At 37.3% G+C, this 126,308-nt stretch overlaps 2 protein-coding genes, 1 long non-coding RNA gene and 3 pseudogenes across 7 annotated transcripts; 3 read left to right on the forward strand and 3 right to left on the reverse strand.

Moving 5' to 3' along the window:
• The first annotated feature begins 9,565 nt into the window (after positions 1–9,565).
• On the forward strand, positions 9,566–9,684 carry LOC120593066 (uncharacterized; annotated as a pseudogene).
• Positions 9,685–21,291: 11,607 nt separating this feature from the next.
• Positions 21,292–21,799, forward strand: LOC120592942 (transcription factor BTF3-like; annotated as a pseudogene).
• Positions 21,800–28,135: 6,336 nt separating this feature from the next.
• Positions 28,136–32,992, reverse strand: LOC120592960 (uncharacterized). Its single transcript, XR_005650259.1, has 3 exons — positions 32,881–32,992; positions 29,562–29,708; positions 28,136–28,748 (listed from the first exon to the last, which is right to left on the reverse strand). It is a non-coding gene; the product is annotated as an uncharacterized LOC120592960 (long non-coding RNA).
• A 7,589-nt stretch (positions 32,993–40,581) lies between these two features.
• Positions 40,582–40,700, reverse strand: LOC120593073 (uncharacterized; annotated as a pseudogene).
• Positions 40,701–56,648: 15,948 nt separating this feature from the next.
• TRA2B (transformer 2 beta homolog) lies at positions 56,649–77,468 on the reverse strand. 4 transcript variants are annotated; one of them, XM_039850725.1, is made up of 10 exons: positions 77,188–77,372; positions 71,130–71,405; positions 65,989–66,122; positions 64,793–64,955; positions 63,451–63,639; positions 61,441–61,556; positions 60,252–60,335; positions 59,149–59,208; positions 58,155–58,228; positions 56,862–57,644 (listed from the first exon to the last, which is right to left on the reverse strand). In XM_039850725.1, the coding sequence occupies exons 4-10, from the start codon at positions 64,823–64,825 to the stop codon at positions 57,634–57,636; spliced, it is 567 nt and encodes a 188-aa protein (XP_039706659.1). In that variant the 5' UTR covers positions 64,826–64,955; positions 65,989–66,122; positions 71,130–71,405; positions 77,188–77,372; the 3' UTR covers positions 56,862–57,633. The 4 variants fall into 4 exon arrangements, with proteins under 4 accessions (XP_039706657.1, XP_039706659.1, XP_039706658.1 ...); XM_039850723.1 differs by lacking the exon at positions 71,130–71,405 and having other exon boundaries at positions 56,649–57,644; positions 77,188–77,468; XM_039850724.1 differs by lacking the exon at positions 71,130–71,405 and having other exon boundaries at positions 58,155–58,225; positions 77,188–77,379.
• Positions 77,224–104,521, forward strand: LOC120592967 (nmrA-like family domain-containing protein 1). 2 transcript variants are annotated; one of them, XM_039850721.1, is made up of 7 exons: positions 77,224–77,579; positions 78,642–78,676; positions 88,659–88,780; positions 94,555–94,793; positions 96,593–96,842; positions 99,647–99,835; positions 103,708–104,521. In XM_039850721.1, exons 1-7 carry the CDS (start codon positions 77,253–77,255, stop codon positions 103,887–103,889), a joined length of 1,344 nt encoding a protein of 447 aa, XP_039706655.1. In that variant the 5' UTR covers positions 77,224–77,252; the 3' UTR covers positions 103,890–104,521. The 2 variants fall into 2 exon arrangements, with proteins under 2 accessions (XP_039706655.1, XP_039706656.1); XM_039850722.1 differs by lacking the exon at positions 78,642–78,676 and having other exon boundaries at positions 77,459–77,579.
• Positions 104,522–126,308: the final 21,787 nt, after the last annotated feature.

Genomic DNA, 126,308 nt, shown 5'->3' on the forward strand with positions numbered 1-126,308 from the left:
GATCATCTTTCATATCCGAAAATTTTTTTTGCTTCTTCAACTTCAGTTTTTAAAAGAAATTTAAGTTCCACATTCAGTTCTATTCTGTGACAGTTTCATATTCTCACCCTAAATGAAAACAACAACTTTGGAGTTGCATCTAAAAACATTAAGAACACCTTCTAAAGATTATACTTGTGTGAGAATAAATTGATATAACCTTTCTGTCAAGTAGTTTGGCAATGTACCTATCTAGAGCCTTCAAAATGTTTGTACCCTTTGGCTCAGTGATCATACTTCTAGGATTATTTCCACTGGAATAATCATAAATGTGGGCAGAGATTTATATATGTTTATTGCAACATTATTTATTTGAGATAGTAACAAATTGGAAACAACCTGAATGCCCAGCAAAGGGAAAACAAGTTGTTACAGCCATATGATAAAAATTATGCAGAAATTAAAAGATATGCCTTTTCCTGACCCTGGCAGTCAGTTTAAAATATCTGGATAATCACTCTGAGTATCCATGACTTCCAGGATGGAAAGCAGGAGTGGCTTGGGTCCTGATAGGAATTTAACCTCCACCAACTATGAATTAGATCATCCTGAAGGTGAGGGTTGGAGATAGGTGTCTCACCCTAGAGACTCAGGCTGAGAGGTTCTGTCTTTTCGGCTCTGGGGGGACTTCAGAATCCATATCTTTACCAACATCTCCATGTGATGCTGACGTGAGCACAGCCTGAAACTCTGCCCCCATTACCAGCAGGGCCTCAACTCTAACAAGAATTGAGGAGGGGAGCAGAAAAGAATTTGTTCTTTCAAAAAATTTTTGCTATCTGAGGAAATACTATTTGGAAGTTAGGATCTTTTTAAAAAACATATTGTGTTATTCCAAATTTGCAAGAAAAATTAATACATGCTTAGAAAAACACACACCAAACTATTTACAGGGTTTAAATCTGGGTGATGGAATTGTAGATGATTTATGAGGAAGCATTAGGAAGCATGATTCAGAGAAGTGAAATAATTTGCCCAAGTTCTCATAACTAGTAAAGTGCTAGAATAAATATTCAAACCCAGGTCTACTGGACTATGAAGTCTGTGCTCTAACAGGTGCTGAATATTATTTAAATTGTAAAAGAAATATAAATAGAGTACTCTAAGTGTGGTTGATTGAATTATTAGCCCCAGTTATTCACTGCCCTGTAGGAGTATTTTATATTCACACCCTTGCTATGGCCTCATAATGGATAGAATGTATCCCATGAACCTGATTCTAGGCCTGGCCATGTGATTTGTTTTGGCCAATGAGTTGAGGGTGAAAATAATGAAAGGGGAGACTTAAAATGAGCTAGCACAATTGGGCCTCTTTTCTGGTACTCCATCCTTTTGCCATGAGACTAATATGCTTCAGGTAACATCTGGTACAAGGAGAATGAGAAATACATATGAAGCAAATATAGACCCAACCTGCTGCTTAAAAGCTTAAAAGTCTGCCAGTGTAAAGATACTTTGTGAAAAATAAATGATTATGGTTTCAAGTCATTAAGTTGTTGATTGTTATATCTTATATAGAATTATTATGGCTGATTGATATGAAACATAAGGATGTTTTTATTAACTAACAAAACTGTATCTCTTGATATGTCAATAAGAATCCAAATTTAGTTATGCCAATGTTGTAGGGTCTACAGGTCCTCATATCTGGGAAAAGTATATAACAAAGTCTTTTATTTAGTACAAAGTACCCCATTGCTTGGTATGAGAGTTAGTCTCCAATGAAGAGGGAGAAATTCACATAGAAATGCACAAAATTCTGAGGAAAAAGGAACAGAAACCCCAAATCTCTCAAGTCTAGGGTTGGAAAAAACAGTTGATGTGGGCCAGGCCCAGAAAAGGGATGAATGATGAGGAAAAGAGAAGAAATAGGCTGGTCTCCAGAGTTCAAAAGGAAGTTCTTTTCTTTTGGCACACAGAAATGCATTCTGCCCTTCATGAGGCCACAGCAAGGGTGTGAATGTAAAGGGTAGAAGGTTCTAGGCTCAATGGCCTTTGAGGCTGGAGCTGGAAGGCCTTGAGTCGCTGTGAGCACCTTGTGTGGGCTTTGAAGAACTATGATTCAGCCTGTAAACTGTACCTTGGAGTCCAACCACTGGTCCCACATTAATACCCCCTCCACCTTTTTTTTTCTTTTTTTCGCAGAAATGAGATCATACTTTTTTTAATAAAGTATATTTTGCAGTACACCATGAACTATTTTCCAAATCATTAAATATATTCTTCTGTAATTTAATTCTTTTCTATGGTCCAACATCCTAGGGCATCTGCTTATTTAGGATGAAAATTCAGAGAGATAGAAACATTTTCTCCCATGTTCTATCCTCTGTCATTTAATAAAAAATGTTAACACTTTTTTTTAATATGATCGTATACTCAGAACAAACACACTAAATGAAATTACCAAAATAAATGAATGGAAGAAGAGGAAAAAAATCAAAGAAACTTATTTCAACCCAAACAATGAAATAAATAAATTTAAATGATATTTTCTAAATATTCATTAATAATTAATAAGAACTATTTATAAGCAAGCACACTATGAAACATAATATTTTTAGAGCTTTATTCATAAGGCCCAATTCTGAAAATTTATCCTAAGCATATTATTCAAAAGAATAGATCATAGGGCATTTGGATGAGTAGCTCCTAGCAGATTAAATATTCCCACAGATTACTACAAACTGGACAAAATACAAAAGCACCAGACTTAAAGACATTGGAAAGTAATCTAAAGCAGGCAGATTCTGGAAAAGAGTCAACATCACATGATAACTTTTCACTTTTAGAGCTTTTGACTGAGAGAACAAGCCACAGTCAGCACTTCATGGGGTGACTAACACAGAGAAGATTCTTACTGTCATTCCAGTCTAAAGCACCACAGAATAAAGTTCAGGGACACTCAGGTGCTAGCAGGAGGAGGGTGTATTTCATAAAGGAGAGACTCAGGGGGAGAGTCCTTAATTCTCTGTATAAATTCTGTCTAAATCTCTGGTTGATCCCTGAGCCATATATGCATTGGACAGACTTGAGCTAAGAATGAGATAATTAAATTGATATTTGAGCTAACATCTAAAAGATAGAGTTTGCAGTTCAAATTCAATAAATTGCTTGTTAAAACACACACACACACACACACACACACACACACACATACACATACACACTTTCTTTAGAGAAATATAACAAAACCCAGAGTCTCTACAAAACAGCATTTATAAGGTCCAAGATACAGTTTGAAGATCAAGGAAAATGTAACCCATTATCAAGAGAAAAGACAACAGGGACCAATGGTGAGAAGACTCATGTGAAAATTAGCAGATAAGGATTTAAAAACCACGTTGAAAGAAGTAATGAATGGAGAGGTAGAGATTCCCAGGAGACACATAGAAACTATAAAAAAAAGAACTAAATGGAAAGTCTAGAACTGAAACATACAATATCCAAAATAAAAAATTCACTGGATGGATTTAACAGCAAATTTTGGATGAAAGAGGAAAGACCCAGTAAGCTTGAAATTATCCAATCGGAAGAACAAAGAGAAAAGATATTGAAAAATAAATTAATTAAAACTTTAAGGACTTATGGGATAATATAAAAAATCCAATATATGTATTATCAGAAGAAAGAATAAGGTAAAAAAAATATTTTAGAAAGTAATAGCTAAAAATTTTTATATGTGCCAAAAGATATACATTTACATGTTAAAGAAAGTCAGTGAAATTTAAGCAGGGTAAATGTAAAGAAAATCACCATGCTTAGAAACAATGTAGTTAAACTGCTGAAAAAAGATAAAGGGGAAATCACGAAAACATTTCATACAGGGGAACAATGATTCAAGTGACTGTTGACCTTTAATAAAAACGATGGAGACAGTGAAACATTTTTTCTTTGCATCTTTTGACCACCTTCACCCATTTCACTGTCCTTCTACCCTCTGCCTCTGACAAGTACTAATCTGTTTGATGCGTCTATGAGTTAGATTTTGTTTTGTTTTTAGATTCTACACATAAGTGTGATCATACAATATTTGTCTTTCTCTGACCTATTTCACTTAGCATAATGCCCTCAGGGTCCATCCATGTTGTCACAAATGGCAAGATTTCATTTTTTTATGGCCGAATATTATTTTATTGTGTTTACATGTTTACACACATACCATATATACATATATATATAGATATATATATATACCACATTTATATCTATATCTATATCTATCTATATCTACCTCACATTTTCTTTATCCATTCATTCATCAGTGGACTCTTAGGTTGTTTTTATGTCTTGGCTATTGTTAAGTGATGCCACAATAAACATGGGAGTGCAGATAGCTTTTCGAGATAGTAATTTTGTTTCCTTCAGGTAAGTGGAATTGGTGGATCATATGGTAGTTCTTTTTTAAATTTTTCGAGCAAACTTTATACTGTTTTTCACAGTGGTTACACCAATTTACGCTACCACCAACAATGCACAAGTGTTTCCTTTTCTCCACATCCTCTCCAACACTTGTTATTTCTTGTCTTTTTGATATAGCCATTTTAATAGGTGTGAGGTGACATCTCATTGTGGTTTTGGTTTGCATATCTCTGATGATTAGTTGAGCACCTTTTTGTGTACCTGTTGGTCATTTGTATGTCTTTTTTGGAAAAATTTCTATTCAGTTCTTCTGCCCATTTTAAAATTAGATGAATTTTTTTTTTTTTGCTATCAAGTTGTATGAGTTTTTTAATATATTTTAGATATTAGCTCCTTTTCAGATATATGAATTGCAGATATTTTCTCCCATTCCATATGTTGCCTTTTCATTTTGTTGACAGTTTCCTTTGCTGTACAGAACCTTTTTAGTTTTTGTAGAGCCACTTTTTTTTTCTTTTTTTTTCCTTATCTTTTTTTTCTTTTTTTGCTTTCTGTCTTGTTTTTGGTGTCAAATCCAGAAGGAAAAAAAAAGCATTGTCAAAGATCAACATCAAGGAACTTACCTCCTATGTTTTCTTATAGGAGTTTTATGGTTCAGGTCTTTAACAAATTTCAAGTTGATTTTTGTGTATGGTGTAAGATAGGGGTCTAGTTTCATTCTTTTGCATGTAGCTGTCCAGTTTTCCTACTACTATTTATTGAAGAGATTTTCCATTTTCCAATGTGTATTCTTGGCTCCTTTGTTATACATTAATTGAATATACATGGATGGGTCTATTTCTTTGCTCTCTATTCTGTTTCTATTGATCTATGGGTCTGTTTTATGCCAATACCATACTATTCTGATTACTATAGCTTTGTAATATAATTTGAAATCAGGAATGTGATGCCTCAGCTTTGTTTTTAATATTGCTTTGGCTGTTTGGGGTCTTTTGTGCTTCCATACAAAATTTAGAATTGTTTATTCTATTTCTGTGAAAAATACTATTGGAATTTTGATAGGGATTGCATGAAATCTGTAGATCAATTTGGGTAGTATAGACATTTTAACAATATTAATTCCTCCAATTCATGAGAGTGAAATATCTTTCCATTTATATGTGTCTTCTTCAATTTCTTTCATCAGTATTTTATAGTTTTCAGTGTATAGAACCTTTACCTCCTTCATCAAATTTATTCCTAGGTATTTTACTCTTTCTGATGCAATTTTATTAATGGAATTATTTTCTTAATTTCTCTTTCTGGTAGTTCATTATTAGTGTATAGAAATATAACTGATTTCTGTATATTGATTTTGTATCCTGCAACTTTGCTGAATCTGTTCATTAGTTCTAACAGTTTTTTGGTGGAGTCCTTAGAGTTTCTATATCATGTCATCTGAATGTAGAGACCATTTTACTTCTTTTTTTCCAATTTACTTCCTTTTACTTTGTTTTCTTGCCCAATTGCTCTGACTAGTACTATGTTTAATAAAAGTGGTAAGAATAGGCATCCTTGTCTTGTTCCTGATCTTAGAGGAAAAGCTTTTAGTTTTGACCACTGCGTATGACATTAGCTGTTGGCTTGTTATATATTGCCTTTATTATGTTGGAATACATTTCCTCTGTACCCACTTTTTTATCATATAATGGGAATCATACCATATAAAGAGTTTTCATCAAAAATGGATTTTGAATTTTCTCAGATGCTTTTTCTGCATTTATTGAGATGATTATATGATTTTTATCCTTCATTTTGTTAATGTGATGTATCACATTTTTTGATTTGTGAATGTCGAGCCATCCTTGTATCCCAAGGGTCAATCCCGGTTGACCGTGGTATATGATCCTTTAATTATTGTTGAATTTATTTTGCTAATGTTTTGTTGAAAATTTTTGTGTCTATGTTTATCAGGGATATTGGTCTGTAATTTTGTTTTTTATAGTGTCTTTGTCTAGTTTTGGTATCAGGGTAATGCTAACCTCATAAAATGAGTTTGAAAGTGTTCTTTTCTCTTTTTTTGGAAGAGTTTGACAAAGATTGATATTAATTCTTTAAATCTTTGGCAGAATTTGTCAGTGAAGCCATCTGGTCCTGAACTTTTATTTGTTGAAATGTTTTTGATTTCTGAGCAATCTCTTTATTAGTAATCAGTCCGTTCAGAATTTCTGTTGCTTCAGTGCTGGTAGGTTGTGTGTATCTAGGAATTTATTCATTTATTCTAGGTTATCTAATTTGTTGGTGTATTATTGTTCATAGTGGAAACAACTTTTTTATATAAAAAAAATTGTCAACTCAGAATTATATATCCAGCAAAAAATATCCTTTAATAATAAAAATGAAAGGATGACTTTTCCAGATTTAAAAAAAAAAAAAAAAAAAAAAAAATGCATAGAAGAAAACATAGGAACTAAACTCAAGGACTTTGGACTTAAAGAGGATTTTATGAATTTGACTTCAAAAGCAAGGGAAGTAAAAGCTAAAATAAATGAATGGGACTACATCAAACTGAAAAGCTTCTGCTCAGCAAAAGAAATTGTCAACAAGGTAAAGAGACAACCATCTGAATGGGAAAATATATTTGCAAGCAACGCCTCCGATAAGGGCCTAGTATCCAAAATATACAAAAAAACTCATGTGACTCAATAACAACAAAAAAGCACAAACGATCCAATCAAAAAATGGGCAGAGGACCTGAACAGACATTTCTCCCTAGAGGACATACAAATGGCCAACAAATATTTGAAAAGATGCTCAACATCGCTAGCTGTTAGGGAAATGCAAATCAAAACCACAATGAGATACCATCTCACACCTGTTAGAATAGCTATAATCAACAGGACAAGTAATAACAAATGCTGGAGAGGATGTGGAGAAAAATGTATCCTCATACACTGCTGATGGGACTGCAAATTGATACAGCCACTATGGAAAACAGTATGGAGGGTCCTCAAAAAACTAAGAATTGAGCTACCATATGATCCAGCAATCCCTCTACTGAGTATTTACTACAAAGACTTGAAAACCCATATCCGAAAAGATATTTGCACACTGATGTTCAGAGCAGCATTATTCACAGTGGCCAGGACATGAAAGCAACTGAAGTGTACTACAATAGATGACTGGCTAAAGCTGTGGTACATATATACAATGAAATATTACTCAACCATAAGAAAGGATGAGATACTGCCATTTGCGAAACATAGATGAACCTTGAGATAATCATGCTAAGTGAAATTAGCCAGACAGAAAAAGTTGAAAATCACATGATATCATTTATATGTGGGAATGTGGGATATAAACCTAAAAGCAACAAATGAACAGGACAAACAAACAGAGACTCATGGACATGGACTATAGACTAGTGGTTACCACGGGGTAGGGTGTGTGGGAGGAGAGGGGAGGTAGACAGGGTAAAGGGAATCAAATATAGGGAAGTAGAGGGAGTGTGAAGTGGGTAAAGGGGATCAAATACATGGTAGCTGAAGGAAACTAGACTTCGGGTGCTAAACACACAATAGAATATACAGATATCAAATTATAATGTACACCTGAAAATTATATGATTATATTAACCACTGTTACCCTAATAAACTTAATTTTTAAAAAGTTTTTTAAAAATGTTTTAAAAACTAGGATAATTATTTTTACCAGTAGAGCTACACTACTAGAAATGCTAAAGGAAGTTCTTCAGGCTGAAAGAAAATGATACTGAAATGAAAACTCATCTTTAGGAAGGAATGAAGAGCATTAGAAATGATAAATATTTTCATAAGTATAAAAGATTATTTTTCTCCTCTTAATTTAACATAAATAAGACTGTTTAAAAACTAAATTATAACAATTTCTAGCAGTATTTATAATGTATACAGAAGTTTTATATATATATGACAAGTATAGCGTTAAGGATGGTGGAGTGGGTAGGTAAATGGACCTGTGTGGTTTTAAGGTTCTACCTTTTACATAAAGATATATAACATGAACTCTAAATTATACTGTTAAAAGTTAAGTATGCCTACTCTAATCCCTAGAACAAACACAAAAAGTAATGCAGAAAACAGTAAAAAAAAGTCAACAAAAAGTATTTAAATATCTAAAAGACAGAAAAGGATGAACAGATAAATTTAAAACTGAAGGAATTACCAAAAAGCAGGCCCTTTAGTGGTTTTTCTTTGCCCCTAAGACTAAATCCATGAGGCCTTCATGGCCTGGCACTGCCAACTTTGCTGGCCTCATTTCTCCAGCCCACTAAATTTTCTGTATATTAAGCTTTCTCTTTTTCCCTCCACTCTCTCTCCTGCCATCTCTCTCTCATCATTTGCCAAGGACACCTTTCTCAAGTCCTTTCACCTGGCTAACTCCTCCTCATTCTCTCAGTCTCAGCAAGGTGACACTTCCTTCAGAAAGCCTTTATAGGCCAGGATCTCCCTCCTGTGTGGCTGTCCATTGTACCACAAATGTCCTTCATCACTTCCCTCACCTGGCTTAACTGAAATTTCTGATTCAATGCTTCTGTTTCCCTAGACTGAGCTCCATGAGGGCAGGGACGTGGCCTGTTTTGTTCACCATTCAATGCCATGAGTCGGCACAGTGCTCAGCACATAGTAAACGCTCAGTAAACATTTGTCAAGTGGCTAAAAGTGTGACTGAATGAATGAGGGGAGAATGAAGATATTGGTTTGTCTGCCTGGGAGAGAGAATCCCTTTGCTGGTGAGATATTGCCATAAAAAATAGTAGCAAAAAGATCTGAGGGAACAAGCCTGTCAGAAGCACTGAGGCAGTACATGCTAGCCTGGAAAAAGACCAAGGTGAATGAAAAAAAGCACAGAACAGTGTGGGTAGTATGCTGCCTATTGTGTGGTATAGGCATAGTCTACTTTTTGAAGGGTATACGAGAAATTTATAACAGCGATTTTCATTGTGAAGGAAGGAAAATTTTTTCAATTTGTACAATGTTTACATATTGCTCATTTGAAATAAATAAAATTAAAAACAAAAAGACTAGATTATAGGCATAAAGACTTTATGTAGAAAGCCATAACTGGAAAAAAATAAAAAACCTACATGTCCATATAAGAGTTCTCAAGAGAAGCAGAAGCAATAGTGTGTGTTTTAATAGACTTATTAGTCTACAGCCATGCCACCCTGAACGTGCCCGATCTCGTCTAATCTTGGGAGCTAAGCATGGTCAGGCCTGGTTAGTACTTGGATGGGAGACCACCTAAGAATACTAGGTGCTGTAGTCGTTAAAAAAAAATAGAACTGAGCGGGGGAAAAATGGCATAGATGATAGAGGCTCTGTTCATCCCTCTGGCAACCAAATCAAGGCTGTGATGGAAACAAGGAGCAAACAGCAAGGAAAAATCGCCAGGGATCTAGATGAACAAGCCATGCAACTAGGGAGAAATCCAAGAGGTCACTCTGCCGCAGCAGAGAATGGGATGGGGTGAGGACACGGGGCTGCCTGATCTCCAGTGGTTGAGTGAGACAGAGGCAATGGTAGCAGCAGAAGCCTCTTAAAGGGGCCAGGTTCACAAGCGGATTTTCACCGTGACGGACCTGCTCACTCTGAGCACCATTGCCTGTTCGGCAGCACACAGGGGGCACCCGTCAAGTTGACACATAAAATTAACCATCACAACATCCTACAATGGAGTCATGGAATATAATGTAGCCATTAAAGTGTTAATTTTGAACACTTTAATTTTGAAGGCTAGGGAACATGAGATGTTGGAAAAAATAATCCTGGACTACTAGACTGTATCTATAACTGCAACTATAAAATGTAAGTACACATGGATAAAGAATGGAAGGGAATGGGAAGAAATAAAAACAATGTTTGTACTAAACTGGTGAGATTATGGAAAGACTTTCTTACATTAAAAAAAAAAATTTAATAATATAATTCTTAAAAAGTCAAGAAACCAGAAATCCTGGGCATAGGGGTTTACAAGAAATGAAACAGATAATAAGAAGCAGTGCCTGACATATTGTCTGCCCTCAATAATTATTGAATGAATGAGTAACGACTACTGTTTTCAGTTGAGGTCCCCAGAAGCAGATCATGAGACAAGGATTTGAGTCAAGCAGTTTATACGGGAGGTGATCACAAGTAGGTGTGTGGGGAAAGAAGGGAAAGAAGCCAATACAAGGTGCTTTAATGTGAAGCTACCACTGGAGAAGACTGAGTCACAATCTATTGTGGAGCCGTGAAAGAATAAGTAGAGTAGGTTTCATTTTGTTTCAGAGGACAAGAAAGGAGTTTTAATCTACCAACTCCCATTTATTATTGGTTAAAAGGTCTGTTCCTGGGAGCATTAACTTCTTGGCATTTCCAGGCTTCCCCAAGCAAGGATTGATTATGCTTCTGTGGCTGGAGAAAGTGCACAGGCAGAGAGGCACAGGTGCTTGCAGTGAGAAGCTGTTGGTTGTACGGAACAATGAGTGGGGAAGGCATACAGGTGGGGCACTGACAACATCTGCAACATTTACTATTATTGAATACCTACTGTGAGTGTGATTCAGGCACATAGAAAACATTTTCTATAATCTCCAACACAATTTTACACAGTGAATATTATTAGTGCCATGTTTCAGGTGAAGAGACTGAAGATCAGAGAGTTTGTAACTTGTTCAGAGTCAGGCAAAACATGGTACAGAAGCAAGTACTTGAAACTACAAACCTAAGATTTTCTTTTTTACTTCCTTTTGCTGCCTCCCAGTAAACTCAGAACTGGAAACTTCCTAGATACACTCACCCAAAAAAGAAAACGATGACATTTTAAAGGTTAACAATTCCATAAGATCAACTTCAAAACAGCACAACTATCTGGGTCCAGTAGTGCAATCAGTAAGTACTGAAATCTCTAAGAGAGAAAGTCAGCATGGGGAAAGGGCATGTACGATGGCAGGAGCACCAATACCAGCTAAGACTCAGGCCAGGGTCTATAACTCCACACTTATCACTTTCCTAGACATTAAATAAGAAATCATGACGGTGGAAGGAATTTACAGGTGCTTTAGAAAAACAAATCTGCCTTTGTCATGCCCTCACTCAGAATCCTTCAATGTATAAACATCTCATACCGACCTTTCCCCGAGACTCTGATTATTCTCCTTTGAAAATTGCTGACATATGGAATACATAATCTATCTTCTGAATATCCCTACCATTGAGGATGCTTTTGTATTTACTTTTGGTAGTTTGAATTAAGAAAATAATAGTTTTCTCACTTTTCTAAATATAAAATAGTCATAATATGGAATATATTTTTTCATAGATTCTCCCCAGCAGCTTTTGTACTCCTTTCTCCTACTATTCTATGGGAAACTTTTCAAAATGCCAGCCTAGGATAGGTGGCACTTCTTCGTTCACAAAGCATCTCATACACACACACATATACACACACACACACAAATGTACATATATATACATATATACATTTATGTTAATCCTTTCACACTGTTTTGGAAGTGTTGGTTTAATTGTTAATTTTTCACTGATTTCTGTATTTAAAGGGAGTAAACATGTATTAAGGCTCTACCAAGTTCCAGGCACTATCTTAGTTATGTGAGTAATACTCTCGTCCTCAGGAGGAAAAGAGGTCAAGGGACTATGTAATTTATCAAGTGACTATGTAATTTATCAAGTAAGGCCCCAACTAGTAAGAGGCGAAGTTACCATTCTAGGTGCAGTTTACTTGACATCAGTGTCTCTACTCCTTCACTAAAGTGCATTTCCTGCCTCAGGTGGAAACTCTGTCCAAGCTCTATATCCATCTGCCCAGCATAGTACCTGAAACAAACAGGCCTTTAATATTTGGGCTATGAATAAATGAGTCAAAGACATCAAGAAAAATAATAAAAATATGAATGGATGTCACTGAGCAAATAAGTAATTGAGAGGAAACACCATCCTAGAAACCTAAATCTCAAAGTATTTACACAAACAAAACAAAAAACAATGCAAGAAAAACAAAAAGACTTAGAACATAGACTAGAAAGAGTCAAGTGCAAACAATACAGGGAACTAGGGAAGGCTAACAATGTGGAAATCATCATGAAAATAAAAATGTAGCTGAATAGAAAAGTATTGCAGCATTCTTTGTGCGATTGTTTGTTTTCTTTCTTTTGAGACAGTCAGCTATATGAAGGTAGGAATCATATCTTTCTTGTTTCTCATCTTTTCAGTGCTTAACACAGTGCCTGACATAAGGTTAGGGCTTGATATGTTGTTGGGTGAATAAAAGAAAGCTGAGCATGAATCATGAGAAGACATTCAATAATAAATCTCATTTAAAAATTATGAAAAACAGACAGCTGAGTTGGTTCTGAAATGCTGCCCTAAAAGATCAAGTTTATGCTCTTGAATCTTTGGAGTGTATGTGAGTTTTTCAGGAAAGGCATTATTATCAATGCAATGTATTTTGAGTTTGTGACAATTGTAACATTGTCACATTAATTGTGACATTCACTGAACTGTACAAAATGCTTTAAATTGATTACTTACTGGTAAAAATGATGAAATGAAAAATATGGAGGCAAGTTCAAGTTTAGCTGCTGGACACGATTAATGGACCAGGATTATGTACAGCTCTGTTAAGAAGTGCACGAGTTTTTCTGTAGATCATCCACATCATCAAAGTTAGAGGCTCATCAGAGAGACCAACATGTCTTTCAGTTTGTTCCTACTCTTTCCAATTGTCAGTCTCCATGACTTCAGGCCCAGCACCAGATGCAGGGGCAACTGATTCCATGGATTGCTTAACCAGCTCTCCCAGTTATGTCAGATCTAAGTCCTATAATAGATCCCTGGTATCACCCAAAGTAGTTCTGCTTTCCCTGTTGGAACCCTTACTGATAGCCCTCCCCTGTTCCATTTTTTTTTCCCCCTAACAATTCATTTATCCTGCAGAGTTTTCCAATGTCTGGATTTTGGATTTTGCTGATTGTCTCCCCGTAGTGTTGCTTACCATGTTCCTCTGTCCCTTTATTTACTATAAATTGGTGGTTAGATCTGGAGGCTTGATCGGTTTGAGGTTTGATTTTTTTAGGGGGAAGAGTCGATATGTAAACAGTTGTATGTTTCTATTAGGAGGTATATAATGTCTGGTTGTCTCTCTTTATGTGATATTAGCAGTCATTGGTAATCAGTACTGAGATCCATTGTTTCATTGTTGTTTGCAAAATGTCAGTTTTACATCACTCTTCTTCATTTATTAACTGGAATATTTCTATAAAGAGAAACATCTTATCAATTCTTTGTTTACTCTGAGGTACAATTTATATCAGAAACACAGGATAAATGCTTGCTTTCCCCACTTTTTAATTACCAGAGTTCAAAATAATGATTTGGTTCCCTAGCATCTCCCAAAAGTGACTAATAAGTTTTGTTGTTTTCTTTAAGGATCATTGTAAACTTGTGAACATATTTCAGATATTTTAAATAATTGCATTATTCTTATGGACACTTTTAGGCAATGGATGCCTCTTCACATTGGTTCATGGGCTATTTTAACAAACCCTCAGGAGTCTTTAATGGCTTTCTTATTTTTTGACATGTTTCAGGCTCAATTTACATATTTTCTGCTCCAGAAATGGAATCAATCACTTCTCTGAAGAACTCTAGTTTCTTTGTGTATGAATTGAATTTTGGATACTACAGTCTGGGTAGGATGCTCACTGTTGCTTGATTGGGCCTTGTTTCTAAGCCTTTTCAATAAACATAGCTAGGAAATACTTTTTTTTTTTTAATGATAAAATACATCATGAGTTTATAGTGATATTTCGATTCAAATTCAATATTACAAGATTTTTACTTAACTTCATCTATCTTAGTCTATCTCTACTTTTTTTCCTCACCCTGAAAAACCAACATAATCACTCTTTGCTTTATGCCACAATGCACACACCACACTCTTAGAATAACAATACTGGCACTAACAGAAACATTATAATTAATGAAAACAGTTTAAGGTTTTTTTTCAGTTATTCATCCTTAACTGTATGAATATACAGTTAAATTTCAGCATTTTGAACTCATTTGAAATGATGCATATCTGTATGATTATGCCACCAACTCAATATATAGGTAGGTATATTTATTTCATTTTGATTTTGATTTTTAGGGATTGTCTTTTTAAATTACATATTTTATGATTATATAAAATGTTTACCTGATTCCAAAGTGAAATGTATTGAACAAGATATCAGAAAGTTTTAGCTTCTGCTCCTGTTTCCTCTAGCTTTTCCACCCCTCTAGTATACCAAACACTTTTTTGGATTGCTTTTTTTCATTTACTGATACGTCCAAGATATCACTCTATAGAGATACATAAATGTAGTCTTTGTTTCTTTTTACATCCGTATGGTATTCCATTGTATATATATATATACCATAGTTAATCTTATCGGTTCTCTCTTAATGGCCATTCTATTGGGTTAAGTTTATATTGGGTTATTTTTAGTTTTCTATTGTAAATAATAGACTGACCTTTAAAAATAGTTGGTTTAAATATTGGAACTACCTATAACCAAGTTTGTTGGTTGTCTTTGAGGAAAGTACTAAGCAGGTTGTATGAACCTAGAAACGAGATTCATATTTTTCAAGTCCCAAACTTTCCCAATTTTTGTTTTTGTATATTTGTTTAGAGTTTCTCTATATAACATTTAAATATTAATAGTATTTAATATAAACTTTTTTAGACTTTATCATGGATAGCAAGAATATAATTTTGTGAAATATATGTTTTTTATATACATTTTATTAGGTCACAATGTAAAATGTATTTCTTACTGTGAGTCACAGTTAAAAAGCACACAATCCAAAGAGGATGGAATATGCATAAATACCGATAACTAAAATGGTTTTTAAAAACATTTCTCAACCTCAGCTTTTCTGAAGATAGAGGCACCAACCTTCCCAGTCCAAGAGGTCATGTTCTCTGCTCCGGTTCTAGCCTTGTCATCTCTTTCGGCCTGCCTAGTTTTACGCACTTCTCCCTACACTGTGCTCTAATAGCCTGGCTGTTGCAGCCTCTCAAACTCACTATCCTTGTCACTCATGTCTACTTTTCATCCCTGTCACTGATGAAGTGAAGGAAGGCCTTCTCCCACATTGTTTAAAGCCTGTTAAAGAGATAGTAAGACATCACAGTCTCGCCCATTGGTTTCTTTCAGCATATTGACCAGTATAACTGTTTATTAAACCATTCACCTTTCCTACCCTTAAAAATATTCTGTCAAAAACATTCTCCACTAGCTACTGCCATATCTTTCTCTTACTCTTCACAGCCAAATTTCATTATCTCCACCTGTTCACACTCCGCTCATTTGACAGCCCACTGCAGTCACTTTGCTCCGATTCCCCCTTAATGAACAGTTGCCATGGTCATCAGAGTCTTCCTAGTTAGCAAATTCTTTGGTGCTAGTGAGCTGTCATCCAGCTTGAATGCTCTCTGCAGCACTTGACATTATTTACCACCCCTCTATTTTGAACCACTCTCTTGCCTTGTCTTCCGTAATAACATTCTCCTTTTCTCTGGTGATTCTTTCCGAGTCTCTTTTCATGCCACTTAGAGGTGAGTGTGCTCCATTTAATATAGCTTATTGTATTTTCCTTTCAAATACAATAGGAATACATGCTAATTGAGACAAGTCAATAAGCACAGATGTGGACAGAGGAAAGCTATCTATGTCTTTTTCTGTATTTAGAACTGATTTAGGATTCTAAAATTATGAGAGATTTTAAATTTAAAGACTTATCTGAGTAAGCCCTGATTCTATGACTTAAATGAAAGTATGTCTACATTGCAGAGAAAATTGAAGAGAGAAAGGCCAATTAGGAGGTTGTTACTATATCTAGGTGAGAGGGCATGGTGGCTTGTATAGGAGATTAGCAGTAAAGATGGTGCAACAGACCCGTTCATCATATATTTAAAAGATTGAATCAGTAGGACAGAATGATTGATAGGATAAAGGAGATGGAGAACCTGGAGTTGGGAATTTAGAGAATAGAGTTATCTGCTTATTACGACAATGGGGCCATAGTCACAAATAAGTTTATGTCAGGAGACAATGTACAGGATAGAACCAGGATGGTCCTTGCATTTACATGTGGACAGAAGAAGGAGAATACTGCTAGAACAACCACCATTGCTTTCTTGTCACCATCTGCTACTCTCCATTGCAACCAGCTGGTTCTGGCTGCTTATAATGGGCTAGAATGTACTGTGCTAAGTGCTGAAGATATTAAGACAAATTAATTATATGAAAAAAAAAATTTCCAGACCAGCAGAGGAAAATAACATGTCAATAAATAAGTGCATGTTTTAGTAGAGTTCTGAACCCTGGTCCATAGAATATATTAATCGTGCCTTTTTATTTTTTGTCTTTCTGATGCTTTGACATCTAGGGCCTTGCTGACCCTGTAGAGACTGCTCCTTCCAGGGCTAGCCAATTCCTAGAGATATTAAAGTGCTTGGGGCAGTATTCCAGTTCCCATGGGTGTCCTCCAGCTTGTGCCCCTCACAGGTGACCAGGAATTGGAGTTGGTATCACCAGGAATATAGTACCTCACTCATATAATACTTAGATTCATAGTCAGTTGTTTTTGAGTACCACAGAGGATGTGGTATTTTCAAGGTCTGGACAGAACAGGAACTAGGAGAAAATAAGAGTAGACATGCCTGAACAGCTAGTAGAAATATGAAGGTTGATGTGATTTTGCATCATGGGGTTAAGAGCTCCAAAGTCATAATCCTTCATGTTATGTAGAGTAACTGGCCTGTTTATAGTATTGTCCTTGAAGTCGTCCAACTGAGACCATAGTTAGGTTTCTCTCTAATCTGGTTTCTAGCAAGAAGCAAACATAAAGTGGTATAGTAGGCCATGGCCAACCCACCTACACATGGAGTCCGTGGAGGTCACCCAAGACTGCGACTTAGCAGATGGAACCACTAAACAAGTAGGGGCCAAAGTGTTTCCTGGACAGTAGTGGGTTGAGGAGAAAATCCGGTGTCCCTTATCTCCCACCAGCCAGGAAAAAAAAAAAATGTGATTTTTCAGACTTCTCCACAAACCTGATCTTATGTTTCTAGAAATGGCCTAATCTTCAGAACAAAACAAAACACAAACCACACCATCTGGAGGAAACTCCAGTTAATTGTCTAAAACTCTTAAACACTGAAAAAATAATAATAAAACAGATGAACTTAACTGCGAAGCAATTTAGTGGCAAAGACACACAGAAGGGAACTATAAAGTGAATTTAAAACAGTAATTTGATTGCTTATCCCAGTGGGACATACCCTAAAGACAAAAAGAACTGCTTAAAAATTTTTAAACTTTTTATGTCAATCATATTGTTGGTAGTAGTATTGTTATTGTTATTCTGAGACTGTTGAATGTGTATCATGGGATGAAGAAAATGAGTTAATGATGCGATGTTCTAGTATCATTCCCAATGTCACTGAGAACCAGGATTCTTAGCATGGGAAAAAGAAAATACAGATGTAAGACAGAAGTTAAGTATAAACACTGAATTTGAATTGGAAATGTCATTATAAACTCAGAATGAATTTATCTTAGAAGAAAAAGTATTTTCTAGTTCTGTCCATTTTCAAGGCCTAAACACAATGACTAGTAAAAATTATGCTGGTACTGAGACTGTGGTCTTCAGTTATTTCCCACTAAAAGAAACTAGGATTCCCTGGAGAATTGGCCAATTCCATGTCTGGGCGGCCTGTAACCAAACAGAAAGAGAATTATCAAAACCCAACGAGGTCCTGTCAAAAGGGCTTAGAAGCCAACTTTGTAAGAGCTTCCCACTGGCCAAAGATGGAGTAATTTATGTGTCATATCAATATGTTTAAGTCAATACCAGTTCATAAAAATACTAAAAATTAGTCACTGTTAGAACATGCAATTGAACAATTTATTATTTTGAGAACTGCTAAATAAAGGGAATGAATTATCATTTATTCAGTTTTTTTCTTTATTAATGGTGCCATTGAGTAACTAAATAATAGATAAGAGGGGTTCTTTACAAAAGTATTCCAACTAATAAGTGAAAAAGTCGTAATAAAACATCTGATGAATATATACAGACTTTGAATATCAACATTTGGAAGTCTTAATGTATTAATGGATCTACTTATTGATGTTCAATATATCCTAACATCACAAACAGAGATAACTAGACATCATGTATCTCCTAATGCAAGATCACAATACCACCCATGAAGTTGTGCCCCAAAATATTTACCCTGAACATGACCAGGCTTCTACATTCAATTAGCAATTTACAAGGGGAAGAAATCAAAGGATAGAAACACATGTTAAATTGAACCATGGGAATGCAGTCAACAAAATGAAGATTGTGGGAAACTCTTCAGGACAAATGAACTATTTTCTTAAATAAATAAATTTCAAAGAAAAATGAAAGATGGAGGAGGAAACTAGGGTAAAGTTAATTAGAAGACATGTCCAGAAAATCAGAATGTAGAGATCTTGTTTTGATCATGGTTCAAGCAAATTGTAAATCATACGCATATATACAAATATAACATTTGAGACAATTGCAAACTGAACATTGGTAGAATATTTGATAGTATTAAGAAATTATTGACCATTTATCTAGCTATTGTGCTTTTTTACTTTAAAAACAGCATTTTTAAATTTAAAAGCAAGTCCTCAAGGCAGCTGGTCTCAGTTTCTGGTGTGGTTTCTTGAGACAACTAAAAGCACAGCATCTGTGGATTTCTTGCTGAATCTTAACAAGTGGCCCCAGAGGGATACAGGCTGGGGCTAAGCTTGGCCTGTAGCTGAATCCTTCTCAGGACTGTGCCACTGGACACCTACCACACAAAGCCTCACTAATAAGATGGGGAGACTTAAGAGCTTTGCTTAGTACATAGAAACAGACACAGACAGGCAGCCAAAATGGGAAGACAAAGAAGCAGAAACCATATGAGAGAACAGAACAGAGATTCAGAAATAATAGAGTCAAGCAATCTAACAGATTCACAGTTCAAAATACTGGTCGTAAAGATGCTCAATGAACTTATGAGAAGTGTAGATAAGTTCAGTGAGAACTTTAACAAAGAGATAAAAAAATATAAAAATGTAAATGTAAATTGTAGAAGGGAACCAGTCAGAAATGAAGAACACATTATCTGAGATGAGAAGTATATTAAATGAAATAAACAGAGTGAAGAAAGAAGAGGATCAAATGACCTATATAGAGGATGGGAAATCCAAGGACGCTCAATCATAATGGCAAGAAAAAAGAAGCCAAGACTATAATAATAATTTAAAGAGCCTATGGGATACTATTAAGTGTAAAAATATCCATGTCTTAGAGGTACTAGGGGAAAAAAACAAGGCACTGAAGAGCTATATTAAGAAAGAATCATGGAAAACTTCCCTAACCTGGTGAAGGAAATAGACATAAAACCCCGGGAAGCTCAGAGAATCCCAAACAGCAGAAACTCAAAGAGGCCCACACCAAGACACATGACAATTAAAATGCCAAAGGTTAAATACAAAGAGGGAATCTTAAAATAAGCAAGAGAAAAGCAGATAGTTACCTACAAGGGAACATCCATAAGACTGGCAGCTAATTTCTCAAAAGAATCTATGTAGAACAGAAAGGCTTGACACAAAATATTCGACATGACGAAAACCCAGGATCTATAACCAAGAATACTTTATCCAGCAAAGCTATCATTTAGAGTTGAAGGACAGATAAAGAGCTTCCCAGACAAAAATAAGCTAAAGGAATTTATCACCACCAAGCCAGTATTAGAGGAAATGTTGAAGGGACTTCTTTAAGAAAAAATTTGTGTCAAAAACAGGAATAACAAATGGTAATAACTACATTCCTATCAACAGTTACCTCAAATGGAAAAGAATTAAATGCTCCAACCAAAAGATAGAGTGGCTGAATGGATAGGGAAACAAGACCCCTACATATGCTGCATACGAGAGACTCACTTCAGATTAAAAGACACACACAGACTAAAAGGAAGGGGATGGAAAAAGATATTACCTTGATGAACCTAGAGGGTATTGCGCTGAATGAAATGGGTCAGATTGAGAAAGACAAATATCGCATGATTTCACGTACATGTGGAATCTAAAGAACAAAATCAACAATGGAAGCAACAAAAGCAGAAATAAACTCATAGATACAAAGAGTGTTTTGGGGGATACTAGATGGGAGAGGGGTTGAGGGAGACAGAAAAAAGGCAAAGGGATTAAGAGGTACAAATGGATAGTTGCAGAATAGACATGGAGATATAGAGTGTAGCATGGGGAAGATGGTTAATAATGTTGTAATAAATATGTAAGGAGGCAGAGGGGTATTAGATTTAATGGAGTGATCACTTTGCGAGTTATGTGGATCTCTGATCACTATGCTGTACAACTGAAACGTATATTATTGTATGCCAACTATAATTGAAAAAAACATCGAATTGTACAATGTAAATACAAGTAACTAATTGTTATATTTCAACAAAGAAGGAAAAAAAACAAGTCCTCAAAATTTAGTAATGCATATTAAAACTTATAAATAAAATATTTGAGATTTTCTTTAAAATACTATGGGGAGGAAGCAAGTAGCTGAAGAATAGATGACATAAGCATGGCTGTAAGTTATTGTTAAAGATAGTAATGAACACTTGGGTGGGTGTTCATCATACTATTGTGTCTCCACAATATAGGTTTAAAATTTCTCATAATAGATCTGCCATGTTGCGTCCTCAAGTATGTGTACTTATTCTCAGCTGGTCTGCCCTAGACCCCCTGAGTGCCAACTCTAATTCCTCACTTCGCCCTATTTCCTCTACAAGATGAAAGAAACTGCCATGAACCAGGAGAAACTCATCCAGCTGCAGGCACAAGTGCACGTTGGTGGGAAAGGAACTGCTTGCAGAAAGAAGGTGATTCACAGAACAGCTACAGCAGATGATAAAAAAAAACTTCAGTTCTCCTTAAAGAAGTTAGAGGTAAACAATATCTCTGGTATTGAAGAGGTGAAAATGTTCACAAACCAAGGAACAGTGATGTACGTTAACAATCCTAAAGTTCAGGCATCTCTGGCGCAAACACTCTCACCATTGCAAGCCATGCTGAGACAAAGCAGCTTACAAAAATGTTGCTCAGCATCTTAAACCACCTTGGTGCAGACAGTTGAACTAGTTTAAGAAGGCTGGCTGAAGCTCTGCCCAAACATCCTGTGGATAAAAAAGCACCACTTGCTACCAGAGAAGAGAATGATGATAAAGTTCAAGATCTGGTGGAGAATTTTGATGAAGCTTCCAAGAATGAAGCAAACTGAATTGAGTCAACTTCTGAAGATAAAACTTGAAGAAGTTACTGGGAGCTGCTATTTTATATTATGACTGCTTTTAAAATTTTTTTTTCATGAATCTGATTAAATCTTGATCTCTAATATTTTTAAGACCAAGCCCCTTGGACACTGCAGCTCTTTTCAGTTTTTGCTTATATGCAAATCATTCTTTGCAGCTAATTAAGGTGAAAAAGCCTGGGAATAAAATTTGAAATAAAAGTTAATAAAATTCTTTGCCTAGTAAAAAACAATCCCATAATAAAAAGTTAAACAAAAAAAAATAATAATAAAGAAATTACCAATATAGTAAAATATCACAGAGAGGTCAAATAAAATGTGAGATAAGGAGATTCCATTTATTTTGTCAATCAAGGTGTCATTGGTGGCTTTTTCAGAGCAGTTTCAATGGCAAAGTGAGGACAGAATACAATTTGCAGTAGGTTAAAAAGTGAATGATTTAGAATAATTTTATTCCTTCAAGTTAGCAGAGTTTCTCACTCCTACTCCCTTTCTACCTTTACAATTATTGAAAATTCCAAACCAAGAATAAATTGAGGATAGAATAATGAACCTCCATGTACCTATTACCCAGCTTCAGTAATTGTCAACATTTTGCCAATGTTGTTTCATTTGCACGCCATTTTTTAATGAACCAATTTAAAGAGATATCATTTCATTTCACTTGTAAGTAATCTAGTATTCATTTCTGATTGATAAGGACCTTTCCTTATTAACATAAAGCAATTAGCACATTTAAAAAAATTAAAAATAACTTAAAAAAGATTTCTTAACAAGATATAAAAAGCACAAATCACAAAGAAAAAGTTTACATATTTATTAACAATTAAGATTTAAAAATTGTTTAACAAAGATCATTACAAAAAGGGAAAAGATAGGCTGAAAAAAGATAAATGCATATAATAGACAAAGATTAAAGAAGGACAACAAACCAATAAGAAAAAGGTGAACAATCCAATAGCAAATTGGTCAAAGAATATGAGATAACTTACAGAGGAGGAAATTAAGGTGCCAACAAACATGTGAAAAAATACCCACTTCTCTAGTAATCAGGAAGAGGCACATTAAGGCCACAAAGAGATACTGTTTTATATCTTTTATAGAAACAAAATTTAATCTAATAAAACCATATGTTGGCAAAAATGTAGACAAATGAGATTCTCAGGTACTACTAGTGAGAATGGAAATTGAACAGTTGTTGAACAGAAATTTGGAAACATCTACCAAAGCTGAAAAAAAAGGTATATCTGATGGCCCAGCAATTCTCTTCCTGAGGGTAGAGTCCATAAAAATCTTGCATGTTTACATAAAGAAACAGATGCAAGAATGTTTGTTGCAGCATTGTTTTCAATAGAAAAAAATGGGAACAACCTAAACATCCAACAATAGGAGAATAGATAAATAAATAGTGCTCTATTCAAATAACGGAATACTAAAAAGAAGTTAAAATATGTGTCAACCTCAAAAAACATGTTAAGTGAAGAACACAAAATGTATGATAAACAAAGTATCACATCATTTATGTAAAGTTTGTAATGAATAATGGTATACATTTTTATGAAAACATATACACATAAAATAATAGTATATAAATACGTATGGGAATGATGGATGCCAATTTCAGTATACCAGTTACGTCTGAAAAAAAGAAGTCAACAGAAGGGGGTTTTTTATTTTTAAAAAAGATCTAAGAGTAAAACCTAAAACTCTGAAAGATTAAGAGCTAATTAGGCACATGAATATTTATTATATTTTTACTCTATACTTTTTTATATGCTTGAAATATTGCTAAAAGGAAAAAAATAGTGAATAGGGAGATGAGGAAGTGGAAGCCATGAGGATTTTGGCTCTGAAGTGAAAGGCAGAGGACAATAGCTAGAAGAGAAAGAAAGGCCAAACTCCTAAGAGCCACAAGTTTTGAAATGCTGACCGGTTAAAGGTCAAACCATGCTGTTTCACTTTTTATTATCCCCCTCCAGTTTGACAAACAATACTTGGCAAATAAGTAAGCACTCTATGACTTTTGCTGAATGGATGAATGGAGTTAATAGCCAGAATTGCTTCCAAAGAAATAGTTGGCATCAATAAGATATATAGTTGAACATTCTTTTTTAACAAGGTGGCTCAGAATTTCCTGAATAAATTCCTCTAGGGACAGTTGCTTCCCTCGCGAAAAAAGCCATATCCTCTGACTAAATGGGGATTTCTGCCACGTTTGCTAGCACTGATTGCAATTCAGCATTCGTCCTTGATTAAAACCCTAACATAATTAGACATCTTTTTTAAACAGCTTTATTGAGATATAATTTACAGTCGTAAAATTCAGCCATTGTAAGAGTATAATTCAATGACTTTTAATAAATTTATAGAATTGTACAACTATCACCATAATCCAGTTTTAAATATTTCCTTTACATCAGAAAACAACCTCATGCCCATTTGCAGTTAATCTTTCCTCCCACCCCCAGCCCCAAGCTACCATTGGTTTTCCATCTGTTTCTATAAATTTGCCTCTTCTGGGCATTTCATATACATGGAATCATCCAATATATAGTTTTGTGTCTGGCTTCTTTCACTTGGCATTTTTGAGGTTCATCATGTTGAAGCATGTATTCTAATTAGAATTACATTCCTTTTTATTGCCAAATAGTATTTGATTATATGGCTATACCATATTTTGTTTATTCATCAGGTGATGAACATTTAGGTCATTTCCAGTTTTTGTCTACATGAAGAATGCTGCTATAAACATTTACATACATTTTTGTGTGTGTGCATATATGTTTTCATTTCTCTTGGGTAGATTCCTTGGAGTGGAATAGCTGGATTGTATGGCAAGTTTATCCTTTTAAGAAACTGTTCAGCTGTTTTCCAAAGTGGCTGTACCATTTTACATTTCTACTAGCAATGCATGAGGGTTCTCATTTTTTCGCTTCCTCACCAACTCTTCTTACTGTCTTTATAATTATAGCCATTCTAGTGGGCATGAAGTAGTATATCACTGTGGTTTTAATTTGCATTTCCCTAATGTCTAATGGTATTGAGCATATTTTCATGTATTTATTAGTCATTTGCCTGTCTTTTCTCATGAAATGTTTAGGAAAGTCTTTTGCCTGTTTTTGAAATTGAGTGTTTGTCTTTTTATTTATTTATTTGTTAGCTTAAAACAACACAAATTTATTATCTTACCGTTTGCACGTCAAAAGTCTCAAATGAGTGGCAGGGCTGTGTTCTTTTTGGAGGCTCCAGGGGAAAATTCATTTCCTTGCCTTTTTCACTTCTAGAAACTGCCCCCAAGTCCCTGACTCAGGATTCCTCATCATTCTGACCTCTGCTTCTGTCCTTGCAGCTCCTCAGAAGATTCTCACCCGCCTGCTTCCTTCTTATAAAGCCCCGTGATCACATTGAGCTCACCTTGATAATCCAAGATAATCGCCCATCTCATTATATTTAACTGAATCACATGTACAATGTCTCTGTTGACATATAAGGTAACATATTCACAGATTCTAGGGGTTAGAATGTGGACATCTTTGGGGGCCCTTATTTTGCCTACCATACCCTGTCAGGTTTTTCCAAATGACAGTACTCTCCTGAACAGTGACCCCCATTTGGCTGCTTGAAAGGCGAAGCCTCCTGCAAACATCCGTGTCTGTATCAGGACCCTCTGGGAGAAGATAAGAACAAAGAAATGTTTTCAACTAGTGTTCCTGACCCTGAGTTAGCTTTCCTCAAATGGCTGTTCAAGCCTCGCATCCCTAGATACATCCCACAACAAAAAGCACCACTTTCCAGTACGCTTATGAAACAAGGCATTCGTAGTCGACCTCACTGGACACTCACAGTTCATATGGGTATAGCAGCGTTCTTGACAAGTCCTTCAGTAAAGAAACCTTTTTAATTTATTTAATTATGAGTTTTAGTAATTTATCTTTCACATAACATTTCATGGGACACTGTAGGGATGCTGCATTAGACTGTCCTTGAGTGTTTGTCTTTTTATTATTGAAATGAAGAGCTCTTTATATATTGGATATAAGTTATTTATCAGAAATGTGATTTGCAAATATTTTTTCCCTGTCAATAGCTTGTTTTTTCATTTTCTTAATGCTACCTTTGATACTATAGAAGTCAATATAAGTTATTAGAGATATTTAAATTTTAAACTGAAGCAAAATTGTACAATATAAAATAAAAATTCATTATATTTTCTGTTCTATTTTCATACAGCTAGAAATGCAGTATATACTGCTTCTATTTACAGTAGTAATAAAATTTTCATTGACTTGACTTGGAGTTAAAGAGATTTATTCAAAGAAAACAATGAAACTAATGGGATAAATAAAGGCAGAAGAGTTAAATCTTGCTTGAGAAAGATTGATAGAGTAAAGATGACACATTTTTAAAGTGAATATATAGATTAAATTCAATAACCATTTTTAGTACATAATCATCTAAAGAAATTTATAAGTACTGAGACCCTAGAGTTAATGTGTAAAAAGAATTAGCTTGGATTTCTGCCTGATGTCATACATTGTAATAAGCCACAGGTGAATCTTCAATTTATTCACTCTGTTTCAGTTATATTACTGCATAAAAATTACCCCAAAACTTAGTGGTGTAAAACAACAATAATTTATTTTGCTTTCAGCTTTTTACTATTGAGTATGATGTTTGCTTTGTGTTTTTCATATAAGGCTTTTATTATGTTGACGTAACTTCCTTCTAGTCCTAGTTCATTGAGTACTTTTTATCATGAAAGGGTGTTGAGTTTTGTCAAATGCTTTTTTTGTGTGTGTGCATCAATTGAGATGATCATGTGCTTATTTTTCCTTCATCCTGTTAATATGGTGTCTTACATTGATCAATTTTACATGTTGAACCATCCTTGCATTTCAAAACTAAATCCTACTTGATCATGGAGTATAATCATTTAATATGCTGCTGGATTCAGTTTGCTAATATTTTGTTGAGGATCTTTGCATCAATGCTCATAAGGGATATTGGTCTGTAGTTTTCTTTTTTGCAGGACCTAATGCTGACCCCATAAAATGAGTATGGAAGTGTTCCTTCCTCTTAATTTTTTGGAAAATTGGGGAGGGTTGGTGTTATAAGAAGATCAATTTTTCCTCTCAAAGAAGTGGGAATATCATTTTGGACTGCATTGAATATATAAAACTAAATAAAATAAAAAAAAAAAACCTTTAGGCAATTAAGTGTGCCCTGTCCTGCCCAGTCTTTCCTGTTGCATTGTAAATGGAACAATACCTTTGTTCCAAAGTTAGAACAATACCTTCACTTCCAGGGCACCATGGCTGAAAGGATTCTCTGCCTTACTTCTCTCTAGAAATCAACTCCAGTGTCATTTCTTCACCTTGTTTTGAACAAGGAGTTAACAGCTATAACACAGCTATAACACCAATCATCCACTTTGCCTCAAACTGGCCACTGAGGGGCTTTGGTCATTTCCAAAGTTCAAAACTAACTCAAAAGATGAAAAATAGATCCCTTGAGGAAACTCTGAGAGAACATTCAGAACAAGACTTCCAGAAATTATCAGAACTGTAACTTATTTCTAAGTGTCCCTGGGTTAGGTGAGATGTCCCTATAGAGTTATAATAAATTCCCCATACTCTGGATAAGCTAGCTGGAGTTGGGTTTTGGTTAGCTACAACAGTCTTAGCCAATACACTGTGGTTCAATATTCTGAGACCTGATATTGGTCATGTCATGGCTCAGTGCACCTATGACCCCAGGTAAATATTTAGAATAGCTTATCTGTGGATCTCCTTTTCTGTTCACTTTTTTTATATAATAGCTTTATTGAAACATTATTCACATGCCATATAATTCACCCTTTAAATGTGTACGTAATTCAGCAGTTTTTAGTATATTCACAAAGTTGTGAAATCATAATTACAATCAATTTTAGAATATTTCCATCACCCCAGAAAGAAAACCCATATTTTTTATCCATAACCCCTAATTCTTCCATTTTCCCCATCCATAGGCAACCACTAATCCACTTTCTATCTTTATTGATTTGTCCATTTTGGACATTTGGAACCTTATAATATGTGGTACTTTTTGTCTGACTTCTTTCACTTAGAATAATGTTTTCAAGGCTCATCCATGTATTGTAGCATTCCTTTTTTTGCTGAATAATATTCCATTGTATGGATGTAGCACATTTTACTTATCCATTCTTCGGTGGATGGATATTTGGGTAGTTTTGATTTTTCTTTTTTCTTTTTGGCTACTACAATAATGCTGCTATGAACTTTCATGAACAAAATTTTATAAAGACATATTGTGAATTATTTTGGATTTACACATAAGAGTGGAATTACTAAGTGTTAAATTGTTCTTGTTTTCTAGTCCTGCCTGCTTCTGTTCTTATTTTATATTTATGGCTTTGGTAACATATCTTGTCTTGCCCAACTTCCAACTTTGGCCCATAGCCTGTAGCCTCTTTTAGAGTTTTCTCTTTCCCATGAAGGACAGAGTTCTTCAGTTACTCTGGTTCTCATCTCTATCTTACCTATCTCCACAGCTCCCAACAACTCATCCAGCTGGTCCATCCATTTGCATGGTCAGCCCTGCCCCAGTTCCCATACTCCATACTTTGGAGTATGTCAGTCCTCAGTTTGAATCTTGACTCAACTGCTTAATATATGGTATTCCTACCATTGCTTGAAAGATTACCTTCTTCCAGGCATTAGGTCAAGTGTTTTACATACATGATCTCATTTAATCCTCACAGGTATGTGTTTTAACTGTTGCTATCATGCCTAATTTTCAGATAAGTAAACCGATACTGAGAGAGTTTAAATGACATGCCTCAGGTCAAGCATCCATAGCCTCCATTCAAACTTGGTCTCCTTTTAGGACTGGAATATTGCCTCGTTCTCTTCCCATCAAAACTTGCTGGTCTTGTGGCTAAAAAATATACATGAAAAATGTTCAATGACACTAGTAATAAAAAATGCAAATTAAAACACAAAAGAGTCTACAGCCATGCCACCCTGAATCTTGGATGATCTTGGAAGCTAAGCAGGGTCGGGCTTGATTAGTACTTGTATGGCAGACCACCTAGGAATATCAGGTGCTGTGGGCATTTAAAGCACACACACACACACACACACACACACACACACAAGAGATACCATTTGTCCCCTTATAAATTAGTAAAGATATTAAAAGTCTTTGGTGAGTATTAAGAAAGCAGATACTGGTAGACATGTACATTGATACAGTCTTTTTTTGGAGGTCAGTTGAGTTATATGTATTACAAGTTATAACAATATACTTGACTTTTAGTTTTGGAATTTCAAATCGAAAATTTTATTCCAAGGAAATATGGACAAAAAATTAGCATTATCGATACTCACTGTATCTTTGAATTTACAAAGCATGTATATCTCATGTTTATTTTTTTAATGAAAGAAAAACATATACAGTATATGTAAATGCATGCAAAAATATACCATAAAGACTCTAGAAGAAAATATACCAAAATATTGACTATGGGTGACTCTGAGTGGTGGGATTAAGAATTATTCTTTGTTTTCTTCTTTTACTCTCTATATTAAAATTTTTTCCTTTAATAAATACAATTTTGGAAAAAGATATATAGCTATGGAGATAAATGTATCTCCTTTACAGCTGAAACAAGAATTCCCTTGCAACAAGAGTTCTAACTGTTCGAGGATCAGAGGAACAGTCATTAATCAGTCTTCCTGAAACACTCACCCAACTAGACAACTTGGAGCTTGTCAGGAAATCCAAGAAGCCAAATATGAACAGGTATTGAAGTGGAACCATGAAGAGGAAAGTTCTGTGAAAAGCTGTTGTAGCTACTACATCTGTGGGTCTTCTGCTAAGCATCCAGTGGGGCTGCTGTTGGTTCTCAGAGAAGCATTTGGGAAGATGAGTTATACATGTTCATGAGATATACATGTTCATGGAGAAGAGAAGGCTGAGGACAAACAGGGACCTGCCAGGCCCTCATATGTCCTTCACTGTCTTTAATCTCTGTGTCTCATCAGTGATAAGAGGCTGCTGATTCACCTCCACTTTCCAAATATTGTGCAGTTTCCTCTTTTGGTCAATTCTAATTGGGAACTATACAGGAAAGGGGATTCTAAGAATCATAGTTCCTAGTATAACCAGGAATAGCATGATCTAACACAGACTCATAGTATTGTCATAGTATAACCATGACAATAGCATGATCTAACACAGACTCATAGTCTGTATAAAGAACTTATACAAATCAATAAGAAAACCAGAATATAATACAGTTTTAAAATAAATAAAACACTGAAACAGGCACTCTTAAAGAAGACAGGGAAATACAAATTAAAATCACAATGGTCTACCACCATACACCCATCATAACACCCAATGTTGGTGAAAATATGTAGGAACTGAAACTCTTAAACATTGCTAGGGGGAGTGTACATTGGTTCAACTACTTTGGTAAACTGTTTACAAGATCTACTAAAGCTAAATACATATGTATCTTATAACCCAATGATTTTACTCCTGGTTTATACCCAAGGGAAATAAGTGCAAATGTCCACCAAAAGATATTCAAGACTATTCATAGCAGCCTCCTTCGTGATAGCTTCAAACTGGTAACAACCCATATAACCATCTAAAGGAAAATGGGCTAATAAATTGTGGTATATACATACATTGGAATACTACACAATAATAAAAAATGAACTACTACCGTACATGCAAAAACATAGCTAAATGTCACCAATAAATTGAGTGAAAGAAGCCAGTTCTAGAGTATAAACAGGATAACTAATCTATAGTGATGAGAGAATAGTAGTAAACTCTGTGTTGACTAGGGAGAATGGGGGGACTTCTGGAAATGTTCCACATTAATCTGGGTAGTAGTCTCATGCATGTATACATAGGCACAAATTCACTGAAGTGTACACACTGAAGATAAGTGTACTATGTTCTCTACTGTATGTGTTTTCTATCCCAATTAAAAATTAAAAAGGAATCTTTATCAGTAAAACATTCAAGGCAGCAAATACTATTGGAACTGCCGTCCTAGACTAACCTGGTTGTGGCTATGGGAGGAAGATGGAACTATGATGTTCATCCTGATTTTGTATTAAAAAGATGTGTGGGGTTGGAGCAGGTAGAATGAGTGAACTTTTGGGTGCTGTCAAGTGCTATAATTATTAAAAGGTGTTGTGTTGAATGTACATCTAGTGGATGTGTCTATGTCTACAATCAGGGTTTGGATGGCCTGACATGCCTGGCATTGTAGAACCCACCATAAAGGTGAGCTTACTCTGAGAAGAGCTTAGCTAGTTGTTCCGTTGGAGAAGACTACCCCTGCTCTTGACATCCTTACAAGCAGGCACCAGGTAGCTCTGACTTTAGGGTGTGTACCTCCATCTAAATGTCTGTTGGTTGTACTTGCTTGGTTGTCCTAGAAAAATACAGCTGAAGGAGAATGGCTATAAAATACCTGAGCAGGAACATTCTTGGGGTAGGATATCTTATGCTGCCCAACACTCTAACATAGATAGATTTTCTCTGAAGATGGAGATACTAATGATATTTGCTGACTGATAAGCAGAGGGTGTGGAAGCAAACCTGTCAAAGAGAGTTCCCACTTAAGCTGCCAACCTGAAATCTCCGGGTTTATCCTAGCTACTCGAGGCAACAGTATTCATTCTCCAGGCCAGACACAGCACTGGGCTCTCCAATATCTTTCTAAACCTGTGAGGCAGACTTAATAGTCAGCCAGTCTTGTTCCCTCTTGGGACAAGTTGACTTCAGCTAAACCTGAGAAGAAACACACGACTGAGGTGTCCATGCTGAAATCCTTATATTCAAGATAAATGTCAGTGTTGAGAGTATCGATTTCCCTCAAGGAAGCTTGTTTAGGTCAGATAGGGCAGAGATCCAGATGGAAGTAAATAGATTTTTTTGTTCGTGTTGGTTCCTAAAACACTGTGACTAACGTTAGATATCTTTCCTCTCATGAAAGTTAGTTATAGGTGGTTAGGATAGTAAAATTTCGGCTAAACCACAATCAGCTGCAGGGACCTTACGCATACTTTATTTATGGCTTTATATCCTGTTTTTTACTTAATATTATATTGTAAACATTTCCAACATTCTTCAAAAAAAAATCCTTTTGAATGGCTGCATAATCATTCATCATGAATGTGCTAGAATTTATTTAACTCGTTCCTCTATTGTTGAGTATTTGCATTGTTTCCAACTTTATGCTATTATAAATAATTCTGTAATGAAAACCTTCTGATTTGGTAAAGGCAAATCTGTTTGCCTTTGGGATGGATTCCTAACACTGAAATGACCACATCAAAAGGTGACATTTATCCTGAATGAAAGGATATCAGCATGGGCACCTGATTCAAGTGTTTCTTCTCAGGTTTAGCTGAAGTCAACTTGTCCCAAGAGGAAACAGGACTGGCTGATCATTAAATCTGCCTCACAGGTTTAGAAAGATATTGGAGAGCCCAGTACTGTGTCTGGCCTGGAGAATGAATATTGTTGCCTAGAGCAGCTGGGATAAACCTGGAGGTTTCAGGTTGGCAGCTTAAATGGGAACTCTCTTTGACAGGTTTGCTTCCATACCCTCTGCATATCAGTCAACAAATATCATTAGCACTGCCATCCTCAGAGAAAATCTGTCTATTAAATGTCTTGACACTGATTGCTTATCAAAAATAATGTACCCTCTAGGACAGATCTTAAATTACGTAGTGAGCATTGGTGTCCTTATATGTGCTCCTGTTAGGCTGGAGTCCACTGGACATGACTGGGACCACTGACCTCTGCATTGCTCTTACCAGCTCCTTCCAATGGGTCTGACCCTGTTCTGCATACTTCTAACTGCTGACTCAAGTTTGGGTCCAACCCAGTGAACTTTCTGAAACAATGGTGCTGCTACTTCCTACTCTAAGTATCAATCCTCATTGCCAAGACTGCTGCTTCTACACCCCAACACCTTGTATTTGATGGACCCATATCCAGTTCGCCCACCCTCCTGGATGTACAGATAACTAACCATGCGCAAGTCAGGCTCTCCCTTGGGGTAAGCCTCTTCCTGATAACACTCTGCTTATTTCCAGCTGATTTTTAAGAGCAAAGATTATGGCATCAGATAGATCTCAGTTCAAACATCTGTTTTTCCAAGTCTTGGATGTGTGTCCTTAAATCTCAGTTTCCGCATCTGTAAACAGAAATAATAAGATATAGTGATCTTCATTAGTTTGTATTTTTTTTTCTAAAACAAGTATGTACAGGTACATCCATGAGAAAATGAAGTGTTTTCAGGGTTTTAAAAACCATACCTTTGCTTTAAATGAGGCCACAGAGGCCAACTGGAAAAGTCAAGTCATCTTGATTTTTCCTGTAATAATATCAACTTAATTGAAATCATCCTGTTCATAAAAAACTTTGATTGACAATAAACATCTCTGATAAAGAAAAATTAGAAAACAAATTACGTAATATAGCTTGCTAGGTATTTGGTAGGTAAAAAAATTTTTTTACAGTATGAGCTCCATGGTGGAAAACAATAAAAATTTAAAGCTGCCCTTGCTCTGTGTCAATTCAATCTTCCTCCAAAACCCAGGATAAATCTCACCTCACTCATGATACATTCTTTTCTTCCTATTTTATTTATTTCTTAATTAAAAATTTTTTTGACTATAATTGACAGACAATATTATATTAGTTTTAGGTGTATAACATAGTGATTAGACATTTATATAACTTATAAAGTGATCACCCCAATAAGTCTAGTACTCATCTGACATCATACATATTTATTATGTAGTCAGTATTATACTCTATGCTGTACTTTACATCCCCATGACTGTTTTTATAACTGGCAATTTGTATATCTTAATCCATTCTCTTTTTTCACCCATCCCCCAACCCTCTCCCATCTAGCAACCATAAAATATTCTCTATATCTATGAGTTTATTTCTGTTTTGTTTGTTCATTTGTTTTTTAGATTCCACATATAAGTGAAATCATGTGGTCTTTGTCTTTCTCTGTCTGACTTATTTCATTTAGCCTAATACCCCCTAGGTCTATCCATGTTGTTGCACATGGCAAGATTTCATTCTTTTTATGGCTGTATAATATTCCATTGTATATATGTACCATATCTTTATCCACTCATTTATCAATGGATACTTAGGTTGCTTCCATATCTTGGCTATTGTAAATAATGCTGCAATGAACATAGAGGTACATATTTCTTTTCGAATTAGTGTTTTGGATTTCTTCAGATAAATACCCAAAGTGAGATTGCTGTGTCATATGGTAGTTCCATTTTTAATTTTTTAGGACCCTCCATACTGTTTTCCAGAGTGGCTACACCAGTCTATAATCCCACCAACAGCACATGAGGGGTCCCTTTTCTCCAACATCCTCACCAACACGTGTTGTTTGTTGATTTATTGATGATAGCCATTTGGACACATATTAGGTGATATCACTCATGAAATATTCTTAGGCAACATCTTACTTAATAATGTCTTGCAGTATTTTCTCATGTGTTTTGTGCATTTACAATGCGTCCCTAGGAAGATCATAAACCACTTGTATGTATATACCCCCAAAGCCTAGTGCCAGACCCAAAACAGGTACCCAGTTATCAAGCAGTGATAATACACAGCATAGTGCATAAACAGGCCCTTAACGCTCAATGCGCATGATGTTGATGAGTTTACATTTGTAGGAAAGGAGTAGGACATTTGGGGAGAATTGACATCCTAAGTGTATTTAGCCTTCCAATCCATGAACATAGTATGTTCCTCTATTTATTTAGGTTTTCTTTGATTTCTTTTATTAGTGTTTTATAATAATTCTGTTATTAATTTTTATCTTAATTCCATTATTGTCAGAAAACTTATTTCATATGATGTCAGTTCTTTCATGGTAGTTTATAGTGTTTGTAAGTTATATGTTCTTGCTGAGTTCCTGTTTGTTCTATTGGTTAGTGAGAGAGGAGTGTTGAAGACTCTAGCTGTAATTGTGGATGTGTTTACATCTTCTTTCAATTCTATCAGTTTTTGTTTCTATTATTTTGAAGCTGTGTTATTAAGTACATACATATTTAGGATTCTTATGCCTTCTTGGTGAATCGACTCTTGTCATTATGTAACATCATTCTTTATTCCTAGTAAGTTTTCATGCTTTGAAGCATATTTTGTCTGATATTAATACAACTACTTCAGCTTTCTCTTTATTGTGTTTGCATACTACTTTTTCTGTCTTTTTACTTTTAACTTACCCATGTCATTTTCTTAAAGTAAGTTTCTTGTAGACAGCATATAGTTGAGTCTTGTTACTTTACTTAATCTGAAATCTCTGTCTTTTAATGAGTGTGGTTAGACCATTTATATATAGTATAATTATTGATATATTTTGGTTTAAATCTACCATTTTACTACTTATTTTCTGTTTGTGCCCTCTTCTGTTCTGTTTTCCTTTCCTGACTTTTATTTTTTGTATATTTGATTTTTTTAGGATTTCTTTTAAATTAAATCCATTGGGTTTGGGGGCACATCTCTATAGTCATTTTTTAGTAATTGCTCTAGAGATTATAATATATATACTTAACTTTTCACAACATTTTTAGAATTAATATTTACCATTTCAAGAAAAATGGAGAAAACTTACCATCTTTTTAGTCTCTTTACCCTTCCCACTTTATGTTGTAGTTGCCATAAATAATACACTTACATACATTGAAAACCCTACCAGACAATATAATTTTTGCTTCCAACTGTCATACATACTTTGATGAAGTTAAAAGGAGAAAATATTCTACTATAATTACTCAGACTTACCATTTCTGTCATTCTTCCTCTATTCCTGAAGTTTCATATTTTCATCTGGTACCATCTCCCTTACACCCAAAGAACTTCCTTTGCCATTTCTTTTAGAGAAAGTCTGCTGGCAACAAATTCTTATAATTTTCTTTCACTAGTAAATGTCTTTATTTCACCTTCTATCCTGAAGGATATTTTCACTGGATATAGAATTCTAGGTTGACAGTTCTTTCCTTTCAGTAGAGTAAAATATTTGTTCCAGTGCCTTCTGATCTCAATGGCTTCTGATAAGAAATCTGAAGTTTTTCTAATCACTTTTCTGCTATATGTAATGCATTATTTTTCTCTAGCAGCTTTCACAATTTTAAATTTATATTTAGTTTCAGCACTTTGGTTATAATGTGTCTAGGCATGGATTTCTTTGAGTTTACTTTTTTGGAATTGGCGAAGTTTCTTGAATCTGTACATTTATGCTTTTCACCAAATTTGAGAAATTTTCAGCCATTGTTTCCTCAAATTTACTTTGGCAACATACTCTCCTTTATTTCTGAGGCTCCAATGATACAAATATTAGGTGTTTTTGTGTTGTCTCACAGGTTCCCTGAGGCTCTAATAATTACCACATTATCCCCTCCAATGTTTTGTTTCTCTGTTGTTCAGAGTGCATAATTTGTATTCATCAGTCTTTAAGTTCATTGACTTTTTTGCCATCTCCATTTTGCTATTGAACACATCTAATGAATTTTTTATTTTGGTTGTTGTATTACTCAGTCCTAAAATTTTTATTGGGTTCATTTTTATAGCTTCTGTTTCTCTGTTGAGATTTCCCATCCTCCTATATATTCAATAATGTTTACCCTACTTTTTGGAACATGGTTATAACTGTTGCTTGAAATTATTGGTCTAATACTTATAATATCTGAGTCATCTCAGGGGTGGCTTTCATTTGTTGCCTTTTCCCTGGTGAATCATTGAAATTTTCCTGGTTCTTCTATGTTGAATAATCTTGGATTTTATCCTAGACATTTTGAATATTATGTTATGAGACTCTGTGTCTTGTTTAAGTCCTATAGAGAATTTTTACTTTTTATTTGTTGTTGTTTTTTTTTTTTTTTTTTTTTTTCAACCTGTTTAGATTCAGGCTACAGATTCCAACCCATTTTCTGTGATTTCAATATAAGTTCATATTTTAAAGTTTTCCCAATGTTATTTAGATCAGTCCATCACATGCACCACCCAAGAACCAGTCTATTTCCTGAGCAGTGGTCTACACTGTAGTTCATTTCTCAGAGCCTTCCCATTCTATTTAAGGTCAGATCGATGCATCCACAATGTGGACATAAGCTGAGAAATTCTTGTAGAACTTCTGCTGAGCTCCTTGTTCTCCCAATCTCCCTATATTTTGTAGCTCTTTTTCTGGCACTCTGGCTGTAAATTTGATTCATTAGTTTCCTTGCTCTACCATGTACTTCGCATGATTTGGTTTGCCTCTGGGGCCAAGGAATGGGAGAATATATGGAGAAAAAAGCAACAAGAATTCCCTCCCTTCCCCTCTCCTCCTCTCCCCTCCCCTCCCCTTCTCTCTGTCTGTCTGCCTGTCTGTCTGTCTGTCTGTCTCTCTGTCTCATCTATCTCCTCTAACCATAGTTTCTTCAATCAGAGAGAGGTATTCTCTTATCTCAAATTTTAGGTAGCCACCTGATTCCCATGGCCATCACTACCACCATCAAAGGATTGTAACTCAAGACTGGGGCTTACCTAAGTGGTTGGGAAGGAGAGAAAGGGGGAAAAAAAGGACATTTCCTTCACTTCCTGATCTGTAGAGACCATAATTCCACTCCTTGAATCAGAAAGAGAGGGATTCTGTTGGAGCTCCCTGTCTACACCTGGTACACAGATCTGGAATTTGGGCTGCCATTGAATTCAGGCTGGTAGATACAGGGGGAGAGAAATCAGGAAACTTATTTCTGGATTAGTAGTAATTTGAGTCTTGATTTCATTCTTCAACTTGTCTGCTATCATTCGCTTTTCAGAGGCCTTAGACACTTACTCCATGCATTCTCTCTGGGTTTCTTAGTTGCATTCAATGGGAGAGATGGGAGAGTGTGCTTATTTCCATTTTAACCAAAACCCAAAGTGTTATGGTTTCATCTAGAAGCTTTACAATTTCATCTTTTATCTACGATTCATCATAAATTAATTTTATACTGCTTGAGGTAAAAGTTAAGGTTCACTTTTTCTATACAGGTAACCAATTGTGCCAGCACTATTTGTTGAAAGATTTTCTTTCCTCATTAAATTCCTTTGATGCCTTGGTAAAACAAACAAACAAACAAACAAACAAACAAACAGTCGGCTATATAAGAACAGGTTTAGTTCTGGACTATGTTCTCTGCTACTGACCTTTTTTAAAAGTCAATACATTATCAGTGATTACTGCGGCTTTATAGTTTATCTTGAAATCAGGAAATATAAGTCCTCCAACTTTGTTCTTTTTAAAGATTATATGAGAAATTCTAGGTCATTTATTTTCCATATAAATTTTAGAATCAAGTTATCAATTTCTAAGCACCACCCCCCCCCAACTTTCTTGTAGAGAATTGACATCTTAACAACCTTGATTCTTCCATCCCACAAACATGGCGTATCTACTCATTTATTTAGGCTTCCTTTGACTTCTCTCAGCAGTGTTTTATAGATGTTAGTATAAAGTTCTTGCAAATATTTTGTTAAATTTATTCCTAAATATTTTTTATGGCTTGGATGCTATTATAAATGGTATTTTTAAAATTTAATTTTATGATTTTTCATTGATACTATATAGAAATACAATTGATTGTCATATACTGACCTTCTTTCCTGAACTTGCTGAACTCACTTATTAAATATAATAGAGGTTTTTTTTTGGTAGATTTTTAAAAGATTTTTTATTAATACAATCAGGTAATTTGTGAATTAAGACAGTCTTACTTCTTCCTTTCCAATATGTATTTCATTTACTGTTTTTCCCTCATTGCATTGGCTACAACCTCCAGAAAACATTGAATAGAAATAATGTGAACAAACAGCCCTGCCTTAATCTTGATATTAAGAGAAAAGTATTTGGTCTTTTACCATAGATGCCCTTTATCTGGTGGAAGGATTTTCCTCCCCTCTATTTCTAGTTTGCTGAGGATTTTTATCATGAATCGGTGTTAAATTTTGTCAAATGCCTTTTCTGCATCTATTGAGATGGCCATTAAGCTTTTCTTTATTTTTCCCATTATTGTGGTAACAGCAATGATTTCTAATGTTAATTTAAACTTGTATGCCTCAGAGAACTTTAGCTGTGATGCAGCATACCTTTTACATATTGGTGAATTAAATTTGTTATTATTTTGGTATAAGTCTTATACTTATGTTTATGAGGAATATTTACTTTGCAGTTTTCTTGTAATGTATCTTTCTGATTTTGATGTCAGGGTAATGCTGTATCATAAAATAAATTGACAAGTGTTCCCTTCTCTGTTTTAAAAAAAAATTATATAAAATTGGTATTATGTCTTCCCTATATGTTTGACAGAACTCACTAGTGATGCTAAAACTAACTAGATTTGGAGGGTTTTTTATTTAATGGACAGATTTTAAATTACAAATTCATTTTATAGAATAGTGTCCTTTAAAGAACTGGTCACCTAAGTAGTTAAATTTCTTGGCATAAAGTTAAAAACATACTTTCATTAACCCTTTAATGTCTGTAGGCTCTGTGGTGATTTTCCTCATTCATTTCTGGCATTAATAATGTGTATTCTCCCTTTGTTTTCTCTTTGCCAATATAGCTATGGTTTAGCAATTCTATCTATCTATACAAACCCCAAACTTTTAGTTTATTTTTTCTATTTATCGTCTGATTTTTGTTTTATTTATTTTAGCTCTATTTTTATCCTTCCTCCTACTTATTTTGGGCTGTTTGCTCATTTTTTTCTAACCATGGAAGCTTAAATTATTTATTTTAAATCTTTTTTTATCAGAAATAATTTAATTTCAAAAATTCTTCCTAATCACTGCTTTGGCTGAATCCAACAAATTTTGATATAACTTCATTATCATTTAGTTTAAGATGTTCTAATTTCCCTTGTAATTTATTCTTTGATCCATGGATTAATTAAAATGTTGTTTAAATTCCAAATACTTGGAGATATTCCAGATATTATATTTTTTCTTTCTCCAGATATATTTTTGTTATTGAATTCCATTTTAGTTAACTTGCAGTCAGAGAATATAGTTTTATATTTATTGTGCCTTCTCTTATGGCCCATTCGTGATGAATGTTCCATGTATACTTGGAAAGAATGTATTCTACAGTTGTTCAGTGCAGTATTATATAAATCAAAAGATGGAATTGCTTGATAGTTTTGTTCAAGTGTTCTGTAGTTTTACTGATTTTCTGCATATTTGTCCTATTAGTTATTGAAAGAGAAGTGTTGAAATCTCCAAATATAATAATGAATTTCTTTTGTGTCAGTTTTGATTTGTGTATGTTAAAACTGTTATTAAGTGCATATACATTATGATTATCTGTCTTCTTGATGAAGTGATTCTTTTATCATTGTAAAATGTCCCCCCTTATCTCTGATAATCTCTTTGTCCTGAAGTCAGTTGTTTGATATCAAGATATCCATTCCAGCTTTCATAGGAATAAGTGTTTACATAAAATTATTAGTGTTTGCATAAATTTTCATAATATTGGCATTTACGTAGTATATCTTTTTTCCCCTTATACATTTAATCTCTCTGGGTCATTTATTTAACGGGAATCTCTTAAACAGCATATAATTGGTTCTTTTTTTTTCTTAGGCATGGCAACTCTTGGTTGACCACACAGATTGCAAGGACTTTGTCAGCTTACAATCCCTTATTTTACTTATTTATCTTTTTATGCCTACAGCACCTGGTCTTCCTAGGTGATCTCCCATCCAAGTTCTAACCAGGCCTGACCCTGCTTAGCTTCCGAGATCAGACAAGATCGGGCTTGTTCGGGGTAGCATGACCGTAGTTAATTGGTTCTTGCTTTTTTAAAAATCTAGTTTGACAACCTCTGTCTTTTTATTAGAATATTTAATCAACTTACATTTAATATAATTTTTATATGGCTAGTCTTAAGTCTGCCACCTTGTTGTTTGTTTTCTATTTCTTTCTTATGTTCTTGTTCTTGTCCTCCTTCCCTGCCTTTTTTTTTTTTAAATTAAGTTTATTAGGGTAACATTGGTTAATACAATCATATAATTTTCAGGTGTACATTATCATTTGAAATCTGTGTATTCTATTGTGTGTTCACCACCCAAATTCCAGTTTCCTTCAGCTACCATATCCCTGCCTTCTTTTTGATTATTTGAGTATTTTCCAGTATTCAAGTTTCTGTCTACTATTGGCTTATTAGCTATATATATTTTTTGTTTAAAATTGTTAGTGGTTTCTCTAGGATTTACAATGTTCATCTTTAACTTATCATAATCTACCTTCAAATAATGCAAACACATAATTTAAGAAACTTGCGTATTTTTATTCTCCTCCATCTTTTGTGCTGTTGTTCACATAGATTTTACTTCTACATTCATCACAGCCCCTGCAATACATTGTTATTTTGTTTCTTTAAACAATTATCTTTTAAAGAAATTAAGAAACAAGGAAAGCAATCTTTTACATTTATCTCCATATTTACCATTTCTAGTATTTTTGTTTCTTATTTTTTTTATTTACTCATTCATGCTTCCACCTGGCATCATTTTCTTTCAACCTAAGAACTGAATTGAAAATTTCTAATAGAGCGTGTCTATTGGCAACAAATTCTCTGAGCTTTGTTTGATGAAAATGCCTTTATTTCACCTTCATTTTTGAAAGATATTTTTGCTTGGTATAGATTCTAGTTTGACAGGTTTTATTTTTCTTACAACACTTAAAATGGTTGTTATATTATGTTCTGGCTTGCATTATTTCTGATGAGAAGTCAGAAGTTATAGTTTCATTATTCCCTTATATAATACATATTTTACCCCTCTGGCTACTTTTAAGATTTTTTCGTTGGTTTTCATAAATTTGATTACGATGTTTTTCAGTGTGTTTTCCTTTATTTTTATCCTTTTTTGGGTTCTTTGAGTTTCTTGGATCTCAAAGATTATATCTTATTTATATTTTGGAAATTTTGAAAAACTTTTGATTATGATTCAAGTGCCATATTGTGACCATTATTCAAATGTTTTCCTGCCTCATCTCTCTTATCTCTCCTTCTGCTGCTTGAATTTTACATATACTAGTTGGCTTGATATTATCCAATAGATCATCAAGACTTGGTTAACAATTTTCTAGACTTTTTTCCTCTATGCACTTCAGTTTGTATGGTTTCTGTTGCCATATTTCAAGTTCACTGATTTTTCTTTTCTGTGTTTCTATCTGATGTTAAACCTACCCAGTGAAATTTTCAATTCATATATTTTATTTTTGGATTCCAGAATTTTTACTTGATTCCTTTTTGGACTTACCATTTTTCTATCGATATTTACCAATTGTTCATTCATTGTGTTCATCTTTTCCTTAAAATAGTTGAACATGTTCATAATACTGCTTTAAAGTCTTTGTTGCTAATAAGATTATTTCCATCCTTTTGGGTTATATTTCTATTGACTAATTTTCCTGCTAATTATAGATCATACTTTCCTGTTTCTTCACATATCAAGCAATTTTTATTACATGCTGGACATTTTGAATGCTACATTGTTGAGTGCCTAATTTTATTTTTAAAATTTCATAATAGCATTTTGGATTTTCTTGGGAATTAACCCTTTTGAAACTTGTTTTTAGGTTTTATTAGGGTAGATATAGAGAAACCTTTACTCTGGGGCTACATTAGTTCCTCTCCTAAAATGGGATCTTGTTGAACCCTCTATAGTGACATAATTTTTTTTTGTAAAGATTTTTCCCACTCTGGTTGGTTTAAACTTAAACATCTCTTAGCTCTGTATGAGATCCAGTAATTATTTAGCTCACAGCTGATAGTTGTTTTTTTTCAACTATCTGGTATTGTTCTTTGCTTAGCCTTTTGGAGTCTTATCCTATGCATGCACAATTTAGTATGTGACCAAAGATTCAAGATTGTCCCTATGCAGATTTCTAGAGTAGCTCCTTTATCTTTCTTTGGTACTCTGCCCCACAAATTCCAAGTAACAAAGCAGACCTAAACTCTGATTTCTGTCTTGTTAAGTCAGGGAGACTGCTTTGCTCTGTTCAAGCTACCTCTCTATATACCACAGTGTAGAAATTAACTCCAAATAGAAAGACAAGGCATATGCGACTCACCTCATTTTTTCTCCTTCTCTCAAGAATCACAGTCCTGTACTGCCTGGCATAAACATCTGAAAACAGGTATTTCATGTATTTTGTCCAGTTTTATAGTTGTTTACAGTGGGAGGGTAGAAGGGCTGCTTGAATGTCAGTCTCTGTCATGGCTAGAAACGTAAATCATTGCCTCTCAGCTTATTTTATATTTTTAATTTTGAGAGGTGATAGAAATTATCTAATTCATGATTTTAGTGGTGGTTACATGACTATATACTTGTCATAACTCACTGACATGTTAGTACATAATTGTATACTAAAAATTGTAAATGTTATTGTATGCAAATTATAACTCAATTAAGTTCATAAAATGGCAAAATAAAGATATTTGAAACAAAGCAATAAATTATTAGGTATTTCAAGCACACATATAACTATGGAGAATAATATAGGAAATTCTCTTATCAGTCAGATTACAAAATAAGACAATATGAATACAACCAGAAGCTCCCTATGCATCCCTTCCTCCCTTGCAAAGTTAACCACTATCTTAGACTTTGTGTTTATTATCTTTATTATGCTTGTTTTTATCATCTTACTTTATATGTATGTATCTTGATAAATGTGTTATTGTTTTCCCTGGCTTTTGAACTTGACGTGTTTCATCCATCTAGCTGTTTTTAAATGATGTAATAATAAATAGGCAAACCCACAAACATAATTATATTTATAGAACTTCTAGCCTTGGGCCTATATGGAAATGCACAAAGTTTACCAGACTCTCTCCATTTTGAACCAGCTACCCTTCCCTCAAGAGAGAAAGCCAAAGAAATCACTGAAATTTATTCTTCTGCCCAGGGGAAAAATATTAGTGAGCACTCACTCTTGGCAAGTGGCATGAAAGGCAGCTTGCAAGCCTGGCCTTGTTCCAATAGCTGTAGTAAAGACTCATGCACTGAGGGGTGATGAGCGTTTAGCTGCTTCCATTGCCCTGAGTCAGCAGGCCTGCTGGAGCCTGGTGTCAGCAGTTTCTAGTCAGAGAGTGGCTTGCTGGACACCCTTCTGCTTTCTGCTAGATGGAAGTGAGTATCTCAGGAAAATTGATTCTAGCCCTCAGATCCAGGCTGGACCATTAACTGTAAATATTATTAATCACTTAATAAGGGTTAGAAATGTCTGTAATTCCTTCACTGTGTGACTTTTTTGTGAGGTCCAGCCCAGATGCCCTATACCAAGGCACAGGCTCAAATGGCATCTCCTTCCTCACACCAGCCCTGATTCCTCCAATTCAAAATGGTGACTGCTGCTTTTGGCTTTTATCTGTGCCTGTTTTTTATTTTATTTTATTTTATTTTATTTTATTTTATTTTATTTTATTTTATTTTATTTTATTATTTTATTTTATTTTATTTATTTTATTTTATTTTATTTATTTTATTATTTTCATCATTTTCTACATGTGCTATAAATTTTTTCAGTACATGTCTTGTTTCCTCTATTAAAGTCATGGACCTGCATATGCTAATTTCTTTTTGTATACATCCACAAGCCCCCACTTCTTATCTTCACTCTCAGTGCCTAGTAAAATACCTAACATGATAACTGTGTGTTGAATAAATGAATGAATGACTTTAACAGATAGTATTTGTTTCACTTTATCACACCAAATTTAAAACAACAGAAACACTTTGTTCACAAAACAGCTATGTATAACATTTGTATTCTCTAGTTTAATCTACAATTCCATGCTTTTGATTCATGTAACTCCTCAGAAAAAGCCAGTCACTCCAGTCACTAGCAAGACCATAGCCCTTAAACACAGCCGGATCCTCTTGAATGAGTTTTATATTCTCATAAACTTTACTTAGTCTAAATAGTTTCGTTTTCTTTTCCATTATTCTTTTGAGCTATAACAAGCCCCTCCTCTCTCCATTTCTTGAATTCCCAACAGATCAGTTTTGATTACTAGTAGGGTGGTTAAATTTCCTGAGGTGCTACACAGCTAAGCCAAAAGTTCTAAACAGAAACAAAAGGAACATCAAACAGAAGAGCCTGTTTTAAAGTTCCCAGACCACATGAAATTCAGAAGCATTAACTAACCTCTTTGAAGGTTAAGGAAAATTTTAATCAGAAAAAGTGGTGAAAAGCATGTCTACATTAGTGCATATGCGCACACAACACACATACACTTTTTTGCACATTTTCCTTTTTACTTCAGGCCAAGCATAATAAATATCTGTATTGGTCAGTGAAATCGGTTCTTTCAGTTGATCATAAATATGTGCTGTATCTTGTCGAAGGCTTTTTCTGCATCTATTGATATGAGTCCTTCAGTTGAAATGTGTGGAATTTAGTAAGTAAATAAGGGAGAAAGAGAATTAATTTGTTTATTTATCATGCAGTATTTTATCTTATTACTCTAAGGGCATTAATTATAATTTTAAAATATTTTTCTTCTGTTCCCTATACGGTCCCTCTTTTATATCAACTCCTCCATTATAATTTAATTTTTTAATCAAGGTGTAATTTACTTACTGAAATGTATATAGAATTCAATTATATAGCTTGATGAATTTTACATATGATCGTACTCACATACCCACACCCAGATCAAGATATATCATATTTTGATAACACAAAAGTTTCCTTCATTATCTTTTACAGGCAATAAAACCCTAAAAATAGTCACTTGTATGATTTCTATCAATAACAGTTTGTTTTGCTTGTTTTTGAACTTCATGTCAATGGAATCATATAGTATGTACTCTTCTGTATCTCATTTATTTTATTCCACAACATTGTCTGTGAGATTCATCCATGTAATCAAATGTAGCAGTTGTTAATTTAATTATTGTTGTTTAGTATTTCATTGTATACATATATCACAATTTATTTATTCATTTTCTGTTGAAAGACCTTTGAATTGTTTCCAGTTTGGGTCTATTATCAAGCAACATTTTATTGCAGCTTTAATTTGAATTTCCTTGCTAATCATTTTTTTTACATGAAATTCCTATTCAAGATACAAAGAAACAGAAAGATATTCCGTGTTCTTGGATTAGAAAAATCAACATAATTAAAATGACCATATTATCTAAAGCATTATACAGATTTAATGCAATCCCCATCAAAATCTCATCGGCATTTTTTAAAGAAATAGAACAAAAATCATCAGATTTATATGGAAGCACAAAAGACCCCGAATTGCCAAAGCCATCCTGAGAAAAAAGAATGAGGCTGGAGGCATCATTCTGCCCAACTTCAAATTATACTACAAAGCGACAGTAATCAAAACAGCATGGTATTGGCAGCAAAACAGACATACGGACCAGTGGAACAGAATTGAGAATCCAGAAGTAAACCCATATTTATATGGGCAAATAATTTTTGACCAAAAAAAAAAAAAAAGCATACAGTGGAGAAAGGAAAGCCTTTTCAATAAATGGTGCTGGGAAAACTGGAAGGCCACCTGCAAAAGAATGAAACTAAACTGTTGTCTATCACCACACACCAAAATTAACTCAAAATGGATTAAGGATCTGAGTATAAGACTGGAAACAAAAAAATGCAGAGAAGAAAACATAGGAACTAAACTCAAGGACCTTGGACTTAAAGAGGATTTTATGAATTTGACCTCAAAGGCAATGGGACTACATCAAACTAAAAAGCTTCTGCTCAGCAAAAGAAATCAATAAGGTAAAAAGACAACCATCTCAATGGGAAAATATATTTGCAAGCAATGCCTCCGATAAGGGCCTAATATCCAAAATATACAATGAACTCATATGACTCAATAACAACAAAAAAACAAACTATCCAATCAAAAAATGGGCAGAGAACCTGAACAGACACTTCTCCCTATAGGACATAAAAATGGCCAACAAATATTTGAAAAGATGTTCAACATCGCTAGCTATTAAGGAAATACAAATCAAAAGCACAATGAGATACCATCTCACACCTGTTAGAATAGCTATAATCAACAGGACAAGTAATAACAAATGTTGGAGAGGATGCAGTGGGACTGCAAATTGGTACAGCCACTATGGAAAACAGTATAGAGGTTCCTCAAAAAGCTAAGGATTGATCTACCATATGATCCAGCAATCCCTCTACTGGATATTTACCCCCAAAGACCTGAAAACCCATATCTGAAAAGATATTTGCACACGGATGTTCATAGCAGCACTATTCACAGTGGCCAGGACATGGAAGCAACTAGTGTCCTATGATAGATGATTGGCTAAAGAAGCTGTGGTATATACAATGGACTATTACTCAGCCATATGAAGACATGAAATACTGCCATTTGCAACAACCTGGAAAGACAAACAGAAAAGTTGAAAATCACATATCACTTATATGTGGGATATTAACCTAAAAGTAACAAATGAACAGGACAAACACTCAGGGACATGGACAATGGACTAGTGCTTACCAGAGGGTAGGGGGTCAGGGAGGAGAGAAGAGGTAGAAAGGATAAAGGGGGTCAAATATAGGCGGCTTGGGGGAGGGTGAAGTGGGTAAAGGGGTTCAAATATATGGTAGCTGAAGGAAACTGGATTCTGGGTGTTAATCATGCAATAGAATATATAGATGTCAAATTATAATGTACACCCAATTATTATATAATTGTATTAACCACTGTTACCCCAATAAACTTTAAAAAATTCCTATTCAAGATTTTGCACATTTTTAGAAGATCGGGCTGTATATTTATTATCTATGCTGAGTAAGAAGTTCCTCAAGATATGCTGGTTTAAAACACCAATAAACATTTATTATCTCAGTTTCTTTAGGATAGGAATTCTAGAGTGGCATATATGGGTGGTTTTGGCTTGGGGTTTCTCATAAGTTGCTGTCAAGAGGTTGACAGGGGCTGCAGTCATCTGCAGGCTTGAGTAGGGTTGGAGCATTCTCTTCCAAGATGGCCCACTCACATGGCTGGCAAGTTTGTGCCGGCTGTTGGCAGTAGGCCACCGTTCCTTGCCACATGGACCCTTCAAAGGATAGCCTGAGTTTCTCACAATGTTGCTGGCCTTGCACACAGCATGTGAACCAACAGAGCAAGGCAGAGAAGGCCTTTGATGTTTAGAAGTCCTTAACTTTATTAAGAGAAAATTCATCCATTTAGATCATACAGTTAAATATGATTTGTATGTTCACGAAGTTATGCAACCATCATGATAGCCAGTTTTAGAAAATTTTCATCATCCTCAAAAAAAAAAAACCCTCATATTTATGATGAGTCACTCCTCCAATCCTCCTGAAACCTCCTAGCCCTAGGAAACCACTAATCTACTACTATCTCTGTACATAAAATTGCCTGTTATGCACATTTTACATAAATTAAATCATACAGTATATGGTCTCTTTCGACTGGCTTCTTTCACTTAACTTAGCAAAATGTATTAAAGGATTATCCATGTTGTAGCATGATAGTACTTCACTCATTTTTATTGCTGAATAATATTTTATTATATTGATATATCACATTTTATTTATCTGTTCATCCATCAGTTGAAGGGTTATTTGGGTTTCTACTTTTTTGGCTATTATGAATAATGCTATTATGAATATTCATGTATAAGTTTTTTATATGAATGTATGTTTCCTGTTATCTTAGGTAAATACCTCGCAGTGGAATTGCTGGGTTGTTAGTAACTCTATGTTTAACTTTTTTTTACTTTATTTTTTTAAAGCAATTTTAGGTTTATAGCAAAATTGAGAGGAAGGTACAGAGATTTCCTACATGCCACCTGCCCCCACATATGCATAGGTTCTTTCATTATCAACATTCCTCATCAGAGTGGTACATTTGTTACAACTAGTGAATCTACATTAACACATCATAATCACTCGAAGTCCATAATTTACATTAGGGTTAACTGTTGGTGTTGTATATTCTATGGGTTTAGAAAAACATATAATAATATATATATTCACCGTTATAGTGTCATACGGAGTGTATGACATTCACTGCCCTAAAACTCCTCTGTGCCCAGTCTATTCACCTCTGCCCCAACCCCAATCCCTGAAACTACTGATCTTTTACCTTCTCCATAGTTTTGTCTTTCCAGAATGTCATGTAGTTGGAATCGTAGGATATGTAACCTTTTCAAACTACCTTCTTTCACTTGCATGCATTTAAATTTTCTCCATGTCTTTTCATGGCTTGATAACTCATTTCTTTTTAGTGCTGAATAATATTTCATTGTCTGGATGTGTGCCACAGTTTATTGATCCGTTACCCACTGAAGGATATCTGAGTTTTTCCAAATTTGGGCTTTACGAATAAAGCAGTTATAAACATTTGTGTACAGGATTTTGTGTACAGGTTTTAGTTTTCAGCCTCTTTGGGTAAATGCCAAGTAGTATGATTGTTGGATTGTATGGTAAGAGTATTTTTAGTTTTGTAGGAAGCTGCCAAACTGTCCTCTAAAGTGGCTCTATAATTTTTTCATTCCTAACAGCAGTGAATGAGAATTTGTTGCTTCAAATCTTCATCAGCATTTGATAGTGTCCATGTTTTGGATTTTGGCCATTCCAATAGGTGTGTAGTCATATGTCATTGTTGTTTTAATTTGCATTCCCAATTGTATATGATGTGTACCATCTTTTATATGTTTATTTACTTTCTGTACACTTTCTTTGGTGAAGGTGTCTATTAATATCTTTGGTCCATTTTTAAAGCAGGTTATTCATTTTCTTAATGCAGAGCTTTAAGAGTTCTTTGTATATTTTGGATAATAGTCCCTTATCAGATGTCTTTTGTAAATATTTTCTCCCAAGTCTTATTCTCTTGACATTGTCTTTCACAAGTAGAAGTTTTTTATTTTAATGAAATCTAGCTTAGCAATTATTTCTTTCATGAATTGTTTCTTTGTTGTTATATCTGAAGAGTCATTGCCATCCATTCCAAGGTCATCGAGGTTTTCTCCTATGTCATCTTCTAAGAGTTTTATAGTTTTGTATTTTACATTTAGGTCTATGACCCATTTTGAGTTAATTTTTGTACAGTCTGTGTCTACATTAATTTTGTGGATGTCCAGTTCCAGCACCATTTGTTAAAAAGGCTATCTTCACTCCATTGTATTGACTTTGCATCTTTGTTAAAGACCAGTTGACTATATTTAATATGAGTCTATTTCTGGGCTATTTTGTTTCATTGATATATTTGTCTATTCTTTACCCAGTACCACATTGTCTTGATTATGGTAGCTTTTATTAAGTCTTAAAGTCAGGTGTTAGTCTTCCAACTTTGCTCTTTTCCTTCAACATTGTGTTGGTCCTTCTAGATTTTTTGCCTCTCCACGTAACCTTTAGAATCAGTTTGTTGATATCTACAAAAAACTTGCTGGGATTTTGATCGGGATTGCATTGAATCCATAGATCAAGTTGGAAAAAACTGACATGTTGACAATATAGAGTCTTCCTATCTATGAACATGGAATATGTCTCCATTTAGTTATTCTTGGATTTTGTTCATCAGAGTTCTGTAGTTTTCCTCATATAGATCTTATACATATAGTTAGATTTATACCTAATTTTTTGAAATTTGGGGTGCTAATGTAAACAGTATTGTTTTTAATTTCAAATTCCACTTGTTAATTACTGGCGTATAGGAAATTAATGGACTTTTGTATATTAACCTTGATCTTGAAAACTTGCTGTAATTGCACGAGTTCTGGGAGGTTTTTTGAAAATTCTTTCAGATTTTCTACATAGACAATCATGCTATCTGTGAACAAAGACAGTCTTATTTCTATTTATTTGCTTTTCTTGTGTTATTGCCTTAGCTAAGACTTCCAATAGTGTTAAAAGGGATGGTGAGATGAGACATACTTGCCTTGTTCTTCAGCTTAGTGTGAAAGCTTCTAGTTTTTCACCATTAAGTTTGATGTTAGCTGTAGGGTTTTGTTTTGTTTTGTAGATATTCTTTATCAAGTTGAGAAAGATTACTCCTATTCTTAGTTTGCTGAGAGTTTTTTTAATTATCACAAATGGGTGTTGGATTTCATCAAATGCTTTTTCTGCATCTATTGAGATGATCATGTGATTTTTCTTCTTTCTCCTTTGATGTAAGGGATTATATTAATCGATTTCTGAATGTTGAACCAGCCTTGCATAACTGGGATAAATACCTTTTTGGTCACGGTGTAAATTCTGATTCATTGTAGGATTTGATTTGTTTAAATATTGTTGAGGATTTTTGCCTCAACAATTCATGAGATATTGGTCTGCAGATTTCTTATGGTTTTGGTTTTGGTACTAGGGTAATGTTCTCATAGAATAAAGAAGTATCTTCTCTGCTTCTGTCTTCTGAGAGAGACAGAAGAGAATTGGTGTAATTTCTTCCTTAAATGTCTGGTTGAATTCACCAGTGAATCCATCTGGTTCTGGTGCTGTTTTTGGAAATTATTCATTATTGATTCAATTTATTTAATATAGGCCTATTCAAATTGTCTATTTCTTCTTGTGAGAGTTTTGGCAGATTGTGTCTTTCAGGAAATTGGTCCATTTCAGCTAGGTTATAAAATTTGTGGGCATAGAGTTGTTCATAGTATTGCTTGATTATCCTTTGAATGTCCATAGTATGTGAGGTAATGTCTCTACTTTTATTTCTGATATTAGTAATTTGTGTTTTTTCTTAGCCTCATTAAGGGTTTATCAATTTTATTAATCTTTTCAAATAACTAGTTTGTGTTTTCATTGATTTTCTTTATTAATTTTGATAATTCCTTTCTGGCTTTTCTCACTAGGAGAAAAAGAGGGTGTTGGCTTTTTAAAAGGCTGTCTCTCTCCATTTTATTATAAAATCAGTTTTCTTGCTGGAGTCAAATATCACTCCTCCTGCTGCATAACAATACTTTTAAGACTAATATTAAAAGCTAGCTTCATTTTACTTTGTAATATAAAGCTTTACTTTGGAATTGATATTCATAAGGAAGCTGCCCACAAATTGGATTCTTTTTAAGCAAAATGGGAAAACACATCTATCAAACAATTTTCAGTACAGAGTCTAGAGTTTTGATTTCATCAAAAAACCTCAGCCAATCAGGCTATCACTTCTGAAAGATGCCAGTTCCACAAGGCTGAGGGGATGTTGAAAGAAATCAATTTCATTGGTTTCTGCTCTAATTTTTACTATTTTTCTACTGCTTGCTTTGGATTTAATTTGCTCTTATCCTAATTTCCAAAGGTAGAAATTTAGATGACTGATTTTAGAGCTTTCCCCTAACGAATGCATTCAATGCTATAAATTTCCCTCTAAGCACATCTTTCACTGTATTTCACAAATTTTGATGTTTTTTTATTTAGTTTGAAATATTTAAAAATTTCTCTTGAGAATTTTTTCTTTGATGCATGTGTTTAGATGTGTGTTGTTTAATCTCCAACTATTTGGGGTTTTTCCAGCTGCCTTTCTGGTATCAATTTCTAGTTGAATTTCATTGTGTCTAAGAGGAGACGTGTGACTTCTATTTTTTAAAATTTGTTTATATTTGTTTTATGGCCCACAATGTGGTCTATCTAGGTGAATATTTTATGTGAGCTTGAGAAGAATGTTGTTGGATGAAGCAGTCTGTAGATGCTCATTACATCCAGTTGATTGATGGTATTGTTGAGTTCAACTATGTCTTTACCGATTTTCTGTCTGCTGGATCTCTCCATTTCTGATAGTGTTGAAGTCTCTATCTACATTAGTGGATTCAAATATTTCATCTTGCAGCTCTATCAGTTTTTTTCCTCACATATTTTGATTTCTTGTTAGGTACGTACATATTAAAGATTGTTCCATCTTCTTAAAGAACTGAGCCCTTTCTCATTATGTAATGGCTCTCTTTATCCCGAATAACTTTCCTTGCTCTGAAGTCTGTCTGAAATTAATATAGTTACTCCCACTTTTTGATTGGTATTAGCATGGTATGTCTTTCTTCACTTATTCAGTATGTCTTTATATTTAAAGTGGGCTTTGTAGACATGTTTGATTCACTCAGAAAATCTGCCTTTTGTGTATTTATACCATTGATATTATAATTATTTAGTTGGATTGCTATCTACCATATTTGTTACTGTTTTCTGTGTTGCCTTGTTCTTTGTTCTCATTTTTGTCTTCCAATCTTTTTGTGGTTTTAAAAAATTTTTTAATTTTTCAAAGTTAACATTTAGTATTAGTTTCAGGTATTCAACATAGTGCTTAGACATTTATATAATTTATGATCCCAATTAGTTCCCTTGACACCATACAGTTATTACAGTAGACTATATTCCCTATGCTGTGGTCAACATCCCTGTGACTGTTTTGTAACGGTTATTTTTTACTTAATTCCTTTACCTTTTTCACCCAGCCCCTCCACCCCACCAGCAGCCATCAGTTGGTTCTCTGTAACTGAGTTTGTTCATTCTTTAAATTCCACATGTAAGTGAAATCATAGGGTAATTGTCTTCCTCTTGGTTCACTTAGCATGTTGTCACAAATGGCAAGATTTAGATTTCATTCTTTTTTATGACCAATAGTCCGTCGTATATATGTACCACTTCTTTATCCTATCATCTATTGATGGACACTTGAGTCTTGTTTTCTTATCAGTTCAGCCACCCTTTGTCTTTTGATTGGAGCATTTAATCTACTTACATTTAAAATAGAGGGGTATGTAGTTATCGCCATTATTCATATTTTTAATTTTCTTCTTTTTAAAGAAGTCCCTTTAACATTTCGTCTAATACTGGTTTAGTGGTGAGGAACTCCTGTAGCTTTTTCCTGTCCGAGATGCCCTTTGTAGTTTTGAGCATTGTATATGCCATTTTCTCTCCTTTCTTAGCATATCAGTTATGCTTCTTTGACTTTTTTAGTGTGCATCCTAGTTTGAAGTATAGTTACAATTAACCAGTCCACTTTCAAATAACATTATACTGCTTTACCAGTAGGGTGCATAGTTTAATAACAATGTAATTCTAATCTCATTGTCACCCCTTTATAATTGCTGCCATTCATTTCACTTACACATAAGCATATGCAAGTGTGCATTTTTGTGATATATAAGCAAACGTAATTGAATACATTAAATAACACTTGCTATTATTTTTAACTATTAGGTCAGTTAAGAATGTTTTCATTTTACCTTTGCCTAATCCTTGATGTTCTTTATGTACATCTGAGCTGCCAATCTATATTCTCCCTGAAGAGATTTAACATTTCTTGTAACACAAGTGTACTGGCAACGAATACTGTTTTTCTGAGAAAGTATTTCTTTCACTTTTGAAAGATAATTTCACAACTAATTTTGGTTTTTTTCCCCTCTCAACACTAAATATTTCAGCCCCCTATCTTCTTGCTTTCATGGTTTTTGAAGTCAGATTTTAATTCTTAAATTTGCTCCTCTGTAGGTAAAGTGTTTTTCCTTTGGCTTCTTTCAGAATCTGATTATCTGTAATCTGAAAATGATATGCCTCTGCATTTACCCTGTTTGTTTTCTGCGATTCCTGGATCTGTGGTTTGGCATCTTTGCCTGTTTGGGCTACCATAAACTGGGCAGCTTATAAACAAGACTTTTCTTATAGTTCTGGAGGCTGGTTAAGTCCAGAACCAAGCAACACACTGGCAGATGCAGTGTCTGGTGAAGAGCCACTTTTTGGTCCACAGTCATCTTTGTGTGCTCATGTGGTGGAAAGAGCAAGGGAGCTCTGGGATCTCCTTTATACAGGTACTAATCTCATTCATGAGGGCCCCATTCTCATGACCTAAACACGTCCTAAAGCCCAACCTTGAAATACACCTCATTAGGGAGTAGGTTTCAACCTTTGGGGTAACATTCAGTTACACTGACATTAACTTGGGGGAAACTGTCATTAATTTCAAATCTTTTTTGTTCCCTTATCCTTTTGGTATTACATGCAAGTTATAGCTTCTGTAGTTGTCAGATATGCTGTTTTTTTTCTTTGTTTTGGCAGTTTCTATTAATTCAAGCTCAGATTCTTCCCGGTTATGCTCATGAAAAGCATTTTTTGTTCTAGTATTTGTCACTAGCATTTTTGTTTACTTTTCTCTGCCTACATTGCCCACCTGTTCCTGCATGTAATTCACCTATTACAGCCCTTAGCATATATTACAATTGAATTTCCCAGTTTTAACTTTAACATGTCTGGTTCTAACGCTTAATGTCTCTACAAACTTATTTTCGCACTTTATCTAATGCCATTCTCTCCCATGGTTCTGACATTGTCCATTTAAATTCATCTGGCAGCAGTTAACCCAAGGGACCACAAAGCTTTTCATACAACCAGACCACTGCCACACTACAGGCACATAAACAGGAGTCTCACCAGCCTAGAGCCCATTTCAATCTGTTAAGTTCCAAATTCTCAAAGTCGTCTGCCTATTAGCACCCTCTTAGTGGCAATTCCTAGTCAAAATTTTCCCAAATCCCAAAGTTAGAAAATCCAACTGATACCTTTAAAAAATAAACTTACTGACAGCCTAATGGTGGCTTACATACATTTAATTACAAGCCAACACCTCTAATCACAGCACCTTTTATGTCTGGTTGCTTTTCCAAAGGCATGCTTACAGTCTTTGGCCAACAGAGAACTAGGAAGTCATTACTGTAGCAAGAGGTGGGCCTTTGGCTAGGGGAACTCAGTGAGGGCTGTGCCAGATGCCCACTGTTCCCACCCCCACTGCCTTGGTACTCTAGCCTACTCTTTTCCCTAACAGGACACCTATAAGCACTTCCTTCACACACACCCCATCCTACTAAACTAGGCTTCTCAGCCTTAATCTATTATTCTTTATAATCCAAACCCTTCTGGACCACATTCTAGAGCTCAACTTGTATAATCATGTGAGGGGCCAATTCTTATTCCAAAACTGGTTGAGAACAGATTTCAAATCTGGCAGGAACACAGTTCCAGATGTTTACTAGAAACTAACATGGACGGGTATAATTCTATGTATATATGAGCTACCAAAAAAGTATGAGAACCACACGTTTGAGACACTGTCTTATTTGACAAAATAAGGCCTGCAAATATTGTCTGTACCACATTACCAGTATAGTATCATAATCTGGTTACTCAAATTATAGGCAAAATGGCATCACAGAGTACAAACTGTGGATTGAGTACCAAACTGCCCAGGTTCTGATCCTGACATCCTCCCTTTAATAGCTACAGACTAAATGAATATACTTTACAAAGTACCCTGGACATATTAAATGATATCCAAGCACAGGCACACTTTTATTGTGTTTTGCAGATACTGTGTTCTTACCAATAATGAGGCAAGACCCAACACCAGCAAAAAGATAATGGACTTGAAGGTTCAGATGATATTAGCCTTTCTTAGCAATAAAGTATTTTAAAATTAATGTATGTATACTTTTAAGACAATGCTACTGAACACTTTATAACACTATAGTGTAAAACTAATTTGTTTGTACTAGGAAATCGAAAAAAATTCATGAGGCTTAATACAATGCCATCCCCAAGTGGAGATTATCACTCCAATACCTAGCTACCCACTCAGTAAGTTTTCCAGGAATATATGATTTTAAAAACCAGTACAAACACATCTTAGCCCAAGGGATACTGGATGAGGACTAAAAACTATAAATGAATTCTAATTATAAATAACAAGGTTAAAATAAAATCTTTGTAAACTGAGTTGTGCCAGCCTTTTACTCTTTTCATTTGCATTTATTTAACACAGTTCTCAAAACATTTGAGTGAAATTGGGCCTCCTCTGGTAAGCAAAGGACCTGAAAATAATATTTAAAAAATGAACAGGCAGTCTTCAGCTCATCTACAACACTGTAGTGTTCCCTTCTCTTTTCCCAAACTGAAGCACCCAGTTTTTTTCCATAGTATAAAAGCTAGAACGAGAGTATATTTGTGGTGGAATGTATTGTCACTTGCTGATAACCAGTTGAAATACCATTATCCTCTTATAACAGCTTTAAGAAATGGCCTTTTAAAGGCATACATTATTATAACTCTTTTCTTATTCTCTGCTATATATAATACATATTACATAAAGGCTGACAAATCCACATTTACATAAGCATTAAGTATTTGCTGTATTGAAAGATCTTTAGTTCTAATACTAGCAGTACTGAGTTACAGAGCATAATTTTTAACACTTAGTTGCAGGTATATCAAGTACGGTATGTTTCATGGACTGGAAGAAAACGGGCATTTTCGTCTTGAAATTTACTACTGACAACCTAATCTGAACAGTTCTGCTAAGCACTGATGTTAGAAAGAAAAGTAAAAATCAAACTTTATTGTTGCTTTTTGTCATTTGGTAGCATTTTACACACAGGCTTCGATCTTCAGAATACCCTGGATTCAGTAGAAAAACCTTTTAAAGGAAGTTTTGTACAATAGAAACTTCTCAGCAGTCAAAATTTAGACTGTAAAAAAATACATGCAAAACATACTTTTCTGAAAACACTTAACTTTGAACAAAGCACCGAACTACACAAATGCAGAATGAGAACAGCATTTCAACTCCACCAAAAGTAGTCATCATAAAAGGTGTAAAAGTCACCTAACTTCACTAGGCACTGTTCACTTTTTAAACAGGAGACAATAAAAAATATTGTCCACAAACAATATCCCAACTCTAGGGTAGGTTTCAGAAAGTCTTCAACTTCATGCTTTAATAGCGACCTAGAAAGAAAATAAATGTGCACATCAATATCAAGAGAACAGATTATCAAGTATACTTTAATGTTGAGAATTTTAGACTGTTCTGCCATTAGGAAATTCCTATGTACCACATTCTCTTCTGTTAGAATAGAAGACAATCACAAGAGTTACACTGGAAACGAGAATCAATATAAAATAGACAGCTGGGAAGTATAACTCAATCTGAGAGCTAAGGTTTTAAATAATTCAGATGTTCCCAATTTGCACAAAAATCACAAGGACTCCTTAAAAAGAAAGGCTATAAACGGCGACAGAATATATACTCTACTATTTTAATTAGCAAAAGAATAAGATTCTGAGGGTTGTTTTCATATACTTTCTGGAACCCTACACATAAAACTGGAAGAGGGAGAACATATAGATAAAACTAGTCAAATCAACCGTTTCTCTCTGCTGTGTGTGGTTTGGTAAGTCAGGGTAAGTCATGCTCTTACAACATATAAACTAAATCACATCAAGACAAAAACTTACGAGGTGAGTATGATCGCGATCTGGAACGTGATCTATATCCTCCACGACTATAGTAAGGAGAAGGTGACCGCCTTCTGTAAACAAATGTTAAAACCGTCTAAGACTCCACAGATCACTTTTCAGACTAAATGACATGAAGATTAAACACAACCCCTCCCTTACAGTTTCTAAAACTAAAAGGCCCTCACAGACCTTCAAAAATTTTGCATTAGTCATGGATTTCAAGGTCTGTTTTTAGTCCCGAGAATGAAGCACGGTATTGGGCGCAGTACTATATAATCACTCAAACTATCAGGGAGAGATTGAATACTCCTTGCTATATTAATCCATCGATAATCTAACCCATTTTAAATTCTACTAATTGGTGACGAAGAAATTAACTATGGGAGGTGAACACAGTGTAAATATATATATATATGCCTCACTGTTAAAGTGTACAACTGAAACTTATTGGATTTCGTTAACCAATGTCGCCATAAAAATAAATTGAAAATATAACTTTCCTATAGGGAGGAAAAATTCTATTAAAATTAAAAAAATTCTTTCCACTTCTAACCACACCCACATGGACTAACACCCAAAACAAATATCACTAATGCATCAAAATAGTTTCATTTTGTGTTAGGACTCAGTATTCACTTGCTTATTCTGAGATGCTTATAAAAAGCTAACAAAATAAGTGTACAAGAGAATAGCTATCAGGAATAAAGACTAAAAATATTACAGGTCCTTACCAATGACATTTATACCACTATTACCTCATTAAAGTACAAAACAGTACCACTGACTATGTCTTGTAAAAGCCCAATTAATTTCAGCTAACACGCAAAGCCATGGACACATGTCATTTGGCTTCAGTTACAGCATTTTAATGAACTTCATGTAATTCAACTTTGTGCAATGCCACACTTATAATTTAACCACCAAAATACTAGTGTCTTCATGTGAGCCATTCTGTTGTAGAATGTAGACTTCAAATCCTTTCCTGACATACCTGTAAATCTGATCCCTGTCTTGGGCAGCTCTCCATCCTCCTCCTCCTCCACCTCCTCCTCTGTGAAGGCAGAAAATCATTCAATTTTATATCTTTGAAAGAATATATAATTCATTGATTCGTGCAGTAAAATTAAAATTCTAAGAAAAGGTAGTTTCTTATAAGTTAACTGATTAAGAACTATTTATACCACCCTCTTTTTTACAAATTGGCATAGAGGTCTCTGGTGGCTAAGACAAGTAGCATTAGAACAAAGAACATTCCTAAGAATACTCAAGTTAATTAAAATGAAAATCAAATCGAAGATCTTAATCTTCTCAGGCTCCACTAATCCCTTAAGTGCCACTCAAGGCAAAAGTGCTCTATAGGGCAAAGGGGTAGACTTACTGTCAGCAATAAAATGCTGGATAATAAATGTCTCAAGCATGCTTAAGGACCCACTTCCATAGACAGTAATATAGCAACTATTATCAACTTCTTATAACATTACCAAATAGTGTGCAAGAAATAAAGAGACATCCACACCACAATACTGCACCAAAATAAGGAATCGTGGCTTACTAGTGTGGTCAATACTTATTACACAATTTACATTTGACAAGGTAGGGTCTCTGCCTGCTAAAACAAAGGAAACATATTTCACTTTTATCTTTGAAGTATTAATTATTTTAATGGACTCTTTCAAGAATTGCTTTTCTCTGCCTTCTAATAATACATGATACAATATACCAAAAAAACTGCTTTTTATACAGCAATAACTTTCAAAATACAGCTTATTTTGCTTTAAAAAAGGAGGAGAAAAAACTGAAGTATGGTCTATAATGGTTTCTATTGTTATGATTAAACCTAAGGATTGATTGGTTTACCAAATGTCAGTCTATTTATGACTTTGTTTTTAGTAATGGCTTTTCCCTTTACAAAATATAGTAATTCTCCATTGTTGAAAATGTCAAATCCTAGGTGAGTTGCACTTCAAAATGGGGAAAGGGTTAAAGGCTAAAACAAGTATAGTGCTATTGCTTTAAATTATGTTGCAACTGAAATTCAGAAGAGTTGATGCTTCCTTCAAATTTTTAGTATCTTAAAACTTATGGTTAACTTACCTGTATGATCTGCTATAGTAGTCCCGATCATCATAGCCTCGATCATATCCTCTGTCATAGTAATCACGACGCCGTGAGCTGCCACTATGAATAATAATATATCTTTATAAAGTGTCAAGTGGCCTTTCCCTATCATCTTCCTAGTAGACGTAACTTTTGCTGCTAAAAAACTGTTCAGGTTTTTAGCAGCAGCAGGGGAACACCGTGCTCATTTGGATCTTAAGAGTAACACAACCCAAACAGCCAAACTCTATGGACATGACTGGGCAATACTCAAGTGTAACTTCTTTATTTCCTCTTGGACAAAAAATGTGGACACCAACAAACAACTCCCTAATTCATAAGCAAGCCTCTTTTGATAATGCATCTATCAGAAAAGGCTTGCCTATGAATTAACTGGAATGAATATTACTTCCATTTGAACTGATGGTGGATAAACTGCCATTTTTCCTTCCCTTTTAACAATGCACATACATACTTTAAAAAATCTTTTCGTTTAGGACACACACATTCTACTAATTTTCCTTCAATTCTACTAATTTTCCTATAAGTCAATTTGCCAATCTCAATTTTACACAGAGAAATAGAAAAACCATATGGAGAATGCAGTTTCAAGAATGAGAAAATGTTCGGCCTACTAAAAAGACATGGCAATTATTCTATGTTACAATTCTTTAAATAAATGTTATAATGTTATAGTTAAATTTAAAAACAAATTCAATTTAGAGCTTTCTGTCAATATACACACTGGTAAGAATGATGACAAATGAGAGAAGTATACTATCTGGTCAGTGCAAATTTGAAGTCTGTGTTTTCTACTCTGCTTAAGGAACAAAAACTAAAAAATGCACCCGAGTATGATTTATACAAACTTGATTTTACCTGTCATGGCTAAGTTTCCATTATGAAAAAAAAAAAAAAAAAAGGGTCTAATCAGGAACATTTAACTACTCAGCAAAGCCAAATATATGGCATTTATAATAAAGTGGGATAGGACTTGTGTTGTGTCCAAAAAAAGTTTCCATTGAATATTCTATAAAAGTTTTAGCCAGTTAAGAGTAACAGGAAAATTGATTTACTCTGTGGCAAAATTAGGTGAAATGCCAAAGATTTCCCCCCGATCACCTGTATTTCTTGGAGAAAGTGAACAAAATGAACTGTCATTTTTTTACCTTGAAAATAAACTTACTAGGTAGGTCTCCCCATGTAAATTCCTGGTGTTGGAGTATGTGGTCTTTTTGTTATAGAGAAATCAACTCTGATTCTACGTCCATCAAGCTCCATTCCATTGGCACGTTCTTTTGCCTTTGAAAGATATTTTAAGTTGTTATATAATCCTGAATAAAGCCACAAACTACCCAATAGCTATAAAGTTCGAATGGATGTTTCTGTTTAGATGCATTAAATTCTTTGGCCAGAACATCATGGCCTTCAATTTATTAATAGGTTCTTTTCCGTATTAAATTTTCACTTAGTTTACCAAAAAAAAAGTCAAAATGGCCAATTTAACCCATGAAATACTTTTAGTATCATTATGGTACCTAACTACAAATTTACAGTGCTTCTACCTCTAAAGAAGTGTGCATTTGGTAAACTATGACCAAAGAGCTAAAAATTTAAATAGCTAGGAAAAATTTTTCATGATAAATGAAAATTACACAAAATTCAAATTTTGGAGGCCACAAATAATATGTATTGGGACACAGCCTAAGTACTTTACATATTGTCTGTGGCTGCTTTTGCGTTATAATGGCAGAGCTGAAAAGCTGTGGCTGATACCCTATGGCTCACAAGGCTCCAAATAGTTCCTGTCTAATTTTTTATAGAAAAGTTCAAAGATCCTACTATGGAAGCAAAGGACTAGAATTAAAACAATTACATATTCAAAAAAAAAAAAAAAAAAAAAAAAAGACCGCTACATATAGTTCCTTTGTCTAGAATATAAACTAACTGAAACATTATGAACATCAAAGCGAAAAACAAAAAACTTATTCCCAAGATTTGGCAGTTTGTTCACAATTCACTTAAAGAAACACCTCTTCTAACACCTAAGAAGAATTTAAATTTCTAATTCCAATTATGCTATTTTCTAGTTTTAAAATTTAAGCTCTGGAAAACAGTTTCTGGCACTACTGATTCAGAGATACAAAATGTTATTCTTCAGAAAGCTATCTGTGGTCTTGTAGCAAAATAATTATGGAAATCAGGCCTTTACTGTTAGTAACCTTAGGCAAACCCTATTTATATCTTTGGGCATTATTTATTATTAAAATGAAGTTCAATGACATTTTAAAGCTTCCCCTCAAACCTCTTATACATTAGTCATCTTTTAAAATTACTTGGTTTAGCTTCTGATTATTCCTTTAGATCAGGTTACTTTTAACAGTTTTCAAAAGTTTATATATTTTCATGAAGAATATACAATGTTATCTAGAGCTGAATTCCTATTCAACACTGATCTCAGTTTGTCATTAAGCATCTTCCAAGCTTTACTTATACTTCCCTTCAGCTATTATCCTTATGCATTTAAAGTCCAAAACTTAAGGATGTGGCCCAGATTCATGCACTATACTTTTACTTTAGTCCATATACTAAAATTTTACTTCCTCCACTTTGCCTCAGGTCAATTAACATCTCAATAGGAAATCACTTTTGCCAATATACACTCAAAAACAGATGTTTTCCTGAGTCACAGTTTTATCATTTTAAAAGCTTTTCTCTGTTCTAGAAAATTGTTCGATGTAAACAGATTAAATATTCTAAATAAGACTATTAACAGCCTCATATTTTAGATATAAATCACATCTGAACACTCACGTATGAAGTTATAGGTCAGGATTTATTTCAAAATGTGGTGATGATGGGTGACTGAGTTGGAATATAGAAAGCCACAGGTTTTTAAGTACTGAAGTGGGGATGGGTGATGGTGGGGGTGGTGGTGATATTGCCCTAAGCCATACTTTTGCTATTCTTTATATCTTTGAAAATTTCCATAATAAAAGACTGGAAAAAGTTCAAAGCATTGACTTTCATTTGTTCCCAGAAGAATGCATTTCCTTTAACCCAAACTATAGTTACATACCCTATTTACAATATAAAAACAATAACTGTCCTTACACAAGTACTTTGTCATTAGTTAGTACTTGAGAGTTCACAACATGACTGGTATTTTATAAGGTACAGGTGGGCTTTTACTTACTTCCTTGGCATCATCTACATTTTCAAAATATACAAAGGCAAATCCTCTTGAACGTCTAGACTGCTGGTCATATACAATAGATACATCAGCAATGGGGCCATATTTAGAAAACACTTCTCTTAGATCTCTTTCTGTAGTGTACAAGCTCAAGCCAAATACACCGAGACAACAGTTGGGATCAGGATTGGCCTAGAAATAGAAAAATTAAAACTTTAAAAAGTTCTCATAAAATCAGTTTAAAAAAAGGGAACCACACACAAAGTAGCCAAAAATATAACAATAAAAGTAGACAATAAACAGACTAAACACTTAAGATTAATGTTACAGCAAGTGCTGCAGACATGCTTAAGAATGGGCTGAGATTACAAAAGGAAATGATGTCAACCTTAGGATTAAGTGGAGGGAAATAGGGGAACATACTATTGAAAAACAAATTGGCTTTTTGGGAGATTGGAAGAAAGTTTGCCCAAATGATTCACCTTCTAGGAATTTATTCTAAGAAATGTCCACACATTAATAATACATGCACATAACAATAATCAGAGTATTGTCTCTCTCTACAAGCCTGAGAAATGATAATGCTCAATTACGATATACCACCCCATACAATGAAATGCTCTGAACTGCCCAAGAAACACATAATGAAGCCAAAGATGTGCACTAAACTAAATCGTTTTAGTGAAAGTTATTAAGCAGCTTGAATTCATCATAAAAAATTAGCCACACGTTGCTGACATTCCAGTTGCCATAATGTAGTACTGTTTTCATTTATTTTACATTCATTTACTACGAATTTATTCCTCTCAGAAACAAACATACACACCCTACAAAACTACTTGGATTATACAATGCAATCACAATATAAACACACTGAATACCACCTCATTTGGAACCTCTCATGGAAGAAAAGCCTTAATACCTGAAACTTGTTCACGATTGAGAAAATCAGGAGTAATTATGTAAAACGTTTATTAAAATAAATCCAGAAAGGTGGAATAACATTAGAATGAAACATATACAGATGTCACATAATCTTAACAGTAATGCATAAGGGATTTTTTAAACTTAATGGCTGAGTTATACCAATGTGTCAGTTTTACTTAAATGTGACTGATAGCTCAGATGCAGACCATTACATGAGATAACTTAAAAAACAAAAAAACACGAGACCACCTCAAAACACTAAAATATCTCAAAAGGTAACTCATGTATATACACTACTAATGTTCCGCTGTCAATTAAAATCAGCTCTAATGTAAAACAAAAATTAGAGATAGGACTGTATTAATAAAGTGGCTTTAGACAGACCACCGCTTCAACGACAGAGTAGTTTTCATCTTACCCGATTCCCAACATGACGCCTTCGAGTAGACATGGGAGAATGACTGTGGCTATGACGTCTTCGATAATCCCGACTGTAAGACCTGCTACGAGATCGTCTATGGGAGCGAGACCGAGATCGTGACCTTGTATAATGCCTTCGAGAACTTCTTCTGGATCTAGACCTGCAAAACAAAGGATTCAAGTTTATGACTAAATCGCTGACAAGATGTAGCTTTCAATTCTTTTCATACTTTCCTAAAGTTAAACTCCAGAAGACGGAACACAACCTAGGCATATGCTAAAATGGTACCAATTAAGTGGAATCAATAGCTTTCTTCTGTATCAAGTCACTGCAACTCTGCTAGGAATAGTTCCAAAACCACTACTAGCTCTTTTCCAACATTTCTTAAAATGAAGAAATACTCAATATTTTTTGAAAATTATAAACATCAGCATTTCATACTCGCTTGATTTGTGACTATTTCCCCCCATCAGAATATCATACTCTACTTTTCTGCTTCTCCCATTATGCCCACCATTCACTTAAGATAAAATCACCACCACAGTAGTTTCCTCCAGTAGTGTTTTGAAATCAACCAGTTGCTCTTAACTAGAGTGATCATATGAATTACCATCTAAACAAGGCAGGACACGTTGTAGGAGAAAAGGGGTGCTGTTAAATTATGCCTGACAACAGGCATAAACTGGGGCTGTCCTAGGCAAACCAGGACATATAGCCCACTCATGGCCAACATGAAAAAGCGCGCTGTATTTTTGTTTTATACATACATGCATATAATACTAGACTACACCTACGTAACAATTGCAGTTACTGAAAGCCAATGTTCTGCAATATATTTGCCATACTAATAAGCAGTTTACTTAAACTCATAGTCAATCCTCACAATTCTGAAGAATTGGTATTATTAACCTGCCTTTATAGATGAGAAAGCTAAGGTGGAAAAAGGTTAAGTAATCTAATCTGCCCAAGCCAGAAAAAAATAGAGCTAAGATTTCAAGCCTAACTCAAAAAGCCCAGGCTCTTAACAACTTAGTCTTCAGTCTCCCAGAACTTAAAATTGAAGTTCACTTCTAGTACCAATATTAAATTAGGCCAACAAATGATCTAACCCTCTCTATCTTCCTAGTTACAAAACACACACCAATTTCAAAGCTAAGAGTAACAGAAGAAAATCCCAAGACAGTCTTTCTTACCTAGATTCAGATCTGGACCTGGACTTTGATCTGGAACGCCTGGAATCTTCCTTGGAGCGAGACCTTGCAGGGGTATGCCTTGCGGATTTCCCAGATCCATGAGCACTTCCACTTCTGGAAGCAGAACGGGATTCCTACACGTAGATGTCAAAAGTTTAATTTGTATACTTTCTGGGCAACTTTAATAACAAATAAGCTGCTGTGAGATAAATGGTGAGGGAAAGCAATCCCCTTGCAAGATAAGAAAACATAGGTAAGGGCAGGAACTGAATATACCTGGTATAATAATTACATTGCTCCAATTGACGTAAGTCAATTAACTTGAACTTCCACCTTTTTTGGAGCAGTGTTAAGAGTTAACTGACCCCACTCTCTTCAGAAAGGGGTGTCAAAGCCAAGCAGTTGAGGGACTGTCCAAGAATTGTTTTGGGAATATTACTCCATAAAGACTAGGGTGAGAAAGAACCTTAATAACTGACACCTATACTTCATACCTACTTCAATCAAGTTGCCATCAATAAACAAAACCCTATGAAATTAATGAAACTTACTTTTAAAATGCTTTTGATTTTTAAGACCTCAACTTTTTAAATTATACTTATTATTCAGTGGGGAAAGAGACAAGAACGATCTGTTCAAGTCCTAGAGAAAGGTAAAAACCTAGTGGAAAGCAAGGACCAGCTTGAAGAATACTAGATCTTGTTCCATCTAACCATGGTGAGAGGCCCCTAAAAAAAAACAAGGCAACCAGATGGCGCCGCAGCAGAAAGGCCGTGAACTGTGCAGAGGTAAGAGTAGAGAAGGTGCCAGAGAGCTGCAGCTTCCTCAGTTAAATGGAGATGAGCCAGAGCAAACTGATGGGGAACTGAGATTAAGCCAAGTTATCTAAGGGCTAGAGTAAAACCAGAGCAGATTAAATTAAGGGCTCCTAATTTAGGCTCAAAAAAGGGAGGGTGTTGAGGAACTATACGCAAAAACCAAAGTCTAGGTATAGTATATACTATATACCCATAAGCTTTCCCAATCAAAACTAGGACTAGTTGGTAGAAAAGTGGCACAAAAAGGAAAATCTCTAGCAATGAATGGGTAAACAAGACACCTAATTCACTAATGAGCCAAATGTCATTTTATCTAAACAAAAGGTGCATATGTGTAAGTAATGGAACCAGAAAAATGGTCGGCCAACGCACCAAAATCAGTCTGACAGCTAACTAAAGTATCAAGGCAAATTAAAAGGTATAAAGTCTAGTGAGTCTTTCAGCCCAAGATAGAGCAAAAAATGGCCAGACTCAAAAGGAACCAACATTGTAGTAAATCACTGCAGGAGTAAAGAATAAACATTAAAGGTACTAGATAAAAGTTACCATAAAGAAATCTCCCAGTGTGGTAAATCTTTAGGATATTCTGGCTATTCTTAAAAGGATAGGAGATACAGGATTAGTTTAAATTACAGCCCAAAACATTTTAGAGTATGTTTTGTGAATATGTTCTGTGATTTACAACATAATGGAAAAAATTCAGAAGATCCTTTCTATGATGCCCAGGGAAAAAAAATATTTACAACACAAAATAGACAAATTAAAATCTGAAGATTAAAACACGGAAGAAAAGAGTTATTTAAGCCAATAAAAATGAGTTCAGGTGTCCAGGCCCAAAACAACTTTAGAAACTTTCCAACAAGATATCAACGTCATGGGAGCATTGGAGATCTTGTCCCCCCCGCATGTGTTATCAGTTTGGCTCAAATAAACTTAAAAAAAAAAAAAAATTTCAAGGTCACTAGAAAACATGGTGTGATGTGACATGAAATATGACACTTTCCACTACTTCCCTCCATGGGTAACTGTAAAGAGTAGAAGAAAAAGATGGTACCCTTGATTAGGAGTGACAAGGGCTGCCAAGGAATGGTTAAAAGATGTACTATGTCTTTGGGGACCAGAGTTAACAATACCTTGGCTTTCTCTGGCAAATATTCTGAATACTGAGACATTTAAAAGTACAATTCATCTCTTCTCTCCTTGGACAAAGTAGTTCTCAAAAAATGAGGATAGTAATATGGGCCCAAGTTACTAAATGTTTTCTTCCACTGCTCAAAAGATTATTTCATGTAATGATTATAACCTTTAATGCAAACCTAAGAAAATTTGCTCTGGAAGAAAGAGTAGAATATAGGTGCCTCACAGTAACAGTTAAAAGATTACCAACAAAGTTACTGCAGTTAACAGAAACCAGTCAGCCTAGGGATCTGAGTATAAAGAAAGGATAGAAAGTGAAGATTCCCTTTCTTTAAGCCTCAGGTTTCATCAAACACAACAGCCTTATTCCAATCTGCGCACCAGGAAAAAAGATAGTACTTCTAAGCCTTAAGGAGATTTGATTTCTCCTGTGAAATTCTAACAGATCAAGGGTCAAAAGTACAGTTGCTGTGAAATTAAAGCCTTTCACTCAGCCTCTAAAATTAACTGGCTATATGCAGGCATCTTGTGAACACAATCATTTCTTAGACCAGGAATAGGGGAAACACCAGAATATAAAGATTTTCCCTTCGTATACTGACACTTGATTAGGCTAACACCTAAACAATGCCTCCACCTACTCTTTTTTGGTCAGGGATACTCTTAAAGACATTAAAACCCCTTTGTAGTTATGTTGGCCATTAGCTGGTTTGGAAATACATGCAATATATATCCAAGAAAATTTAGCCCGTTGAGAAGAAATGAGAGCTAAAAATTATTAGCCAAATCTAGAAGCTTATCAGTAACTTTAAACCTTGAGCCACAGGCAAATCTGTAAACCAGATGGGAAAAGCCCCCTACACACAAGGAAAATTCCAAGTCCACTTCTCAGGGCTGATAAAATTGAGTGTCAACATATTAAAACCCTACCAAAGCAGCACTACTTTAGGCATCAATACCTCAAGAAAAAGAATCATGATTTAAGATCAGCACTTAAACTAAAGACAAAAATTCCGCTAAAACTGCTCTAGGAATTAAGTTCCTCTAGGTTGGATCTTAAGTCATATACCAATAATATACAACCTACAGGAAACACACCAGGAAAAAACTCGGCCTTCCAACAAAATACTTTTATCCCCATCAACTCCCTATTCTGAGAATGGCTGTATCTTAGAAAAAATTTTGAAAGATTATCACTAGGTTTCTACTGTATTATTTAAAAACTTGGATACAGTGAACTAGCTTTAGAACTGTAGCTCTTAAAAGTATGCAGCAAACCTACACAGCATTTAAAAATGCAAGTCCCCAAAATGAAGCTGGTTTTAGTAGCTCTAGAATTGGATATCTACATTTCTTAAAAGCACCATACATGTTTATGATGCTACTTAAGTCTTAGTTTATCACGTTTTATGCATCCTATCTATCTGATCTTTCTTGGCAAAGGCATCTTTCTGAAACTTTGTCATCTCCGCTCCACCTGCCCATGACATTAATCAGCTCTGCTGGAGCATGTACCTTACTGCCCAGGACAAGAGGCCTGTCCCCCCTTACTTCTCTCATGGTGGGGAGAGGACTGGGTGGGAATGGTCTCAGAGATGCTTTGGCCAAGGGGACTACACACCCAAATGGATGCAGATGGTCTAATAGCATCAATGTTTACTTTTGCCTCATACCTATCTACCATAGGTCATATAATCAAATCTCAAACTGCTTTCTTCCCTTTTGTGGGCTAATAGGTCTTCTCTCTTTGGACTCCAAGGACTTTTCAGGTCTCCTAATAAAAAAATTCATGGGGTTGAACAGCAAAACCCACTCACATTTTTACCCCAGCTTGTGCCTAATCTGCTGATTCAAAATGAATAAATAACATCACTAATTTAATATTACTAGTTAATACATGGCAAGAAATTTTACAAAGCAGTAATTAGGGCAAAGACTAGAAAACTGTCTCCTATAAATAATTTTCTTCTGCTCACAAGACAGATTATGATGTTAATTTCATATTGACAATAGGCCCCTATTGACAATAGCCTCAGAAAATGGATCCTTCTAGAAATGACATTTAAGCCATTTTTTCCATGAGCTATAACTTTCAGAGGAAAGTTTAGGTTGTTTTCATTTCAGTAATATAACCTTGGCTTTCCCAAAATAGTAGAAGACGGCTGTTCGTTGGCTACCACTGAGTATTACTTTGACATGGGTATCTACTGTCCCATCTAACTGAAAGTAAGTAACATCATTCACTATACCAATCATCTGACTTTTTCTATTCAGCTAAAACAAAACACACAAAAAGGGAAACAGAACTTTTGGATTTATTCTCCCAGTAAGTTAGGTAGGAGTGGGAAACCAGAATAAAACTACTTTATGATCTTTCACATCGTTATAATAGCCGAGTGTTAACAGCAGAAAATGAGAAAAAGAAATAAAACTGACTTCTGAATAAAGCACATGCTACCATTGCCACTTTAAGTTAGACATCCTATTCACTTGTGAGACCCACCTTATTCTAAAAGGGAAGCCACTATATTTTTAGCAGTAACCCTGTCATTCAGCTGGAATAAGCATTAAACAGAAAAGAATTAAGAATCACCCTTGTGAATTTAGCACACACATGCATCTTAAAGTTAGGGCCTAAGTGGTCAAAGCTTTCCACTATTGCCATCTGGAAAAAATGTTTTTATAAATGCCAAAATAACTATCCTGGTTAATACTTTCCTTGGATCGGGGGGTGGAAGGGTTGGTTCTATAACCATCCTGGTGACATTCTTTAGGAAAACTTTCGTCAACATTCTGCTATATATATATATTGCTCAGTACTGAAGGCAGAGGTCAGTGCACTGAAAAGTTCAGGGGTGTGGCACAGACCACCAATTCCAACTCAGGAGGTATTCGACTCATGCACCAGGACCAGCAGAGTTAGACAAAAAAGCTAGAGGGAACAACATGAAGCCAACTGGTACCCATGCTGGAGAGCTCATTCCTGCCTGGTATTTGACTACAAAGGGTTATTTTTAAAAATTGCATTTCAATAATTTGACTAAAAAGTTAAAATTAGAATTACCTAATTTAAACGTTTCCCCTGGAAGGCACTTCTTTACCCTGTATATATTTTCTTCTATTAAACAAATAATGCATGCATGTTTAGCAAAATATACAGGGACACATAAACAGACTAGTAATTACTTAGCGTAGTGCTTTCTGATTCCAGATTACTTCTTATCTTAACTTCATTTTTATTTCTTTTCTTCATTCTTCCGTTTCAAATTCTGACTTCTTTCATCTTCCCCACTTCACACAAATTGCTCAATATTCTACAAGTGGGACTTCTGGTCTGATAATTAGCATGCATTCTTTCTTTTATATTTTCAAATTTCAGCTTCACTTATTCCTGAGCTTCAAATACTCATTTATAAAACTTGTCAAATGACGACTTCCGCATTTTCCTTCTTCAACATTAACCTTAATAGAAAAAGAACAGGATGAAGAATATTTTAAAACTCCAGGATAAAATCCAGTGCCAAAACTGAAACTAGAAAAAAAAAAAAAATCCCTTTTGTTCTGGATTAAAAAACAAAGACAAAAAAAAAAACCCTAGAATATGCAGCTCAAAAAACTGAAACCACAGTTTCCTGTTGGTTCTAAAATATATATATGGTAATCTCGTTTGTCTACGCCAAATAGCTTTATTATGCTTAAATTGAATGTGAAGTGCGCCAACTGAACATTTACTGTTCATCTAACATTTTAAAAACTATAATTGTTTCATACTTCTTATTCATCAATAGAAAATATTAAGTGTCAAATGCACATCTCTAGTCAAAAAGTGACATGTTAATACAAAAGTGCAAGAAAGGGAAGCACGGACAATTCATTTGTACAATGACGATAGGTTCTGGGTTGAAGATTTACAAATTGTGACGTGTCTAGATAAGGTAAAGATATTTATTTAATGTCACACATGTTTGTACTGTGTATCTGAAGAGCTCTGTAAAAAGACTGACTGTTGGGGAATCTGAAAATTTGGACTAGTGTCAACCCACCCCTAGAGAAAGCTGCTCTAGTGAGTTTATATTATAATTTTTCCAACTACTGAACTTAATTAAAACCATAAAAAGACAAAAATCAAGTCAACCAATTACTATATGCAAGTACTATCAAGGAAAGCAGAACAAACTTGAATGCAACAGTGGTGTTTTCAAATATCGCTTTGTAAATTCCCCCTTATGAACAAACATTAAAATCTTCTGCAATCCAAAGGAGAAATAACTTTTCTTTTAAAGGTGGCAGTATTGGAGAAAGTATAGCTCACCTCCTGAAATTACTAAAAAGACTTAACGTCAATTAAGTATAAAAGTATCTGCTGAGCACCCTAAGCAAAATTCTGCCCTCATAAAACATCCTAGTTTTCCTAAATTTCACCTTCAGCTTTCATTTCGCTGTCAACAATGTCCTCTCCTAATTATTATTTTGTCATTAAAAAAAAAAATGGATTGTCTTTATACCTATGGGGGCATAAAGACAACCATGGCTATCATGGGGAAGTGCTGTAATGTCTTTTTTCACTATAGTTTTTAAAAAATCATTTTTTATTTACCCTCCCCAAATTTAATAGCTTCTTAAGGGAAATAGATTTTCTTTTAATATCCATCACTAAAATGTAATGGGAAATGTTTGCTGGCAGCACAAATGTAATCGTGGAATCAGAATGCCCAAGCAGGTTTCCTGAGGGCCTCCTACAGATTATGTACAGATACAGGAATGGAGGCCAAAGCTCTACATACAACTTTTCAATATGGACACCTTCCAGGTGTTATTTCATTATCCCTTTTTCCAACCTTCTTCCTTTCATATTTGAATACAGTACTAGGTTTATTTCAACTCAACTAAGTGGCCACTTTACAAAACCAGAAGACCAACTATTAGGCTAATAACGTTACTTGGTTAGGAGCGCCTATTTAGAAATAAGCAGAAACTTGCCCGTCACCAACAGTTTCTGTTAAAATGATTCTAAGGGCTACAAATGGAATTCATGTAACATTAAAAATGTGCAAACTCATTACATAGACTGCAAGGGAATTAATATTTTAAAAATTGGAAGGGGGCAAAAAAAAAAAAATTCCTGCCATACAGGTCAATACTCATCACTGTTAGGACTATTTTATGTTTTTCCGCAGCCACTCCACAAAGGTTGGATGGGCAGAAAAATCCTGACTGACATGCCTAATAAGCCCATGCTTTTGAGAAATTTCCTGCAAAAACAGTACACGCTAAATTTACAATAAAACATTTAGTACTTTCCAGCAAAACCAAGTTTAAGTATGCTTTTTGACTTTCAGAAAACTACCTTTTAAATCTAATATCTAAGCACAAAAATCAATGCAAAAAAAAGAGGGCCTTATTCCATGCTGTTATATTAGATTACCTATGATGATAAAAGTTAATCTAAAAAACCCCCTCCAAAACCCAATTCAAAACAAAGGTTTTGGGGAACTTGAAGACTCGAATTTGCTGTAGTGAAGAACTCTTTTGGCTTGCAGCTTAAAAAAGAGACTGACAATACCTAACTCAATGTGACCCACACCCCCCAAACTGAGTATAAAGCAGTTAAATTTCCTACACATCCATCATCCCATCACTATACCCTCTGAGAAAACAATACAATTCGTGTGTAAAAACTGATCAACACAAAACACAATAAGGCTTGAAAGATACACTCAATTGTAACTCTGTCCTCTTGGGCAAAAACGTGAAGTCTATTGGTATTCATCACTTAGGTGTGGGGTTTTATTAGAGATAAAGAAGAGGATAAAAAGCTGTAGAAAGTGAATTCCATTAACACATCTCTCATCATCTGAATTCCTCTTCAATCTTTGACAAAACCAGTAGTACTTACCTTATAATCACTTGGAATTTCAGTTTAAAAATGCAGACAATATCCACATTAAAGCATTCTTAATTAACCTGGTTTCAAGACTCATACCTAACCACTCAGTGAAACAAAACAATGAAAACTATTTCCTCCCACTAGGCATTAAATGAATCTTTTATTAAAGAAATTTGGTGCAATGGCTATAATTCTCTAGAAAGAGATTGAAATATTTCAACTTTGAAAATTAGAATTTGGACTTAAGGGCTAAAAACAAAGAACAAAAAGAATCCAAGATTGAGAGTAGCTGCAGAATCTGAAAAGCAGTTTGATGGGACGGTATCCAGACGCTACCCATCTATACAGAAAATTAAGATTAAAAATAATGTGCCTATACCTTACAAACATGTTATTTCTACAAAAGTAGCCAAAATTCTGTTATTTTCTTAAACTGCTTGCTATTATAATCTTGATAAATGGACAGAAATTAAAACCATTTGGCCTATATAATACCGTTTCCTTAGTTTCTGGATTCTCTAGGTAGTCAATTCATAGACTCAAGAAATTACAATCCCTAAAAAGACAACATGAAGCCAGTACAGACTAAAAATATAAACCCCACATACCCTAAACACTGTGACCATAATTGGGCCTCAAAGATATATTATCCCCAGTATTACGTTTGCTACCAACTTGTACTAAGTTCTCACGCTTCCTAATTGTGACATAACTGCTGAGTGCCTCTTTTGGCAAAGGTGTTAAGTCAACCCCTTTGCAAAGAAATGCATGTAATTTTTGGAAATTACTGGAAGAAACTTGAATTAGAGATGAAAAATATACTTTTGCATGGGTTTGGTCAGATCAGGGAAGTCAACTGTAGACACATTTTGATTTAAACCAACTTTGACACAAAAATCCTGCAGACAAATTTAGGTAAAAGGTAGATTGTCTTTAAACTATATGTAACATGAACCACAAAAATCCAAGAACGCACCCTACCTACCCATTCAAAATGAGACAAGGGGACACACTAAACCACAATCCTAAGAGTGACCAAATTGTGTTAATTTACTGCACACACACCTCCAGTCTGTTTAGGAAAGAACAAACTTCCAACGTCCAAAGGACTGGGGAAAAAATTTCTAGTTACGTTGGGAAATGTGTGAGAAAGTAAAGTGTCTGGATTAGAAATTTAGTCAAATGAGGGGAGAAATTACAGCTGAACTCATTAGATTTGTATTTGTGATTTACATGAACAGTTTGGAATGTGAGAGCCTAAAGTAGAATGAGTTAATTTTTCAGGCTTTGGAGAGGCTTACAGGCATGTCCAAGATGTCCTTAAATGCAATTTTTTGACGGTTTTCAGGCACTTTAAAAAGAAGTTTTTAGCCAATCAGACCTGCTCTACTTAGCCCCTTTTATGGCATTTTAAACTGTTCCATCGACCTTTAAGCCTTGCCAAATATTCTTTGGTAGTCCAAACACGCGTTTTAGGTCTATTCTAACAACTTCAGGTTCCAAAACCAGTTGGAAAGCAATCAACATACAAAACGCCAAAACCAAACAAGTGAAAACTATCCCACAACTTCAAAATTTATAAATCTCTTCCAAGAAGTCATGACTCTTAGGAAAGAAAAAACATGTAGTTTTATTTTACAGCTTTCTCCCCTTCCATAACAACTTAGGATGACATCTCTTGAGCTGCCTCAAACCAGGACCTAATTTCTACCGTTGTTTCCTCCCTTATGTAAAACATTATTAATTTATTTCCCTTTGGGCAATTTTTTTATCTCCACGAGCACACCACAATGAACTTATTCAGTTTATTTAACTGAGAGCTCTGCTAGTCAGAAATCAGCCACTTTGTAGTCCCTAAAGAGTGTAAAAGTACTTGTTTTATATAATAACTGAGAACTTAAAACTTATTTGCTTTCCACTCCAAACACCAATGACTTAGTTTCCACAATAGTCAACTGGCAGGAACCAGAAGTAACAGCTTTAATTTGTGAGCCTAACCCAAACTTTCTTTCCCTAAGAAAGCAAGAGCTTAAAAAAATAATAGCGCACATCGGTGACACTAAAATCAAAAGCAGTATATTTAATTGAAAACGTGAAGGCGAGGCCTGATTAGTTCCAACCTAAACAGACTTGGCTCCAAAGTTACAGTGAGTTCACTAACGTACCTGGAGCTAAATTTATTTTTAAACCACCCCAAATCTGTTTGAGTTTGCTAAGGTATTTGGACAGATCTACCTGACTATTACTATTGAAATACAAAAGGAAAACCTATCAAGAAAACTGTAAAAATACCCAACTTACTCCTATGAAGTTAAAAAATCAAGTTCTATGGTGCTTTCTATCACCCCGACAAAGTCTCCTTAACCTCCAAATATGTAGGACTCTGGCAAGCCTTGTATTGTTGCATCTTCATTAAAACACTCCCCCCCCCCCTGCAACCAAGCTTTGCATCATGCTATTTAAAACCTAGGAATTAGTTTATTCCTTCAATTTAATCAAGCCTCACCGACCTCCACAACTGGAAAGTGTAGACTTAAAAACAAAAACAAGCACAAGTCGTGGTCCAAAGAATGTCTCAAAACAAAGGAAATAACGGCGCCATAAATCCTTGCCCGCCAATTTTTTCCTATACTATCCCGTGGAAAAATATGTACTGCATAAAATAAGAAAATCTTCTGAGACTTCGTGGTCTACTCTACTTGTACTCAGGTTACGAGTTTTGGTTTGAAAGCCCTTTCGGTATCAAAGAAAAGCACCCTACTTAGGCCTAACACAAAGCCCGCACATCTCCCTGTAACGGCCCAGAATTTAGTCTCCTTCAGATTACTTCCCCCTATCCTACAAAAGAAGTCCCCAAAACACACTAGATTCCATTCTTCCGGGGCCAGTACGACGACCCTTTCCTAATGTACACACCGGTTGAGGTTGAAAGACCCTAAAAAACGTTGCCTTTCTTTTCCCACCCCCACCCAGTAAGGCGCGGGCCCATCCGCCATTTTGTGCCTCTGGCGGCGCGCCCAGCCCGCCAGCCCAAGATGGCTGCGGCGAGCCTTCGTAGGAGAGCAACGGAGAAATGATACCTCTCCCCTCCCCCAACACCAAGGGGACGCAGCGGCCATTTTTAATCCCCCCCTTATAACGGAAAAAACGGCCGACTCGGGAACGAGCCCACAGAAGCCTGCCTGGGGCCTCCTTCACGACTAAAGACACTACCCGCGAGGGCTTTTTAAACTGACTCCCGTCCTGTTGGCCTGACCTCGCAGCCCAAATCGCCCAGCTCCGGTCTGAGGCCGACGGGCCTGGAAAGACGAAAGAAGCTGGGACCACACAGCCGCCCCCGCCACCACCTCTACGTACCCGCTCGCCGTAGTTCTGCTCGCCGCTGTCGCTCATGACGCCCAGGTGCTGCGCCGCTCGGCTCGATGTGCTCCAATCCAAGTTGCCAACCTCTTGCTTTCCTTATAGAGGCTCCGCCGCAGCCTCTCAGAACGCACTGCTCCCAAGTCGCTGGTCACCGAAGCGCACCGCACCACCTCCGCGCAGGATCTAAGTCTTCCGGACGTGACGCGGCGTCCTTAAACCGGCTCCGCCCCCTGCCAGAACGCGCGCTTTCTTGGCCCTGCCCCTCCGCGCTCGCCATTCCCTATCCAGCAGTGGCGCGTCGCGGGCCGGATGTGGCGTACGCCCCGCCCCTCGCAGGCCCTGCCCCCAGCTCTGGGTCTCTGAGAAGCGAGAGAGGAAGCGTGGAGGTTAGTGTCTGTGATGGTGGGTCTGCGGTGCAGTGGTGCCGCCACCGGGTGCGGGGATGTCTCCGGCCACTCCTGATTCCTTTCTTTGTCTTTCCTAGTAAACTGTCGTGGGCAGGAGAAGGGAAGGAGGAGATGCCCTCCGTTTCTCCCGTCTTTTTTACTTTTTTTTTTTTGTCTTTTTTTGTGTCTTTCCTCTGTTCGGGAAGGTGGACATCCGTATATTAGGGTCTGCTGTTTGCATTTATTTAGCCTTAGTTGTAGCTCTTTCTTTCTTGAATAAACCTTCATTTGAGCACCTATTAAATGCCAGAGCACTTTGCCAGATCTTGATGCACTGAAGTCAGATATAATCTCTATTCTGAAGAAGTTAGTAGTTTTATAAGGGAGAACCATTAAACACATGCATGCAAACCATGATTTTAAGTGCTAGAGGGATGCACAACTACAATGATGTAGCAAGGGGGAAGATTAATTTTGCGTGGTATTATCTGTGGTTTTTCTCTCCATGGTTTCAGTTATCTGTGGTTAACTGGTCTGAAAATATTAAATGGAAACTTGCAGAAATAAATAACTCATAAGTTTTAAATTGTGCACAGTTCTGATTAGTGTGAGGAAATCTCATGCCATCCTGTTTCGTCTAGCCTGTGATGTGAATCATCCCTTGTCCAGTGGCTCTATGCTGTTTGTGCTCCCCACTGGTTAGTCACTTTGTAGCCATCCTGCTATCAGATCAACTGTCATGGTATTGCAGTGCTTGTGTTCAGGTAACCCTTATTTTAGTTAATAATGGCCCCAAAGCAAAAGAATAGTGATGCTGGCAATTTGGATATGCCAAAGAGAAGCCCTAAAGTGCTTTCTTTATGTGAAAAGCTAAGTATAGCACAGAATGATATTGTGGAGAGAAAGACCACATTTTATTACAGTATATTGTTATATTTGTTCTCTTGTTATTATTGCTGTTAATCTCTTACTGTGCCTAACTTATAAATTAAACTTTACCATAGGGATGTATGTATAGGACAAAAGAGTATATATAGGATTCCATACTATCTGCGGTTTCAGGCATCTACTGGAGTCTTGGATCGTATCCCCTGTCGGTAAGTGGGGGACTGCTGTGTTGGAAAGAGCCGAAACTTGGAAGTCGAGACCTCTCTGAACCTGTTGTTTCCCCATGCATTAAAAAAAAAGTATGGTAAATGGCTAGTGAGGTACTCTAATAGCGGTAAAAAGCCACTTGATTTTTTAAAAAAGCTTTTTGAGGTGTAATTCACATACCATGAAATACTCCCATTTAAAGTGTGCAATTCTAATAGCTTTTATTATATGTACAGAATTGTGCAGCCATCACCACAGACAATTTTAGAATAGTTTCATCTCCCCAAAAAAGAAACCTGTACTCATTAACAGACCATCCCTCCCAGCCTATGGGTAGAAGGCAAGATGGAGAAGGGGCCAGGTGCTGGGAGTGGAAAGCAAGAAACTCCTTCTCTACCCGCTCAGCTCTAAGGAATCCCAAATCTACTTTGTCTCTATAGTTTTTCCTATTCTGGACTTTTCCTATAATGGAATCATACAATATGAAGGCTTTCATGACTGCCTTCTTTAACAGCATAACATTTTCAAGGATCATCCATGTTGTAGCATGTATCAGTATTTCATTCTTTTTCATTGCTGAATAATATTCCACTGTATAGATATATCACATTTTATCCATTCATCAGTTGATAGAGTTTTGGTGGTTTCTAGTTTTTAGCTATGATAAATAATGCTGCTATGAACATTCATGTACAAGTTTTTGTATGAACATACATTTCGGTTTTCAGTTCTTTTTGGAAATATACCTAGGAATGGAATTGCTGGGTTGTATGGTAACTGTGTTTAACTTTTTGAGGAACTGCCATTTAATTCTAGCCACCCTAGTGGGTGTGACGCAGTATCCCATTGTGGTTTTGATTTGCATTTCTCTAATAATGATGTTGAGCATCTTTTTATGTGTTGTTTTTTTTTCAGACATTTATAGAGTTTCTTTAGAGAAATGTTTATTCAGATACCTTGTTCATTTTTTAGTTGGGTTATTAATCTTTTTATTATTGAGTTGTAAGATTGGCAATTTCATTCTTGCTTGGTTTAAAATAGGCATCTGGAACAGCATCAGTATTTAAGGGACCCGAGACCCTGAGATTTGGTGGTGACTTAAGATCTCTTTTTATATATTATCCAGAGCCAACCTCATATGCTTTCATAGTTTCAGTCAGGGACCTATATACTTATGGTTTCCAAATTGATATTATGGCCTTGAACACCATCCTCAGTTCCATGCTTAAATTCCAGTTGCCTGCTGGAATATTTACCTGAATATTTCAGAGCCTTGTAAAAATTAACATGCTCAAAATTAAAATTAAAATTAAACTAATCATTTTAATAATATATCTCTCACTGCCCTCTAAATGTCTCTGCTAAAACTTTCTTCTCTCTTCCCCTGCTCATCAATTCTACTTCTCGTATATTTTATAAACTTGTCTTTTCCTCTCTACCTCCCACCCCTCACCCTCATCACCATTTATCAGGGCCTCATCAACTCACCTTTCTGGAGAATTGCAAATTATCTTGGAAATTAAATTAGTGTTTGTACAGTTTTTATAGCTTTAAGTACTTTATTTCAAGTTCTAATATGAGGAAATAGGGTTATATGAAGAGTCAAACCATTACCTTGAAGCTGGAGTCATAATTCACAAAGATGAAATGGGTTAGGGTTTTCCCGAGGGAAAAACTTTAGCACACTTTTCCCCAATAATTGTGTTTGGAATTTTGCAATGATTCCTTGTACTTTTGTGCATTTCTTAATTTCTAATCATTGTATTGGCTAGGCTGTACCATTTCTAAATTTTCTCGTATCTTCCCTGGGAAGAAGAGATTAGATTTATTTCCTCCTTTTTAACACCTGGGCACTTTTCAATGTGAGGTAATTTAAAAATTAAGTAAGGAGCAAAATGTTAATTATAAAATCTATGTGAGTCCACAAAGTGGATGTTCATTGTACAATTCTCTCCACTCTGTTTGAACATTTTCATAATCAAATGTTGAGAGAAAAGAACCTAAGTCCGGTCATGGTACCACAGGCTCTAAAACCATCAGTGGCTTCTCATAAGTACAAAAACCTTAATATGATCTGCTATTTTCTGCATGATCTGTTCCTTATTTGATATTCTCCCCCTTGTTCACTATGCTGTAGGCACACAGTTTCTCACACACCGTGTATCCTCGACCCTGGACCTTTTATGAATATTCCTCTCATGGGATAGTCAACAACCACCCTTCCTCATAACACACACCTAAGCCTGGGCTCCTACTCAGATCTCAGGCTTTGCCTTGCTTCCTGTTTCAGATTAGATTAGATCTCTTGTTTACATAGACTTTTAAGCACTCCTCATATCAGTCATAACAATTGTAATTTTAAACGATATATAATTATTTCTGTGATTTTGGTTTTCATGTTTGTTTTTCCCACTAGACTATAAGTTCCTTGAGGACAAGGCCCATGCCTATTTTATCTACCGTTTTATACCTCGTACCAGTGCCTGGCATGTAGTAAGCCTTCAAGAATACTTGTTGAGTGAATGAAGAAAAGCAAAGTATGAATTTTGACTTGTTTGAATAGAATAGATTTAGAACAGAATTTAGAATAAATTGTTTTTATAAGTTCCTAAGTAGTCAACTGACTTGCTGAAAGCAAGGAATATTGTCCTGGCAAAGACATAAAAGTCAGGCTGGAGGGCTTATGTGTCATTCATGTCTGTTTTGCCAGCACCTAGCACAGAGCCAGACTGTTGAATGAGTGGCCATGTGGGATGTGGTTCCAGTACTGTAAAACTGGACTCCCATGGCAGTAAGAATGGAAAGTAAACAGTGAGTGGGTCTGCTCTGAGAGGGTGGACCTCACTGGTCTTGATGGGGTACACAGTTGGCCCTCCATATCCACTGATTCCATAATGCAGATAAAGAATTTTTTTAAAAAGGTTACATTGTTGCTGACATGTACTATGTAGCTAGGCCTATGATGGTTCCTCGTCTGTACTGACCATGTCTTTTTCTTGTCATTATTCCCTGAACAATATAGTATAACAACTACTTACATAGTATTTACATTGTAATAGATATTATAAGTAATCTAGAGATGATTTAAAGTATACAGGAAGATATGTATAGATTATATGCAAATACTATGCCATTTTATATAAGGGACTTGAGTATCTTCAGATTTTGGTATCTGCAGAGGGTCCTGGAACCAATCCACCACACATCCTAGAAGCACGTAGCAGCACCCAGCAGCATCCAGCTGCTGGTGGCCTCCTCTGACATCACATCAGGTGGTTTTTTTTCAGTTGAGACTCTGCCCCATAAACAGTTTTCCTTGGCAGGGAAAGATTTATGAAAAAATTCTGGAGGGCAGATTTCTATTAAATTTTTATGGTATGGCCGCTCAGCAACTTCTCTGTCATCCAGTGAGCCACAGTCAGGCTATTTCCAACAAGGTCTGGACCTCAGCTCTTGAGTGGAGGGAGGTCTTTCTTGAGGACTCTATTTCAGACTTAGGGTAAAGCTTCTCCTTATATCTGCTATTTCTATATTCCTTAGAGATCTCTTCTTACTAGTTAATCCTTCATTACCCCTATCTCCAGTTGAAGTTATTCTTTGTTAAACTTTCTCTGTTCAAATTACTGTGTGGTTTATGTCTCTTAATTGAACCCCTAGTGATCAGAATTGCTGCCCTGATACATCCCAAGATACTGCTGGGATGTAGAGAGAGATGCTGGATCGACTTCTAGGTCTGGCTTGGTGACCAGGTGGAAGGACAGTATTACCGTTGACTGGAAAGGAAAATGAGGGCAGATAGGGCAAAGTGTTGAGTTCAATTTGAGACATGTAGAATTTGAGTTGTCGCTGGGACATCCAAATGAAGATGTCCAGTGAGTAGTGGTTATAGCAACCTGGGGTCATATGGCTGTACATAATTTATTTAATAACTTTCTTTGTTTTTTTTCCTGATTTTTCAATATTTCAAAATATGTTTCAGTGAATATTTTTGTACATAAATCTATATCTTGAGGTATTTTGTTTTGTTTTGTTTTGTTTTGCTTAAGATAGATTCCTAGGAGGAAAAATACTTTGCCAACAAGTATGAGCCTTTTTTAGGATTTTTGAAACATCGTCAAATTACTATCCAGAAAAATTGTATTAATTTACATTTCAACTCACAATCCATGAATATTCACCATACCATTGGAATCATAATGAAAAACTTTGCTAACCTAATAGGTGAAACATGAGGTATTGTAAGTTGTTTAATTTGCATTTCTTTGACAGCCAGTGTTTTTTTCTCTTCTAATCTGTTGCTTTTCTCTTATAATCTCTTGCTTTTACCACTGACTGATGGCTGTGGTCCTGAACTGTAATGCTTTCTCCAACTGCACTATCCCTTTCACCAGGTTAATTCCTACCCACCCTTCACCTTTCATCTCCAGTGATACCCCCTCAGTACTAACTGCTTTCTTCCTCACCTCGGGTATATGTCCATTTTCTTTAATATCTGGTTCCATTTCTTTGGTTTAATCCTAACTGATATGTCCCCTTTATGCTTTTTTTTTTTAAGATCAATTTGTTTATTTATAAATATTTTCTAAAGAACTCATAAAGATTTTTAATAAGTTCCTCAAAAGGTCCATGTGAAATTTTGATTTTTGATTGCATCAAATTTGTTGGTTAACTTGGAGGGAATTGACATCTTTATGGTATTGCTATCCATTCCAAGTAGTGCTACCATCAAGGACTTCTGAGATGCGAATGTGGTGATTCCTATCTTAGACCCATTTAACTCACAAGTTTGACAGTGCAAAAGGAAGATCAGGGTTAGGAAGTAACAACAGACTATCTGAAAGTTAATCGGGTGATAACCCCAATTGAATTTGCTATTCCAGACAGGGTCTCCTTTGAGGGGTAATAAACATAAGTCCTGATAACTGATATATAGCTATTGACTTAACAAATTATATTTATCCTTGATTCAGATAACTGAGAACATCTCTTTCCTAGAAGGGACAGCAAAACACCTTAATTGCCTGCCATCAAGGTTAGGTAAACTCTCCAGCTCTGTGCTACAGGAGCCTCTATTATTTCATCAGTCCACAGGCTATTACACACTAGTCCACTATACTGATGACATCAGGATGCAGTGACCTATAGAACTGAAAACAGTTACCCTAGCTAGATGCCTTTGTCAAAAACAAGTATGTCAGAGGATAGAAGAAGAATCCCGTGAAATGACAATGGTGTGTCATCTCAGTAATGTTTTTGAGGACCAGCTGGTTTTTCTCCAAATGGAAGGACTAATGGTTGTACCACTAAGAAAGAGCCATAATTGTTGGTGGGTTGTTGACATGTTTTGCCAAATCTAGTGGTGAAAATTCATGAAAAACTATAGTAACCTTACGTAAGTAGATGTAATTTAATTACACTAAGAATTCAACTCTTAAAATAAAGGTTTGATCAGCTGAGATTCTGTTGGCTCTAGGTAAAGATAACAATGTGTAGTTGAGAAGGCAAGTTATAAATACCAACTATGGCCTTGAATTCAGTTGCACAAACGAGGACTTGAACATCTAGTGTCATTTTCATGTACATATGTATATTTTTGGATTGATTTTTATCTTTATTCTTCTTTTCAGTATTTTACATAGAAATGCTTGTTAATTTTATAATTTAAATAATAGTGGATAAGTGTTCAAGATGGAATCTAAGACAATTAAAAGAGAGATATGCATTGTCCCGTGTTGATTCTGAGTCCAATAATTGAGATTTTGTTTTAATCACTTTGGGGACAGGTTAAAAGTATGAGGTAGTTGTGTTACGTCAGATGTTATTGTTTTAAAAGTTGTGTGAGTGTGGGAAGAAACATATGTTGACTTTGGGGAGCCTAAGGGGTAGACTGTGTTGAAAATTTATATCTTATGATCACTTAGCATCTTAATTCCTTCAGTATGTGTGTGGGAATCTTCACATGCCACAAAGCCTGTTTCCATTGTGGAAGCCGTGGATCCCAGGTGCTTGCTTTCCCTGCAGCTGGGTACCACTGCAGTCTTGGAATCAGAACTTAGTGATGCAGAAGAAACAATATTGTACAGAGCATGCTGTAGAAGTGGGTAGAGACCACAGCAGCAGCTACATGCAGCTACCATAGGCTGCAGGGTAGGGTAGCAGCTCTGACTGTCCTGGACCATATCCAGAGTCGGCAGTGTTGGTGTTATAAGCTGTGATGGCTGTGCTCAGTGGCAGCAGCCATGGTATCTTTGCCAGGCAAGTTCTATGATATCATTTTGAGATACGTCCTGGCTGCTCAATTCTCTGAGCTTTGCTCTCAGCATTTCTGAAGTTTCTAAGATTGACCCAAGTCTCTTGCATAATTTTTATTACCAGTGTCTATGGTTTGCAAATAAGAATGCTGATGAATAAAGTCTTGACTATACTAACATGTTTTTATTGTTTTACCTTTATTTTTGTTCATCTTTATTTTACTCTTCAATAGATACTAAATTGTTCATAAAGAGTTATCTCGATGGTGTAAAGAAAAAATACATTAAAATTATGAGACCAAATATGCTAAGTTTGGTTTCCTCAGAGTAGTGATAGTATGAGACAACTGTTCTTAATTCTTTACACTTACCAGAATTTTCCAAATTTTCATCATGGGAATGCATTATTTGATAAAGAAGAAAAATCAAAGTCTGAGAAACAAAAGCAAAGAGCTTCATCTAAACTTTTTTATACTTAAAACAGGCAAGAGCTTGTAAAGCTCTTTTCTTTACTAGGAATATCTTTCTCACACAGCTCAACAAAACTCATTCCTATCTAAGCTGGAATATCAGGCCTTTCGTAAGCACTTCCTTTGACTTTTTTTTCCCCTTTATCTTCAAGCGACAAGGGATTTTTTTCCTTTTCAGAACACCAGTGATTCAGCTGATATTTACTATAATAATATTGAGAACTTGCTGAAGTTACCATGTTCCTACTTGCCGTGGTAGAGATTTGCCTAGATAAAAAGCTGAAGTTTTTTGTCTCCACCCAGTGTAAATGTTTACAGGATGGTACCTGCCCATGTTAGCTATTCCTGTTCAGTCACTTTAGCTTTTGGTTTTTGCTTATAGATTATTTTTAAAGTAAAGTTTTTAATGAAGTATAAGGCACATGTAGAACATTGCACAAATCTTAACTGCACAGCTTGATACATTTTCACAAAATGAATTTACTCGTGTGATCAACACCCAGATTAAGAGAATGTTACCAGCCCTGCAGAAGCCTCTTTAAGCTCCTTCCATTCACTACTCCCAAAAGTAATCTCTCATCATAGATTAGTTTTTTCCTGCTTTTGAATGTTATATAAACTAAATCATATGCTAGATATTCCTTTACTCTTTTGCTCAACATTTTATTTCTGAAATTCTTGCAGGTTGTTGCATATTGTGTTAGGTTATTCATTCTTATTACTGTATGGTATATTATTGTCTGAATATGCCACATTTCACCCATTCTACTCTTGATGGACATTTGGGTTGTTTCCATCTTTTGGCTACCGTGTACTCATAGACTTTTAATTTTTTTCTGTCAGCTCTTAGAATGTGCATGTCATTGTACTATGCTGTAATCGAAGTGTGAGAACAATGTCATGTCATGCTGAGTCCTCTGGCCCTACCACGAACATATTGCCTAAAATCACTCAAGTACTCTTAGGCTACATGTGTGTATGCAGTGTGTGTGTATATAATTTTTTTCCCCCTTTACAACCTGGAATCACACTGTATATGCAGTTCTCTAGTCTGCTGTTTTCATATAACTATATTTTGAGCCTTTCTCCATTTTAAGAAAATTCTTAGAAACTGTAATTTTTAATGGAGATATCCAATTCTCCATTAAAATGATGGCTATGCCATCATTTATTTAATCCCTAGTGGCAGACATTTAGATTGTCTGCAGTTCTTTTCAATACAAATAATGGTATGGATAAACTACCTTGAATCTAAATCTTTATCTCTTTTGCATGTCTGCTTGGAATGGTACTGAGAATTCTCTATATGGCCAGTGTAGGATTGTGTGTAGTTTAGGGTAGCAGAGGCACTGCGTATCTTTCTTGTGACATAGCTGACTTTATTCCATTAGTATTTTTATCATAGAAATGAGAACATACAATTTTCCACTTACTGGGCCCTCTGGATTTAGCTTGTCCAGCTTAGCCTCTGCAGCTTTGCCTCTAAGAAATGCACAGGTGTGCATGACCAACTGTTCCAATCTGTAACAACTGTAGAGTAACCTCTCAGTTTCATAGTGAGTTGCACTGTAGAGCAGAGAGGGGGGCAGTTAGGAGAATTTCTTCCTCTTGCAAAGATAATTAGGCAGAGGCAAGTTATATGAGTGGAACAGTAGAGGGAAAGGCAAAGGGCAGACGGGCTGCAGACCCATAATTTGTCTTCATATTTGACAGAGGGTCCCAGATATCTCTGCAGTAGCTGCTATTTTCAATGCCCTTTCATCAGTGCTGCAGAGTCCCTGCCCTCCAGCATTTCTTAGGAACCTAACTCCATTTGTTCATTCATTCGTTCATTCAACAAATATTTATTGTGTACTTACTATGTGTCAGATATAGCTCTAGGCCCCATGATATACACGAGTGAATAAAAATAAAAGTCACTGCTCTCATGGAACATACAGTCTAGTTGGGGAAGTGGGGTGGAAATAAATATACGAACGAATAAATATACCTGTAACATATCAAGTCGTAAGTGTTATGAAAAAAATAAAGCAGACTATGAGGGATGGAGAAAGCTACCTTTAACCCAGGAACATGTTCACATCTTCCCTATTGAAATAAAATTCCATTTCATCTTGTAACCATAGTTCATTCTCACTTCCTTTACAATAAGGCTCCTTAAAGGAGAAGCTACACTTGCTTTTTTCACTTCATCTTCTCTCAATCACACGACAAACTGTAGCCTCAAACCCAGTAGGTTCGATTCTGAGCTCATTTCCCCCTGAGCCTTGCTCCTGCTCCTCCATCGCCTACCCAGGTCTGTTCCAGACCTCTCTCTTTGGCTTGCAGGTGGCTGTCTTCATGTTCACATGGCGTTCTCCCTATTTCTTTCCTTTGTACACATCTCTGTGTTCACATTTTCCCTTTTATAAGGATACCAGTCATATTGGATTAGAGCCACTCTAATGATCTCACTTTAACTTGATTACCTTTGTAAAGACCCTATCTCCAAATGGGGTCACACGCAGAGGTACTAGAGGTCAGGACTTCAACATATGAATTTTGGAGGGACACAATTCAACCCCAAATACATGTTTGAGCCTTTGTAATTTTTCAACTGTATCATTTCTTTAGCCTCCTTCGGAGTATCCCTGCTTCCAGCATTGTCTTGTTTCAACCCAGCCTCTACCCTTCTGCCAGAATCTCATAAAACCTGCTGTGGATGTCAGAGTAAATCCAAGTATCTTGCTATGCCTACTAGGCTTTTTGTGTTCTGGTCTCTGCCATCTTCCCCATTCTTCTTGCTATTCCCGTAGCATTGTTGCAGTCATTGTGAGCCTTGTGTTATGACTGCCGTGCCTTTGAACTTGGCTATGTGTAGCTCCTGTATGAGTTATCTCTTCCTACTGTCCCTGATTGAACCCATAGGGTCTTAGGGCCAGCTCCAGCACCATCTCTTCTGGAAAACTTTCCCTAACACCCCTAGTCTGGATTTTGTGTCTTTTCTCTATAACCTATGTCCCCTCTGCCATTGCTTTCTACTATATATTTATTTACTAATTTATTTATCTCCCTTACAAGATCTAAATCACCAGAACCTCTAGTTCGATGCCTAGTATACCAAGGGCACTGAATACAAATCTGCTGAACAGGAAGCAGTGAACAAATGAATCTAGAAAATTGCAGTGTCATTCTGACTAAGCTAGCTAATAAGAACAATAAAACTATCAAAGGAGGGGCAAACTAAGTTACGTGGTAATCAAATGTGGCTTATTATTCTCAAGGCAGAAAAGAAGCAGATTCGGCTGTCTTCACTGCTCTGAGGAAAGTGCAGCTACTCGCCTAACTCTTTTTTTGTCCAGTAACATGACCAGCAAGAAAGTGATTGCAGTGTTTGGAGCTACAGGTAAAAAACTCTTTACTTTTAAAGTGCATCCTGACGTGCCTTACTTTCCTGTCATCATGTTTTTAACTTCAGAGTCTGCAAGCCTGGGCTGAACAAAGAGCCCTTTGGAGGAAATTAAGAAAAGTGTCCTATTGTTTGAGTTTCTGTTGTGGTAAAGGGGCTGGGTGATTTGATTTGATTTGTCAGAAATGATCTCAGCAGGACAAGGACAGCTGATATGTTCTCTTTTTCAATCGTCTGCTGACTTATTGGTTTGAGTTTCCTTTCAACAGAAGCTGTACTCTAGAAACTTTTCTGTACTCACTTCCTGACAAGTGAAAAGGAGCAAGTGTGAGAGACTCATGGGTTTGTAGGGGGTATCCACATGCCTGACCAATACTTCAGCAAATCTGAAAGAATGGAGTGGGTGGGGGTTAGGAGAATGTGCTAAGTGACTTCTCTCATGTGTTCAGCTGTCCGAGCCTTTTTACTGCAGTCTCTGCTTTCACTTTTGCCTCCTTTACAACCGGTTCTTTGAAAGCCAGAGCCATCGTTGCAAAATGTTAATCAAATCAGGCCACTCCCTTTCAATCTGTTCTCATTTCAGCCTCTCAGTGATCCATTTGAAACTATCAGATCATAACATGCTTCTGCTGAAAACCCTCCAATGTCTGTCTCATTCCAAGTAAAATGCCAAGTCCAGCTAATGAACCCTCATCTTCTACCACTCCTCTTTACTTATTCTGTGTGTTCCTCAGACACACTCCCGCCTTAAATTCTTTGCATTGGCTGCCCCCTCAACCAGGAATAAATAATCTTCCTCCTGTTCCTCACACTTCTTTCTCTCTCGTGTCATTCATGACTGCTCAGATGTCGCCCTCTCCATGAGCACTTTCCAGACCAATATCTTTAAAATTGCAACTTCTCTCCACCCTGCCACTGTCTGGCTGCCCTCCCTGCTTGATTTCTTCCCTTACTGTCTGACTCTCCATTCTAGAATATAAGCTCTATGAGCACAGGAGTTTTGTCTGAAGGGTTAAGAAAGGACTAGAGCAGAGAGAGGGGAGAAATAGATTTGCAAAAGCCAAGAGCCAGGTATATTGACTTTAAAAAGGAAAAAAAAATAAAAGGTAAATGGGATACAAAGTAAATGATTTTAGAAAGCATTAGGTGATAGTGAGAATATTATTTTTCCTTGAAAGAGATGAGAAGCCATTAAAGGATTTTGAGTAGAGGAGTGACATGAGATGACTTTGGTGTTAAAGGGATGATTTTAGCTTCTGTTTTGTGAAGAGACTGTAGGGGGCAAGGGCTGAGCAGGGAGACCTTTTAGGAGGCTGCTGCCATAATCCAGGCAAAATATGGCTAGGACCAGAGTGGCAGCAGTGAGGTGGTGGGGAGCAGTCAGATTCCGGGTGCATTCTAAAGAGAGTTGGCAGGACTCGCTGATGGACCAGATATTAGCGGTGAGAAGAGAGGAGTAAACAGTGACTTTAGAGTATTCCGGCTTGAGCAGCTGGAAGAGTAAAATTGTGAACCAGTGAAACCAGAAAAAAAACATGGTGGGAGCAGGTCATGGAACACCAGCAGCTCCATTTTGGTCTGTGAAACTTGAGCCTAGGTGTTCAGAATAGGCAGCTGGATAAGAGCCTTGGGAGTTGCTCCTAAAGGAATCAGATTAGATGTGTCAGAGCTGAAGAAAACTGATTCCTGCTTAGCTGAGGATAGGGCTGATTACCTTACTGCCCAGGTCTTTAAGGTAAAGTTGCCAGATTTAGCAGATAAAAATATAGGATGCCTAGTTAAATTTGACAGGGAAACATGTTAACCTTTAACCTGCGTATGTGTTTGCACATCCATTTCTGAACAATACCTCTAGAACCTGCCATCAAATGCTGTTTTGGACAAAAAAAGGGATTCTATGGAAAGTAACCTCACAGGATGATCTGATCATAAATTCCTAACAGGGCAGGTCATGGTGGGTAGTCACACCCCAGGCCTATAACTTCTGTAGTAAAAGGCTTATCTTTGCCTTAAGCAAGCCCTGTACATTGTTTTTGAGCATCTAGGTTAACACACCTTTGAAATAAGCCATAACACCCTCAAGAGAACATGTTATCTTGTTAACTATCCTGTAACACAATCCCCACCTTGCTTTGTCTCACCTCCATGTCACTTTCCTTACATTCCCTCCTTAATTTCAAATGCATAAAAGAAACGGCAAAACTCTTATTGTTCAGAGCATTTGAGATCTTGCTCTCTGGCATATGTCATCAGTTCGGCTCACATAAACTCTTATAAAAATTCTCTACAAGTTTGAATGTTTCTTATGTCAACACGGAATGTTTCTTATCTCAAAATGGAATCATCTAGTAGGAAACTGGGTCCATGAGTGAACAATCCAGAATAAGCGAGGAGGGTCTGAGACAACTGAGTATGTCAAGAATGAATGTTCTGGGGCTGCTTTATTGGGCTGATGAATTTATGAGTATGTCTGGCTAATTTAAAGGAGCAAAGCCTAGGTGGATGAATTCCTCTCCTGGTTCGCATCTTAAACATTAGAGTGGGAGTGGTTAGGAGAGCCAGGCTTGAGTTTGGTCCAGCTCCTCTTATCTTTTCACACTGGTCCATGTCATTTGCTTCTTCATCTCACACAGGTCCAGGCAGGACTGTACCTCCAAAGCTAAGAGTTGCGAGCACAGAGATTTCAGTCTTTCTGATTTATTTATTCATTCACTTATTCAACACATAGGTATTGGAAACTTACGGTTTGCCAGGGAATAGTCTCAGCACATGGTTGGGAAACAGGGATAAAGAATAAATAGTTTCTGTCTTCGAGGAGAACCCAGTTTAGTAGCGGGGTTATACGGAAATAATTACAATAGTAGGCTGAATTGTGTATGCCCCCCAAATTGATATGTTGAAGCCCTAATTTCTAGTACCTCTGAATATGACTATTTGCAGATGAGGACTTTACTGAGGCAGTTATGTTAAAATGAGTCTGTGAGAGTGGGCCTTAACCCTATTTGACCGGTGTCTTTTTAAGAAGAGGAAATTGACACACAGAGACAGGAGGGGCTGGAGTGCACAGAGGCAAGACCACCTAAGGATGCAGTAAGAAGGCTCTCCATTTGCTAACCAAGGAGAGAGATCTCAGTAGAAACCAAACATACCAACACTTTGATCTTGGACTTCTAGCCTCCAGAACTGTGAGAAAATATGTTTTAATTGTTTAGGTCACCAATCTGTGGAATTTTGTTATGACATGCCTAGCAAACTAATATAGCTAACGAATATTTGTTATTGAATTTTTATTTCTATAGATGTGTATATAATAATTTTAAAAGTCTAATAGTCCTACAAAGCTTATAAAGAAGCCCAGCAGACCCTGCCCTACCCCTTTCTTCTGTTTCTATTGATATTTGTCTCCATATTTCTAAATAATGTGATAAGATGCTATTTCTCGATATTCAATTTTAGATGTTATGCATTGTCTTCATCCATTGTCTATATCCACAGCCCCAAGGACATACTTCTTTTTTCTCATCCTCCCCATATGGCTTACAACAATTTGTCTTTTTTCATATGGACAATGGACTAATATGGGCCCATATTATGATTATGTAATTATTGTTCATACTTGCGCCATGTAGTGTGCGCTTTCTTTTCTTACATAATTTCTCGTTTTTCCTGAAATTAATAATTGCCTTTATTTCTTATTCGTTTCATTTTCTTTGTACCTATCATTCACTTTTCCCTAATCTCTTCAATAACGCTAGATGATTTCTTTCAAAATGAGCAAATGCATCATTAATCTGTTGGTTCTGTCCCCCAACCCCCATGGAGATCTCCCTCCCGGAGTGCTCCATCTTTTAATTTCAATCTTCCTAGGATTCTCTTCCTCATTATTCTAACAATTCTCTTTGCCTTTTTCCTAGGTTTGGTTTCTGTTTCTTAGATTCCTCTTGCTTGCTTTCCTTTGTCATTTTGCTAGAAAATATCCTCCAGTAGCTTACAGAGAAAGAGTGCATAGGAGTTAAATTTTTGAAATCTGAGTGTCTGAAAATGTCTTTATGTAAAATGTTTAGACTCAACAGACTATTTGGCTAGGTTTAGAATTGTAGACAGAAATTAATTTTCCCCCTACATTGCCTCACTCCATTGCGTTCAGTGTTATAAAGAAATTTGATGCTATTTTTATCCCCACCTTTGAATTCATCACCATCCCTGTCTCCATCAAAGCTGTAAAGATTTTTTTTATCCCCAGTGTTCTGAAATTTCACAATTATGTAAACAATATGGGACTTCATTTGTTCATTGTGCTGGGCACTCGGTGCCCCCTTAATTTCAAAGTTCATTTATAACCCTTGAACCCTGGGAAATTATCTCCTTTGCTAATTCCACACCTTCATTTTCTCTTCTCTCATTCTGGAATTCCCCTGGCTTGATCGTCTATTTCCTCTTTCCTATTTTCCATTTCTTTGCTTTTTTTCCTCAATTCTGGGAGATTTCTCCAACTTTTCTTATTGAAAAACTTATTTCTTCTATATTTTAAATTTCTGAGATTCATGTTTCCTTTCGAATACTCTTTCTCTTTCTCTTCTGCCTCTCTCTCCCCTTTTATTTGTACAGTATGCAGATGTAGTGTTCTGAATGCACAATCTTCTCCAGTCTCTGAAAATATCAATCCTTTAAAAGTTTTCTTCTGTTCACCGCACTGTTTCTGTTTCCTTTTATCAGGTTTTTTGTTGTTGGTGGTGGTGAGTGTTTTTTTGTTGTTTTGCCTTTCCTGCTGGAGGCTTTCTTCAAACATCTGGTGACCTTTGGCTGTCTGTTCATGTTTACCACTAGAGCACTAACCTTCAGCTGAAGCTCTTTGTGCAAAGGCAAAGCTCATTAAATGGCAGACCCTATAGGGTTATCAGTGGCATATCAATTTGGTTTGGTCCCACAAGAAACAAGTGCCATACTCTTCAGAGAAGCTGAGGAAAACTGAATAAAGGTGGAAAGAGAAGAGAACAATAAAGAATAAGTAAGCAACAGGAGGCAAGAGTAAAGTGTAAGAGAGATAACCAAAACCTGGGGAGAGCAGCCGTGTGGAGGGTTCACCTCTTTTCCTGTCCTCAGATCTGTGGCTGATGCCTCTCATTGACCAGACCAACCTGAGTGCAAGAGAGCACATTGATAGAGTCCATACAGGTCAGCCTCTCTCAGGGCACTAGGCAGGGTGGAGGAGGCGAAGGTAGATCTGAAGGCACAAAAAATATATTCAGGACAGGTATGCAACCCATCTGACGGAGGATCCCAAATGTCAGTAACCCAGCATAGGACTGGCATATATCACAGGGCGTTTAGTAAATATTTGCAGAGAAGATAAGTTAAGCAAGTAATGATCATATTATGCATGGCTTCGAATGCCGTAAAAAGAAACTTGTGTTAAGTTTCAACCTTTTAGAAACCCCTTTTGAAAATAAAATTGTATGAAGAACCTGAAAATAAAATCTATAACCAGATAAAAGTAGAAGTACCCATTTGAATCTGGGGTACAGAGTCTGGCACCCTGCTCATTTGGCCTCCTCGTTGCCTCAGTACACTCTTATTCTTCCTCTCTCTGCTGGACTCTGACAAGGCTGTGAGAAACCTAGTTTGCAAACCACCGTTGCAAGCCGCGGGGAAGCCTCCTGAAGTAGTTATCACAACAGCTGTACTCTGAATAACTGGACTCCCTGACCAGCTTTTTTTCAGTGAACATTCTTCCTGAGCCTTCTTCTATTTCTTCTTCCCCAATCCTGCAGGAGCTCAGGGTGGCTCTGTGGCCAAGGCCATTTTGGAGGGCAAAAAGTTCGCCGTGAGAGCACTAACCAGGGATGTGACTCAACCAAATGCACTGGCGCTCCAGGACCTTGGTGCTGAGGTGGTGAAAGGGGACCTGGATGATGAAGCATCGGTAGAGGCCGCCTTAAAAGGTGCCTATGGGGCCTTCTTGGTGACCAGCATCTGGAACAGTAATAGAGAAAAGAAAGAAGTGTGTCAGGTGGGAACACCTTTGCACCCTTTCCTCTTACCTTCCCTGGCTGCCCTGCCCTCCCTGGAAGGGGGTAGGCCTTCCAGTCTGGACAAAAATATAAACCTCATTCCACAACATTTCTCCAGGACTTATGAAATATATATATTTCAAGTACTTGTTCAAGGTGTCTTTGATTGTGAAATCAGTGTTACGTAGTACACGTCCACATCTCAAGATCTTGGATCTTTGAGAATGGCTGTGCAGTAGAGCCAGTCATTAGATTCTCACCTTTTGTTTGTAGATGGCATATGAGGGTTGGCAGTAAAGATACCCCTAAAATTAAGGTTAGTCTGAGAGTGAAATAGAAAGAACAAAAATGTAACGGTATATTTATACTTTCGGTAGAGAATTTGAGGATGAATTAATAATGGGTACATCGAAAAAGAATTGAACAAATAAGCAAACAAACCCACAATGATTAACTCCAGGGAAAATGAAAGTTTGTAAAAAATAAATAAATAAATGTAACCATAGGATATCACATGGCTCAGCTTTAGCTGTGTGTAAGCACTGATTATTGCTCTAGTCTAATGTTATGACATTGGGAGCATGGAAAAAAAGGGAATTGCATGTATGTGTGATGGTGGCGGTGGACTCTGTGCGTATGTGTATGTGTGAGAGAGAGAGCGAGAACACTAAAGATGAGGGCTCATCTTTCACAGTAGGAATTTAATAGCTGATACCTTAAATTGAAAAAAAAATCAAGTATTAGTAGTGCAAACATGTTATTTAGAAATAAAGAAACAGCTAAAATAGATGAAAGTGGTTACTTTGATAACTACTCTGGAGAGCAGTTATCAGCATGGAAGCTCAGGGAACTTCTTGGTCATTATAAGATCTATTTTCCCCCCTATGGCAATACTATTTGTATGTCTAAATTAGAAAAAATATGAAGATTAGATTTTAAAAATGTAGTGGATAGGATCAGCCTCTTGCAGAAATGGCACAATTCAAAAAATTAAGAACAGGGTTAAACTATTTCAGGAATGTCTGTTAAATTAATTATACCACTTATAGCTTGTCTTTTAGCGATAAACTTTGAAAGGGCCTATTTTAAGAACTCTGGGTACTAATTCACTCACTATGAAACCCAGGGGTACAAACAAGTTGCTTCTCTGCTTCACTTTCTGCATCTACTAAACCAGATTAATTATGTCTGCTCTGCTTGCTACGTGGAGTTTTATAAGGAAAAAAAAAGAAGGAAACGGTGAAAAGAAAGAAGGAAGGAAGGAAGGGAGGGAGGGAGGGAGGGAGGGAAAGAGAAATAAAGGTGCTTTGGAAAAATTGGAACTAAAATATAAAAAAGAATATTTCTGTATATGTGTGTTTGTGTGTGTCTATAATAATAATTATATGTATACATCCATTATGCTCTCAATATCAGATGGTATGTAGACATAATTCATTACTAGAAAACATTATTATATTGTGTATTGTTTTCTCAAGTGTCTTTAGCCTCATATACAAATTAATGCGGCAGTTGATCACAAAGATACTGTCAGCCTAGAGGAAGGGACCAAATGTCCCCAACCTTTCCCACCAGGCTGCCTCTCAGTTTCTAATGGTGCTCCGCGTTTGATATGGTGGCGCTCTACTCACTAAGATCATTGCCCTTTCATACAATAGCTTGAATATATTATCTTGATGCTGGAAGAGCTCTTTTTCTAAGGAGGACAATAAGAAAAGGAGGGAGTGGACCCAGCACTGCCCTCTAGTCCATATGCAAATACAGCAATCGATATAAAGAATTTATGTTTGTCCCTTAGGGAAAGCTGGTAGCTGATGTCGCCAAGCGCCTGGGTCTGAAGCACGTAGTGTTCAGTGGCCTGGAGAATGTCAAGCGCCTGACCAACGGGAAGTTGAAAGTTGAGCACTTTGATGAAAAGGGAGAAGTGGAGGAGTATTTCTGGTCCATTGGTGTCCCCATGACCAGCATCCGCGTGGCAGCTTACTTTGAGAACTTTTTCACCATATGGAAGCCCATGAAAGCCTCTGATGGAGATTACTACACCTTGGGTAAATGGAAGTTTGCAGTGAAAGTTATCTAGACATCTGCTGTCCTCTCCTCCCCCTTCCTCTTTCCTTTCCTTCCTCTCTTCAGTGGACATACATCGTTTGAGTGCCTACTATGTGTTTGGCTCTGTATGAAGTGCTGAGAGGAATACCAAACTGTCCTAGACTTCACAGAGAACTGTGACCTCAAACCTCAGTTTCCTCATGTCTAATGGAAAAGTTGGGCAAGATGACTTCTAAGGTCCCTTTTAGCTCATCCAGTTGGCCATCTCCATCAGCATGGAAGACAGTCTTCTCTTGATCTGGTCCCATGGGATTCTCCAGGGATAGGTTTCAAGCCCTGTCTGCCGTCTTGTTCTGTAGGTCTGGGCTGGAGCCTGAAAGCCTATAGTTTTAACAAGGATTCCTGGTAATTCCAGTGCTGTCAGTCCACTGGCTAGCATTCCTCTGCCCTTTGGGGACATTTTCTTTGCCCATAGTTCAAGGTGGCTCTGTAGAGTGGAGGGAATATGGAAGTATCAATGGCAACAATTCAGTCCTTTTTCTTGGCACATAATTAAGATTCATCAGAGGCATAACTAGTGGCAGTCCAAGTAGAGCTGAGCCAGGAGCACTTGCCAGTTACAGACGACCTGGGTAATAGTTGAACAAATGATGACATAAATGTATAAATGTGATACATAGCTTTAGCCCCCACCAGGTTTTAGAAGCCAGCTCACTGACATCTCCCTGGTCTTGAACTAGAACATTATAATTGATCAGTTACAGTGTCCTGGGTGAAAAGATGATGCCTTAAACTTCTCTTACCCAGTCCCATCTGAGGCCCCAGAGTCTATAAAACACAGTATCTCCACTATAGGAATAGCTAACATTTACTAGGGGCCCAGCACTGTGCTATTTACCTCCATTTTACGGATCAGGAAGCCGAGGCACAGACAGATAAAGTAACTGTCCCAAGATCACTAATAGGACATGGACCCAGGCAGTTTAGCTCCGGAGCTGTATTCTTTACCACTGTCCCATAGCTGCTTTTAATCCCATCCCAAGACCTTCAGTCCTCAAAAACAAAGTTCAGAGTCAGAACAGACTTGACCCTGAGTGCCTCAAAAAGCTCAAACTGCTTTACAAACATAAAATACAATTATAATTTAATCTGAGGAGTGAGCAAACAGTTTGCCTATGAAGAAATTCAGGCAGGAAACTAATTTTGCTACAAAGTACCAAATATAATATTTGGTCTTTGTCTGCTAAGTCTTAAGTCACTTTTACACTGGAATAAAATTCAGAAACCTTGATTCTTGTCCTGGCCTGTTGCTTTTTAGCTGTGAGGCACCAGTTGAGTCAATGAGGCTTGGTTTTATCATTACAAAATGAGAGTGCTGAGGCTAGGTTGTGTCCACTTTGGGTTCCAGCCCCAGGATTCTGGGATTCTGGAAATCAGTGAGAGGCCATATCATACTGTAGGGAGGGCACAGGCTTTGGAGTGATGCATGAGGGTTTGAACCCCCTTCTGCTGCTTGCTGGCTGAGTAACTTCGGGCAAGTACCTGATATTCTTATGTTTCAAGATTGTTTTGAGAATTAAACCAGCCAATATGCTCATTCATTCATTCATTCATTCAATAAATATTTGAGAACATACTATGCACCAGTCACTCACTTGGGTTTCAGTAATAAACAGTTCAAAAACAGAAAGCTGTGCCCTCACAAAGCTCCTATTTGGGTGGAGGAGATAAATAATGAACATAATATATAAGTAAAATATATTGTATGTTAAGAGGTACGTGCTATAGAAAAATTAAGACAGGGTAAGGTATATGTGGAATGCTAGCAGTAAGTGAGTGGTGTGTGAAATTTAAACAAGATGATCAGTGAACCTCCTTGAGAAGGTGACAGCTGAGCACCTTCTGGAAGTAGGTAGTGGGCTTTGTGAGTATTCGGGGGAAGAAGATTTTGAGCAGAGGGAACAGCCAGTGTGGTTGGAACAGAGCAAGTAGGGGAGGGTAGTAGGAGGTGAGCCAGAGTTAACAGAGGCCTAGTCCTGTAGGCCATTGGCTTGTCTTTTGAGAGACAGAGCCATTGTAGGGTATGGGCAGTGATGATATGAGTTGACTTGAGTTTTACAGGATCTCTCTGACTTGTGTTGAAAAGAGACCACGGAAAGGTAAGAGTGGAAACAGGGAGACCAACTTTGCAATAATCCAAGTCAAAGGTGATTGTTCAATGTGGCTTGGACCAAGGTAGTAGCAGTGAAGATGGTGAGAAGTAGTGAGATTCTGGACATACTATGAATAGTATTTCCAAAAAAATAAAAAATAAAATAGGATATGGGGTGTGAGAGAAGTGTCAAGATTTTTGACTTTGAAAAACTAGAATTATGGAGTTGCCATTAACTGAGATGGGGAAGTCTGTAGGGGGAGCAGGTTGTGGGGGTATAGGAAATCATTTCAGGGCACATTGAGTTCAAAATGTCTATTAAACAGTCAAGTAAGGATGTTGAGTAGGAAGTTGGACATATGAATCTGGAATTCAGCAGAGATGTCTGGGTTGGAGGTACAACTAATCACACTTTGCACACAGCAAATACTTAGTAAATGGTTGCTCTTTTAAAAAAAAAAAATCAATACCCAGGCATAATGGTATTTTCTCACACAAAACCTTATAACTGCATAGTTTGTGGCCACTTGGTGTTGCATTGCTTTCATAGATTTGGTTTAAATGGTTGATTAATTCAAGTTGGTAAACCTACCAAGGATGTGATATAATTAGCTATTTCTGTCTTTTTTTTTTTTTTTTTTTTTTTACTAGCACTGCCTATGGGGGACATACCAATGCATGGCATCTCCGTTGCTGATATTGGAGCAGTGGTCTCTAGCATTTTCAATTCTCCAGCGGAGTTTTTAGGCAAGGCCGTGGGTCTCAGTGCAGAAGCACTAACAATACAGCAATATGCTGATGTTTTGTCCAAGATTTTGGGGAAAGAAGTCCGAGACGCAAAGCTAAGTTTCTAGGAGACGTAAATGTGATTACAAGAGTCCAGCGTGGGCAAGAAGAAACTGAAGAGGGTTCCAGTCCCACAAATCTATCTTCATCTGCTGGTGTATCTGAATCCCACCCTTATGGCTTTATTTCTTTGGCTTAAGGTTAATCAGTTTGTTACAGCAAAATTACTCTTGGGCGGCAAGAACTTAGAATCCGAAGACCGAGGTACAACTTTTCATACACACTATCCCAATTCTCCTCCCTCAAGCACTCACTGCTGATCATTGCCGTCTGCCCCAGCTCACCAGTGTGGGGCAAGGCACTCAGCCTCTCTGAGTCTTGGCTTCCTCACCCGTCAAGCAGGATGATAGAATCTACCTTGGCGAGTTCTTGTGAAAATTAGGACATATTTAAGGGGCTTAGCATAGTGTTTGGCATGTAGCAAGTACATATCAAGTACCTGTTGGGTACCTGGTGCCATCTTTATGGAGTTTACTGCAGAGTCAGGGTAAAAAACGTTAATGCACCTGAAATCACAGTGATCAGTACAAGACAGAGCAATATAGGTGCTTAATTGTGTTGTCCACATTGTCTGTGCTATAGGTGATCAGAGAAGGGTAGGAGAAGGCTTCATGGAAGAAGTGGCTTTGAGGCGCTCCTTGAGGGTGGGTCAGACTGTGTGTAGTTGGAGCGAGGGGGCTGGGCTGGCTAAAGTCTAGAATTCTAAATTCTAACCCTGCTAAATCAACGTGAGTGAACCAGAGGCAGCATGGGGAAGTAAGCAAATCCTGGTTCTGCCCTTATCTGTCTGTGGAATCTTGGCAAGTTATTTAACCTCTCCAGCCCTAGTTTCTTCATACGCTAATAAAAAGTGATTATACTTCTCTCACAGGATTGTTGAAAGGATGAAATGAGATAATGTCAGGTGCCTGGCACTGGGTCTGGCACTTAGTAGGCCCTCAATAGCCGATCATGATAGAAATCGGGCGGGAATGGCCTGGACGAGAAAGTGGCTAGGACAGACCTTTTATAGAAAAGTGAGAGGAACTGATGATATTGCGCATAACCAGCCATTTCTCCAAAGCAGGTGTTGATAAGAGGAAGGAGAAGGAGAATAGTGTTCCTGTGTTTGTATGTGCCTCAGAGAGAGACACCATCAGAGCTGAATTTTGGAGGACTCATACCTTCTTTCAAGCTGGCAGGCATTAACTAATAATATGGCTTTGTCTCTCTCGGCTGCAATTCTCTCATCTGTGTGAAATGAGAGTGTTGTTCAGATGATTTCTAAGGTCTTTCTCCACACCAACATCTCTCTGGAGTAGGGATCTGCAAACCAGGACCCTCCACCTGCTCTTTAAAATAAAGATTTATTGGAACGCAACCACACCACTATTTATGTATTGTCGATGGCTGTTTTCATGATACAATGGTAGAATTGAATAGTTGTGGCGGAGACCACACGACCCGCAAAGCCTGAAATATTTGTATCTAGTCCTTTAAGAAAAGGTTTGTTGGCCCCCACGCTAGAATGTTCCTGGAGTTAGGGATAGAATGCTGGTTTTTGTTTTCCTCTGCAACTCTTGGTTCAGTGAATCTTGAAGACCTATCTAGATTTCCAATTCAACCTTAGGAACTAAAGCTGTGAGGAGGGTAAGAGATCTTTTACTTGAAAATGACTGTAGGTGTCTTTCATGGAGAAAATAAGGTACTCCCAAGCCCAAGAAGGCAGCCAGCCACTCAGCAGATGGACTCATGAGATGACCTGCAAAGCCCTTGTACCTGGGTGCAGATGCACTTCTCGGGGACTGAGCCTTCTCTCAGGGCATTTGTATCTGTTTGGCCCTTACATAGTTTTGTGTCATGTGGTTTGAAGTCTGTAAGGAAGAAGGGGAGAAGGGCGAAGGACTGTGGGTGTGTGGTGTGTGGTGTGTGTTCATTCTCAGAGGACTGGATAGGCTTTGTTTTAGATGGCTTGGGACCTTCCAAGCATCTCTCAGTCACCTACCTGGTCCCTGACTATTCTTGGTACATCACGTTTTTTCACAAAGCAGCAGAAACTTCCCTGGCGTCAAAAGTTTTAGGGCATTAGAGGCTGGAAGTTCTACAGAATGGTTAACGCTGTTCTTAGTTACTAGGCTGGCCTGAAGATGCTGGCCACTGGGAAAAAGGCTTAGGCATTATGCTACACTAAGGAAGGATGCGTGTGGCCACAAGGTGGCGCTCCAGCCTTGGCAGTCTGACTTTCCCCAACCCAGTCTGGTCGGAAGGAGGCTGTTAGCATAACTCTGAAGGGAATGCACGTACCGTAACACACTCCCATCAGAGGAACTGGTCTGGCGGAAACTGTAACCCCAAAAGGGACATGGTTCTTTCAGAAAGGTGTGCACAACGGAACAAATCTCTTTCCTTCAAAAGTCTGCAGAAAAGAATCCCCTTTTTAATGAGGGATATTAGTTATCAAAGTTACCGGATGAAGGAGTGACTCAGGAGACAGACATTTTAGAAGTTATCTTCCATGCTTCTCATGGAGTACTCTGTTTCTAAACTTATTAAAGTTTTAAATTTTTTTCTAATTTCGAAAACAACTGCTTATTTCAGAAACACAGAAAATTATAAAAAATAAAATAAAAATCATATGGTTTATCAGAGATAGCAGCTGTTGAGATTTGGCACATTTTCTTCTAGTCTTTCAAGTATATATATATATATATATAAATACATATTTTATATATTTTATTATATATTTTATATATAAATATAGATTATATATAATATATATCTTATATATAAAGTTAAAATAACACTATGTGTACCATTTTGTATCTGGCCTTTTCATTTAACAGATTGTTATGAGCATTTTTCTATTTTGTTAAACTTCAAAAGCATTAATTTTAATAACTGCATAATATTCTTAGGGTAGATGTACCACAATTTATTTTACCATGCCTCTATTTTTGGACAAGTAGTTTGTTCTTGATTTTTCATTATTATAAATGGCATATGACAATCATTGTTTTATATGAGTTGTTTGTATCTATCACACTTTTCTAAAGCCAAGTGGAATAGCAAGGTTAGAGTTTATCTTGGGGCTAAAGACAGATTACACTGGATCTGATAGTTAGATACGGTTTTTACTAATTCAGGTGGGGGAACTATTGATGTAGTTAGTGTCAGAAGGGACTCAAGGGGCGGATTTTGTAGAAAGCGACAGAGGTGGCCCAGTAGCTGTGTGATGGGCAGCATTTCTTTGGGCCTGGCCCTGGCAGAGGCTGGGATGGTTAAGTCAAGATGCTTATATTTAGTCCAGGAGGAGAGTGATGATGGAGGGGACATCAGCCAGGAGGAAAAGACAGAGCCCAGTGCCAGAGTATGCAGGAGCCTTTATGGTACGTGGAGGACCAGATGATAGAATATCTGAGAGGGCTGCTGAGGGAATCCCATGAGGAAATGTATATGAAAGCTGTTCAGGTGAAATGGGTAGAGATCCATAGTACCTTATCCAAAATTCTTGGGGCCAGAAACAATTCAGCCTTCAGAATCTTTCAGCTTTTAAATAAGTTATAGTCTACATGTATTATGTAACATCAACATCGGGCCGAGGCAGGAACCTGTAATCAAATACATCAATATCTGCAGAAAAAATATGACTACTTCTACTAAATGAGATAATTAAAGGCCATAAATAGTTTTGCATACATTCAGATCAGAATTAGTTCAGAAAATTCAGTTTGCTGCCAAATTGCTTATAAGAAAAATTTAGAGTTTCTTGGGTTTTGGAGTTAGGCTAAAGAATTATGGACCTGTATCATCATTAAAGTGAATAATTTCTTCTCAAACTATTTTCAGTGAGACTAAAACATTTTCTATTTTTCTTTTAACTTGTTCTTAGATCACCCCAGAAGCGTACGAAAAGCTGGGATTTCCTAAAGCAGAGGAATTGGCTAACATGTTTCGTTTCTATCAAATGAAACCAGACCGCGATGTCAAGCTCACCCACCAACTAAACCCCAAAGTCAAAAGCTTCAGCCAGTTTATCTCAGAAAACCAGGGAGCTTTTAAGAGCATTTAATCTGTTCAAACAGGTCACTGAACACACAACTTCCTTCCTCCCTGATTCTGATCCTCTTTATAGTACAACATCTACATTTGAGAACAGATGTGTGAGAGTATGATTGTTCGCAACACCAAAGGCTTCCTCAAAGTTCTCTCGAGTAAGAAACACTGAAGTGATGATTTGACACAGTAATTTGACTCGCATATAACTCTCCAGCTGGTGATTAGGACGGTACACCTGTTTGGTTAAGTAAGAAGCCCTAAACCTATCATCTTTCGTAGCTCTCTCTTCCCAACAGCCAACTAACCTCACAAGGCTCTGGCCTGAGGAAGTTGGATCTTCTTCCCTAACATGAATAGAAGTGGCCTTGATTTTCTCCTGCCTCAGTGATCTTGAGCCCTGGCTCTGAAACTCTCGTAGCCAGCTCCAGTTTTGTTTTGTTTTGTTTTTCTTTTCAAGGGCATTGTCATGTTCTCAGGGAACTTTTAAGTAATTTTAATTTCTTAAAAATCTTTATGGAGGACTTTCTGGGGAATATGGTGTTCAATGAATAAGCACAAGTGTTGGAAATTCCTAAATTCCATTTTGCTTCAAGGTTGGAAGTTTATTCTCTGAATTATTCAATAAATCATCTAAACTCTGGGAAATGAGTCTGGATAAATTTCTGAAAATGGAAAAGAAAGAAAACCCTAAAGTAAAAATAGATGGTTTATTACTTATCCGGGTGGGCCAGGCAGGAAGAATGGCTGCTGTTTCCTTAATAAAATTCAGCATCCCCTAAATGGAGAGTGTCTACAGGCTGGCGGGTCACCTGGCTTCCTTGTATATTCCCTGATGTGACTGGTTGGTTCCCTTAGCCTTTCAGACAAGGCTGGTAGCCCTGGGCCAGGCCCGCCATTGTTCCTGCAAAGCACAGGAAGCCCTTTCTGGGTTTAGAAGTGAACTTTACAGTGGTCGATCTGAAATGAGACTCTGCCTTTTCGGGGCCTAGTTCGCATCCCCATCTCACACTACCAATAAGGGGAGAGAACTGGGAAAGATAGTCTAAGACATTTTGTATTTGTTGACAGTAGACAAGGGACTCCACCACCAACTCCCCCACACCCCGACCCCTTTCCAACAATCTTCAGGCCTAGAGAGAGAAAAACTTCCCTTTGGTGTTGCTCTGAGAAGACACTTGGGGACCCAGAAGGTGGAAATGGAGCATGCGCCACAGTGAACAAAACCACCCTCTGTTGTTCAGGGAATGGATTGGGTGGCAGTGGGGGAGATGGAAGAGAAGATACTCAGGAGGAAATATTGATGATTCTAGAAACCCAAGCTATGAAGCCTAGTGATGCTGGATTTGATTTCCGCCCTGCCACTGACTGATTGTGTGAACTGTGCAAGTCTCTTGACTCCTTTGGGCTTTAGTTTTCCCATCCTCGCAAGGGGCTGCTGGAAGGACTAAGATGGAAAGGATGAAAAACACTTTGGACATTCTTTGGTAGAGAGTAAGTGCTCAATAAATGGTAGCTGTAATTATTAAGAATAATTCCTGGCCTGTCGACTCCATACAGCCCTCAGAGTTGCCCACCAGCTGCTACAGGTCTCCCTTTCACAGGCCCACCCACTGTGGCCTCTGGGACTGCAGGCCCATTGTGCCCTGACTGCCTTCTGCTGGGGTTCCGCCCCTGTCTGACTTCCCTTGCCTGCCACTAGATGGCAGGACAAGCCTAGCACGAGAAAGGGTTGCTCAACCTAGTCCCAGGTGGACTTCTTCAGGAGCTGTCTTTGGGAACAAGACTCCAAGAGACAGTTCTGTGGTGCACATTACAGAGCCCTTCAGTCCCTGTCGTCTCTTTCAGTCACCTTCCATGGTCATTTCAACAAGCGAGTGCTGGGCAACCTCCCTGAGCCTGGCACTGTGGGAGGAAGGGCCTTCTCTGCTTAATTTGGGATTAAGGAAAGGAAAAGAAGAGCCAGGGTATTATCCAAAAGCTCAAGCACTGGCCCGACCCATGGCCCACAGAAGTCCTCAGGCCAAGGGCGAGGCTTCTATGGAGGGAAGGCCCCTGCCCTTGGCCAGGAGCACTGAGCGCTGTTCTCCATCCCCGCCTTGAGCAGTCCGAACCTGGGCATGGGCTCCCTGCAGCTGGTGCCTCCACCGTCTTCCTCTCTCACGCCAGGGGACCCTTCCAACTCTGAAGTCCCATCAAGACTGTGCAAGGGGCAGAGACAACTCCTCAAAGGAATTTGGGGCAGCATTAGGAAAAGGAAGTGTATGCTGGGCGGGCCCCACGCAGTGTCTGCTCTCCAAACCGGTCTCTGGCGATGGAGTCAACGCCTGGACTCCTTGCAGAAGTGAACAGGAAGGCAATAGCGTAAATTTTAAACCACCCAGAAGATAAGTTTTTATAGTATTTCTGAAGAGCTACTCAGCTGTATGTTGCAAGAGGATTAAAAATGTGTGTACCCTGTGACCTGGCAACAGTACCTCTAGGAAGCTATTTTAAGTAAATAAACACAAATGCAGATAAATATAAGATTTCCAGGAGATTACATAAAAGTGTTGTTCATGAGAGGAAAAAAAAAAGGAAATAAGCTAAATGTTCAGCATTAAGGGCATGGGTCATTATTGAGTAGTTTTTAAATTTCCTTCGATTTTAAATTCTTTATAACTAGCTTAATTCCAGTGGTGTAAAGTATACATAACATTGCAAAACACTGAGAGGAGAAATATTAAGATGTTAATAGTGGTTTTCATTGAATAGTGAGATTTTTGATTGACTTCTATTTTCTCCTGTTAGTCTCCCCTTTCCTTCAGCTTTCTGTAATAAAAATATGTTAAATAGATGCTGAATTTTATGTAAAAAAAGTTACTTTTGTTATTTAACAAATAGCATAGATTGTCCTAATTCTTCCTTACGTTATGACAAATATAACAAGTGTTATTTATGGTGTTTATGTGTACCAGCCACTATGCTAGGAGCTAGCTGTATATACATACACCAGCACTATAAAGAAGATTATCTCTTCATTTTACAGGTAAAGAAACATGCTCCAGAGAGTTTAGGTAATTTGCTCCAAATCACACAATTAGTAGGTGGCAAAGCCAGAATTTAAATTCACGTCTGCACGTCTCCAAAGTCCAAGACCTTTCCACTCACCGGAACTCAAGTTGTGAAAAGGTTGGGTCGTCAAATTAATTCGGGTATCAGTTGTTTGTAATTTGAGAAATATTTTCTCTTAGAAACACTGTAGAGATGCTAGCCTGCCCCACTGTATAAAGATCAGTCCTCTGAAAACTGGTGAAACCACATCTACTCCTAAGCTGTGAAACCACAACTTTCAATAAGATGTTTCCTGCTAACCCTTTTTCCCAGGTGCACACACAAGAGAATAATGAAACTGATGTTGGGGTGAGGACAAGGCAGTACTTGGGGAAGTCACAAGGAGGAAAAGCCATGTCAGGGTACAGAAAGAGAAAACAGAGCCAAAGTACAGGGTACAGGCAACAGCCATCGGGGCTGAATGGCTGGCTGGGGGTGCATCCAGGACAGGGGTGGTGGGTTGAGTGTGAAGGTTCTGCATGGAAACATAGGGAGCCCACAGGAGGTCCTGGGGTATCAAATCCAAATGTTTCCAAGAGTCAGGCAGGTAAATGAATGAAGCTGACCAGGTGTAATACAGGGATGTAATAGGTGGGGACTATGGTAGTGAGAAACTGCATGACCTATCTACAGGCATTAAGAATAAAATTTAACAGAAATACAGTGACACCAAACATAACCTACTTCAGCAGTTCCTAAAGGGATGGTTTTCTGACTCTAATGTTTAACAGTTGAAACTTCCAATTTTGTCAAAGGGTAGGGACCCAGTGAAGTTGTATGGATGGTAGGTGGAGGGCTGGATCGTGAGGGGCATGGGCAGGACAAGACTCCAGGGTCCCCTGCGTTGGCCATGGGGAGGATGCTGGGCAAAGGCTGGAAGGTCGAAGAGCTGGTTGACTGAAGCTGCTCTTATTTGTATGTCATTACACATGAAGGATTCTGTCACCAAGTCTAGCAGAAGTTTGGCCATGGGGGAAGAGAAAGAAGGAAGGAACCAACATCTGCCGGAACCTGTACATTTTCGTCATTTCATTTAAGCCTTATTATCTTCCAGAAAAGCTGGTGTATGTGGCAGACTAGCCAGGTGTTTACTAGATCTGTTGTCTCATCTTTCTGGGCACGTAGCTGGACCTCATGTCTAAGTGTTCTTTGTAATTAATTACAGCCATGTACCTGAGACATAGACACTAGCGTATGAGTGGAAGTGACGTGTGCCATTTCTAGGCCTAGCATAAAACTCTTCCACTTGCACACTTTTCCATCACCTTCTCTCCTACCTTTGGATTGATGTCTACGAGCCTGATGACCTTGAGAGCCATGTTGAGAAAATGGTGAAGCCAGACAAAGAAAGGACCCAGGCACCTACCTCCCCTCTTGGAGAACAACCCATAGTTTAGGGACACCTGTTCTGGACTTTATGCAAATCAGAAATGAACTTCCATAATGTTAGGGCCAATTAACTTCTGTATGTGTGTTTATTACAGCAGCTGGCATTGCTTTAACCAATATGATGTTTTCATGCCCATTTTAGAGAGAAGCAAACCGAGGCTCAGAGAGTTCAAGTAATTTGCCCAAGGTCGCACAACTAAAAGTGAATAAATTTGAACCCAGGTTTGTCCAGCTCCCAAGCCTAAGCTGTTTCTATAACAACATACTGTTTCCAAGGTATCCAATAAATTCCGTGGTGCCTGATTTGTGATTTCTCATCCTATCGTAACCAACCCCACCCACCCCAAAATCTGATGGGTGCCTCCAAAATGCAAGCAAGTGGGAAGAGAGGGAGCATTGGGAGTTGGGGGTGGCAAAACCATCAAGATCTCGCTCTAATATCAAGCTACAGAGAGGGAATTGCAAAGCAGCTTCCAGGTCTTTCTCCTGTGAGCCAGGTGGGGCTGCTGGCAGAGGAGAGCGGGGCCTGACAGTCCTGGGGAAGTTTCTGGACTCCCAGTGGCACTCTTGCTTGGCTCATTCACTAACATCTGTGTCCCTCCAATCTGGGCGCTAGCTTGAACTCTGTGAACTGCTCAAAGAGGCGCTTGCTACCTCTTTGTTCAAACAGACAATGGTTGCAGTAACAAAGAAGAAAATCAGATGCAGGTGAAAGTTTATTTTTAACATTTCTGAGGCCACATGGGGATTTAACATGAAAATCAGAGCCCTCGTTTCCGCCTGCTCTTTCCCAAAGTGGCTTGGGTGCTTTTGGCTGGCCAGGGCTTCAGCATGCTTGGATCCCTGCCACTTGATGAGGCAGACAGTTCAGTCTTTCTGGGGCCTTCATTTGGACAGAAATACAAATAGACGTTTTGTTTGGAGATGGTGTTAAACTCGGCCCACAGAGTGTGATCAGCTTAGGAAGGCATGCTGCTCTGGCCACTCCAAACATGTGAGGTTTCTTTACATTTTAGTTAAACCAGTTGGAAGCCTGAAAATATGTGTAATGAAATGAAAATTGTTGGAAACCATTAGGAGAAAAGCTCCCTCAGGGATGGGCCCCCAGCCCATCCCTCTTCTAGAGGCCCACAGGGAGCAGAGGCTGGGAGGTTCATGTGAGAAACAGCAAGAACCCCCGGGGGTGGGTCTCCAGGGCATGCCTACATGGTGCAGAGTACTTGATCACGTGATCTCACCATCCTATCATCTCCAGTGGTCAGAGCGATTATCAGCCATGTTTGATCAGTGAGGGAACCAGCCCATTCATTGCAGAGCACGCCTAAGATTATTTGACTCCAAAGTAATTTTTAACTCATTGTCCCACAGTGTGGATGAGCATTTAGTTTTCTTTTCTCTGATTTTCCACCTGCCAGGGAACATTCAGAAATGGCTCTATGCTTTCTTTCTTTTTAGAACCCCGGCAGCTAGAGTTTTCCTGCAGAAATGAAGAAATGCGAAGTTGTGGGTTCAGAGTAGCAATAATGGCAATAAAATGTTTTAAGAAAACAAAACAAAAATTACATGGCTTGTTCTTTTTGTGCTTTGCCTTCAATTAAATTGGCTTTCTGATATAAAAATGGCTTTCCTTTTCGATTCAATTCTTCCATTGGCAGATCTTGAGCAAAGTGTGGATTGGGGAAGAAAGGAAGAGGGAAGTAAACAGTCCCAAGAGCTAAGGACTGTCTTTCTTTTTTTAGGACACTTAGTGAATGTGCCTTCCTCTTGCTTGTATTTTATTTTTATGTTTTTCCTTGTTAAGCAAGGGAAATATGAGGTGACCTCTAAAGGGAAGAAAAGAGCGGGGAAGGGCAGGGTGAGGAGGTAGACTGAAAGAGGATGTCTGGGCAGGCCCAAGGGCTGGTGTTAAAGCCAGCTCCACCAGATGGATTGGGCAGCTTAAGGCAAAACTGACAGGCTGGGAATGATGGTCCTAATGTTACTTCCAAGTTCCCTTCTTGCCACCCACCTGTTTCCTCTCTGTTCTAAGCCTTCTCAGACTCATCAGTCCCGTGCCTGTCCTGGTGCTTGGCCCTCACTCAGAGCAAGAGGCACTCACTGAAGGTTACCGAATTGGTTCTTCCTAAATCCCCAACTCTAGCCAGTACCTCTCACCCCATACTGCCCTGTATCGCTCCATTTTCAATAGGGCAATAAGGGCAAAGTCAAGGCCAAATCTTCTTTTGCAAACAGATTTCTCCTTTCTTCTCATTTTAAACCAGGTCATTGCCAGTGTCCAGGAGCCCAGGGCTGGAGTCAACATTGATCCTTCCTCTCCCATGAACTCCCATGGTCCTCCACCAAGTCCTATCTATGCTTTCCTTCACATGCATTTCTTACTTTCTCTGCATTCTCTCTGCCCCATCCTAGCCCAGAGTCTTGCATCTGTCTCTCGACTGGCCTTCCCATACACGCTTTCCTTTCCAAACTACTATTCCATTCCATCGCTTCATTCGCTCATTCAGCAGAATAATATTGATTGAGCTCCCACTAAGTGCCAGACAGTGTACTGGACACCAGATGCACTAGTGAGTAAGATGGACATGGTCCACTGGGGAGGCAATTATCAGGAATGTGGTGATGGAAAACACACAGGCTGCTAGGGAAGCCCTCAGGTGGGGTCTAATCTGGATGGGGGAATGTATTAGGGGCAGCCTGCATGCTCCTGCACAACTCATCATCACATAATCACACTTTTATCCTGTTTTAACTAAAATTTGTTTCTTATTACTTTTATCAGTTTACAATGGGCTGAATATGTTTCCCCAAATTCATATGTTGAAATCCTGATTCCCAATGTGATGGTATTTGGAGGTGGGGCCTTTGGGAGGTTATTAGGTATGAAGGTGGGATCCTCAGGAATGAGATTAGTGCCCTAATAAAAGGGACCCCAGAGAGCTCTCTTGTGCTCTTTCTTCTATTTAAGGACACAACCGGAAGAGAGCAGTCTGCAGCCCAGAAGAGAGCCCTCACCAGAACCCGACCGTGCTAGCACTCTGATCTCAGACTTCAGCCTCCAGAACTGGGAAAAAAATTTTCTGTTGTTTATAAGCCGTTCAGTCTAGGGTTTGTTGTGCAGCATCCTAAACAGATTGAGACAAGGTCTGAACTCTGCAATCTGAGATTCCAACCCCTTCCTCTTCATCCCAACCTCGTCCTCAGGACTCTCTGAGGGTAGAAGTAATAGTAGTAATAATAATAATAGTAATAATATCGAAAAATTATTTACACCCCAGGCCCTCTTCCAAGCACTTCTCCTATATTTACTCTTTCAAGCATTCTCTATGAAGGAGGTTCTATTACTATCACCACTTGCAGATGAGGAAACTGAGGCACGGGTGGGCTAAACGGCAGAATCTGGATTGAAATCTCAGTGGTGTGGCCGGGCCTGCCAGACATGACCATGACACTGAGGCACATGGGTGTAACTTGGCCACGCGGATCTGAAACTCCCTACCATACACCCTAAATTCTCCCCGAGGATCTTTTTCTCTGGTTCTGTCAGAGAATCAGAGAATGCCTCTCTCTTTCTTATCAAACCCTGTGTCTTTTCTAGAGCCTCCCTCTATGGAAAATGAGCTGGATCTGGACTCAAGTTCTATGTTCAAGGCCCAGGTCCCGGCTGTCAAATCCCTTCTCCCTGACTCTCGGGTTCCCATCTCCACGATGGGAATATTACTCTCCTCCATACGGGGCCTCGCTAAGTGCGATGGGAGAATGATGTATGTGAGGGACCTTGCGAACTCTAGAGTCCAATACAAATGTAACGGAATCAACATCATTTTTTCTCTCGTTTCCCAAAGTAAGAATATTGGCTATAGTCTATACTTCACTATAACAATATTTGCATACATATTCCCTTGGACACATGACTTCATCTTTATAAACCTCAGTTCCCTCGTCTGTGAAATGCGCATAATACCATCTTCTTCATAGGGTAATTGTCGGGATTAAATGCTAGTGTTTTTGAAGGATTAGACACATAATAGACACTCGAGAATGTACTTTACATGCCTCTAAACATTGACTTTTCTCAAGTTGCCGAGTGTAAATCACTATTGTCTCTCACTAGGCAGTCCAGAATTGTGCCTTCTCTCTTCTTTCACTCTTTTAACAAATGAATGGCACCTGTCTTCTTGGAGCTTCTGATTTAAGTTGGTGTCAACAGTAGAATATTTATTTACCAAAGAGAAATACTTTTCATGCTTTGACTGTGTCACTCACATGCACCACCACCAGCCCCCCAGAGCCTGTTCTAAAGCGGCAGAACATTCTGCGAGCACAGCAGCACTCTGTGACCCTGGGCGTGCTTGTTCAGCTGAAATTACTTGTGTCTGGCACAGACCTTCTCTTTTGATTCTGGCAGAATTTCAGGAAGTGAAAAAGCTGGGTTCGTGTTAGGGCTGGGATTAGAATTTGAGACTCAACAGATCATACTGTTAACACTTCTCTCTTTGCTAACTTTATGAAGTTCAAGAAAAGCTTTCTGGGGAATGGCAGCAACTTATTTGCCAAAAGCTGAGATGGGCCAAGGAAGATGTAGTCAGCATTTGGAATCTCCTTGCCTTAGAATTTAACAGCCAGGGAGGGAGGAAGGATGTGCTGTGGAGCCGGGGAGCAGGGAGCGGTGGGGGTAGGTGTGCAGAAAGGGTCTGGAAGCATTCAGGGTGCGGAACAGGCTTGGATCCCGTGAGTCCACCCCCATGACATTTCTCAAGTCTCAAGCCACCCCTTCCTCACCTTCTCTGGCACAGCCCCTTGTCCTGGTCCTCATCATTCTCACCAGTCACAGAGTTAAGTCTCCTTGTCTCTCTTGTTCATCTTAAACATAGCTGCCAGTTTTTATTCTTCTACTTAAAAACATTCAAGGCTTTCCAGTGCTTTCTAGATAAAAGCTTCACCTTTAGCACAGTGCTCAGAGACACCCTCACCCACCCATGACACACACGGAGCAGGCCCCAAACTACCCTCCGTCCTCGTCTCATCACTCACCCTCCACAAAGCCTCCAACGCCAGCCAGGCAGATATATATGCTCTCTCCCAGCCTGGGAGCCTTTGCCGGGGCTGGTTTCTCTACCTGATTGGTCTCCCCGTGTTCCCATCGTTGCCTGGGTGTTCCTCCTCATCCTACAGGAATCAGTTTATAGGACTCAGTTTGGATACAGCTCATTCTGCAAAGCCATTCTCAACTCCTTCAGGCAAAGCTGATACCACCTCATTTCCGCTTCGTGGAACTATGCACTGCGCTTGTTTGTGTGTGCCACTAGGTGATCCTGGGGACAGGACTAAACCTTATTTATGTCTTTCCCACCCTAACCTAGTGCCTTGGTTAGCATATGTTATTTTGTTTGAACTTTTGAAAACCAATGGGACAAACTCCCATGATGCCAGGGAGGAGCCAGGGCAGCAGACTGAGATTCTGGCTGTGTCAGGCTCACTAGTTCTGCCTTCCCTAATCTCCAGGAAAGTGCAGTGAACTGGGCAAATGCCTCCACGTTTATCAGAGGTAACTGTTCTCTTAGAAGGTATCCTAACTGGTAGGCACTTCAGCCCAATTAAGCTCCCGAAAGTGATCCCCATTACGTGACAGACCCCCATATCGGACTCTGAGGACACACACATGACTGTGACTCTGTCTCTGCCATGAGGGTTCTCACAGCTTAGTGGGGGAGACACACACACACAATTTCAAGACAAGGCATGAAGCTTGATGGAGTGCTCAGTCCAGCCTGGAAACATCAGGGTAGGGTTCCTGGAGGAGGCGGTACCTGAACTGAACATTAAAGGATGTACAGGAGGTAGACAGAAAAAGCCAATGAGTTTAACTAACATAGCCTCAAGTGACCATTAGCATTCAGGACTGAAAGATTATTGGTGGGGTAGAGGAGGCGCGATGAAGAAAGATAGAGAAGATGATGGCATTTGCACTGGACTTTGAAAAATGAGAGTGTTTTTGATGGATAGAGATCGGAATAGGGTAGCGTTTGTAGGACAATCCGGGCAGAGGAACAGCGTGAGCAAAGGCATAGAGAGATGACACAGCTTGCTTTAAGTGATCTACTTTAGGAAGGTTATCACTGGTATATTAGTTAAGAGGTAGGTCCAGGTGAAAGATGGTGCTGGAAAGAGGCGGGGATCCAGATCATGGAAGGTCTAAATGGTGACACTTGTGTATCCTGATGATCTCCTACTAACAGCAGGGTCTGCAGAACTAGGAAACAGGGGGCCTGGGGCTCTAATATCAACGAGCAAAACTACAGGAGGTTCATCACGTTTGCTTTCATTTTCTCATTTCCCACACAGGTACAATCACGCTGACCCACTTCCTGGCAGCAGGGGTAGGAAAGCTACTCAGGGACCCACAGAGCTGAGATGCAAAGCATGCACCTCTCTCTGGAAAACAATCACCTAAACATTCCCTCCCCTGAAAGAAGAGCCTGAGCATTTCCTTCTAGGTTAGTGTATTTTAGAAAGTTAAGTTCTCCAGACAGTGGACATTTCCGATGGGTCTGGGACATATTGGAAATGGCTTCCTTCCATGCAGGAAGCCCTTAGCTTTCTGCAAACAGGCTGGAGGAGTCTTAGGTCAGAGCCCAAACGAGTGGGCTGTGAGATCGTTCATCAGCACCCGGGAGAGATTAACCTTGTTCCAATAATGCTCTCTCTGCTCTCAGACCCTGGCTCTGCCAGGAATGCGGGTCAGCTGGAATGCGGCAATGCTGACAGGTTCTGGGAAACAACAGGAGTCTGGCTAAATGGAATAAACTACTTTCTTTAGGGGTCTAGTAGTTCTGGGGTTCTTGACCTCAAATTTACTATTCAGCCCCCATGCCAAATATATAAGAAGGGTCTTCTGCTTAGTTGCAAAATAAACGGCTCTGGTGCAAACTGCTACATTTCAAAGTCTATATTGGGTGGGGAATGGCAATGAGATGGGTGAAACTGGCCTCTGTAGTTCCAACTGGAACCTCCAAGTTATTCAGTCATAACCCACACTGCGGCTTCCCATTTGACCAAAACCTGTGCATTTTTGTTGATGACTTTGCATTAGTAACTGCCTGAGGAAGGGACAAATGCTCTTCTAGCTACCCAGAGCCCTGGGACCCTATTAAAAATGTCTTGTGATGGCAGCCTCAAGCCTATCCGAGAAACTCTGCTTTGGTACCTACTGTGTGCCAGACACTAATATGGCTGATAGGGACACAACTACAGATAAAGTCTCTGCTTTCACATCAATTGTAGCAGGAGGAGTGGGGAATAGGATTTATCAGTTAGAACTCATTTGTTTGTAGGTGATGACAATGCTGCTTCCATCTGACTTAAGTAGAGAAAGACAACAGGCACAAAAGGCCAAAGGCTCAGAATCCAGTTTTTCTCTTGCTGGGTCGACTCCATTCTCAGGTAGGCTTTACCCTTGTGGCTGCAAGATGGTTCCTAGCAGCTACTGGGGCTGCCTATATGGCTCATGTCTGATGGGAAATAGAGAAAAGTTTCCTTTCCAGGATTATCAGCAAAAGACTCATAATGCATCACTGGCTGTAAACAGGTCACACGCCACTTTTCTCAACCCAGCGTAGGTAGGAGAGAGGAGATAATGCACTGATGAGCTTACATCTAGATTACATGCTTCATCTTTGAGCCAAGGGTAGGACCCCAGCCAAAGCCATAAGTAACTTATTTAATAAGCTGAAGGTTAGAGAGGGGACTAGGGTTGTGGTTATGTGAAGGTTAAATGGAAATTGGTGATAAAAAATGAGATACTTTAAGATAGACTAAGATAATAGTTAGGGCTCTGATTGCATGAACAGCAACCCAAAGCAAGTAACACACACACACACAAATAATAATAATGATAATAATGATAATGATGATGATAACACCAGCGTAGGGGTCACAAGATCAAATAAAGTGTTGAATAACAGATTTTTTAGAAGGATAGCTCTTGGATTCGGTGGAGGTCTTTATGAATGACTATATGACATAGCTCGAAGCTGTGTTGGTTATATTTACTGCCTTTGCCTGTCTAACTCCTTTTTTACATGACATCCTTTATGTTGGACCCCAATGAATAGATTCTGCCAACTATGATATCCAGGTAGTAAAAGTAAAGTGATGGAAAAACCAAGGTCTTTGGTGACATTGCCCCAGCAGCTGTATCAGCCAGACATAGTGCCCATCTTATCTCAGGTTATGTGAGACAATTAATTCTTTAAATTTTTAGTTTTATTTTGTTCATGGTTTGAGTGTAACATCTACTATTTTCACCTTAAAGCATCCAAATTTGTACAAGCTCAAGCAAACACCTTCAAGACTCTGTTTTTCATCTGGGCCTCTCTTTAATGCTGGCTACATTCCAGTGCAGGAGGGCTCCACACATACATCTGAATGGTTCTGTGTTTGAAAAATCATGGGGGAGGGCTCTGATTGGTCTGGCATGAATAGCTGGCCTGCCCTTTGGACCAATTATTTGCCCGGGAGCATGATATATTCCAAATGGCACAGTTTGAGCTAATTGCCTCTAATCTTGGATTAATCAGCCTTGGGCAAAAAGAGCTTGAGGAAGGAACAGAATAGACATTGATCCTGGGAATGGGTAACCTATTGCATCTGCATCTACTCCTACCATGTTTCCAAATTGTGGTCCTCAGACTCACCAGGTGTTCTGATGAACTCTAAAGTTTGAGAGCTACTGGGCCATGATCATACAAGAACTAAAACCAAATGCCATGGTGGTTCAAAAAAGAAGCAATAATATTTGATCAGAAGAGAAAAGCCTTAAGAAAAGATAAGGTCTTTGAGATGGGTTTTGAAGATTGAGTAGATTGCTTGAAATGCATATAAGTTCACACATAATGGAATTACAATAAAGAATTTAAAAAATCGTTACTAACAAATCAACTGTTAGCTTTTATCTATGGTCATGCCCATTTTTGGTCTATAAGCAAACGTGCATTTTTTTTTATAAGTTAACACAGATAAAATTTTCTATTTTACTTTTTTCACTTAACAGTTTTCTTCCTATTACACTGTGGTTTCTTTTAAAGCATTTTGACCATTTACAAAGGCTTCGGAGAAATCATTAAAAAATTTTTGCAAGTTATCTATAGATTCACTACCCTAACTCATTCATTATGATAATTTCCTTCTAGTCTTTTTTCTATGAAATTTATATACATAATTAGGATAATAGTAGATATATATTATATATATATATACTCTGCAGTATAGTACAAGCATTCCTATTAACTACTAACCAGTTTCATTATGCACGAGAAAAGCAAATAAATTTATCGTAACTTATTTAATCAACCTCCTATTACTGGACGTTTTGGTTATTTCCAGTTTCTGCTATGATAAATATCTTTGTGTATGAAGTGCTTTCTCCTATATTTTGAGTTATTTCCTTAGAATAGATTTCCAGAAGTGGAATTACAGGGTCACAGGATACAAACTCTTTTATGATTCTTGATGCGTTTTGTCGAATTTCTTCCAAAAGGTTTGTACCAATTTACATTGCCACCAGCAGCGTGTAAGAGTGCCAGTTTTCCCACATCCTTGGCAGTTTGGGGCATTTTAATTAAAAAAAATTTTTCTTGCCAATTTAATAGGGGAAGAACTTTACCTTGTTTTAATTTGCATTTTTATTACTTCACCTAACATTACCTAATAAATATTTTCCCATGTTGCTTTAATGTTCTTAATAAGCTCTTTTATGGTTGCAAAGGCTTTTTATAGTTGAGAGTTGACGAGTGAATATAAGGGTAGGGCATTCCAGTGTAGAGACCACCACTAGCAATAGCACAGGGTCAGAAAAGGTCGAACGCAGCCTGTCAGGAATGGAACTCATTGTTTTCAGCACCCTCCTCCTTCTGGGCTCCCAACTTAGTGAATAGCACCACCAGCCATCTAGTCATCCAAGCCAAAGGCTGGGTGTCATTGTTGACTCTTCCCTGCCCTTTATCACCTGCATTCAGTCAATAACCGAGTCTCCTAAATTGCTGCTCAAACGCTGCTGCTACTACCTGAGTTCAGACTATACCATCTCTTTCTAAAACTACTGCAGAAGTCTCCTAATGGGTCCTGTTTCTCTTTATACCATGCTCCACATTATGGGGAAACCTATCTTTCTCATACCCAGCTAAGACTCAAGTGTTTTAATAACATCCCAGTACTTTCAGGATGAAGCCCCAAAATGCCTTAGTCTATTTTGTAAACCCTGCCTCACTGTTTCCAAGTGGTGCAATCAGGAAGTTGTGTGCTTCTCTTTCCCCTGCACTGTACCATTCACCAGGCCTTTGAGGACAACAACCACATTCTCAGAATGGCTGACTGGGCTGGGACTAAAAGATGGGAAGCATCACCTGGTTCACACGAGCAGCCTTACTGACAGCAGCCCTCTATCCAGACCAACCACCTGGACGGTACTTCACCTGGAGTTACTCAATGTGGCTCTAAGATTGGTCCACGAAGTGTTTGTGTCTGATTCACAATGGGTGAGTACAAGAGTAAAAAGAAGGCATTTAAAAACTGTTAGAGCAATTTGATACAGTCATTTTGTGTGTGTGTGTTTAGAATCTAAAAATGAAGAGAAATGAGTTTATATTTTGCGCACCTTTTTGAAATTTCATTTGTCTATTAATGAATCTTATTGTATTTTACAAATCATTAGTCTACACTGCAATGAACTGGAAATTTTAAAATAAAGCTCTCTGACCACAGATAGTTTAACTTGAATTCTCTAGGAAAAGTTCAGTCTAAAACAATCTTCCCACAAATTTGTAAATATATATTCTGAAGTAAGGAGATGTTTGAATGTCCAGCAGAGAGGGTACTTTGTAAAGATTAAGGAAAATCACAAAAAAGAAGAAATCACAATTTTCATTTGTATCTTAACTTTGTGATTTTCGTAAAGAAACTGGTTAAAATAGGAAGTTCTGGCTTCTGACCATCAAGTCAATACATAACAGTACTTGGCTTGTTGAACAGGACGGTAACTTGGAACGCTTAACAGAGGGAATTAGTTTCAAGCAATTCTTCTCTTCCTGGTCTGTAAAATGAAGGCTTGGAATGAAAAAAACTTTCAATGTTCCTTTCAGGTCTAATGACCTTGTTCTTTCATAGTTCTATGTTTGACTATTAAAATTTTTCTAATAGAGGCATCTGCTGGTATGTGACATGGAGTAACAAGAGGGTTTTAAAAAAGAAGCTTTTAAAAACTTTTTTATATTATTTTTTTACTGTCTACAAATTCAACAAATTTAATGGAAGAAAGTGCCAAAAACTGAACCATCTATCAGAGACCTGGGTTCTTACCACTAACTAGCTATGTGACCGAGGACAGATGCCTTCACTTGTTTGTGCCCTCTGCTTTGTAATGAGGAGACTGGACTGCTGCCAGTACCCTTAAAATGTCAGGGGATCCCTCAGGGGGTACAAGGGAGAAGAACGGGGAGCAGAAGGAGCCAAGTACGTCGGGTGCTCCTTGGATTTTTCAGCCAGAACGGCTCCTCCTTCTTCTTTAGAGAGCAGGCCGTTGTGTCAGTTTTTATTAGAAGCAATATTTCACTGCTATAAAAAGGTTAGAAAAGCTATCCGGCTATATGATTGCCAATGTCCCTTTTAGCTTTATATCTGCCTATTGGCATTGTACAATTTAGGGCCTGATTTGCAGTCATAATGTCTAGGTGGAGGTGTTGAAAACTCAAACATATAGATATTGGAGACAGACAAGCTATCTAAGTGAAAGAAGAAGGCTGGATGTAAGTCCCATAGGGAGCACTGAGGACTGTGGTGAACTTGGAAGTGCGTGCTGTCTAAAGGGAACCTCAGAAATTCAGCTCCCGCCCATTGTTGCCATGTAGGGATGTGGGCCCTGCTCTAGGGCCTGTGCATCCAATATGTACTCTGGGAGCTCAGTGTGCCCCCAGACTGTGGCTCATCTGAACTTCTTAGAATTTTTTTATGTTAAATAACTAGCACACATGAACTAGCAAGCTGGTAGGCCTAATCATCTTGCTAATTGTTTAACACTATATCTGAGACTGTGGATGTTAGCTATCATTATTATTATCATCATCATTATAACCTAATAATGATGTAGCAGACTTAGATCTGTTAATAATTGCAACTGAATTGTAACATAATTATACAATTTCATGCTATTCAAGTTTAATTCCTTTAAAAGTCATATCATAAAACTGGAGCATTTTGGAGAATTACTGACAAGAGGAAAAAGGAAATAAATGATGCTTCACTATGAACTTGAGTCATGTCCAAGGTTATTCTGCCAAGAGTGGCCTTTCAGACTCGTCATGCCTCACAATGAAAACTATGTGGGTGTCCAGCACTATTGAATACTTGGATGTACTTGCTCTTAAAGTCAGACCTTCCAGTGATAATAAAACAACATACTCACACTCAGATAGGTGTCTGGATCATTGGCTTCTTTCTCACTCACATTATTATGTATAGAATAAGGCCCCCTTCCTTACTTTTTTTCCAAAAATGTCTTGGCTTGTCTTTCAAGTTCATAAGTTTATTTTTCCAAATAAACTTGCTTACTTATATGGGACATAAATGCCCTGAGCCTAACTTCAGATACTATAGTGAAATCCTGTTCAGGTAATTGTTACTAACTTAAAAAGTCATAAAATAAAATATAAAAGAAAAACTTGTAAATGCTCTCTCGGCTCCATCAGCCTAACAAAATTATTGTCATTTCTCTGCATTCTCTCTCATACATATTTGTACATGCTTAAGTAGATTAAATACTCATGACTTCATTGAATTTGTTAGCAGCTGGAGAATGGGTAGGTGGTTACAAGAATTAGTAGGATATAGTTTCTATCTTCAAAGGCGGGACAGCGAGATAAACAGAGAAGTAAAGAATAATCTTAAAATGGAATAAGTAAAACAGACAATGACTAGAGTGGGAGGTGGCTAGGAAAAAGGAAGCATAAAAGAGAAGGGCTGATTAACTCTGACTGGAATTATCTAGCCTAAAATTTCCTAAATCATTTTAAAACCTATTTTAGTTGAGGGTTTCTGATGCTGGAGTTGCAACTGGATCTGGGGATGAGATTCATATTTATTACTATGTACAGTTTGTGTTTTCCTTTTATTAAATTTTATGTTAGGAAGTAAGCCATTTCTCACAGTACTACAGAGACTTTATAATTATTTCTTTGTAATCTATTGAAACATTCCTCTTGTTATATCCAGGTTATCATTATTATAAATAACAGTGATGGTAATATATAATAATCATATAAATAACAGTGATAAACATCTTTATACATACAGCTTTTTCCTTTATTACAATTATGTCCTCGGGATAAATTCTGTGGAAATGAAAGTGTTGGGTTTAAAGAGATAATTATTATTTTGACTTGTGTTATATTGCCCAATTGTCTTCCGAAAGGTTTGTATAAATTTACATTGCTACTAGATTAAGTGGCATTTCAATTTTTCTACAGACTTCTGAGAATTGGATTTTATAAATTTTTGTTTTTATTGTTTTAATTTTTGTGTCTTCGAAGACTAATAAAATAGAGGATTTTTAAAACTGCTTCATTTTTTTCTTTTGTTAATTGTTTATTTATGTCTCTCCCCATTTGTCTAATGGGTTGAGGTGATGTTCTCATACATATTTTTCCCACTTTTATATAATATAAATAATAGCTTTTTGATAATTATTTTTACAAATAGTTATACTAGTCAGTTGTTTCCTTTTTTTAAACCGTAGTTTAATTGAATTAGTGCCAAGTTTACCCTGGGCTTTCAGGCACCTAGCTCCTATTTCATTTTGGTATTTATCAGGTTGGGCTACAATGATTTGTTTACATGTCTCTCTCCTATTGAGCTATGAGCTCCTTTCTGTATGCCCAACACCTTACATAGAATCTGGTACACTTAAAAAAAAAAAAAAGAATCTGGTACATAATACTTGCCCAAAATTGCTTGTTGAGGTTTGGAAGAAAGAGAACATTTGAATGAAAGAATTAAGTGAGGGAATGCACCACGGTGATACCACCATTTTGAATTTCGACAATTAGAGAGAGACCTGAGTTTTCTTCCTTCGGTTGGGAAAACATAAGGAAAACATCTGGCTGACCCGGCGGGGAGGCCTAGCAGTTGGAGAGCAAGTCTTCCTCTCTCCCCTGGGGCCTCCCCCAAGACTCAGGTCCAACTTGGAGAGCCCCTGGGGGTCTGGGTGGGCAGCTGCTTTCCTTTGGCACCAATTTCTGGGCAAAAGATTCCAATGTTTGGATTTTATTAGCCAATAAAATTAAGGGAAAAATGCTGGAAAAAAAATCACAGCACACTGTTGTTATCCTTGTGAATGAATAACATAACTTGCAACTAGACTATTAATGTCTAAATGGATTTTCTGTGCTCCAAGCCAAAACACATTTCATAAACTTACAGAGAGATGGACAGAATCCCAGTTAATAAAAATAGTCGTGGGTGGAGGATGCATGGTCTGATGGAAGGGGAGCTGACTGATGCTAGGTTGCTGGGATTGTTGCATTTAACTGTGATTTTATTTTTAAATAAAAGTAAAACATTTTAGTAAGTATTCAAACTTACATATTATTACCAAACTCTAACTCAGAAAGTGAATTTACTGAGCATGTGTTTGGAGATAAAAACAGGTAGATGGAATTTGCAGAAATGTCTTGAATAATTTTCAGCATCGTATTATCAACCAGTTTAATCCAATCCCTGTTTGTCCTTAGTCATAAGTAGAGATGTTTCTTTTTAATTCACTTTTATTTGTTAGAGTAATATTCCTCTCAGAATTGATGCACGATTCTAATATTTTAGTCAATACTTAAAGACAAAGATAGACTCGACAGACTCTGACAGTTGTGTATACCTTGGCTTAAAGAATTATTTCTGTGATCGTCTTCCTTCACAATCTACTGGGATAATATATCTTGGAGTTTAATTTCTTTAGTGCCTCCATTACAGTCAGCCAAGGAAGAAAAGAAAAAACGCAAGTGACTGTACTGAAAGCCTAAAAAACCCAAGAGTTTCATCTGAAAAAGGTAACATTTCATTCTATTCTTATAAATCTTCCCTAATCCGTTAGATCTTATTGGTGTTAAACAGAGGCTGGTGGCACTTGAAATTGCAACTACCTCTTCCAACAAGGCTATTTGTAATAATGGCTGGGAAATGTAGCACAGGACACAAACTGCTTGGACAAAGTAGTTTGAATCCTATATAAGTAATATACAATGTATTTTCACATGTGTAATATAGATATGATGTAAAAAAATGATAAAATCTGAAAAATAAGTTCAGGTTACTTCTGCATCATGGAATTAGGAGTGACTTGTACATTGGGTTTCAAACTTGCTTGGGATCCATGACCTCTTTTCTCTTTTTTTCTCCCCTTTGGATTGGGAATTTCTATCCCATGCCTGTCCCACCTCTGTGTTTTGGAAGCAGATACCTTGTTTTCTGGTTTCACAGTTTCACAGAAAAAGAGGAATTTTGCTTCAAGCTGTACCATACCCTAAGTTTTATCCATAAATGATTTAGATGATGAAATGTGGGCCTTTTTGAGTTGATGACATTCAGGCGAAATTTTGGACTCAGAATTGATGCTGGAATGACTTAAAACTTTTGGGGATGTTGGGATCAGGTGAATATATTTTGTACATGGGACAAATGTGAATTTTTGGGGGGCCAGAGGGCAGACTATACTGGGTTGGCCAGTGTCCACCCCCCAGCCCCCAAATTCATGTCCTTCTTGGAACCACAGAATTTGAACTAATTTGGAAATAGGGTCATTGGCGATATAGCTAAGATAAGGTCATATTGGAAGAGGGTGGGCCCATAATCCAATATGACTGGTGTCTTTATAAGAAGAGAAGATACACAGAGAAACACAGGGAAGAGATCATTTGACAAACAAGGCAGAGATTGGAGTGATGTGTCTAGAAGCCAGAGAACACTAAGGATTGCAGATAACACCAGAATAAAGGAGAAAGGCATGGAACAGATTCTCCTCTAGAGCCTTCAGAGAGAGCATGGCCCTGAGGACACTTTGACTTTAGATTTCTAGCTTTCAGAATTGTGAGAAAATAAATTTTTGTTGTTTTAAGCCATGCAGTTTGTGGTACTTTGTTACAGCAGCTCTCAGAAAGTAATACAACTTGTATATGTATCATTGTATTGATATATTTTGTATGTTACAAAACATACTCAGAAATAGATATTAAAAAATGTGTGAAGATGCAAAACGAATGTTTAAAAAGTATTTTATCTTGTTTATTTATAGTGCGCAAAGAATTTGAGAGCAATGATGTTGAATACTTGCCATTTTTAAATAAACTTTTTATTTTGGAATAATTTTATATTTACAGGAAGTTGCAAAGTTAGCACAGAAAGTCCTCCAGAGTCTTTCCTGGTGTGGATGGGGGAGAAGGAGGAAGCAGACAGTGCCTCCCAGATCAACAGGCAGCTGTGATATCTTGGAGAGAGCTCTGAGCTTGGAGTAGGAGACCAATGTTAAAGTATAATCCTGCTACCCACCATCTTCCTGCCTCAGTTTCCTCATCTGAAAACAGAAATGATAACACTTACCGCATGAAGTTGTTGTGAAGATGAAGTAAATCCTAGCTCTGTTCCTTGCTAAATAACCCTGGAGAAGACATTTGACTCTAAGCCAGTTTCCTCCTCTGTAAGATGAGAGTCACACTTCCCCTAGAAGGTTATAAGGGGGTGGGAATTTGTTCAACTCTAGGTCACAGGGTCATCTGTTCTTCCCTTTCTTTATTCCTCAGCCATGTCTTCCAGGCTTCTCCTTAAACTGAGTTCTTGTTTGCAGTTGTAAAAATGCCAAAAGGCAAATCAAATAGCTACATGGTATGTTCAGACACACCACAAAAACTTGCCCTTAAACATACAGCTCATGGCACTTACAGCTGAGGTGTGTGCAGTTTGTGTGTGGGGCGTGTGTGTGTGTGTGACAGAGACAGAGATAGAGACAGAGACAGACAGACAGAGACAGACAGACAGAGAGACGACCCCTCAAGGACTTCCAGTCTTGAGATTCTTTGTATCAAGAAAAGCAGAGAATCTGGGCTTGATGCTTTTATGCAGGGAGTAGTTCTCAGCTCTGTCTGGAAAATTCCAGGAGGAGGCTTCTTCAGTACATATGTCTGAGAAGAGCTGATTTGTTCTAAAACGAGCAAGTGCGTGGGTTGTTACGCACCACTGCTCCTCAGCGCCCGCCCCTCGCCCCCGCTTCTGCCAACGCCAGCCTCTCTTGAGCTGAGGAACCTCTGCCACCCCTGCAACTTCCTCCCAGACTTTCTCAGGGGGAGGGGACGCTCCCCAGGTCTTGACTGCAGTCCTTTTCTCCTCCTTTTTCATAAAGACAAGGATCACAGGACATCCATTTTACAGCGGGTTGTTCTTAGATCATTTAGTCGATGTTTTTTATTGATACCACATCACATTTAGTTGTCATGTATCCTTACACTCTTCTTGGTTTGTAATAGTATCTCAAATTTTTATTTAATTGAAGACTTTGACCAGTTTTGAGGAGTACTGGTCAGGTTTTGTAGAATGCCCCTCTATTGAAATTTGTCTTTTTTTTCTCATGGTTAGTTTGGGGTTATAGGTTTTTGGGAGGAAGGCCACGGAGATAGAGTGCCATTTTTGTCACATCATATCAAGGATATAGACTTACCACTGTTGATGTTGACCTTGATCACCTGGCTGAGGTATGTTTGTCAGGTTTCTCCACTGTACAATTACTGATCCCACCCCAGTCTCTCTACTTATGTCTTTGGAAATAAATCACTGAGTGCAGCCCACACTTAAAGGATGGGGAGTTATGTAACTCTCCTTGAGGGGGAAGTATCTACATAAATTATTTGCAATTCTACTTGGGAGG

The sequence above is a fragment of the Pteropus medius genome, unplaced genomic scaffold (assembly GCF_902729225.1).
Source record: "Pteropus medius unplaced genomic scaffold, Ma_sr-lr_union100, whole genome shotgun sequence".
Classification (NCBI taxonomy): Eukaryota; Metazoa; Chordata; class Mammalia; order Chiroptera; family Pteropodidae; genus Pteropus; species Pteropus medius.

What these genes read in the sequence shown, in the direction of transcription:
- TRA2B (XM_039850723.1), bottom strand. Translation starts at nt 77,223, where the DNA reads ATGAGCGACAGCGGCGAGCAGAACTACGGCGAGCGG. An exon ending in AGCAGAACTACGGCGAGCGG is followed by an intron (nt 66,123 to 77,187) that starts GTACGTAGAGGT and finishes ATCTACGTGTAG; the next exon opens with GAATCCCGTTCTGCTTCCAG. An exon ending in GACAGGGATCAGATTTACAG is followed by an intron (nt 58,229 to 59,148) that starts GTATGTCAGGAA and finishes ATTTGTTTACAG; the next exon opens with AAGGCGGTCACCTTCTCCTT.
- LOC120592967 (XM_039850721.1), top strand. Translation starts at nt 77,253, where the DNA reads ATGTGCTCCAATCCAAGTTGCCAACCTCTTGCTTTCCTTATAGAGGCT. An exon ending in GCGAGAGAGGAAGCGTGGAG is followed by an intron (nt 77,580 to 78,641) that starts GTTAGTGTCTGT and finishes CTGCGGTTTCAG; the next exon opens with GCATCTACTGGAGTCTTGGA. An exon ending in TGGAGATTACTACACCTTGG is followed by an intron (nt 96,843 to 99,646) that starts GTAAATGGAAGT and finishes TTTTTTTACTAG; the next exon opens with CACTGCCTATGGGGGACATA.